Raw genomic sequence first — 142428 nt, 5'->3', positions numbered from 1 at the left:
TATCTGTTGCACTGGATAAATCACTTTTGCTAAAGTTCAGACTGTTCAGCTGCTCCCCCTGACATCCTGTGAGAGAGAGAGAGGCTTTAACCCGTTTATGACTAACGACTGCGTGTATTTAGTGTGCTAAGGAAGAGTCCCACAGCTTTTTTCTGTTAGAAAACTTGAAACTATCAAGACATGACAAAATTAAATGCTGGATTTCACACATTTATCATGCTTTAATTGGGAGACAAAGCTGATTTTCTTTTAAATATCCCAAAAATAAGTTAAATTAGATTCCTGAGCCACTTCCATATCATCCTAGATTTAGTTATTAGTCCCATGGGGTTACTCATTTCAACATTTTCACTATTGAACGTACAGGTTCCTATGAGCCCTTGTAATAACTAAAGCAAGGATGTTAAGAAAAACATGCACCGGAGCCTCAAACTTTGACCAATTTAAGAAATTTCAGTGAATTTGTGCTCAGCTGGTCCTTGAGGGGACATTATAAAATTCCACTGTGGACATTTCGGGGTTAAAGTGATGTAGATAAAGCATAATATGTCCACACACTCCACCCTGCGCAGCAGTTGTTCCAGGAATCTACCCAGTCTGCTCCCAGTGGACGCCGCCTGCGATGGGAGCGCAGGAATGTTGATGATTGGAGAAGCAAAGCGACTTAGTTTACAGTGTTAACACTAACAGTCAATAAAATGACCCGGCCAAAATGCAGACGAAACAGGGAGCCCCCCAGGTGGCGTGTTTATGTGTGAGTGTCTGTGGGGGGTGACGGGAACGAGCCAGACAGTCTAAAAATATGACCTAAGCTTTCCAGGGAGAGCTTGATAAAAAGTCTGCAGGCGCACACACACACTTGTCTCATCAGTTCGGTATGCAGCTGTTAAGAGCTGCATCTCACTGTGTCCAACTGATATTAAAGGGACAGAACGTAAAAAAATGTGCAATTTCAAATATTTGTTTTGCATTTTAACCCACAGAGGTCACGTTTACAGCCTTGGGCGTCATGGTGTTCATCAAACTCTGGTCATTGAATCCTTATTCTGTTCTTAAGTGCTCATATTGGCTGTATCCATCACTGCTGAATGGGACCTAGCTTTGACTTGCATTGTGCAGAGACTCATGGGGAAGTTAGAAAAGGCAACACTGTCCCCATCTGGCGTCTAAAGGAAGCATACACTCATGAGGACAGGGTGGAGGCTGTGCAGGCCGCTGTCTGACACTGTGTTTCCACAGGTCCCAGGAGCTATCTCACCTCCACCATGACCGACCGCTTCGACTGCTACTACTGCCGCGACAACCTGCATGGGAAGAAATACGTGAAGAAGGACGAGAAGCACGTGTGCACCAAGTGCTTCGATAAGCTCTGCGCCAACACCTGCGCGGAGTGCAGGCGCCCCATTGGTGCAGACGCCAAGGTGAAAACACAGTGCGAGTGGAAGAAAAAGGATGAATGAGTGAAGGAGGGAGTGACCAAAGCATCGAAGGAAGGGAGAGAAAAGACAACAGGAGGCAGGAAAGTGATGAAGCTCTCATCTTAAGTACAATTTTGATGTGTTTTGATGAGGAATTTTACCTTTAGTACTTTAAATGCATTTTGATGCTAAAAAACTTTGGTGCACACACATATTATCAGTCTAAGAATAAACTAGTAATTTGAGCCTTTTTAGTTGTTATCATAAATCACTTTTTAATTGTTGTGTCTGCAAAGCGTCAAATTTTAACAAAGATAAGCAAAACGGGCCTTTTTAAAATGCCTTTTTTCTTAGTGATGATGATATATCGCAAGTAGCACAATATTTATTGTTTGTTTCTGTGGATTTCTACAGACACAACATCGGAATAAACAGCTATTTATCATCTATTGTGCTTGAGTGACAGAGAGAAACACAGACAGCTAACGACGAGAACTTTTACAGGTTTAATAGATTAACAAAACATCTGAAACTCAAAGATTAGTCGACCTCAGGAGACGTTTGATGTCTCATAATGTTACTAGTAACACTGACAATGTCTCTGTTTTGTTCAAGTGTTTCCAGTTTTATCACAGCTGTGCTTTTCATGCTCTACTCTGCCAAACTGTCTTCTGTGAAACTCCTGTCTGTCTTGAATTTCAAGATGTCTACTGTGGATGTTTTTGGCTCAACATGAACACAGATGACAAGACAGGAAGTGACAGAAAGACAGTGAGGACGTATCTATGCCTGTGCTTCCTCTTGTCTGTCCGGAGAGCTCTGTCTCAAGCTCTGATACAACTTGTCTGTCACCAGCAGCGGCCTCTGCCACCACAAAGCTCTCACCGCTCAGTCACGGACGGTTAAATGTGCGAAAAAGACGTGTCGTTACCACCAATGGGGCTTATATACTGCATACTGCATTTCCACCATCTAAACCCCCTTAACTCCTTCATGGCTCACCACATCCCAGTTCACTTCATCTCCGCTTTAATGTCTGCCACATGGGCTTGCTCTGCTCTCTGGCCCCGAGCCTCAGTCCACATGATGAGTAAACAAACCCCACTTGAATGAGGTCTGGATGAGGAGAGAGTGAGGGCACCTCTGCTCACCATGCGCCTCCTCTCTGTGTCCAGGAGCTGCACCATAAGAACCGCTACTGGCATGAGGACTGTTTCCGCTGTGCCAAGTGCTACAAGCCGCTGGCCTCTGAGCCGTTCAGCGCTCGGGATGATGGCAAAATAATGTGTGGCAAGTGTGGCGCCAAGGAGGACGGCAACCGCTGCCAGGGCTGCTACAAGGTGGTCATGCCAGGTGGGTTTGCTTTGGGGTACCGAAAACACTTTTGGTTGCTTTAATCGAGACATTTCTCTATTTGAGTTTTTTTGTGGTTTAAAGTGGGTCACATTCCTCAGGATTTAGTAACATCTAAATCAAAATCCGGTTTTTCAAAACACACCATGTAGTCCAGATGAAGCAGATTAGCTGAGCTTTGAAGCAAGATTTCTTCATAAATAATACGCTAAGCTGTTCTTTCTGAACATGAACTGTCGTTGTTGCTTATTTAGTTACAAATATTTCATGTTACAGAGAAATAAAAAAAAGTATTTGAAAGCAATTTGTAAGGGGCTCTAAAGAAAGAGAAGACTTAGATTTATACTGATATTCATACTGACTTCTTTGTAATGCTGTTTTGCTGTACCTGACCTCTGTGTGGCCCCTCTGTGATATTGTTTTGCTTTCCATAAAGCCCTGTGTAAGTGAATCAAGTGCAACATAAATACAAGTCATTATTATCAGTTGCATCAGAGGTCCTAGAGTAGCCAGCTTCCTCATTTGTGCCAATCAATATCCATTAACTCCTCACTGAGCAGTGGCCTGCTAACCAAAGACACCAAATATGTAGAGAAATGTGTAAAATAAATGACAGAAAAAAAAGAAAGCTTAAATGAGAGAGATGGAACAAGCTGGTGAAAAGTATAATATGTGATAATGTCAGACAGTGTGGGATAAAGTGCTGAATTCCACCAACTTTCAGCACAAATGGTCAGTTTTATTCTGTATTTGTGCTTTTAGGATCCCAGAACGTGGAGTACAAGAACAAGGTGTGGCACGAGGAATGCTTCACCTGCTTTGAGTGCAAGCAGCCAATCCGCACACAGAGCTTCCTCACCAAGGGCGACGACATCTACTGCGCCCCCTGCCATGACAAGAAGTTTGCCAAGAAATGCGTCTGCTGCAAGCAGGTACAAGCAATGATTGTAGAAGTGTGGGTGTTTTGTGCTTGTAAAAATATTCATTAGTTTGCTTCTGTTTGAGTCTCGAACAGTTTAATAAAGCGTCCTGTGGTGCAGGTGGTTCATACCCACCTCCAGCAGAATGAATGATACTCCAGCCGTGCAGAGTTTCAGATCATGACCAAAGTGCTCCTCTGCCCCTCGTAGCCCATCACCTCTGGGGGGATCAGCTACCAGGACCAGCCCTGGCACTCTGAGTGTTTTGTGTGCCACACCTGCCGTAAACCTCTGGCGGGAGCTCGCTTCACTTCCCATGAGAACAACGTTTACTGCGTGGACTGCTTCAAGACCGACGTGGCCAAGAAGTGCCACGGCTGCAAGAACCCCATCACAGGTCAGAGCAGCATAGACGATTTCTGCTGCAGACTCACACCAGGACCGTCCTTAATGTGTTGAGAATGCAAATTTTGCTGTCATGCAAACAAACAGTTCAACACATTGAAGCATAAATGTTCCAATAATAACTATTATGTTGTTACAGATGTGTAAAATAATTAAGTTTCTACTGTGCTCTGATCTGAATTGAGGCAAAAGTATATCTGAAACCTGATTTAACATATTGTAGCTCATTTTGTTCATGCTGCCATCAAACAGTGAAGTGCAGCAGTAGTTCACAGCAAATGCTGCACTTCAGACTTCCTGGTTTAAAGATGCCAGCAAAGCCTTAAAAAGGTTTGATTTCTCAGTTAAGAGGTCAGTTTTTCATAATTTAAGAACAATCTGCCCTGAATATTAGAACAAACGACAGGAAACCTGTGAAGAGGAGGTCTGGGTTTTGCCTCACCTGTCTTCAGCTGACCAACGGATGTCCCTCCGTCTCTGTAGGTTTCGGCCACGGCACCAATGTGGTGAACTACGAGGGATACGCCTGGCATGAGTACTGCTTCAACTGCAAGAAGTGCTCCCTCTCACTGGCCAACAAGCGCTTCGTCATCAATGGAGAGCACATCTACTGCCCCGACTGTGCCAAGAAGCTGTGAGCTGCACAATCAGCTGTGCAGAGGGTCGCTGTCTAAAGGGGAATTACACCAAAACTGACTACTAGTTCAGCAGTTTTTGGAGTGTTAATTAATAACAGAAATGTTAGTCTGTTTCTGAATTAGCATTAAAAAGACAGTTTTAGTGAAACTCCTCTCTATGCAGTTGACAGAAGGTTATTTCTCCTAACTATGCATTAGCCTGAATCATTAATCTACATACATTACTGCAACTTGGTCGATGTTTGATACCAACATGGCAGCTGCACTGTTGGTCAGTCGAATGGGAAAGTATTTTCCGTGCCTTACTGGAATCTTTCAGAGAAAAATAATGCGCTTCTTAGATGCATACTGCTGCTCATACATATCAGCTTTGATTAATTTACGTCTGACAGTTTGAATGGATTATGAGAACTGACAAAAACATTTAGAGAGTTTGATGCTGAAATGTAAACTGCTCGTGTACTCAAGACTTTATGAGTGAAGTTAAAGGTCCAATAAGAATAAAGGAGGACGCGATCTGAAGTCTCTTGTTTCTCTACGGCGAGAAATTAAAAAAACACGGCAATGTGGGAGTATTTTTGCAAGACTTTATTGTTTTAACAGTTTGTATCATCTCAGTACACTTTAGATATATTTACAGTACAAATCTTATTGGTGGATAGGACATTGTTAGGTTGGTAAATCTTCCAGAGAAATATTCATAAAGTTGCCCTGGTTGGGTAGACTGATTGTCGAGGCCGAGGTAAGGACAAGCTTTCTTACTTTACTGTGATACAATAAAAATACTAAATCTCAATCTAAGGCACCGTTCTATCCTATTATTATAGACAACGTTGAGGACGAAGAGCGGTCAGCTCTGCGCTCGAGCCCTCAAAGATGCAGCAGGACCTGGAATAGATACAGTATCTGTTCAAGCAGCAGCTACAACAGCCCCCCAACAGGTGCTACTCATGAGCGGAGAGGGGGGTAGGAAAGGTTTCTGGGGGGAGTCTGGGCTGTAGGCAAGTTTTGGGTTATGAGTGAGATTTCTAGACCGTCTGGGAAGGAACAAAGCGCAGAGGAATGATTGTTACCTCAGGAAGTTCACAAAACTCTCCTACGAGCCTGTACAGTAAAGCTGCTCCTCTGTAACCACATTTAAACTTAGCAAGCAATCTGCGACAGTGCAAACAGTCTCATGTCTTCTGGATGAATAATGTATGGAAGCTAAAAGCGGGCAGCTCTGAGAGACATGGTAAATAATGAAGGACGGTGTCTGGAGTCGGTTACATTCTTTGAGCTTATTGATCAAAGCTGACATCTAAAGCCTCTAGTCTTTATGTACAAAGAGATTTTAGTTAGCAAGAGGGGGATGAAAGCCAGCAGAGAGAAAGGCAAAAATCAACGTCCCCAAATGTCGTGCTAGCACTAGTCAAGGACAGGGAATTTCAAGATTTTAACCCATGAGGGATGTAGAGGAGACAAAAAAACATGATGGAAAACAAGTCTGACCCACGTCATACTGTGCCTCATACTACAAAGAATAGTTGCGACCTGAGCTGATAAGCCCTCCATAACAATCCACCAGCATCCCCACATCCTTTGACATAACACTAAACACATTTGGATGACACTGAAAGCATCATAAAGAGGCACAGCCATGACTCTTATCATGGGTCAAACGTGTTGCTAAGCGCCGTCATGACTCTGCTCGCCACCAAAATGTCCCCTTGTTGAGTCTCTGTGAGGCAATATTCAAAAGAATCGGGGGGTTGGGAATAAGAGGCTGAAAGCTCTCAAACATACACACAAATACACATATTTTGAGAAACATATAGTGGGTCCCTGCTTGGCCCCTTGTTTTGCAGAGCTCTTGTGGAAGAGGGCTTGTTGTGGGTGGGTTTCCAGGCTGCCCAAACGTAACCTGACTACCCGTCGCAGGGCACGAGTCCAACAGAAACCTAACTTACAGCACAGTCACATACGCAGAGACTTCAATTATCCACATCCTGACGCCACCCCGTCCTAAACATGGCTTCATTTGCCTAATACTGATTATATACACAATACAATAACACTTAAATATATGTAGAAATGTATTTTCATATATAAACAAACAGCCAAATTTTATATTATAAAAAATAGCTGAAATGCATTTTGTCAGGTGTAGCAGCTAGTGTGTTGGGACGCTTCAAAGAAAGTTAGCGGGAAGTGAAGGTTACTAATGAAGGAGCCGCACAGACAGAAGGAAGGGTGGAAAAGAGCAGGCGGATGTGTGGGTGAAGCTCAAGTTAACACCGGATCATTTTTAGTTTTGGTAAAGGTGAACTCAGTAACAAACGCAAACCATCTTCAGAAGTTCAGAAGCAGCTATGACTTCTGGATGAGATTCTGATGGAAATGACAATGTTGTGTGTGTTAGTAAACTTAAATTCTATATACAAACGTAAAAAATAACAAAACATACACGGACCATAAGCCCTAAACCAACAAACTGCTGAAACTTCACTGAACAACACATGAATTCACTACAGTGTTGGCATGAACCTCAACACTCATCTGCTTCACATTGAACTGTCAATGCTGTGCTCCTGAAGCCCTCTAGTGGCCAGAAGAAGGAAACACATGATGACAGAAGCTGGGAGACGGGTGTGTGTGTGTGTGTGTGTGTTATGCATGGAAACCGGGCCTGAAGGAACAGAGATCTGAACACAGAATCCACTCTGAAGTCGAAGCACATGACGGACGATAGCTAAACTGTGTGTATGAGCCTCAGAACAAGCGTTTTAGTATATTCACACTTAAAAATTCAAAGTTGGGAAAAAATGGTAAGGCCATATCTGCTGGATGCTGCCACAAGCAGCCGGTCAAGTAAATTAAGATGAATCACATGCAAAACCTGGTATGCTATCCGCACCCAACCTCCGACACTACAGAATGTATTAACCTTCCTTGAACTCATGACATTAACCTCATGTGTCCTGGAATATTCTCGTACGAGAAAAAAAGACTATGATAACAATAATTACAATAACAAAGAAGCCAAAATTAATAAATTACAACAACAACAACGCACCCCTGACGAAGACGAAACTCTTAAAAAACATCATTATAATTGAACATAACATGGAAAAAAAACAGAGGAACTAAACACAAGAGGAAGAGGAAAGAGACCTGAAGTGAGCCTGTTGGAGGAATATATGGAATTTCCCTGAAGTGTAATGTTTTCTTAATATATTTATAGAATTTTAATATATGTTTGCACATCATTTAGAGTGCAAATGTAACACTTGGGGTGGTCTTTCCGCTTTATCTTGTGCGCCTCCCTCAAGAAGAGGAGGAGGAGGAGAAAGAGGAGGAAGCTGTTCAGAACTGGTAGAGGACTTTTTTTTTTAAAGGAGCTCAGCGGGAGAGGAACTTTATGAGTGCAACAGTAAGAGGCTTCTCAGCGACGGCTGCAGCATCAGATTTCTGCAGAGACAAAAGAGGAAAGAGTTATCTATGTTTACAAAAGTACGTCTGTGCACATTCCCAAATAAGATAATAAAAAGTATCCGGCTCCTCACCTGACAGCGCTTCTATGGGTTGATTAGAGGAATGCAGGGTGTTGACGGGGGCTCCCTTGTCCTCGAAGGCTACCCTGGTCCCATCTGAGCTCCCGTCACAGTTAATCAAGACCTGGTTACAGCCCTCTGCTTCGATGAGGGGCCGAGTCTTGGAGTGGACGTTGAGGTCAATGAGTTCCTCGAAGCTCCATTGGTTGGATTTACCGTTGAGACCTGAGACCAAACCCACCTTGGCAGAGTCCTGCTCATTCAGGAACTCCGAGCCCTCAACGAGGCGCCCCTTTGGGACTGGACTGGAGACGAGAGGAGAAGGGGGAAAGAGGTCGTGGGAGGTGGTTAGGAAAGTGATTTTGGGAGGTGACAAGACAAACTTCCAAAGTTATGAGATGGAGAAGTGACATAAAGAAATCCAGACCGATAAAGGATAAGCCTGGTTTATTCTACATATTTCAACAAGGCCAAAACCAACAACAGGTTAGTTACTTTCCTACGCAGCCTGTGGCACTCACCCCCAAACCAAATCTGTCCTACTGAGGAAGAAAACCCTTAAAATGGGTCACAGATACAGTTTCACTCCCTTGAAAAGGGGTTTCTTAAACAACTGGATGCTGCTACCTCAACACACCAGATGTTTGTTACACTGGATGATCTGAGAAGTCATTCTGGGAAAGTTTGGAAAAAGACACTTTCAAAAAATACTTGGATGAACCATCAGTCTATCATGGGCTACATCAACCAATCAGCGGACCACATGATGGAGCCGGAGCCAGTCGGGAGAAGAGACCAAACCTAAAGCCTTCCCCTTTGCTCTTCTTTCAACAAAGAAATACACTCTGGATGCTACAGCAGACCCTACGCTGACCTCTGTAGGAGGCGGCATCGCTGCTTTCAAATGAAAAATTCAAGCTTTTCTCAAATTCGCGGTCTCAACACCTAAACCACGCCTGTGAGACAGTGACTGGTTCAGACACAAGCACATCACTTGGAGTCTGGCAAGATGGATTCCTGCGTGATCTCATGTGATCTTGTGAGTCCATCTGCCTTGCAAGGCAAGAGCACTGTAAAATATTAAGAAATTATGAAACAAGCGTCCTGTGATGTGAATGTGATAAAACTGGAGCTTTCCTGGAAAGCTAATTGTGGTTCTTTGAATTAGGATATGAGATACAAATCAACAACTGTGGGAGTTTTGATATGCATAAAAAAACCTGATCTGCACAAATCATAGACTATATTCAGCAGTTAATTAAATACTGTCGGTTCAACTCTGAGCAGTTTCTGTGCAGGTTTCATCAGCTGTTCTGAAGTCATACCTCACTGCCTGAGTTTCATCTGTGCTTATGCCATTGTTATTCTCCTTGTCGTCGGTCTCTGGCTTTCCATTCACACTGCCCAGGGGCTCCTCTCTTTGTTTCACCGGCTCGCCAGAGGACAGACCGCACAAATCTGCCTCGGCCTCCATGGTCATATCATCCATCTGGCCTTGGATCAGAAGAGACGGGTCATAAGTCACATCGAGAGTTATGTAAATCTGACACAAACAAGCCATTTGTGCAAAGCATATGCAAACCAACACAAAGAGGACACGCACCTTCACTGATGCGTATATGAATCATGCACTCTGATATCCTGGGCCACTTACTCAGGGTTTCCGAGTTCATCTGGTCCAGTCCCTCCTCTTCATTGTCCTGCGAGCATTTATCATCATCGCCTGCATCCTTCTATGCAGGAGACGCAAACGTGTTAACGTTCAGCATCGCAGACACTTTGAGAAATACGCGCCAAATGGGCGTGAGCTCACCTTGTCATTTTGGTCCCCTTTTCTTGTTCTCTTCATTATCTCCTCAATTCTCTGAAAGGGAAAAATAGAGCATATTATCAGTAACTGATTTGTTTAAATATCTTAAAATTGCCATTTTGGACTGTGCAGTTAATGGCAGGTTAGAGTGAGTTTTCTGAGACAGAATTTTGATGTAGAACTGGTGGTAAAAGTCTGCAGTTCTTCACAATAAAAGAGGATTCTCTCCTCTAATCTCTCCGAACCTTCTTCCTCTCCATCCGCTCTTGCTGGTTCTGCTGCATGATGCGGTCTCTCTCCTGACGGACCCTCTCTGCCTCCTCCTGGGCCTTGGCCTCAGCCTCCTCCCGTTCCTTCTGGAGCTCGGCCTGTTTCACTGCCTCCTCTTCTGCCAGTCTCACACGCTCCTCCTCTGCTAGGCGAGCCTCTTCTTCTTCTTTTATTTTCCTCTCCTCTGCAAGCTTCTTCTCCTCCTCCAAACGTTTCAGTCGCGCCTCCTCTGCTAAACGGTCCTCTTCTTCCTTTCTCAGCCTGGGATGGTAAAGAAAGAGCAGTGAAATGGATTGAAAGCATACTGACAAACAAATATGGGCAGTTTCTGGAACATGCAGTATGGACACTTTTTGGTGTGGACGTCTCATTAGCAAAAATGCTAATTGTGCTTTTAAAGGCACATACATTTAATTTCACATAACGACAACTACAATTCCCTTGAGAACGACTTCACAGCAATTACAACAGTGCCGCCGATGGTTCATTGCTGTGTCATGTGATGCAGGGAGATAAGAATAAGACACTGAATATTTCCAATAAACTTACTTCTCCTCCTCCTCCCTCTGTAGCCTGAGCTGCTCCTCTCTCTCTTTCTGCTCTCGCATCAGTCTGCGGTTCTCCGCCAGGATCTTGGCCGCCTCAGCAGCTGAGCTTGTGCCCGTCGAGGCTTTAGAGTTTCACAGGTGGAAAGACAGACAAAGAGGACAGCACTTTAAACCGCATTCACAAGACGTGGGCCAGCTGTGACAGAAAAAGGCTGCAGCACAATAGAGGAGAAAGAGGCTTGAGAGGGAGTTGTGTAACTTTCATATAATCATCCCTCTGCTCTTTGAAAGACCTCTGACTGACTGACAATTATTCTCTGTGGGAATACACATGCTGTACTGTACATGGGGTTGACAACATGATCCCTTTAATACTGTATGAGACTATGCTAGGATCTACAAATCCCTTAACTGTGCCACAATTTTGTTTTTACATCTTTCTAACTGACAGTCTTTGGCCTCTTGCATGTAGTATTAAACTACTACCAAACTATTTTATCTTGCAGAACATCATGTTCTCCAGGAGGTGGCAGCAGCAACAACCCCAGATCAGTAACAGGATGTGACTCCAGCTGGAACTTAATAGGTCTCCTGCTCCACTGAGATTTATTGCAAACTGAGCTGCTGCCACGTCAGTTTGCAACACACACACGCACGCACAATCAATTCTATACGTGGTCTGGATATCAAAACAGATGATAATGCTCTGTTCTCTTCAAACCAAACTGAAGCAGTACTTAACCATGATGCTGTACTAACGGAGAGAGAGAGTTCTAAAGGGAACAAGAGATGCTCATCATTCTGGTTCACATTAGGTATTACATAAAAACGATAACAATATTCAATATAAAATTTGAACAGATGTCTCAAGTCTTTTCTGCGGCTTTAACGGAGTGGTTTACAGTTCAACACTTTATTGAACTTCTCCTCTGCAATTTCTCTTGGATCCAAGATCTTGAGCTGTTCAATTTCCTCTTTTAAACGGACCAGGTGTCTGGACAATGACTGGTAAGAAGGCTTTGTATAGGTAGGAACAACCTTTTTGTGCAACAGATTAAGGGACACTCGACTATCCAAAGGTAATTATCTGGAACAACATGTGCCTCTGTAAAATGCCAGAGGGAACAAATAAATGATCTTTTCTGGGAGTATAAATAGGTGGACCTGCATGACTAAGAATGTGAGTGATATTTATTTAGCTGAGATGAAAAAGATTTCAGCTTGTCTCTTCCCTCACTGAAACTGACAGCATGACACGATGCATCAGAGCAAACATCCTGGTTGCCAGAATAACATTTAGTCTCTGCAAATATTGGTCCAAACTAATTCAAACCAGTCAGCTGAAAATGGTTGTTAAGTCTGCTTTTATATGGGCTTATTATTACACGTTTTGTACTAATATCAGACACCTTCTGCGGTGAGATACATTTTTATGGAGCACAATGAAACATTTATACGGTGAACTGCCGTCTTATCACTGACAATGACTCACCATCTTTGTCTTTGGTCTTGCTGGAGTCAGAGGACTGTGGAGACACAGCCTGGACAGCACACAGATCCTTGGACTTAGAGTCCCTCTTACGCAGGGTGGGGGGCCCTGTTGGAGTGAGAGCTGGCTTCTGGATAGGTGGGGGCTTGGCTGACGTCGGCTGGGGGGATGGGGGACGTTGTTTCATTGCACCAGGTGAGGGTGGGCGGGTCTTTGAATTTTGCCTGTAAGGGGAAATTAAGAATTGTGTCCATTTGTTTAATAATGAAATCCGAATTAAAGGCAGCATCGAAACTCTGAAGAAAACTAAGTGAAAATATCACTGCATCACAAAAGCTGCACTGAAGGATGCCTGCAGTCTTACTTGGCTGCTGCTGGGGAGGGGGTCCTCTTTGGAGCTGGCTTGGGGGCTGGGGATGGTGAACGGTTACGTCCCAGAGTAGTAGATGGGGAGGCGGGACGTTGCCCTCCAGGCGATGCTGACTGTTTGTCCTTCTGCATTTCCACAGAGATGGGACAGAGGTGGAAAAAAGAGACAAAGGATCATGTTAAGAACTCAATGCATCCTCACAAACACCTCTACCTGTTCCAAAATGTCATGGTAATTTAAATATCTTTGCATCATAAGCAAAACAGTTGGAAATCATGTAACCAGGTTGAACTGACATCACAAAAGGATCAGTGCACATTACTAACTGCCCGTGATTCTCATCATTCTGGCTTGTGATAAAGCGGGGGCTGCTTGTAACCCCTCATCAGAGCTCAGGTCTTAATGCAGACATGAACTGTAAGCTCTTCAACCAAACAATGTTTTTTCCTCCTCAGATTCTATCATTTATAGTACTTTGGAGACCACAAAGAAGTGGAAGTATCCTCAATTAAGGAAAAAAAAAGGGGCAAAAAAATGACTACTACTAATACTAATTTATCCCTTTAATCATCTTCTGATCCTTAATGATGATTTTGGACCCTCAACAGAGTCCCATCTAGGTTGGGAACCACTGGTTTAGGCCAGTGATCCCTAACCCCCGGGCCGTGGACCGGTACCGGTCCATGGGTCATTTGGTACCGGGCCGCACAGAAAGAATAAATAACTTACATTATTTCCGTTTTATTCATTATCTGAGTCTGAACGATGCTTTATTTTGAAAAATGAGGTTTCTCTCCGGTACATCTCGGTCATGTGACACGTTGCCGCTGAAATTTTACAGTCAAGCTAGCAAAATGAGAAAAAACAGACATCGCTAGAAAGTTTCTTTGCGAAGGGAAAAAGGCCCAGTGAGGAGGCAGAGGATGAGCCGACGACTTCAAAGAGAAAGAAAGCTGCATTTAACAGACAGTACCAGGAGTCCTACTTAAAATATGGATTTATCGCGACAGGTGATTCCCACGGACCAAGCCTGCTCTGCATTATATGTGGCAATCGACTCTCTAATGAGGCAATGAAGCCTTCAAAACTGCTTGGCCACTTGCAGACCAAGCACCCTGCATTCCCTCGTTGCAGAGAAACAAGCTCAGGGCTCCCACTGATTGAGCGTTAAGGTGAGTTAGATTTTTCATGCACTTTTTACAAATTTTTATGGTGTATCTGTATCATATTTTGAAGGCATGTTTAAACGTTACCATAGCGACCAGAGAGCTTTAGGGGGCAGAGCATCGATGTATAAAGAAAGCAGAGGGGCAGACGGTCGTATCATTTTATTTTGATGTATTTATCTGCCACACCTCAATGGCCGGTCCGTGAAAATGTTGTCTGACATTAAACTGGTCCTTGGCGCAAAAAAGGTTGGGGACCACTGGTTTAGGCAACTGAATTGTGTTTGCATGTGGACACAATCAGGAGTTTGCGTCAAAAAAGTTCAAAATCCTGAAAGAAATACACAAGAACAGGGACAACTGATTAATTTTAACTGAATTAAGTGTCCCTCTGTGTCTTTCAGTTTCACTGGCATTTCAAACGGTGGCACAATGCTGGTGTGAGGGAGGCCATGTGTCAGGTTTTAATTCATCTATTTTTAATGCCCATGTGCTATGTTTGGCACTGTAAACATGATGACAGGGCGCAGCAAGGTCAACCATGTGACGCTCAGACAGACACAAACAGGACTGTCCCACCTCAGGCTTTCAGAGCTGAATGATAAGTGAGTGAATCACATTTTATAAAGCACTTACAAAAGACTGAATTAGCTTTGGTCACACGTACTGACAATCATTCTCAGCATTTGAGGGATGGGAAGGAAAAGCAGGACAGTAAACAGGCAACTGGTGTACAGTTTCATAACAGGGACAAGACATTCATTTTCTATTTATGTCAATCCAACACTGGCACCAGAGCAGCATATAGACAGAGTGTCTTTGTATGAAGGAGGGATCCGGAAGAGATCTCACAGGCGCACACAGCAGTCACAGACATTTACTGTACTTTACCATGGTGACCTTAAACACCACATTGCATCCATTAACGCTGCCTTCTAATTTCCTTTCTAATCATTTGTTATACATAATATCCACATCCTATGCAGGCAGCCTAACTCAGCTGCCTTTAAAGACACAATTCAATGTAAGTGTAACACAATGCCTGAGTGATCCGCTCTGAGTTTCCATTATCTCCGCACCAATCTGTGCATGTGGAGGAGAGAAGACAATGAAATGGTGAGCAAAGTCAAAAGCTTTTTACATCTGGCCCCAGAGTCAGGGTGGGGTCAGCTTTGCATGGCCTGATCTGTCATCAATCAGGCTACTGTGGATGTCTTTGTCTCGGGCTACGACAATGAGTCAATGAGTCCCTTCACAGCGAGAGAGCAGGCAGGTTATGAGAGAGAACCAGGCACTGTGGGCCATCAAGTGAGAACGTCACATACTGTATGAAAGGCAGTAAGTAGGATAACACCGATCTATGAACATGTTCATATTACAGGTGACCAGCACAGGCCACAGAACAGCTGGGGGAACATTTCCCTATGGTTAGCATCCTGCAGCAGTGCTTTGACAGGCAAATGTAGCAGGATATGTGCATATAAATCAGAGTCTTTGGTTGCATCCACTTTCTTCTCTGAGCAAAGTCATTTAAACGTAGGAAGGCGTGCATTTGTTATCACTACTCAAGACAAATGTGTACCTTCAACTTCATGCTGGTTTCCAAACAGCCTCTGGAAAAGTTAACCCTCTCTTCCAATGGCACCAACAATTAAATTGCAGCTAGATAACTGAATAAATGTTGCAGACCTCGCACCAAAAACGTTAAACGTATTATTACAACAACAGTGAAAGTCTAACCGAGAAGGTTTTATTTTGTCTCTGTCGAGTTTGAATGAAGTGTGTTTTATGATGATAAAATTACTGTATCTTTAATTGGAGTCTGGTGGCTTTGGCAAAAGCCATATAGCAGCTGTTTGTGGTTAGACAAAAAGGATCTTACTCTTAAACAACAAGGGATTTTTTTTCCATAAAATTGTCATACACTTAGAATAATAATCCGAGGCTGTCCGTGGCAAAAACCAACACTCTTAGTGGACTACACTGACGGTGCGCAATCGCCCAGAGAGATTACATTGCAGCCTGTTTTGCAGTTGCTGGCTGTACCACTATCACTCAATACTGGACCAATATCAAACCATGGTGTCCCCATTAATCACTTACACAAAAAAACATGGAAAATAGGGCCCGTAAACACAGGTAACATTTGACCAGAATTTCTCCCGTTTGTCTGAGACACTGAAGCACCAAAAACCCTGATGCATGGTGCAAAGTGCCACACATTTCAACGGCATTTAACATACGATGTGGTTATTGAAGAATGTGATTAACTTTTTAAACAGCTTTTATAATATGCACAATATTTTTTCAGACAGTGTTTCAACTTATGCATTAAACTCTGTTCAATTTTGACTGTTTAAACTTAAAAACCATACTGTAAACTACTAATACTTGTATAGGGAGTCCATATTTTCAAATTCAATGACTTTCCAATGGAAATAAAGCAGAATACTGCTGGTAATTAAAAGACTTGACAACACAGTACTGTTATTTTTCAGCAATTGTCTTGTACTGTAAAATATTCTTTCAACTTTTTTTTTCAAATGGTTTCCAAAAAAGGTTTTTGATAATATGAAGTATGCAACTTATTTCTACAACCAGAATGTCCAGAATGACAGTACATCCTACACATGTACTAATTTAAATGTATGTCTTGTTACACTATAGTCTGGACTGGAGGGTTAGAAGATTAGAGATACTCAAAACTCTCATCTAGGATTCACAATCAGCCAGTGCAAACTGACTAACAGAGCTTTAAAAGAATTAAAAATGATGCTTTTGACAAAATATAATAAATTAATTTCCAAAAATACTCAAATTGAGATATCATTACTGACAGTTAAAATAAACAGACATCATGTTACAGAATGGTTCTCCATCCAACACTGATATTTGGACTTCCAATCCGGGTAAATAATGCAAAAGCATGGGTGACTGGACCCATTAAATGAGATGCTATCAAAGCATTGTCAGCAGCTTTGCCTTTCAACACTCTACAAGCACACAGAGCAACAGCATCAGTCTGCTGGCGACCTCGTGCACCGTCATTTTACACACATGTATCCACGCCTGCAGAGCCGTATAAGATCAATTTAATTACTTAGATGAGGATACGAAATACAGCTAAAGGAGAAGGGAACGGACATTCAGGAAACCCATCTGCAGTGAAAGCTTCCATTTCAGTTCATCATTAACAACATCATACGTTTCTTTCTGTAAATGTCTGATGCAAACAGTTTTTTTTGCAGACCAGTGGTGTTAGTAACACGAGCATCAAGAGTCGTTCTCACCAGTGAAGGGTCGAGGGCTCCGTCGGCTGACACGGAGGTGGTCATGCCGCTCTTCTGTCGGTCAATGCTGCGGCTGCGCAAGGGTCCACGCGGTGGGTGCAGGGGACTGGCAGAGGCTGAGCGAGGACACAGGTGACACTCTGGTAAAGGACACAGTCATCGCAGGGCCAGGGGAGCACAACCAATGGGAGGCGTGATAAGCGGCCGAGATGGGCAGCAAAGCAGCGAAGAGCAAATGGACGGAAGCATAAAGAGAGTGGAGAGAGAGAAAAAGAGGGAGAGGAGCAGCGAGGGGAAGGGAGGGCAGATGATGGTTGAAGGAAATGCAGGAGAAGGGGATAAGAGTGCACACACACACACACACACACATGCGCGCACACACACACACATGCGCGCGCACACACACACACATGCGCGCGCACACACACAAAGCGATTTGTTAGATATAGCACTTTAGGCAGGCAACAGCTTGATTTCTGAAGCTTTGATTGGGCTGGAGATTACTGGAGACATGAGCAGCAGAGAGAAACAATCTCACAAAAACCCCGGACACTCCACAGCTGCAAAAGCCTCTGGACACAACATGAACAAACCCCAACACCGAGCACCAAAGCACAGCACACACGAAGCAAAACCTAGCACCAACACAGCAGAACAAACAGTAACACTGCACACACATATCACACAGACTTATTTTAGTAAACTAAACGCACTGCGAGTGTTGATAGTGTTGTTTGTTGTGTTACAATAACGTAAACACGACATCTTTGAGTCCTTCCTGCAATCATGCTGTAACTTTCCAGACTCCAGATCAAACTTTGAATGCAACACTGGTTTCAGGTCTCGAATATCTCAACTGCATGTAAACGGGACCACCTGATCTCAAATATTGATGCTGAGCTGCTAAATAACTATAATCCTGGAATGAAAATGAGTGGAAAAGCACTGTCTTTAGCACTGAGTTGAAGTGTAGCCTAAGTTTACTAAGGAGAGTATACTGCTATCCGCTGGCTATGAGCTTGCTGTGTCAGACTGAGGGATTAGCCTGTGATAATCCCAAGACCTGGAGGACTCTCCCTGCCACAGCCTGGTCACAAATGTATTTGTAATTTATTCTGACTGCCCACTGAGCAGTACTACAGTATGGTGACTATGAAATTTCCGCTGCCATGGGCTACCACTGCTGCTGCTAATGTGGATGTGTCATGCTTCTACTGTGGCTATATTTAGCAGAAGATCTATAGCCGCTAATGGGTTTGTAATGGTCAGTCAATAAAAACCACAACCTAAAACCAACAAGGGTAATACAGATGCAGGTTTGGAGTGAGTCAGTGCTTTACAGTGTGGTTCTCTCTATCTCAAAAAAAAAAAAAAAAACTCCCATTGGAGCATAAAACATAAAAACTATTCACTTAAAATGTAAGGCAAGCCATCCAGTGAGACATAAAACGTGACCTAAATGGCTTCAGAGTATATTTTTCTGCAAAACCTCAACCCAAGTGCCAGAATGGGGAAATACTGAATGTGATTGGTGCGACTTCAAGCCTATATATTATATAGAAGTGCAAGTAATTTCTGCTGTTATTTCAGCATCGTGTACTGGAATCCCCAGCACTCTGGTCACACTACCACAACACATGCAACAGCGCAACAGTCTAATTCTGACGTAACAAGAACCAACAGGTAAGCAGCTTAGAGCCAATCTCCCAGCGTGGACTCCGAGGCTCCTCAGATAGAGAGAAATGCTCCCAGCCAAGTCGGCCCTGCTCAGCTCAGCACACAACAACCAATTGTGTCAGATCTGAGAGTACATGTGAGCTGGACGCGTGTGTATGTCGATATTTACCAGGCAACTATGCTCTCTCACATGAGTGTACTTTGCTGGAAATAACTACTGTAGATACAAAACATCAACAGCTGATTGTTACAATAGCGGCATTTAAACACGGGGAGCTGCGCAGTGACTTCTGTAATTCCACCACCATGAAGAGGCCACCATTCACTTTGAAAGGACTGTTCCAAAAGCACGAGGGTCTGCAGCAGGGAGCTAGGATGAACTAGAAGAGTGATACTGGGAGCGACTGGTCTGACTTTCTACTGATGAAAAATGAGAGTAAGTAGGGAGGACCAGGGTCTGTGTGAAGCCATCCTTCCTTTCTGTCAGGGTCTCCTAAGCGGAGGTTACCTGGAGCATCTGTTCCTTCAGCTGACAGGGCGGCGGCGCTCTTGCTCCTAGCTAGTGAGGCCTGGGTGGGAGTGAGCAGGCGACTAAGGACCCCTCCATCCACAGTACCGGCCGGAGGCCTGCGAGCTACACGGCCCAAAAAAAAAAACCCCGAAAAGCAGAGGAGAACAAAAAGGCCGAGAAGGAAAGAGTGGATGAGAATGGGGGATGAAGGCAAAAGAAGGGGCAGAGGGGGGGAGGGGGGGTCAAATTAAGTTTAGAAAGGTCACCATGTGATTTAACCAACAGGAGAGAATCAACATCAACAACCAAAGGTTAGGTCCCAATAATCTTACATGTGCTCTTTATCAACTGTCTTTATCCTGTTAACTTTTAGTGACATTCAATAAAATGAGGACAGCCAGTAAAAGACAGTAAGGAAAAGGCAGCCATGTAAGAGTGCTGAGACAGACCAAATACTGATTGTCTGGTAACTGAAGATCAGTTAGTACAGAGGAGACAATTAGGTCAAATCAATGGTTCCTTGGGGCAGAGGGAGGTGTGCTGATGGGAAAAAATTAACCATTAGTGAACTTCAAAAACAGTAGAGGAATAATATTGGGTAGGAAGATGAGAAGTGAAAGAAACCAAAGACTAAAAGTGACAGTGCAAGTGACTGTGGCCCGGCAAGAGCTCTGTACCTTCTGCTGTGAAAGTGTTTCAATGTTTTTGATGAAGAAGAGGCCAAATTTGATTAAAGTAAGGAGGCTGACTACAATAGTCAATACTGAACAAGTCAGCGCATTACAAAAGTGCAACTGCAGACCTTGATTTCACAGCAGAAATAAAGAGCTCCTGCTTCCATGAAATGGAAGAATGAAGAATTCCCCGCTGATGCCGTTCTTGCTCCCTGAGCCACAAAATAGAAATCATACAAGAAGAGTTAAAGTGTTGACGGGCTGATTTTGTCACATGTCCCTAAATGCTAACTGTTCAAAAGGAGAGTGCAGTCACACTTCCCTCTGGAGCCCCTTACTGTGAAGACATCTGTTGCAGACAGACTTGTTTATTGTTAGCTGAGTGCTAGCTCCTGGAGCACGGCGGCACGGCTCGCTGCTCAGCACCCAGGTATTAAGAATGCGAGTTATTAAGACTGACATAAGGTTATTGTTGTGAAAACAATGTTGTGTGAGAGCTTTGGGGTTTAATGACTCTAAGATTTTTTTTGCAGATGAGCACAAAGTGCTAAGTCACTAGTTGTATTATTGCCTAGGCTAAACACATAAAACAAACATGTACACAGAACAGGAACATTTTCACAACTCATCATCCGCACGGTGAGGCTGGCTATGGGACAAACAAAAGCATTGGTGGTTAATGGCAATACACAGAGTGCAGTCAGTTGCTGTGGTCATTTCTGGGAGTGCTACGGTGGGATGGCACTGACACACACCACACTCAAGCACGAGCCCAGCGACTTAAATCCAGCTATGACGTCATCTGGGAGGGAGAAAACAATCAACACTTTGTGACAATAAAACAATACACTGTGTTAGTGCAGACACAGCACACAAGGAAAAAAAACCTTCTTGGGTTGACACTTAAAATAAAACAATAAAAAGGATTAAAACAAGATTATCTATCAGTGAGAAACATGGCGCGGAACAGGATCTGGTAAGTTCAGACAGCAGAGGTTAAGGCACAGAACGAACGCAGTGTTCCCCGTTAATCACAGACAAAAGGCGCAGAGAGGCTTAGCAGCTGCCTATGGGTAATTCAGCAGTCAGTGAGCAAGATTTAATTGAAAGAGGACATGGACAGAAGGATGGAGTACATGGAAAGAAGAGTTGCCCAGTTTAAGAATCGTATAGCTGATGACACTGAATGTTATCCCCAAAACCTCTTAGTAGCCGACAGTGTTGATAAGGCTTAAAAAAAAAATTCAAAATGAGCAAGCTGTTAGCATCACAGCAACATGCTTGTTATTCCAAAATGGGGCGTGAGCTTCAGACAGGCGCATGAAAAAAAAAAAGACTGATTGTTCATGCTAGCCACCTTGATCATCCGTCGTCCCCTTATCAGGCTTGGCAGCGGTCTGTGCTCTGCCCACACTTACTCTTGTGAGGGAGGAACTTCTCGTCTTCATGGAACGGCCTACGGACACGAAAGTGGAATTATAGCCAAGCAGGCGCTTAGGAAGGAGTCAACAAGGAATCCCCGTAAACAGTCTTGGAGTCATGTGCACTTCATTTGGCCTTATGTGAGTCATCAGCAGCTGATGTCCAAGTTAACCAGATGATGCTTAAGCACACAGGGGAGAGTTGTAACCGTCCCATCTGATCACACTACCTGATGCAAGTTAATTCAGACTACTACATCGTTAATACCAGAACAGAACTGTCGCAGTATTAACAGCTGTGAGTGTTTACACTCTTAGCATATACAAAGCCAACTTGCTACGTGGATGTCAAAGCTGTGATGGATCTTAATTTATAATGGAGCCTCTTAAATACTTTATAATGAAAGCATAGTGTGGGATGGAGAGGAGATCTGTTGCACCTGTCTGTTCCACCTGAAGCTTTTTGCCGTCTTCCTTACTGGCCTGAGCAGCACTGTCATTGCTAGGCAACCGGTTACAAGACGAACTCCTTGGCTTAACCCCTGAGAGACAATGATGAAACACCCCGTGGTGAATTTACACAGTGCTCCCTCATGAATGGTACAAAGTCTCTCAGACTTTTCTAGAATACATTCACAGACCTAAGAAAGGAAAAGTGTACATTTTAAACAAGTTGAAAGAGAGAAAAATCAGCAATATCACACAGAAGAAACGGTACTGGCAGTCCACAGATGCTGCGGAGAGATGTGACTTGACTGATTGACTCGATTGTTTTTTCTGCAAAAATCAAATATGCTTCTTGTAAATCACGATATGCTTTGGAAGGCTTCTGTTATCCCACTACGAGCACATTTATTAATTAATCACAAGTTGGTGCTTGGAACCCCTTCTGATTGTGAAAATTTGATTCAGTACTTCATAGAGGTGCACAGTCAATGGATGGAGCAGAATTGGGAGGCCAATAGACCGTAGACAGAGAGCTCAAGCAATTTTTACCAGTCTGTTTGTGCTGCAGTGAGCCTGTGTGTAAAACCCTGAATATGGAGAGCAAAGGGTCAGAGTTCACCCAAGGCTTATGAGTTGGAAGTGAAAGTGGATCTCATCCAGATGACTCACAGTTTGTCACCTGATAGATCTCAATACATTAATCATCAATGAAAAACATTCATCTGGCCGATAATAGACGGTGTCGAACATACTACATTGGTTAAGACAGAGCACAGGAATGCAGGGAGGGAGGGGGAGAAGGAGCAAACGAGGCAGGGAGAGGGCGGGAGACTTACTTTTGTCAGGAGATTTGATGAGGGTGGCAGAGGAGGAGGATAGGCGTTTGCTGATGCCAGCCTCAGACGGCTGTTTCAGGTTCATGGTGGATGTGGAGCGCTTGTCCACTAAGAGGGAGGAGGAAAGACAGACAAGGGAGGCGGGGTTTACACTGGAGGTTGGCCAATGGGGAAGGGCAATGGGGGAACAGAAGGGACTACAAGGTTCCGCAAGATCTTAATACCCCTAATATGCAATGGGTGATATGTTGCTTCATTAATATACCTAAAATAGAAATACATAAAAACCACATACACTGATATAACATACACATCAATCCATTGATCTAATGCTCTCCTAATGCAGTGCACATTTAGTAAAACACATAATATACAGGATGAATTTGCAGGTAATATCATGTTTGCACAACAAAGCTGTTGTGGCACGATGGTTAGTAAACAACAGATGCTTATGTTTGACCACTTCAAAGAGGAAAGCATCAACAACATGACAGAGTCCATGCCAGACAATCCAGAGGTGATACTAATCCTGTGTTTTGTGTTGGGCTTCCATGCAAAGTCGCCCATGTGACCTGGAAGTGCTCGATGGTATGAGTGAGTGAAAAACCTAAAGCTACACTTCCAGCTATTCACCCAGCACAAGGCACATTCAGACCACAGGCCCCATACAACAAATGATTAGTGAATAACTGCCAGTTAGACTGCAGGTGAGGGTTTGTGGGGTGGGGTGGGGGGTGGGGGGTGGTGGGAGGGATAGGAGGTTACCAAGCTATTTATAGTGCCAGTGCCAGCCCATGCTGTGTTGCTAGACTGGTTAGCAAATTATCAACAAACAAAACCTTGTCGACTCCTTGGTGGCTTTTCTGGTGAGGCAGGGGAGATAACTACTGTTACTGGAGATGAGGCGCTGACATCAGAGTCTCCTGTGGGAAAAGACAGCTCTCAGAGAGGAGCCATAAAGTACAAGATGCTGAGGCGCATCCTTCATACGTGGGAAGAGAGAGGAGGAGAAACCTGGTGGGTTGCCATCAGCCTTTGCTTGGCACTCAGTGCTTGAAGCGTGAAATACACTGACATTATTTATAACTTTGGCACTACATTACAGCTATCATGAGTTAGTACCACACCAACATAAAGACGTTGTAATTTAAATCACCAATTTATTTCTAAGCTGCAAATGTTCTGCAGATTTCTGCAGAACACTGTGGTTTCTTGTGTCCAACAATGGGAGTGATTGTACAGAGGAGTCAAGTGATATCTCATGCAAAAGAGTGAGAGTGCGACAGACTACAGTTACAATCGTAATTGATGTGTAATTCAGATCTAAGTAAACAGATTTGAGTTTATGAGTTTGCTTTAGTTAATTTCATATTGCCTCGTCATTGCTTGGGGGGTTCAGACTTGGAGTTACTAGTTTGACGTGCTTTAAAAAATTACATGTAATGCATTGCTGCTTGATTGATACCCAACTAGCTGCTAACAAGGTCAAGTTCCTATAGTCTTATATCCTAAGCTTACAGAAGTTAGATTGTGTGATGAAACACAGTAAAAAGACACAATCACCTCTCTGTATGTTTGAGTATTGTGCCTTTCTCTAATATTCATGTTTGACTGAGTGTCACATGTCTCAATATCAGCATCATCATCACTGGCCAAAACACAGCTAGAAATTGCTTTCACGTACACTGTGGCAGGCTTTTACCCCAAATGTGGTGAAACATGTTCTCGTTGTAAACTTGACCACAATCACGTTGTTTTTCTGTTTTTGTTACAAAGAGTGAGGCACTTTTGGAGTATCCTCTTTAAAGCACTGTGGAAAAGGAAAAGTAGAAATAGAAGGGAAAGTCTCAGGTGAAGAAAGTGCATCTACCTGTTCGTCCATCTGAGTCTGTGGACAGTCCTCCCCAGGACCATCTTTTCTGCCTCTGCTCCACTCGCTGACTGCGCTCCAATGTTCGCCGCATAACTGCCTCGTAGTGCTCCTGCAGCATAACGGGCACAGAGGAAGAGAAACATGCAAGCCATTTAGAGCAGAGCAACAACTGTTCCTAACACTAGAGCAGAGAGGACACTCTTCTTCTGTGAAATGTATAAAAGAAACACTACAACATAAACCTGCATCTCTGTCTAAAATTTACTAATTTCAGTCACAAGAGTAAAATCAACTGAGCAACATCAAGCACTGCCCCGCGGCTCTCAAGACTCCACCCCTGCTGCATCTACCTTTTCCTCTTCCTGTTTCTGCTTCCTCTTCTCCTCCACAGCCAGTCGTTTCTGCTCCTCCTTTTTTCGCTGTTCCTCAACCTTTTTCTGACGCTCCTCCACCTGACGCTCCACTTGCAGCTTGGCCTTGCGCTCCCGTTCCATAATCTGAGACTCTCGCAAAGCTGTGCGCACATACAGTGTAAGTGCATGCATGTACAGTGAATGTGTGCAAGAAAAAGTGAATCATTAGTATGTTGTCTTCTTATGCATGTGAACAGCCTTTAAGTAACAACTCATTTGTTATAAGCCGATACAGAACAGAATTGTTTTTTTTAAATATCTATACAAGGTCCAGGTTCATATTCACTGCATTTATGACCAAAAGCCTGCTGCAAATGAGAAAATTCATGATACTAAAATGGTGTGATATGCATTGTGTCATCTCTTTAAATTTAATGGTAAATTTCACATTAGGGTTGGGCGATATGACAGTAGAAATGTGTCCACTGGGAGATCCGGCAATAGCGTTTCCAACGCGGGATGTATTCCTTAGGGTCTGTGCTATATTTTTGGGGCAGGCTATGCAGCAAATCAGGGCCAGATTCTCACGGGATCTCATGAATCCAGCTGCCTTGCGAGGTAACGTGATCTGGGCAGCAGGACTGCTTACCGCATTCTCACATGACATGGAAGCAACAGTTGGTGGTGGTAATGCACCTTTTATCTGGTTTGCAAACCACCACAGAAGAAGCGAGTGACAAGAAAACATGGAGGTCGACAGAGACCGCGATTGTTTTGAGTCTTTTGTTTTTAATGTAGGTCATTATCTAGTTCTTTTTGCTTGTATGGAAGCTCCAAATGAAAGAAGAAAATAATAAAATGAAGTATGGTACAGTGTGTTTATTCTAATTCTTAATTAACTCAATTCTTAATTCGTTTTACAGAACAATTACTGTATTGTATTACAAAATTACATATAACATGATAGAAGATTTTGGCCATGTCGCCCACCCCTGTGTTGCATATAGTTAGGAATGTTAGAGCTGGCTTCAGCTGAAATAATTTCACAAAAATTTGCCTCTTACCCTGTAGTTTGTCTGCCTCTTCTCGCCTCTCTTTTGCCACTCGCAGACGGTCGTCTATTCTAAGTGCAGCACCGTCAAGGACTGCAAACACATACATGTGTATATGCAGTTAAAAGCAATGCGTATTCCAAGAACAAAAGAGAGGATTGCGATCCAGCATAGTGTTACAAAGGGTTTGCATTAGGCAGGTAGATGTGTGCATGTGACCGTCATTAATGAGCTTTGTCAACTGTTACAGTAATAAGATGATGACTAAGATTTAATGCAGTAAGCCACACTGAGAGGGTGGTGGAAGTGGATTGTGTTGCATCTAATGGCTCAGATTATGGAAGACAACAGAGCGAGTGACAGGGCAGTATCTGTGAGAACCAATGTGTTTCTATGTCAGGGTGTGATGTCATTTACCTGGCTTACACCCCTGAGGTTTAGCTGGTGCGTTGGTTGTAGGTCCCGGACTGTTCCCTGACAGGCTGCGCCGCTCCTCGGCTTGTGCCTGTGCAGCTGCAGCTGCATGTAGGAAAACACACCGTGCAAACACACATATAGTCACATCACAACATGTCTGACAAAGCAGGTATATCAAATAATATCAAGGAAACAAAATTGCTCTGGGTTGTCCAAACCAATCATGTTTGAATCAGCCATTTTTCTCTGTGCTTTGTTTGTTCTCCATAGGAATGCTAGTTCTAGAGAGATCCAACGGATTTGAAGCTACAGAACAATCCAGCTATTCAGCCATCCGACATAACGCCTCGCTCATGGTCAACCCTGTAGCCAGCAATACACTGCTTTCTGTGACAAGCTCGGAGGCATGGGCTGTTGTGAGAAACATGTCTGGAATCAAATCCTTGTGAGCTGCTATATGGTTACTATGCCCAGTGGTGCTCAAAATGTTAAGCACAACCACTCCCTAACACATAGACACTAAGAAAAATCAACATAGGACAAATTTCTTCATGTGCAGTTAGCTTTTACGCTGGTTTAGCCATCTTGAGAAACTGGAATATCAGCATGAGTCCTCCTGTGGCAAGGTATAAGTCATCCTATGCTTGCAGCAAGCTTTTTTGTTTTATAATTTCTGCAGCTTTTCTTTGGGAATGTGACTTCTAGCACCACAGAGAGAAAATGTCAGAGTCTGCAAAGGCCCTCTTGTTCTAATACCCATTGACAACTGAACAATTCCTGATAAAAGCAGGGGTTGCAAATATGCTTTTAAAGTAGAAAATACATCAACCCTTCCTCCAGGACCACCACAGGGTCAACAGCACTTTCTTCAGCAAAAAACTAGTCACAGGAGAATCCCGGTTAGGGGATACAGGAGCAGGAAGGAAGGAAACAGTGAGGACATGATCAAGCTTTATGAGCCCTAGTATCAGCCTTCTCTCTGGTCTCTTTCCCTCTGTGTCTCTGCATATTCAGCATTAACAGAACTGCTGACAAAGAGGCAAAATGATGGTCAGCCATGTGATATTCACATTATTGATGAACACGGCTGTGTTCTGAAGGTCTCTCACTGTTTCCATCGCTAACATAAAATCCTTATATTATCATTACATCTCTACTTGTGTAACCCTATCTTTAAAAAAAAAATAAAATCTCTTCAACACTTATGTTTCATGGAAATAAAGTTAAAACACATTAACACACTATTTTGAAAGCTCTGTCATCTGAACTTTGAGAATGAGCTGCAATGCATTCACATTTCTTTACCCATACTGTATTTTAGCTGATCAGTGAAAGCAATTAAAGTAGCTACACATATCAGTCTAAAAAAATCATAGTATGTGCTTTGAAAATTTTAGCCATAATGTAAGCAATTTGTAGTAATTGCACTAGAACACTTAATCAATTGGATGCCGATCATCAAACATTAGTCATCGATGACATACCTTAATGTCAAAAAAGAAATTGCTTGTCAACGTGAAAAAACCCACTAATCTGTTTGAAGTAGTACCACAAAAAAGCCAATCCAAATGTACTTCAAGGGCAAAAGTACTGCTTCTCCTCATCTTTCAAAGGGGAGATGAGACCACTGGTTTAGTATAGCATGCTTGTGACATGATGTGCTGAATTATGATCATGTGCGTCCTCCAAGCAGGGGATAACCACACTGACATCACTGTGGACCTGCTAGAGAACAAGACTAAAGCATGACGATCTCTGTCGACACCTAATGAGAGCTGCATCTTTGCAAATGTGTAAGTACTATACCTAGAGCTTCATCTTTAAGGTCTTGTATGTTCACTTCTTACTTCACAAACTAACTACTTGCCCGCAATACTGTCACATCTCCCACCCTGCAGCAATTAAGATGCTGCTGATGCAGACCAAAGATTTTCTGCTACTTCGCATCGAATCAGTTTCCACCAGCAAATCACTGGATGGATTTTCTTCATAAAGCAGCTTTAGGAGGTGCAACCTTATTTGCCATTCAGGTAAGATAGACATTTGTCTTCAAAAGGAGCAGCCACGGTGAATTTGAATGGTTACATGAAGGTGCCTATTGGACATCATCAAAATCAGAATCACCTCTTACCATGTTGTCTTAGCGTATGTAAAACATTCATGCTTTGCCCAGCATTGCCCGCCACAGGCACTGATCATGGTTTCTCTGAGCACAGCATGGCGTGCATTTCCTATCTGTATGGAAATTGACTGTACACTCTACTGCCCTACCCTCTGAAAAGCAGGGAGGACAACAGGCCCTTATTACATGAAGTGACACCGACAAATTCAGTGATATGTTTTGTTCAATCAGCTGACTACATAATACGGTTTGTTTCTACCCCTGAACCAAAGAAAAATGTGAGTGCGCACAAGATGAAAGGACAAACATAAAAGGGGATCTGGATAGACATTGTAAGACTGCCTGCTGTCACAGAGATTATGACAAAACTACTCCTGAAGTAGTTATAACAAACCAGATATCAGAGTTAGCAGGAGATGGACAGAGTAAAGAGAGGGTAAGCAGCCGTGCACTGATTATCTGTATTATGCAGCAGCATTGATGGTCTTCACTCAAAGCAGCTTATGAGGGTCAAAGTCTGCAGCCAGTGCCCAGTGGAAGTGCACTGGTCACTTCACATTTAATTTCCTTCTTCAACCCCACCAGTGAGACGGCTAAATGATTTGGCTGCATTTTTAACAGCTTTTTCAATACACAAGAGTAAAGTCAGTCAGCAATTCTGTGATAAGAGACTGTATATGTGGTGGGAATAATACAATATCACAAGGATACGCTGACCTCAAAGTAAACTAGGAAACGTGCATGAGCTCAATCTGTTCCCTTCTTTATTTAGTATTCAAATGTGCACGTAAACAGTTTATGATAGTGTATGTTTAGCACACAGTATAGGTTAGCATATGGCTTTTGGGCCTCCAGTGAAACTGCTTTTAACCTCATCAACAACAGACATTCTCTTTTACTCAAGAGAACAGACAGGAAAAACAGATGGGGCACTCCAGGTTTAAGAGGCTGATCTATATTCAGAAGAAAAAGCTACCCGATTCTAGCATGAGTGAATCACACCCAGAGTGAAAACACAATAATCTCTCCAGAGACACGTAAAAAGAATCTTGATGGCTCTGTTATCAATGGTACAGATCATGTAACTAAAACATCATGGCTTTGAAACTAGCCCAGAATCTATGTGTCACATCATACCTCACTCTTTCTATACAACCTTCCCTGTTCATATAAAGGCAAATACAATAAAACGCCAAGCACCCTGTGTAACAGGGGAACTGTTACTAAGGGATGCACACAGCAGCTCAGCATGGATGAAGTGCTTACGCCTGTATCAACGAAGACACTGACTCAGAAATGAGATGATTCACAATTAAATGCAACGATGGTAAAGCTTTGAGAGATTGCTTCACATTTGGGCAGCACAGTATATTTCTCAACAGGAACACCATGTGAGTGAGGTGATGCTGATATTGCAACGCATAGTTAGTAGACTCAGGATAGAGTCCATGAAAGGGTTGCTCAAACAATATCAACTTGTATTTACTGTAAGCAATTTAGTTAGGACCCAGAATATTAAGTTTCAAAGTATGGTCTTCCTCCATGACGTGACTTCAAGCTAACTGCATTTTCTAGTCTTTAGAGGGAAGCAAAAGCAAACAACACAGCAAAGAGGCTGAGTAGGTAACAGCTGTTAAGCCAAAACCATGCACTGTTTCTATCAATGCAAGACTATTTACAGTATGCATAACATCTGCTCTAACATCCACTTTAATATGACTTCCTGTCACAAACTCTGATTCATGATTTTACTGACTTCAGGTGCCACAACCACAGTGGATGTACGTACTCACTGAACTTAATGTTCTGTATCAGACAACACTCTCCAGTGACACACCAATTCATGCGCTGATTAAATGAGATGTAGGAAGAGATTCTGTTTTTCCAACAAACCTCAAGAGAGCCAGGTGTGCTCATAGAAATGAAAAGAGCCAATCAGATGAGCTGTCTGTCATCACTCCATCACTATGGAGATTTGCACACATTAACATACATCAATGCTGCAGCACGGACACACACAATAAACCCTTGAAAACAAAACCACAAAAATTAACAATTATATACCCGAGTGATCGATGGCATTATCTGGGCTAATCGAGTGTTCAGATAAGTGTAGGTAGTAGTGTTGAGGAAAATCTAGAGTTAAATATCCAGTCTGCAGTGGGTGGGCCACATCATTTCAACTCAATCATCCTGTGGTCAATAAAAAAAGTCATCATGTAGTTTCATGCAATGTGTTTTAGTCTGTCATCTTTCTTGGATTCTGGGTTGTACTAATAGATGCTCAAAAAACACTGGAAACCATTCAGAGTGCAGCACATATACATATTGATTGTTGTGGCCCAACCTTCAGGCTGCTGAGTTATTATGGCAGCAATAAAGACCACCGGGGGGGCCAGTGATGGCCTGGCTCTGCAGGCCAGACAAAAACATCAAACAGGAAGCAGGCCAGCCTGCATTACCTCATAACACTTCTAGTCGAATGCTACAACTGATCAAATGCTACTTCTTTCTTTAGAAAGAAAGGTCTTTAGACAATGTTGTTAAAGTGGAGAAGCAATAGAGGGTTAGGACTCTTTTGTGTCTCTCTTTTCAACTGCAGCCATTACTGTGTTTGACTGTTTGGTCCAATTAAGCAGCTTGTTGCAGAAGAAGGGTCTGCACTGTTTAATGAAAGGGTGCTAGTGAGTAATAAAACAAAAAACTCTAAACAAACAACATAAACATGTCAATTCACTGACTAAAACAAACTGAACCAGCAATTAGTTCCTTTTATTTTGTCACATTTGTCCAAAATCACAAAAATCATCTTGTGCTGTACTTGGCTAAAATGAAAACATGAATGTTGTTGGTCATCTGTGGCACAGAGCGTCCTACTGCTGCCTCAAGATTTCAGGTCCTCGGATAACACTGCTGATGCACGCTCTCACACGAGCACACGCATGCATGCACAAACACACCAGATCTTCTATGGGATTACTCAAGACCTGTTCATGCAAAGGTAAGCCTCGGCTATTTGCAGTACTGGTAGGATAATGATGACACATCCCAGTTTCCTTGGGAGTCTCCTCTTCCAGGTGGACTGCATGTTCTTGTGGAGATGGACATTGAAAGGATCTGATGATCTCCAAGTCTGTTATCAATTCCAATTATCAATCCACTTCCTGCTTGACTTGTTTAATCTGTTCTTATTATATGGTGTTAGAGGCTAAAACATAATTTTAAATTATTACTTTATTATACCAGTAATCGTTTGGTTTATAATCCTCATTGAACCAAAACAAGTTAGAACCAAGAAGGCCAAACCAAACATCCTGTTCTAACAATTTGTGAGTGACAAATACATGCTTCACCTCTAACTGCCACATCATATCTTTTCTGCTGTCTGTAGCTCAGCACATTAAATCAAACTCTGACACCATGCTGCATAGACAATGTGTGTCCCTGTGTTTTGTAGTTAAATGGGAATTCATCCTCAAAACCATCCAAAATCTCTCTGCAAAGCTGGCAGGGAACTTGTGTATGTACATACAGATGTGTTAATATCAGTATTTTAACATATCAACTGCTGCCTTATGAGCAAAACTATTCTGATGACTGACTGACGTTAGTTATAGCCTACACATATGAACAGGTTTGGCTATTCAAATCTTTGGTGTGTGTACGTGTCTGCACACATGTGTGTTGTACATCTGATCATTAATTTGAAAGATTAAAATAAAACAGGTACAGAGCATTTGTGCTAGAGGAGCAAAGCTAAGTGGACAGATACAAGAAACAACATACTGAAATTTAGGCTGGTCCATTTCCTCCTCTGGTTAAATCCAACCAGCTCAGAAATATTTCTCATGCTTTTAATTCTGCAGCAGCGATCGCTGAGCCAGGATCAGTATAACCTTGCAGTGTGACTTGCAGTGGTGTGATCTCCTTTTATAATAGCAGGGTACATTTTCTCCTTGCTCACATTCTTGTGGAAATGAACATGAGCTAGATTCCTAACATTATTTTATTATTGTCAGCCGTCTGCTCTGACTGGAGGCCAAGCAAACTGACATCCTTTTATTCCTCACAAAGCCGGGGTTCGAACTTTTTGCGGATATTTCCATAAGACCACAGAATTGGGTGGATGTAAATTCCAGATTGAAAATACTCAATGGAAAAGTTAAGGGAAACAGGAAGAAGATCAGTACTAAATGTGGTCCACTTGTTGCCAGGAGTAAAACATGCCTACACCCACACTGGGTATGCAGAAAACTCCCTCTTACCCTAAAATACTAAGAAAAAAAAAAACTGTCAGTCCAACTGAAGCTCAAGTCATAACAAACCATGCATTCATGCCCACAGATGCAGACCCAGTAAACATCCATGTCTGCGTCTGGACGGGGCCAGCTGAGGCATGGATGAGAGGCATTGATAGAGGTTTTGCTGCTGCAGTTGGCCTGCACAGCACTACTTAGAAAAAAACGCAATGTGGCTATTGCTAAAGGGAACTGTCTGCAGCTGATCCAACCAAAACTCCTTTATCGCCTCATCGAGACATTTCAAGCAAAGCAACCATGCGGCCTTATTCTCCTATCAGAGCTCAGTGTCTGATAGCGTCTGACACCCCAGCTTTATCTGAAATTCAGGTCAGACATTGTTACAGTTACCGTCCCTGCAGAGTGGAGGGGGTTATGCCATATGTCAACATATAAGCATGAATGTCGACCAACTGATACAAGAGAGAAAAGGACAGTTCGTGTCTGATAGTTTTGAGCAGGAAGCAGCGAAAGTGCTGATGTGCTGTGAACTGGCTGCCAGTTAGTTTCTACTACAGGCATCAGCTCACATTGCTGTCAACTTTATTCACACTTTCGTGCACACAAACGCTTCCTAAACTCTCCCTGAAAGGGACAGCAGCAGATGATCACTTTTGACAATAATCCCCCAGTGATGGGCAACGCTGGTTAAGCTACTGACGAAAGTCAGTTACAAAGCAGTTGGTTAACTTCGTTTAGCGAACATTTTCAGCCTGTCTGTACATTCACACAACAGCACTTTGTTGGCCAATATGATTAAAAGGCTAAGCTAAAGCAAAGCTAGGCGAGCTGGGCGCCAGACAAGTCGCGATATGACAACCGGCTCCCCGGATATAAAATAAAATGTTACAACTTTAGCTAACAGGTACTTCAGGTTAGCTACTTCAGCAAGTTGAACCAGCTCGTTTAGCTTTTCCCGGAGTTTAAAGATAAAGCTGTCGGTTGAGATGGGCCAATTCAAGACAACTTATAACGTCTGATGCGCGAAGAAGTACCAAATTTTCCCGCATCCATTGTCAACAGACAACCGGACGGCGAGCTAACGTTACTAGCCGGAAAAGCTGGCCGCGTTACAGCACGCTCAAATAAGCCGGTTAGCGGCGGCACTTGCCAGCAAACATTACAAAGTCATAACTACATTGTAAGAAACAAATGGCCCAAAAAATAACCACGACTGCCAAAGTTTTCTTACCCATTTGGGCTCGCAAGCCTTTGAGAGTCGTTGCACCCTCCGCCATTTCTATGAAGTTTTCCTTCTCTGTTTTTTCTGAAGCAGGGGCGCGTAACACATCGCAGCCGGTAGGACTCGGACACCACGGGGACGTGGACATCAAAGAGAGGGCACGAAAGATAAGGTCTCACTCTTACCTCTTTCCGAAGACTGACAAGACCGCCGCGAAGCGCGGAGGAAGAAAGCGTTCAAAATGCTGAGGTGAATGAAGGGTTTTGAGATATGTGACATGTTCAGCTGCAGATATCTTTTTTTTTTTTTTTTTAAATATAGATGATTCACGAAAGCAATTCCATAAAATGTAAACACGAACAGTACTTTAAGGTTAGACACGTTTACCATGTACTGCTGTTAAAAAAAGAAGCTATTTGAAACTTTTGAATCACATTTTTTTAGTTTGTGGAAAAGAAGATTAAACAGTGCAAAAACAATTCATAAGCTCAAGTGTTTGTGTTAAGAAATTCAAACATTGCGTTCCACACTTCCAATAAACCTCCATTGCACAGGGGGGGCTGCATCATTTTGCAGATTCTTTGTTTGCTTGAGGATTATAATCAGAAACGTGCAGTTGTGCAAACCGCGAGGTGTGCCATTATTGTATGTGGTAGTGACACATCTTGATAGACGATCTATGGGTATGCGCTTGAAGTACTAGACGCTGTGGCTGCTACGTTAAACAGCACCCCCTAGCGTCTGTAGCATTTTTTGCATGCTAAAAAAATGAATGATCCATTGGAGATATTGTAATCCAGTTAGATCCAATTAATGCAACAGGTATGCGACTCTCATGAAACAAGAAGGTTCGGCTAAACACAGAGTATTTTAATGACATAAAATGTATTTAATGAGATAAAATAATTTTCATCAGGCCTCTGAGATTTTGAGAGCCTTTGGAGGACAGCAAGACAGGTATTAAAAAACAATTAACTTTACTGAAAAATTGTTTATCATTTGCTTTTGAGACAGCTTTGTAAAATACAGATAAGGAAAAAAAAGAAGAAGAAATCTTACCAGACTGAATGTGCTGAAGAATCTGCAGAGCGAGAGACGGAGGAAAATTGTCAGTAGGCAAACTTCTCCCAATGAGAGAATAGAAAGTTTTCTCAGGACTCTATGTTTTTCCTTTCACCGTGAACACTGCATCCTCTGTCCTGGTGTGTCTCACATGCTTTAGCCAGCGGGCCTCTCATCTATTTTACATGGTAAACAGGAAGTAACACCACATGTAGGGTTCAATTGCAGTGCCCTGGATATTCTGTTATTTAACACTCAAAGCACAAACTATGAATTCTTCTCGCTATCAAACTTAATCAATCATGTGATCTCTATTGTAATAAAGATTTGATTCAGATGGCACTTTATAAAGCAAATATCCATACAATTAAAACACAACAATGGACAATTAGGTGAAAAAAACCTTCTTTACTCACAGGTATTATTTTCATTAGTTCAAAATCAATTCATTTCAGTAAGAAGAATGTCTTTGTGTCTCAACAATAAGCGCTGGGTGATCCATCTGTCTGATAACAGTGTCACCATGCAAAGTGGATCAGAAATACTGTATAACAGCTGACATAGGAACACATCCCGAGGGTCTAAGTGTTCACCACAGCTCTGTGTATCCTCGCAACAACTTCAGGGTTAGGTAAGAGAGCAGCAGCCTGGGCCAGTTGGGGCAGCAGTGTGTAGGTGGAGGTGCGCAGGTACTGAAAGAGGTCCTGGAAGCCTTGGAGATGAGCAATGACCTGAGGTGGGACACCCAAAGACCGCCCAAGCCTCCTCAAAATCTTCCAGTTGCCAGCAGAGTCAAGCATCAAGGACAAATCCTGGACTGAGTCATAGTCGAGCATCTCGATACTCTGACCTGGACAGAGTCAAAACAGTCACCAAGATGACATTAAAAAATGAGTGCCAACGAGTGAACTCATTTATAGAAGCATGAACCTGTGAGGAGGGCACTTAGCTAAAGGAAAACAAACCTCGAGCCACTTCCCATATTGTCTGAAGTTTTTGCTCCATCTGACATTGACACAGGAAAGAGGACAGAGTAAGAAACAGAAACTACAGATTTTAACATTCTTACAGGAGCAAAGTAGATTAATATATAATGGGTATTTCCATTGAAATTGATTGAACTAATAAAAAAATAGTAATCGCAATATAATTTTTCAGTATTTTCTGGTTAAAGCATCAGCTGTATGCTTGGTTTCTCACGCCGATACAAATTTAAATTGAATACTTTTGGTTTTGTCAGCATTAAAGACCTACTGCTACTGCAGTTCATCAGTATTTCTGACTATTTTTATATTCAGAGAAGAATCTGTGAATCTCAAAATATGCAACTGAAAATCAATATTAACTGATAATTACAGCTCTGATTGTATCTGAGATACATGTCTTACTCTTGAGTATATCAACCCTCGCACAGGATTGTGGCTTAAAGGTTAAGGAACACTGAACCCATGAGCACGAAGATGAATGGACCATTATACCAACAGTATTATAAGAATCGCTGGAGGACAATTATTTTGAAAGCAGCAATCACTTCTTTCACTGACCTTGGCACTAAAATGATATGATACAGAAATGCACTTCACCTCCTCCATTGAATAGCAGCTGCTTTGCTGCTCCCCCTGTGCCATGCTCTCCTCTTTCTGACTGGGCGGCTTAATGTTGGTGGTGACATTAATCACAATAGACGTGGGCTGCGCCTCGTTCTCGTGACCTCTGTGTAGAGATGACATTGATGTAAATAATAACATGTGGACTGATAAGAGGTAAACTGAATGCGTAATCAAGATGTATGTAGTATTTGCAAAGCACCTCAGGGGATCTTGAGCAGGACCAAGTGATTGTGAAGGAGCCTCTGATTGTTTGGCTGCTCTCTGTGCAGGTGTGCACTGAAGGTCACCTGCAGGCAACAGTCCCTCAGGCTCAGGACAGTACTCAGGATCCTGCTCTGAACATTGCAACACATGTGCGCAATCCAAATTTAGTTAAGCAAACAAAAGATTCATGTACAGAGATGTCAAACATGACGCGTCTGACTCACTGAATCTCTCAGCAGTCAGGAGGAAAGCCCACAGCAGCAGAGCAAGGAGGAAAATCGATGACGCTGTTGCTGAACCAATCAGGACCACTGAAAATGTTTCTTCTTTTACTCCTTGATTAAACAGAAAGTCTGTCAAGTGAAATTGAGCACAAAAGTTGAAATGAAAAGCATGAAAAGTGAGGGTCCCCAGGGTTACTCACTCTTCTCTTCAGGCTCTTTGATATTTCCCCTGGGCACAGCGCTGGCACTCTCTGTCAGAGGACAGCAGTAATAATTTTTCCTTGACAACATCTCTGGAAATTCACTGGTCAATAAAGCTATTTATACAAGTCTCAGGTTTATCTCAGGCACTTACCTCCTTTAGAGCCTTCAGCTGTCAGAAGCAAACACTCTTTATGGACTGTGTCATGGTTGTAACAAGGCACACAGGGCAGCTCCACCTCCCCAGTCATGCTCCGGAGTTCGTAATGCCTGCACACACAACCGCATTCAGACACTTAAAAACAAATGCTAGCACCTAGCAGGTGGCAAGGTTTGATACTGTAGGTGTAACTCACCCAGGGAGGCACTGGCCACACTGGGCATCACTGGTGGGTGAGCACGCTGTCTTCTCCAAGCGGTTCAGCAGATTGCACTGGGTGCATCTCATGCATGGAGCCACACCTGTAGCTGCACTGAACTTCCCTTCCTCACACAGAATACAGACACCTTCACCACCATCTCCAAAACCACAGTCCTGAGAATAATGTACAGTATAAACTTGGAGCAAGAAGACTGGTAAAGGAAAGAAAGCTAAAGGGCAAAAAATGGTGCTGCCGCTGTAACGTGTCGTGTGTGTTACCTCTGAGAGCTGCTCTCCTGGCCCACACACAGGACACACAACACAAGTGCCATTAGAGTGGAAGAACTCTGTCTGATCACAGCTGGGCTCAGATTTCACCGGCACACACCCAACCTGAGGAAATACACATTAAACATAGTCAGTGGTGGAAGAAATATTCAGTCTTTTTTTGAAGTAAAAGTAGTAATACCACACTGTTAAAATACTGCATTCAAGCAAAAGTACAGAAATATTTTACAGAAATATAGAAACAGGCTGAAATATTCTTAAAGCACTGAACATTTTTTAAGACTTTGCTCATTTAAGGATTAAAAGTACTCAATAAGCAGATTTTATGCTAATCAATGCATCATATCGTATAGCATAAATCTGGAATAAAAGTGTCAAATCTAAAAAAAAATTAAGTGTTCTTAGTTATTTTCAGGATGAAACAGTCAAAGTCTTAGACATCTGTGCAAGGAAACTGCCTAAAGGTCAGACCTACCATAAGCAGAGCAGCATAGAAACAGGCCTCTACCGGCAAAGCGTCCATCGTCCTTCTCTTAGGAGCAGAGCTACAACTGAAACTGCAGCCCTTGAAAGGTATATATTGTCACTCCTCGATCAAACTTTACTCACATACCATAAAAAAATTACACAAAAATAAGAAAGCCGATGCCAAAAAAGCAGACTACAGCAATGCAAACTTACTTGGCAGTTTCAAATGATATAGATATAGTTTAGTAAGCCGTGTATCTCTCATAGACTAATGACTAATTTGCAGCTTCCATCAGTGTCAGTGCAGTTTGCCTCCTAAGCTGCTCCTCAGTCAGCAGAGGTGAAGTGGTGGGAGAGATCTTTGGGAATCCCCTCATTCTGCATCACTGGTGACGCAGGAGAGGTTCCCAACGAGGCTGTCAACCAGTGGACCAATGAATACGAGACTTTCAGGTCTCCCCCACCTGGGCCACCTCACGTCACACCTGGTCTTCTCACGTTCCCTCTGGGGAACCCGCTTGTTTTGGTTCTGGTTTCTCAGACAGGGAGCAGAGGAGGAGGGAGCAGAATTCAAGAGCATGAATGAGACCCTTGTTAAAGAACAGGCTTCCAACAAGGAGACTCTGTGTGTGTTTGCTGGCTGGAGCAACATTTTTAATGCTACGACCAGCATTGTTTTGTTCTCTTAGGTGCTGAGTCCATTGACGAGGGGCATGCTGAAGGTGACACACATACGGTGAATCATAAACTTGTTCCCAAAACAAGTTACAGAAAATCATACAGTTGCAATATACTGTTTGACCACTGTGTGGTAGTATGGAGCCCTAAAACTATACAAAAGATCAATAGAAATTCACTGCTCTGACAGGATATTATGGGCATGAAAAAGGAGTTAGTGACAGACATTTGCTCTTTAAATTGTGAAGGCTTAAAAAGAAAGGCTGTACCATAGACATCCTCACTCTCAGGTCTGCACAGCTGAGAACAAGACAGACACGACTGTCAAACGTTTCACAGAAAAGCCAATTAGACCTGTTTGAGCAGTTATCACTTGAGGCCTAATTGTAAAGCACAAGAGCAGCACAAGAAAATTACTCTGAGTGTTTGCAGACAATTTATGACAGCAGCAAACCTGACATATAGAACACACACAGATATTCAGACACACATACACACAAACCTGTTGCGTCAGTCATAGCCATGAACATATGCAACCTAAGATGTTATGTCATATTTAGCATTTGTAGTTGCAACCTATGCACATACTGTTTTATGTTTCTATAACTAATCATGGTCATCTTCTGCTTTTAGCTGCATGACCGCTAATGTCAACCACAGTCATGTGACAGTTTTCAGAAGTGTTCGTCCTGTAGGAGGAATTAAAAAAAGGAAGCTTATGCTACTACCCTGAATATGAAGTTTGCTCTGTACAGCACTGAGACAAGCTCTTTTGATAATGCCACCGTTGCTATACTTTTGTGTCATCTGCACAAACAAGTGTGTGAGCCAAATCAGAGTATTTCTCAACATTTAACATTTTTTTAAACGTTATCAAGCTTGTTAGTTATGTTTATTGCCGGTGATTAATGAGTAACTCAGGGAACTAAAGAGAGAGGGCGTGGAGGTCTCCTTATGACGATTGCCAGCAGGCTCATGGCTCGGCCAGCTTCTCATAAGCTGACACTGATTGCTTGATTTCTCCCAAAACAGCTTAAACTTCAGGACTCGACCCTCTCAAGGAAGTGACCATGGTAAGTTTCAGCCACATAAAAATCAGTTAATAATTACTGCACTATTTCTTCAAGGTCAATGCAAATTCTAATCATCTTTTTGTCACCTTTCAGCTGATGAACACTTGACTGGCATCACTGTGTTTTTGTTTGCTGTCATGAAGTCTTCCCTGACCATCTGTGTGTGTATACAGCTGTCAGTGTGTATCCTGGCTTCAAGTAAGAATTCAGATTAATTAAATAATTTTAAAGGATGTAAAAAAAAAGCACAAAATATCACAAAGAGTAAAAACCTTAAATACAAAAAGTGTGTATAGTACCAGCACTTTTAATGTCTTTAATTGTCTTATAGCATTTTTATTGTGTTTATGTTTTTTATTGCCTCTTATGGGACAGTTAATTAAATGAAAGCAAGAGAGAATTGCTGATTGTTTGGATGCCATGCACATGGTACTTACAGCATCTTTATGGGAGCTCAAATCTTCTACCTTTTCTATCTATGTGATGTTTCAGGTGCTCCAGCCAATTCCAGCCTGTGGGGGAAGAAGATACCGTTCAGCGGTCGTCAGTGTGTGTGGCAGCTACAGCCAGGTGTTGAGGTACCAGGCCTTAAGGAGCTCAGCGTGTGCATGCTTTTTCGCCTCAACTACACAACAGAATGGACAGGCTTTGTCTACAAAGCACCGGGGAAAAAACACATAGAGCTGGGACTTCGGGGCACAGGTGCACAGCCGGCAGTGTGGCTGTTTGGAGAAGAACTGCGCTTGGATACTGAATTGAAACTGTATGACTGGAACTCTGTCTGTCTCACCTGGTCCGGCCCAGCTCAGAGGCTGCGGGTCTACGTAAATGGAACCAGTCGGCCCGAGGCCTCTTTGAATCCCACCCTACACCAGCAGCTGGCTCAAAACGGCACTCTCACTTTGGGGGTGACTCATTATATAGACGGAAACGGTAAATTGAAGGTGGAGAGCGGGAATAATCTAATGGGGGAGATCGGTCTGTTCAGGATGTGGTCCAGAGAACGGAACGCTGAGGAGCTGAGTGGGCAGAGCTGTGCAGACGGAGACGTGCTGAGCTGGGACACGAAGCAGTGGCAATACAGCTGCTCTCCTAGGTCTGACAGCAGCCTACATTGCGGTAAATACAGAATGACCTTTTTCCTTTGCATTTCATGGTAGTCCTGATTGAGCCGTCTAGATTCAGAGAAGTGAATTACTCTCAAGGTTTCCCCAACTGTTCTCACAACAAGGCAATCGACTGTAGGCGAGAGTTGAATGAGCGGGCAGATAACACACTTTGCTGTTCAGTAACTACAGTTTAAGGTCAAAGAAAAGGTAAACCACGCATTCCTGAGCGCAGCTGTACTGGTCCATAAACCTGTTGATAGGTCTAACATTTTAAATCTGTCCTTCTCTTTGCTTTGTTTTTTCCTTTAGCATGGCCACTATACAAAATCAAAATGTGGAGAGTCATACTCAAGTCTCTGAGGCCTGAAACTTGTTCACTGTCACTGGAGGAAGTCATAAGAAGCTGGGTATGACGGCTATGTGAATATGTCAGTGGAACTTCGAATGGTCATATATGCCTGTCAAAGTAACCTTTGTTTACCTTTGTTGTCGTCTCTTATCAGTTGGAGCGCATTTTCCCTCGCAATATTTCTGTCCATGACATCTTTGTGTCATCCCTAAGGTAATGCACCTTTTGTTAGCAACACAATCCTTTCAGCTGGCAGTGGTGGACGAAGTTTTCAGATCTTATACTCAAGTAAAAGTAGCAATACTGCAATATCTAAAAGAACTCAATAAATAGAAGTATTATTAGTAATATGATGATAGAAGAGCTGCGTGTGTGCATGGATAACATGAAAAGAGGTGGTCGGTGCATCGTAAGTGTAACTGCGATCACGGTCCTGGACAACATTCCTGCATGTAATTTCTGTTATCTGTGTTCCCATACAGCCATACCTGCCATGGGATTATTGATTCTGATGCTCTACATGTGCAACAACCTCAGGTACACCACTATTAGTCCAAGCAGCAATATCCTCAAAGACCAGCCGATTATTTAACAGAGGAAGTGAAAATGACATTGGTTCGAGGGAAAGTGTAAATAAGAAAAATCATACAACCATTTAATAAAGACATGAAATAATTCTGTTTTTTCAGGGTTCAAGAGCATTATCCACCTCCTCCTGTGACAAGTGGTAAGATGAACTCAAGACCTACAAAAACTATGAACAGGATTATAATAATTATAGTGTGTTTGTGAGGGCTGCATGGCACAAGACGCATGGAACAAGCCAGATACTCTCAAAAGTTAGCTACAATGCAGCTCACACGTACATCTAACCCATGTCATTGTGCTTAATCCCCAGTTTCAGCTGTGAAGTCTATGTGAGCGTGGATCCTGCTGCTAACGTGGAAGTGGTCCAGGCGAACATTGCTGAGTTGCTAAGTTTGTCCGTCTCTTACACCAGCTTCAACCTCACATCTGACCCTGATAACATGAGCATACTACCTGTGGGTGGGTAAACTCTGCACAGCACACTTCAGTCCTCTGACGCACACCTGTAAAATTCTGTTTTATTAGATACCTGCAGCAGTAAAATATTAACCAAAGGGATATTTATGTATTACGTATGCACATACGTACTAATGTACTGATATTTGTTCAGTTCTTGTATTTTATAGACACAAAGCAGACTCTGGGCTTAACTGGAAATGTTCACTTGAGGCGTCAACATTAACAAGTGTAATTCAATTTACCATGCACTCTCATTGTGATTGTTAAGTGGCTGAATTAAAATGACACTGCACAAACACACTAATGAAAGCAGGAAAAAAACAGACATGCAGAAATACATTAGAGCCACAGAACACACTTCGGTGTTTCTGCAAATACCAACAGACGACTGCAAATGTGTGGCTATTAATTATAAGAACGCTGACATTTCCATAATTTGATTTCCATCAGACATCATGTTGTTTTTAAATCTAATTTTCCCTTGCATATTCTTTTGTAATTAATAATTCATGTTGTTTATTTCAGAGTTTTTGCCTGCGGTGACAGAACCACCACCGACTGCCAGCACTGGTGCATCTACACCAGGTGAGCAAGAATAGAAACAAAGGTCCATGAGTAGCACTGGTGCTGTGCAGCAATATGAAATTATGAAGCCTTTGACGAGCTGGTGGCATGACAGTAAGAGTTTTATATCTATAATCAGGTGCAGTCTGCGAGACAATCTCTTTGTATTGTTATATCTTCTCAAAAATGGTGCCATGTGATTCATAAACAGGTCCAACTCAAAGTCTGCCACCTCAGCTTGGTAACATATCAACGACAGAAGAGCCTTTAGATCTTAACAAGACTGCTGGATGAATCACGTTTGTCCGTCGTCTTCATTCTTGTTTCTCCGTATTGGATTTTCATTGTCCTTCCTTGCGAGAAGGCAGCATTAAAACATCAAACATTTACAATAACCAAATAAAAAATGCAAGATAACGAAGACATTAGAAGTGCCGGGAGCTTACACGCAAAACAGATCTCCATGGGGAGAAAGGAGAATAGCTGAGCAGGAACCACAATGCAGTTTATCGCTGTATTAGACTTAAGAGGGTTTATTGCACCCAGTGATTGGAAACGTTAACCAGACCAGACCGAGCAGACATGATGGCCAGGATTTGCTGTGATGGATTCTGCATGTTTTTACTCGCCGCCTCGACTGATTCCTGTTGTAAGATATCTCCATAAGCAACATTTAACCTAAGCAGAATGTACAGTCTGTGTGGCTCCAGGTTGCATATTACCTGTACTCCCATCAAAGCTCATTTTTTCATCATGATAGGTACAAAGGTAATTATAGCTCTCCACAGTCTCCAAGTCTTGCCCTTTAACAAAAGTCTGAGAAGGTGAGGTGAAGTTTTTTTCTGAAGCCAATTAACATATCTTTGGTCTTAGAAATGTTCGGTCTCAGAAAGTGAAGGGTACAAGATCACCGCCCACAGGCACATGTGATGACTCATTTCTGTTTGTTGAGTTAAGTGTCTGTCCTTGTACTGACTTTTACAACTGATGGTGGAGAGAACCAACAGTACTGGAGCCAGAACATTACCATGAGGGGCAGCCTGGAATCAAAGGGTGTAACCCTAACCCACTGGTTCACCATGTCCGTGTCACGGTTTGCTTCACCAAGGCGTGTAAAGAACACGTCTTCATTTTGTCGGGCTTTCAAAATAAAGCTTGAAGAGAAACATTAGGTTTATGCACCATAAGTACTTGGTTAGGTTTGCCGCACTGAAACAATTACTTCCTTAAAACAATGACGACTAATTTCACACAGGAATCAAACCCTGGTCTCCTGTTTGAAGGTCCAGTGTCTAATCCACCAATTTACAGCAACCTCCACTCCGAGGAGGACATTGTTGCTCGTTATACTTCGTTTGCCCTTCGCTCCCATCATTATCACACCCTGCTGGCAGCGCACCTTCACATATGTGTGTAATGATCAGGCCAGGGTGAGGCAAAACTGTGTGAATCGGTGTCTGTTACATGCTTTTTTTTTTTTTTGTTCTCCTATAAGATCTTAGACAGTTTGATTCCTGGTCAGAATAGAAACAACACATACAGGTAAAGCTGCACTGCTGACGTATCTGTCTTTTCATTCCCGCAGTTGGACCTCATACATTCTTCAGAGTTGATATGACCTTGAGAATCACTGGCAGACCAAAAAAACCACAGGCTATTATTGAGAAATGGGTAAGAGACTCACATACCTGCATTTAAAAGCTGTCTTTACTAATGATATGTGTAGACTGAGTTATTCTCGTTGGGAAAAAGGTGAAAGAACAGCTGGAGGTGAACGACACCATGACTGTGTGGAATCTCGTCATAGAGCAAAATAATGGCAGGTGGGTCCCATTGAATTCATTAATGCCTTTTAATGTTTGTCATATGACAGCTCTGGCTGACTTATTATTCATCTATAATGTTTAACAGGAACCTGGAGAAGTACAATGAACTGACGGTGAATATGCACTTCATTTTAATAGCAAGACAAGTTACATAAAAACACAAGACAGTTATTTCATAACTGAAGTTTCATCTTAGAAATAATATCGAATATGACTGTTGCAATTAATACTTCTAATACAACGTCTCTTTGTTTTATTGCTTTTAGATCTTCCACGGCCAACAAAAACAGTAGGTGACCAACAAAAAAAATCCAATTAAAATGCTGACAGTTACCTGTTTTGTATTATCACACAGCTTAATTTGTATTTAAAAGGTCATTCCACTATTTCAAAAGCGTAAGGGTCAGACTTTCTTGTTAAAGAGTAAGATCCTTTTTTTAACCAGGAGCAGCCATTATGTGGCTCTGTTCAAAGCCACCAGACTGACAAAAACAGTCATTTTACCCTGCAGAACACAGGAATTATTGGTCTACCACTGTCTCGTTAAGTTTGTTAGTTTGTGTGTGTATTAAAGGGTTAACTTGCATCCTAACTGACATGTTAAAATACCAAAGTCACACAATAACTCAAGCGAACAAACAAATCGTGGGAGCGGTAGAATAGAAACTCCTGTGCCCTGCGAGGTAAAATTGATGTTTTTGTCTGTACTGATCATTTCCATAATGTTGTAGACATTTAGAAAAAAATACCCTTTAATTAAGAACACCGTGGTTCAGACCAGTGTTGTTGTTACCACTAATTGTGTGTTTCATCATCAGATATTACTGCGCCTTCCATGTCCAGGAATACAGCACGAGTGATGTGGCAGAAATTAAAACTTTGATTAATGCTTCCCTGACATCAAAGTACAAAAATGACTCCATTACTATTCAAACTATGGACGTGGTGATCAAGCACATCGGTAAGCTGCATTTCTTGATACAAACACAAAGAGAAATATGTGTTCAGTTATGGAATAAGATTTGATAAAACATCTTCAAATACTTTCCAGTGCCAGAAAACTGTTTAGAAGACACTACTTCAACAATCTATGGGTTGTATATTTGGCCTGAAACATTTCCACAAGACATCCAAGAAATGGGATGCATAAAGCCAAGATCAGAGAGAGCCTACAGGCTTTGGTAAGACATTAACTTCCATTTCCCAGTGGTTTTCTATTTGCCCAGAGACAGCGATGATTGATCTGTCAGATTGCAAAGTTATGACGTGAACATGTGACCATTATCAGTGAAAACAATGAGTAAATCAACAAGACCATCATGCTGTGCAAAATGATTTGGTGTTTTATTGATTGATATTGCACAGCGGCACATTATACAGTGTAATGCCTGTCATATAATAATGAGGCTTATATTGGTTTACAAGTGAGACAAAGTCTAATAATATTCAGGTGTTTATTTGCACCAGTCTGAGTCATCTGAGCCAATATTCATCCTGCTGCTAAAATATGGGGAGGAAGTGAGGATTTTCTTTGTATACTGCTGCAAACAGATCCTGTTTATCTGCATCTCAGCAATCTGTTTACATAGCAACAGCTCAGCAAGACAAGAAAATTCCCTCAATTACAATGTCCTGTTCCAACCAATCCTCCCTCTTTGCACACAGGCTCTGACCACACACAGCTAATGCTGACGGATCTGAGCCAGCTGCAGCTCAGGCAGGACTCAATTTCCTATAAGTGAATTATTAGTGCAATGAAGGACTTCAGTCTTCCTCATTTCACCTCAGCCAAAATTTAATATACATATCACTCAAGGGACAATGACTGCGTAATATGGGTATTCAGTTTTATGGTCTCTTGGGGAACACTGCTGATGCTTATTAACACTAAAACAATCATGAGGTGTGGACAGGTGTTTTTTATTTTTCTCACCATACTACCTGAGGACCAAGATACAGATACAATGTGCTTTGTTAAGTTTTAATAGAGGCCAGCCGCCAGTCAGTCAGAAACACACCAGAAAGATGTTATTTCTGTTGCCTCTGATTCTCTTTTCTCTTCAGCAAGTTACACATTGAAACTGACACGACCAGCTGGGCTCATCCTGATATGACTAATTGCTACCAAGTTGTGAGCATACCAGGCCTCGACAGTATCACTGTCACCACTGGTAAGAGGATCAGTCTCTCTCTCTCTCTCTCTCTCTCTCTCTCTCTCTCTCTCTCTCTCTCTCTCACACACACACACACACACACACACGCACACACACACACACACACACACACACACACACACACACACACACACACACACACACACACAGATAGCCTGGTTAGCACAAATTGCAATTCCAGAAAAAGCCTCTGCTGAAGTTCTTGAAAAACTTTCATTTTCTTGTTTATTCTTCATCCTTCCACATGAAGAAAACATTATGTCCCCAGTCCTGTGGAAACCTAAACATAACATGCTGCATGAATCCACATTCAGAGTAGCAGTTATCAAGACTTCAGCAAACATAAGGTCACTAATTGGACCTAGCTCTAAACTTTCCTCGCAAAGAAAGCAAAATATAAACAAATGACAAATCTGTAAGCTAAGATCCTTCAACAGAGAGAAAAGGTGTAAAACAAGAAACAAAATGAACTTCTTATTCCTACCACATTGTTAACAGGGACTCCATACTCACAAGACAGTATTTACACAGCAGTAATGTACAATTCACAGGCTCAGCAGTGGCTCCCCATTGGGACTGCTATCTTAATAGGACCAATCCAGATCTCGCGAGAATATGTTGCTGGACTCCTTAAAGTCTCGAACAAAGTTATTTTCTCCTTATTTATCGGTATGAAATATGTAATTTTGGTGTCAGAATATTCAGAAGTTATGTGTCTTCTGAAAAATGGGCCCAAAAGTTACTTTTGAGCACGGCCCGTGAAAATCGGTCATTATCTGTGCGCACGTACCTTTTCCCATTGGAGTGAATGAACTGAGGACCTACCGTGAGTGTGCTAAAGGGGCGGGGAACTGGGGACACCCATGTGACACAGATACAGGAAATGACTCTTTAGTGTGCCGTTTCTGAACCGTCTCTATACAAACTGCACAAAAGCCGAGTGGAAATTGCGAGATGAAACGGTGATACACGTACGAGATCAACCTAGCTATCGCAGACCGAGTTACCGCGAGACAACCTAACCCTAACTCTCTCCTGTGGTAACTCGTTCGCAGCGGAACAGTTCTTCATCATCTCTCGCGATATTTCGTCTATTTTTTCGCGTAGCATTTGTGCGTTTTAGGGCTTCTTACAGTCCTGTAAGTGAGAGAGGCGAAGGGAGGCAGATTGCTGTAGACTGCAGTTTAAACAGGTTCATCATCATCATCACACACACACACACACACACACACACACACACACACACACACGGTCATTACACAGGTCATTACAAAAACCTCAACAAAAAAGCAGCAAAACACAACAAAAGGTTTTAATCACATGATTAACTTCTAGGTAATGCAGCTGAGGTGGTGGACATGATTCAGGACCTTGTAGATGTTCAGTTAGGTAATGGCACGGAGCTCTCTGCCTCCGATCTGGACATGGTGGTGGAGAAGCTGAACGAAGTGGCAGATATCAGCTTCATCAAACCTTCTGTTGGAGTCGACATTGTCAAGATTGTTGCTGATATCCTGCTTTCCTCAACTGACGTGACTCCGGTGGCTAACATGTAAGGGGAGAGGGCATCTGGTTAATCTGAGTATGACCACAGACATACACAGAGTATTCTATCTAAATCCCAAATCTTTTGTCTTCGAAAAAAGTGTCCTCAATCTGACAGAGAAAATTGGGAACAATATGTATTTCCTCGATGAATCTGTCAGCCTAACAGCCCCCTCGCTGGCCCTGTCCATGGTCAACGTTGATCCGGATGAGTTCAATGGCTTCACCTTTGGTGTGTCCTCTGACGCTTCAACCCCGAAGCCAAAGGTGAGACTTGGAGGTGGAAATGCAGCAAATTTTTTTCTCATGAGCTGTTTATGTGAACAACAAAAGTGAGATATCCACAAGCAGAGGAAATTCCCTGTTTAATTTTTTTCTCAGCCCCAAAACTGGTTCCACCTGACTGCTTAAGGACAGTTTGTGTTGCGTTCACGTCCTTGAGCGACCAGGAAATTCAGGAGAGAGATTTAATAAACAGACATGGTGTCGCCTCAAGCGGTTATGGCACATTAAGCTTTAACTAGAACAAGCACTCTTCGAACACGGAGAAGTACTCCTCGATGCATGAAGTTAGTTTCAAAATAACCCTGTAGAGCTGAGATTCAGTCTTATTATTACTTTTCTTTCCAGATTTTTCTCAGCCAGAGCTTTGTGAGCAAACCACTTCCTGACACAGATGCAATCATCTCTTTGCCGCCTGAACTCCACAGTTTTCTCAATCCTGGGCAACATAAAAAAAGTCGTATCCAGTTTAATTTCTACGGAACACAAGAACTTTTTCAGGTATTTCAACTTTCTGTTGCTGCTATTTGTCATCTTCTCTTTGTCTTTGTCTCTATTTTTGTCATCCTATGGTGGTACCAGGCTATTTCTTGGATGGGCAGTGACCAACCACTGGAGAGTTGTTGGTTCTACATTTGGGCTTCTGTGGTTAAACAAACAAGCATTATTGTGTTTATTTTGTGAGCTTTTTTTTTTTTTGGACAGATTCAGGATAGCTGACTGTTGTCTCCAGTCTTTATGCTAAGCTAAGCTAACGGTCTCCTGGCTGTAGCTTCATAGTTAACATACAGACACGAGGATGGTATAAATAATGGCTTCTAACTTTTGGCAAGAGAAATGAATGAGCATATTTCCCAAAATCTGGCACTAAAATAATTATTTTTCTCAATATTTAGAGATTAAATAATCAGTAATTTAAATATGACAAGACTACCCTCGCTCACTGCAGCACATTATTGACCAGTGACCTTAATTAAACTTTGCTCCTATATCTGCATTTGCCAGTTCTGCCTCTTAACGTGACAACCATTTCATTTTGAACAGGACCCACTGACAAACAACACAACACAGAGCACATGGACATTGAATTCCTATGTAATATCTGCCAGCATCAATAACAGCCATGTCAGCAACATAAAGGGTGGAGTGGTACTGACCCTCAACAATCAAACGCCCAAACACGTGAGAAATGAAAGCATTCAGTTCATCAGTAACAAGAAGAAGACTTTTGTATTTGACTCTAAAACCATCTAAAACCAACCTGTTTGTTTTCACAGCCCAAAGACAAGGTACAGTGTGTGTTTTGGGATTTCCAGAAAAACGGTGAGTTGGTTGTTATTTAATATGTTTTGTAGATTTACGATTGAATTTAAATGATTCACAGTAATTGAGCTTCATAGCACCTTTAAGCTACAACAGGAATGTGTGTCTGTTGATATGCAGCTTTAATCAAATGATGTGTGTGTTTTTGTGTGTGTGTGTGTGTGTGTGTGTGTGTGTGTGTGTGTGTGTGTGTCAGGTGGACATGGTGGTTGGAACAGCAGAGGTTGTGAAACCCGGAGTATTTCTTCATATCAGACCAGCTGTCTCTGTGATCACCTCACACATTTCGCTGTGCTCCTGGTGAGTCACTGGTCTGCTCTCAGTTAATGAGGCCAGGAAACAAACAACTCCCACAAGCACCAACACACTGTGTGCAATATGGCCAGCTGCCGACGGCTTGTATGTTTCTGCCAGTTTTGGAATAAGCTGATGTTAAAGCCACAATGTGATCGTATCATTATTTTTCAAATTATTAAGACGGGATGAGTTTTAAGCTTGCACTGTTGTTTATCAGAGTGCTTTTTTTTGGCTTTAAATGATGTATCTGGTCTGTTTGTATATTGTGTTTCAGGATGTATCCAGGACCTCAGTCAGTGGAGCTGACAGAGAGATCCTGACATTGATTTCATATCTTGGTTGTGGTGTATCCTCCATCTTTCTGGGCATCACTCTTCTCACCTACCTTGCTTTTGAGTAAGACCCTTGGAGCAGCACCAACATACTTATCACATACTAACAAGTTAATACTGTAAAGACAATATTTGCTCCCATAACCAGCAAGAGGAGGTTGTAAGAAGATATATTACAGTCTTTTATGAAAAAGTTTTATTTTTTAGCATGAATGTTCATCATTGACTTAGGAATTAAATTAGACAAAGTGATCCCGACTCAGGGTCCACAGCTTTTCTTGGGTTCAGTGGGCCAAAAGTGGGCCAAAAGTGCTGGGGCACTGTTAGCACAGATATTCACTCACACACCAATTACCCATTCACACCATGACTCACCCATTAACACCCACTGACAACATGACTCATGTGACCCTAACCACTCGCATGACAGCTGGATGGGTCAAGGATCCTGCAAGAGGATTGAGTCTCCTCACCAGTCGGCTAGAACAGAAAGACCCTCTTGGATGAGAGGCAGAACAACTTCTGGAACTTCGAGCAACTCCAGTTGACTTTGCAAAGCACTCAGAAGTACCATGATCTGGATAAATGAATGAGAGTCTTCACTGATCATTGGGTTGAAATCTCAAAATCCTCATCACACAGTTCAAGATTACAGAAAAAGCTAGTAATTATACTTTGAGTAAGAATTGCTTTGTCACCAAAGTACTACAAGGGTTTGTTCATTATCAATCAAATACTGTACATAGTGGTTATTCTGGCCAAAGAGATTAAAATTTTCCACAAACTTATCATCAGCATGAACTCCAGAGGCCTCATCATAGATTTGTCATTTCTTTTTCTGCCTCTAACTCGCTCCCTATGTTTATCCATCACACTCCAGCAAGCTGCGTCGAGACTACCCATCGAAGATACTCATCAACCTGTCTGCTGCCCTGCTGGGGCTGAGCATGCTCTTCCTCATAGACTCCTGGCTCTCATCCTTCTCCAACTACGGTCTGTGCATCGCCACCGCTGCAACGCTGCACTACTTCCTGCTGGCTTCTTTCACCTGGATGGGCCTGGAGGCTGTGCATATGTACCTCGCACTGGTCAAGGTCTTCAACATCTACGTTCCCTCCTACATCCTCAAGTTCTGTGCTGTAGGATGGGGTAAGACAGAACTTTATGGAGAAAAAGTCAAGCCTCAGTTGGCTTCGATTGGCTTCTTGGGCTCAGGAGTGGATTTTGATTGGTTGGGCTTGAGCAACCTGGTGTTGAGTTAGTAATACTTTATTTTAGGGATCCAAAAATAAGCATCCCTGAAAGAACTGTGTGATTTGGTACTAATTACAGGGGAAAAAATGAATGTTCTTACAAGCAAATCTCAGACTGAAGTCCAAAATTTTAAATCCAGAGTGTATTTGAGAAGCTTTAATTGTTTCCTTTTGGTCGCAGTGTGTGAATATATTTCGCCGATTCTGATATGAGTGAGCAGAATTAATTAGGATTTGTCTGTGGGTGTGTTTTCACAGGTGTTCCTCTGGTCATAGTCAGCCTGGTGCTGGCCATAGACAAAGATGCTTATGGTAACACTGTGCCTGAAGAGACTGGGGTGGCGCTTCAGTCCACTGACGCATTGTAAGTACAAGCACTGGGTGAGTCATCTCTGTCTTTGGAGCAAATTGTGTGATGAAGATAATGAGATTGGGTCATATGAGTGCCTGATAAGAATTAAAAAAATATGAAGTTATTGAGAAAAATGTACAAATTAACAACACTCAGGCAAGAAATGCAGCTCAGCTGAGTCTTAGACAAAGAAGAAATGCAGTTGATGGCATTCATCATAAATCCCACTTTGTATAACCAACTGTCTCCCTTCCTCCAGCTGCTGGCTGCAGAGTGACACCGTCTTCTACGTGACAGTGGTAGCGTTTGTTCTCCTGATCTTGTTGTGCAACCTCTCTGTGTTCATCACGGTTCTGATCCAGATCAGACAGATGAAGGCCAATAAGCCGTCTGCAGATAGTTGCAGCTCTCTGCGTGACCTGAGGACGGTGGCCAGTCTCACTGTCCTGTTAGGCCTGACTTGGGCAATGGGCTTCTTTGTATTTGGGCCAAGCAAAGTGGTCCTGATGTACCTGTTCTGCGTCTTCAACACCTTGCAGGGTAATTATGAGCTGAAGCTGGTGTTAAGTAGATAGTATGTATATGTATGTGATATATGTAGTTGATAAGTGACAGACTGACAGAGGAGTGTGTGTCTCTGTTTTTTTGTCCAAGGGTTCTTTGTTTTTTTGTTCCACTGTTTGATGAAGGAAAATGTGAGGAAACAGTGGAGAATCCACTTGTGCTGCGGACGTTTCAGACTCAATGATTACACAGGTACCTTTTATAAAGCAAAGCAATGCTTGTGGCAATAGGACATATTGCAGTATGATAGCCAAATGGTTAAAGTCAAGGCACTTGAAGGTGGATGAGTCATTGTTTTCTCTTTCTTGTCCCCTGTATTCAGACGGGAGCCGCTCTGTGACAGTGGGTGGCCCCCGCAAACGGAACAATCTTGTTAACTCTGACTCAGTCGCTTCTGACAGCACGTCCACCATCACGAAGGTCTCGGGTTCCTCTGCAGGATCAGAAGTAAACCACCACCAGGGGGCGTGAGCGGGCCTCTGGAAGTGGATCTGTACAGCTCTGGCTTTCAAGGTCCTTTGGCTCTGTGTCTTTCATGGGCAGTAAAATATCAAATAAAGCACTTTTTCATTGGGATACAAAGGGTCCGTAGGTACTCCTGCACCATGTATTGAAATCAGCCATGAAAAGTAAATACAGTGCTGACAGTCAATTCACAGCACGGTTCTGAAAAGTGCACATTTTCTGCAAGCTGCCCTTATTTAAAAGGCTAAAAGCCTTCAGTCTAGTTTATCTTCAAGGTTTACATGACTGCTTTCATTGTTCTGTTGAATGCTTAGAAAAGGAGGATTTTATGTTTGTAAAGCATTTAATAGAAAAGAACACACAGGAACACAGGAAGGTTGAAGACTGTAACCTGTAACCAAGAAGTGTTTCTGACTGCAGCACATGATAGGTTTTCACTGCTCTCGATGTTTCCTTTGAAGACCATTTTTAAAGATCCTTAATTCCAATGCTAAGAAAATTTTCATGTGAGTTTTCTTAAAACATTTAGTGTGATTTTATATTAATAAAATCTTGCCATTGTTTTGAGATTGTTTTGTGTGTGTGAAGATTTCAACCCACGAAGAGCATCACTGATTTTTCTTGACTTAAACTTTGAGCAGGTTTTACTACTAGGTACTACTCAGTGTGTTAAGATTATTATTTTCTCTTTTATGTTATTGTGTATGAAATATTGTAGCAATTGAAAAATATTATTATTTGCTAACAGAAGATTTACAAAATCGGCAGCAACTACAGTTTTAGCATTTGTATTTGTATAAGACCACGCTGACCATCTCATTATACTTTAGTTTCCTCATTTTTGTCTTTTTTCAAAGATTAAATGTGTTTATTAATTAGTTAGATTAGAGACACTTTTCATTGCAGCACAATTCTGTTTCATCTATTAAATCTGTTATTATTACATTAAGAATGAATCAGATGTGCTCATACAAACAAATACGGTCCAACAGTGAATTATTGCAGTGGGAACAAGGAGAACCATGAATCAACCCACAAAGGTCATGAGCTCTTCAGGTATGGAGGTCCATTTAAGTGAATAAGAAGTCTTTTTGCGCAGTGTAACATGTTAATGTTGCTCCTCCTGTGTGCGTTTTTGACAGTGCAACTGAGGAATGATTTAATAAGGTGTCATTCAGGTTCAGGAGGAACTGGCTGGATGACATTCTGCTCATAGCTCGCTGCGTTCGACAAGCATCACACGCCCTCCCAGGCCACACATCAAGCAGCTCTGGAGGCCCAGTGGGCAAAATGTTTTGTCTGTAGAGGAGAGGACAAAGACACCTAAAGACACCTGACGCTGGTTCTTCGAACGAATAGATGACTCTGATGTTTCAGCTCACGCCAAGTCACCGAGTTTTTCCCGGCAGATTTGGCTGCTGATCACATCAGCTTTGATCGACCAGTCAATGCAACGACGCCCTCCCTGGTTGTCTTTGGTCAATCATTAGGTCAGGTAAGAGGAGCAGGTTTTTTCACATTTAAATAACACAATGGTTTGATTTTTATTCACAGTTAGAAGTTCAATTAACGCATTATGGGGCAGATGTAATGTGATTATTTACACTTCAGTCAGGCAGTTACAGTTCCTACCAAATCAGGAAACATTCATTCTGCAGTTCAGCTCTATTATTAACCAGCAGTGTAAATCCACACAATATATTTCTTATTATGTTAAATATCCAACTACAACTCTCAACTTCTGGCAAATTAAGACGTGAATTTCTCAGAAGTGATCATTTGCTGCTGGAGTAAACGAAATGTGTGCACCTTCATCTGATTTTCATGGCTTGTGAGTAAAAACATGTTCATACAAGACAATTTCTGAACCGTAAAATTCACCAGAATGAAAGCTGTGTACTTTATACGTCTACTGTTTGTGTTACTGTCAGTGTGCTATAATCAGCCTGTTTTTAAAGACAGTCCATGTGGTGAGTCATCCAGGGCAAGTTCAGTTTAAATTGCTTCAGATAAGGAGAGAGTCTGCTCCACGGAAGAGGAGTTTAATTTGATTTGCAATGAGATGAAAAAAAAGGTTGATAAAAACCTTCTAATCACTTTGAGCTAAATGAAAATGTCACATCATCATTATAGGAGCAACGTGCAAATTAAGTTGTAATCTTAGTCAAATAAACAAAATAAACTCCCAAAATGTCATAAAAAGAAATATTCTCGCACCTAGTCTCCTTATTAAACGGGAAAATACAAGCATACACCCTCTGAATTCAAGTTTTTCTCTTCTGCCGACCTAAGATGAACTTAATTGCCTTGTTAATCATCATTAATCACACCAGAAATAAAACTCACCGCAGCCATCTTGGTTGGTCTTTCCACTCTTTCAGCAACTGCCAACTCTAGTTTGGTCAAAATTATTCCTTAATTAACCCTCAATTTTCTGGCTGTGCATGCTGTTTTTCACGCCTCTCCTGTCCCTGCCTGCCGTGTCCTCATCCACCCTGGAGTCAGAGTCCTGGTCGGAGCTGCTGTAAATCACTTCAGCACTGCACTCGCTGTCATCAAACTGGTTCAGTCCCAGTTTGGCCATATACACCAGGAGGCTGTTGAGCCCAGTTCCCCTGCTCACGGTGTAAACACCAACAAATGCCCACTGCTCCAAGCTCCTGGACCAGGCAGACTCCAGGCAGTTAATAGGGCCACTAGCTGCACGGCTAACTGAGCTAACTAGCTAATGGAAGCTAGTAGCTAACAGTATAGTGAGCAGCGGTTAGCAGTTTCTCTGGTGATATGCTGCCCTCCATTTGTTTGCACTAACCTGAAGCAGGTTGCCAATTCTTACATATTGCACCTTTAAAAACAGACCAGATGGTGAGTAAATAAAGTATCTGAAACATGAAAGTCGAGTGATAATGACACTCGCTTTTCAACGTCATCCAAGGGAAATATATTTTAGGCATTTTAGGAAAATAACTGAAATGATTTTCATCACCACGTGCAAAGAAAGACCAACCACACTGTGGCTTAAGTTGTATTTTTTGTGACTGTAAACACTGCACAAATATCAAATCTGTCATTGCTTGGGTCTTGTGGAGCAACACAGATAATGTAATATATGTAATTCATGATTAGTTACTTAATTGGTGCAGTTTGTTCTGAGCGGTTTCTAATGATTCTGTTTTGTTTCCGTTTCCAGTCACAGCTGGCCCATGGAGGACAGAACAGACAGTCCAATGGCTGTGAAGGTGGAGAAGCACTCTCAGTATGTCATCCTGACTTACTTCCAGGGGGACATCAACAGCATGGTGGACGCTCACTTCAACCGTGCTCTCAGCAAAGCCTGCAAGTCCACGGCACCGGCTGCAAAAACGAAGAAAATCCGTAAAACTCTGAAACTGGGTAAGCACACAAAACCAAGAGTGAATGACTACAAACAGGACAATCGGTCTCATGTGTCCACCCTACATGGCTTCTGTCTTTGTCCCCACAGAGGAAAGCAGCGCCTGTCAGGGGAGTGTTGACCCTTACTCAGAGTCACAGGTCCCTCCAGTGGGACATCTCCTGACCTTCAGCCCTGTGGACGATGCTCCTGACTCGTGGCACTCGTTCACCTCCAGGCCAGGAGAGGGCCCGGGATTGCCGTCCATTGCGTACTCTCTGTCCCCAGATGGGTTGAGTCTTACTGGACAGCAATACGCCAGATCCCTGCTCAACCTACTGCATAATGACCACGGTGAGGTGGGACCCAGCATGGCTTCCAGCTCCAAGCCAGAACTGCTTCCCAGCTGGACGATGCCGCAAGGATTTAGGGAGTCAGTGGATCCTGCTGTGGGCTTTGAACCTGGTAAGCCTTCAGCCATAAGGAGTATCTCTAAAAATGTCTTCCGACCAATAAAATAATCAATTCTTAGTGAGAGGAATGATTAGACTTTAAAGTCTGAAGGAGCCTTGAAAACAGCATCAGGGTTATCTTGTTTTAGACTTGGAGATTTCAGATTATTAACAAACAGCCCGTGTAACATATGAAAACAACAGTCAAAGTTGGCTCATGATCTTTTCCTTAACTTAACATAGTTTTGGTGCCCAAATCTAACCAAACTGCAGCTGAAAACTGATGTCAACTAACTCTGAAAAACTCATCGCTGACCTTTGTCATCAGACTGGACTCAAACACAGGTCTCCCGTGTGAAAGTCCTGTATTTGACTTATTCATCCTCCCTGTATGGACTGTCCCTCTTCACACTATGTCCCCTGCCTTCCTGAAGGCTTTCTGTCAGAAAGCCCTGAAGGCAAACTTCTCCCATAACCGCCCAAACGGGCTTACAGGGCATACTTTCAGTTTCCACATGCGTAGGCGTGAGACCAAACATACAAATGACGGGCAAACAACGTACACTCAAATGGTCGCAGAGCTCACAGAAGCGTGCGCTGCTACGTTTGCAGGGATTAAGTTTTCAGGAAGTCCCTTTGACACATATGAGGAACTAAAACAAAGGCATCTCGACCTCTGCTGCATCGATTTGTTTCCCCAACTTAACAGCTTTAGACATTACTCCACAGTTGCATTAGTGTTTCTATTTTAGTGTCCCTGCATCACATACCCAACAGGTCCATCTGGGCTGGAAATGCTTTCTAGTTTATAAACTACAGAGTTATCTAGATACAGATGATTAATTGAGAATGTAGACAGTTCGCAGGTTTGCAGATATGTAAGAGCTAAAGACAAAAGACCTCTTATCATTATCTAATCCTGTTTAGAGTACTTATTGAGTGTTTGTTGATGGTTAATTCCTGGCGTTCTTACTCGTGTCTTGTTAATTTGTGCATTGTATTGTGAGAAATACTAGTGAGGGGAACAGATGAAATGTGTGCTACAGTTTGATTTTACTCAGCATGCTTAATCACAGACTTGTACACTCGAACGATTAGAGCCATGTTGACTCTTCTTGTCTCCTCTCCGTCAGGACGGCATCTGGACAAGAAGGACTTGTACTGGTACTGAGAGCAGCTGCAGCAGCTGCAGCAGCTACACCACCTACGTACCTGTGGCCCAGTAAACCCACCTGGCTTCCTGTTCTGTCCAGTGGCTGACATATATTTTCTTGTCAAACAGGCCTGAGCACACACAGGAGAAACAGTAGTGCTTCCACTTCCTGCCCTGCTCTTTCCACATCTCAGAAAATGACCTCAGCTCCTCAGTATGCATTAACTGGAACACACTTTCTGAAAGGGGACACTCTCTGGCAAACCTGTTCTTCAACTCAGTCATTCCTCTTGTAGATCTCCGAGCACTGTGTATGTTGTTGCTCCCTTTGCGGTGGAGTTGGATGAAGGGCATTTTTTCTTCGTGGGCCTACGCCAGTATTAAGTTAAAGTGTGAACATTGTGAGCTTGTTGAGTGTATAAATATTAATGTTAATAACTTTCTACAGTTCACTTGGATGAGTTTTACTTGCTATGAGAATATTTTATGCATCCAAATGATTAAAAAAGTGAAGGATAGTGATGTTATGTCAATGAGTTGTTTTCTCTCTGTAAAACTGTAAACTCACTGCCATCTTCAATCTTACATGTGCATAATGTAATCATATACAAGCCTAAATAAATATCTGAGCAGACAAACCAAAAATCTTAAATATCACTCAATGGTGAATACAGATAGCTACTAATGTAAAGTAAAGAAGTATCAGAAAACGAAAATGTTTTCGGTGGCTTTGTAAAGCAATGAACATATGCACCACACATGATGAACACTGCTGACGCTTGATGGTTCTGATGTACAAATGCATTAGTAAATGATTTAAGTTCATCATTTTAATACTTGTACAGATGCTGTAACTGGATCTGCTCGGCTGGTCTTGATTAGCAGAGAAAGACTTGATTGAAAATAGCATCTTGAAATAAAACAGCTGAATAAGAAGGACTCTGGGAAAAACACATAAAAAAGGTGCTTGAATTAAAATTAAAATGACCTTTTACAGTGTCATGGTTACACTATATATTTTGTCCTCTGGATTTATTCAATAATGATCACTCCGGATGTTTTTAAGTGACATTTTCCCCACCAAGTAGTTGAATAGACATCTGCAGCCGTGTGAAGTCTATGGTGGAAACCCATTAGAGCTACATTAGAGTGCAACTCAGAAAGTGTATTCTTGACCGGCCAATTTTCTGAGCGGAAAGTGTCAGGCTGAAATGTGCTTCAAATGAGTCTACACGAGCTGTTCATCATCATCACATCCCTTTCTCAGCTCTGTTTGTTCCTCTGTCTCCTCACACATCCACATGGTGTTTCTTTCAGTAACCGTAGCAGAGGATGGTGCAAAGGTAGCCTAATTAACAAAGTGGAGATGACAGTGGGTGTTTTTTAGAAGAACTTCAAACTTCTGTCATAATTGGCGTATGTTCGCACCTCGAGTCTGCTCTGTCTGAACTTTACCTGAGGCTTTGTGGTGAGGTTTATTAAACTTCTTCACCTAGACGGCACTTTTTGAAAGGTGTTGACAAGATAACTGAAGTTTATTTTGGCTGATGGATGAAAATAAGTCCTGTAAGATTTAATCTAGGCAAGTCGAACACTGGTCGTTTTCACATTATCGTGTTTGGACAAACAAAATGAAAACAAAGCTAAGAGTCTACAGTCATGCTAGCAGCTATGCAAAGCTATATATTCGCAGTGGACATCAGGACGTTCTAGTCATTCAATTATTATACTTATTATTCATCCACAGCACGTTACGTCTGATATGTTTAGCATCAGCTCACCAACTGGTTCTGTCATAGTCAGTAAGAGACATATGATGACAGTGTTCACTTTTCAAACAGCATTCATGGCCGCAGACGGAGGAGTACTCATCTCCACATGATGGGTGGGTGGATTATTGATTGTGCTATGCTAATATTAGTTTCTTCCCATCTGGTACTGTTTTAACCGTGGACAGGTTACCAGCTCTGTTCCAGACTTGCTCATGGACTCCAAGCTGGGTGCAGGCATTGGTGGAATAGATTGCCTTTCATGTGTCTGTGCTCATAATCAGACCAAGGACTTAACCAATGCCAAAATACCTCAGCTGTCTTCACTAAGGAGCACACACGTAACACATTTGTTGGCAAAAATAATGCATAAAAGCATGTGGACATAATGCCCACACAGTCTGTATTTAGATTTCTTTATATAGACTATATATAGACATCTTCTCGGAAAGCTGGACCGAGCTGGATCTACTAATGAACGTACCTACTATCTCACTACTCTGAAATACACAGCCAGTGCTGCTCCCTTGTATTCATTATGCTGTGCAACATCTGGTGAAGGTGCTGGTGTTTTGCCTCAGACATGTAGTTTTAGCCTCAGTATTTTAGCATTGATTCATGCAAGCGGCAGCAACACCCATCAAGACATTAAGACCCTTTCACAAGTTTTACATTTTAAAATGAGTCACATGGAAATGTCAGCTGACTCACAGCGTTTAAGCATTAGCATTAGCTTACATTAGCTGTACACTTGACAAAACAATCCAGTGATATAATCTCCCTCAGTAGCTGCACCACAGCTTTGTCTATGAGGCATCCTGGTGATATTTGCCTGAAATGAATTGGTGCTCACAGTCCTTTAATTAGGAATTCATCTCTACACCCTCTAACCTTTCCTCCGGTATCAACCAATATCTTCCTATTGATTTGTTCTGCATGTCGGCCCTGTTGAAAATATTTCTTGTCATCTAGGAACAAAATCACAGTTTGGTATTTCTTGTTGCAGACAGACGTCAGAGGATTTCTATTTCTGAAGACAAGAAAACGGAAAATGGTCTTATTGTGCTGACTGTTATTTGCAGGTTTTTAATTTTCTTTGAGTGTACAAACATGACAAGCAGAAAAGGAAAAAAGGAAAAAAGGAAAAAAATGTTCCTCTTCTTTTCAATACATCTAGATTAGACATAGACCTTCTTAAACCAATATTTGATCAGATTTAATTTATTCTGTGTCCTTCAGTTGTAATTTTAATTAAAATAATTTCAATAATTTCAGGCTTCCTAGGTCTCTTATGTTCTTCACATTTTTCACATATAACCTCCAAACGCTAATGTTATAATCTATAAAACTGTGTCGTTCATGCTGCAGTTTAAGAGAACTAAATTCCTCTCCTCCTCCAAAATTTCTGCATGACTCCAACAAACAAAATTAAATTGGACTCACGTGAGTCATACTGGAGCATTTCTTTGTGGTTGGTAATATTTCTGGATGACCCAAAAATGTCAAGGGCAACAGTATAAGAAAGATTTGGACTACAGCTGCCTAAAAAGTGACAGAAAGCAATGAATCTACTAAACAGGAGGTCATCTGTGAGAACCCAAAACGCTGAAGAAAAGTAAACAAAAGAGATTTTTATTTGTGATATTAAGCAGCTTCTGTTCAACAAAATCATGCAACTTTTAAGATATATATGAGTCTGGTTACTTGAAATGTTTGAAGGAACTTGTAAGATCTAAAGGATCAAGTGTGCTTTGTTTAGTCACCGGAAAGAAGCTGCTAAAAGGAGCCTTGTTGCTGACGTGACGTCCCCGGCTGTCTCCTCCAAATATCAGAGTTTCTCCACACACTCATGGACAAACAACCTTTATTAAAAAATGCAGCTCCTTTAGCTTTACTCCAGACAGAGAGGTAATACATTGCAAACAGAACAATTAGGATGCTGTGGGAACCGTCCTGGCATCATCGACTGACCTGAGGAGCAACGTCGCTTTTGTTAGAAAATATCAAACTTCACTGTAGCTCCTGGAAAGTCATGGCAAAGAAAGTTAATGTTACCATTCATATAATTCAATTCAATTCAATTCAATTCAATATTCCTTTATTCGTCCCACGAGGGGAAATTCCGAATTTCACAGCAGCATCAATAACAGAATAGAATATTAAAAGACAAAGTGCATGCAGTTAACACAAAGTATATACAAAAGGGTGTACCGGGAATAGTATTTACAAACCTAAAATATTGCACAGTTTACAGAGAAATATTGCACAGATTACAGGCTTTTGTGTATTGAAATATTGCACAGAGTATTGCCCAGGTTATTGCACAGATTGTTTCCCAAAAAATTGTTCAGTTCAGTTATTGCACAGAATGTTATGCAGATTATTGTACCGCCTACTTGGAGCAGTTTCTATTGTAAAGTCTGACGGCTGCAGGAAGGAAAGACCTGCGATGCCGCTCCTTCACACACTTTGAATGTAGCGTCCTGTCACTGATGGAGCTCCTCAGTGCAGTGAGTGTGTGTTGGAGGGGGTGGGAGTCATTGTCTGTCATGGAGGACAGCTTGGCTGTCATCCTCCTTTCCCCCACCTCCTCCACCTGTTCCAGAGGGCATCCCAGGACAGAGCTGGCCTTTCTGATGAGTTTGTCCAGCCTCTTCCTGTCAGCTGCTGTGATGCTGCTCCCCCAGCAGACTACACCATAGAACAAGGCAGAGGCCACAACAGAGTCATAGAAGGTCTTCAGGAGTGCCCCCTGCACCCCAAAAGACCTCAGCCTCCTGAGCAGATAGAGTCTGCTCTGTCCTTTTTTATAAAGTGCAGTGGTGTTATGAGTCCAGTCCAGTTTGTTGTTCAGATGAACAACAAATTGGACTGGACTCATAATGGAGATGGAGTAAGAAGAGCACACCACTAATAAAGCAAGGAATAAAAAAAAAGGCCACAGATACAAAATGTCATCTGTTGTTGATGCAGATGAAATAATGAATAAGAAGCAGTAAAAAATACAGCAGAGAGAGTAAATCTGAGCAAAAGCCCTGAATCTAAACAAAAGCCTGCAAGCTCAGTGTAACAGCATGTACCCATCAGCAGGACACTTCATTCCTCTTTGCTTCATAGGGCTCACATGAAGTCAGCGGTGTACAAACACCAGAATCTGAAGAAGCTGCAGCGGCTACAGATTGGAGGGGCTTACTCTTAACAATCTGAGGATCTTTCTGGCTTCTTTTTCCAAATATCATAGAAAGACAATTGGCCGCAGGTATGGAAGAGGACCATCTCTCCGTTCCTCCAGGAGGCAGGCATGGATTCAGCAGCCGTGCAGACTATAATCCCTCTTCCTCCCTATTGTCAGGTGTAATCAGGCTGATCTGAGGAGGAAGAGGACAAGAGGATTGGGTCTGCAGCGATGATTGTCCATCGAGCTTGAAAGCTCGATGGACAAGCCAATGATGCTGATTGCAGAGTGGAAAGAGGGGGCATTATGTGTTCGCAGCTGCAGCATCTTTCCAGCTGACACCAATGGCTATAGCAATTGAGATTGACAGAGGTCTCCCCTGCGACGGCGGCGTCGAAGAGCAGAGTGACGTCAGCCCCTCCTGTCATGTATCCAAAGCAATCTCCAGATATCACATCTCGTTTTTACAGTAGCAACAGCGTCTCTGTCCTCAGCATGAGGTAAACACACACTGAGAGATCTAATGTGGAGACGCAGATAACGAAGCGCGGGTGTGTGGTGTGAATCAGCGTCAGATAACATTTATTTCATTGTTATCAGTGTGTGTGCTGTCTGCGGAGTCTAATTCGGTTTCAATTTTGATGAAAAATAAAGCAGGAAGAGAATTTAAGGACAGTTTGCTGTGTTTTGATTTGGTATTAAATGACCACACTGGTGTTTTTGCACATTTAAAACCATTTGCTACAACTCATGTGTACCTTACACCTCTGCCAAGCATTTTTAAGGACACAGCACGGTGTTTTTTTATTTGTTTGTTTTCCATTAATGTCACAATGGAATCAACATTTGTTTACACTGATTTGAAACTGGCTTGAGTGAAATAGTCCATTGATCTGCTTTTGCTGTTAAAGTAGAAGTGTGGATTACTGTTCAGAGAATAGAACTTTGATGACTTAGATTTCCAGCATGGATTAGTATCTAAAGAGAGTTTGATTGCCTCTAGGGACAATTTGGAAATTGGTAAATATAATCTAAGCAGGGTAAAACACTGGAATGGTCCTTAAGTTAAAGTTATTGCAGAAACTGATTTACTTTACTGGAGGCTGAGCAGAAAAGAAAATGCTGAACAGGTGTGAAACTTTCTTTGTTGTGACTTACTTTGTTCTCAATTGAACCAGCTGTACGCAGCTACACACTGGAGCAGTCTGGCACAGAGAGCAGCGATGAATACGAAATGCACAGCTTAGCGAAATCATGCAACCAAAGTTTGTGTTTCTGGAGCGGAACACCCAGATTAATTCTCCCCAGTGTGACTGAAAAATTAGGACTTCATTTTGGACAGTCGCTTAATCTGGCCTATATCTGCAATGAGAAATCCTAAAATCCAGTGAAAGTCGGTGTAAGTGTGCGAATTTGATTCACGTCTCAAAATGAGCTCAGCACAAGGCATTGAAAAGCGTTGCAATTGCAGCTGGAAAGCAATAAATTTGGGGGATTTGCTGTATTTACACAGGCCATTGTGATCAAAAGGACTCATTATAATAACTGGAGAGACTCTGGGAAAGAAAGAAAAAAAGAAAAGGAAAGTGTTTGTGCGTGGCAGAGAGGAGGGGGTGGAAGTATTTACATACATTACAGGGGTGCAGGTATAAAGAAGTGCACAGGGCACAACTCTCTTCACGCTCTATTAACTGTGTGTTATTGGCCCCCAGCTTGTGGAGCTGCTGCAGGGGGCTGTGCGGGTGCGTCTCCGCGCGTGTGTCCAGCTCCTCTCAAACCCTCTGCTCTCCTCTCACTGCTATGGTCGTGCACATACGCGATTGCAATTTCAGCACCACAGACAGCTCTCTCTCCAGCTCCAGCCTCAGCACCGACGCCTCCACCCTGCGGGACTCCCCGGCGCCCCAGAGCCCCGGCGGGCTGAGCCGGACCGGCCACACGGTGGTGGCAGTATGCCTCGGTTTCATTCTAGTGGCGGGGATCCTCAGCAACTTCCTCGTGCTCCTGATCTTCGCAAAGTTTCGCTGCCTCTGGACGCCCATCAACCTCATCCTGTTGAACATCAGTCTGAGCGACATCCTCGTGTGCGTTTTCGGGACGCCCTTCAGTTTCGCTGCCAGTCTGCACGGCAGGTGGCTCATAGGAGAGCACGGCTGCAAGTGGTACGGCTTCGCCAACTCCCTCTTCGGTGAGTGAACTTGTGCGATGGATGCAAATGTAGAACTTTTTTGTCTGGTTGTTTTTATTCTACGCCCACTTGCGTTGAATGTAGATTTTAATGCAACGTTCAGAAAGTTAAAAGTCTGATGGGAATGTCGCTTGTTTTCATGTGTTTGACCAGAAATTAAAAGATTAGATTAACTGATGAATGATCTGATTATTAGTCACCAAAGTTAGTACATTGATCCTGAGAGGGGGGCATGCAGGTCTGAACCCAATTTCTAGACAAAAACTCTTGTAGCTGTTCAAACTTTCCTCTCAAAAACACATATTTAACCTCCTGGTGGCGCAACAGGAACAGTAAGAGATCGTCAAAGTCTTTGAGTAGGAGCTATAAATATGTGTACAAAATTTCCCACCAGTTCATCAGAGAGTTGTGGACATAGCTATTTCAGTCTGCAAGGACACTGAATGGCAGCAGATGAGCACTCATTTTTCCTTTAAGGTTTCTGCCTCCATTAAGTGTCCTGTCTCAATAAAAGGAAAAAAGAAAGTGTTTCTAGCACACATTCAGGTGATCTGCTGTCACTCACAGAGATGGCCTTCAGTACGGTTTTCCCCCTAATGTCTGCTCTATAATTACTCCTCTTACACAGTACATTTAGCACATACCTGTCTGAGATGTGTTAGGACTGACAGCAGGAAGGAGGCTCATGCTTCTGTAACACTGCAGGCTCTAGTGTCATGATCCTGACATATAATCAACAGTTCTTGTCAAATGGAAGTCTTCCTCTATAGTAAACACGTAACAAAAAGCACATATTTACACTGGAAATGCATTAGAGTCTTCACAAAAAGCATCTAATTACACATTTTTCAATATAGAATTTTAAGGATTTCTGCACCTAATTAGCAGCTATTTGTGTTAATGAATAATCCATTGCTGCTGCCTTCTTTCCAGGAATTATTATGTTAGAATTCACACTGTTGAAATTGTCACTTTACAGTGAATTAAGTCTTGTTGGTGAGCAGATTGGGTTAGACAGGCTATTCCTGCACCATGTGCTCACTGGAGAGTGGGGAGGCTGCAGTGGGCTGAGTGAGAGGGGTCCTTGTAAGGATGAATTACTGCAAACATTGCATTCTGATCACTTGTGATCACTCCACTTTTCTGTCTCCTCTCTTGCTCTTTAAGGGATCGTGTCCCTGGTGTCTCTGTCTGTTCTCTCCTACGAGCGGTACACCACCGTGCTGCGTTCTTCAGAGGTTGACATGTCGGACTTCAGGAAGGCCTGGTTCTGTATCGCAGGCTCCTGGCTCTACTCTCTCCTCTGGACCTTTCCGCCCTTCCTGGGTTGGAGCAGCTACGGGCCCGAGGGGCCCGGTACCACGTGCTCGGTCCAGTGGCACCTCCGTTCACCCACCAGCGTCTCATATGTGTTGTGTCTCTTCATCTTCTGTCTGCTGCTGCCCCTTCTACTCATGGTCTACTCTTACGGACGAATCCTGGTTGCAATCAGGAGGGTGAGTTCATGCGAATCTGTGAAGGATATGTTGTTTTTCACATATTCGTGAGTCCAACATGTAACAAACACCAGACACAATGCTTACATAGTAGTAAGTAGTAGTAGTAATTAATGAAAACTGCTTTGATTCACATATTCACTGACAGAACAAGGAAAACATGAATTTTAAGGTTTTTGATAACAGAATAAAATAGATATCTTCACTGTCCACTCGTAGTGTAACACAGAGACAGTTGAATCAATTTGTCAGATAGACATCATGAAAACAGCAGCAGCCACTAATATCTAATAAAAACTGATTTGTTCAGTAAATGACCAAGGACAGACTTAAAGAGTGGTTTAAGATGTTTCTCGTTGCTGTTGAAGCTCTATATTGTCTTAATGAAGGGAAGTAAGGGGTCCTGAGCTATTCGTGTTAGATCCTTTTTTTTTGGCTGATATTATACAAAAATGCATATGTTCATTAAAATAACAGGTGTAATGAATTGTTTGTCCATGCCGTGTTTTGAAGGGGACACAAACACAAGACGAAAACATGAATAACCAGTCGGTGATGTGTTCATTTTAACCTACAATATAGTTGGAATTGATTATTTCTAGTACAAAGTTTAGAGAATATTATAGATCCAAGATGAAACTGAAAGAATTGATGCTGAAAGCACAATTACAAGTCAGTCTGCTGCTTCAGCACCTTGTCAGCGCTGTGGATTTATCAATACACAGCACAGTTACTGATATTTCAGAGCCGTGGTCGGGGTCTTAGACTCCAACTCGCACAAACCTCAGTGAAATAAAGGATCAACATACTTGATTAAACAAGCTGTCTGGCCCTGCGCGCTCTGTGTTAATGGGTGGGGGGTGGGGGGCAGGTTATCCACTTCTTATAACATATAACATGAAATAACATATAATGCAAAATTTAGGTCCAGTATTTCAGTATTTGTGTATTTACATATAAGTACATTATTTCTTATCCATGTGTCTGAGGGAATGGGAAGACCCCTCCATAAGACACCACACAGGGGAACGTCGCTGAACAGCAGATGGCAGCTCAGAGTTAAAGTGACTTAAATCTAAATTTAGACACCCGTGTCATTCGTATGCAGACAGCGTATACTTGCCTACAGTTAGCAAATGTGTTTTCAATTATCTCTGTCATGCTTTGACAGTAAATCCACTCTGAAAGGCGCTGAGATGCTTTACTTTCTGCTTGACCGAAGTGTTTCCATCAGAATTCATGTGATCTGCTTTTATCTACCCCTTTGCAGCATCTGCAGCATAATAATCTCACCCAACACGTAGTATCATCACTGACATTACACCCAGGAACAATTCCCTGATAGTAAACAATATATTTACAAAAAAAAAATCAGTATAACAAGCATAACACAGTGTGTATAGCTGTAATTTTCATGGGATAATTTTCACCATGTCCATCTGCTCGCCTATGACGCCTTAATAGCTCTGCCACACTGCGCTCCGCTGTGGGTCTTGAGCTGTCAAGGTGCTCTTAGGACTTAAGATTATGGCTCAGAGGTTGAGTGATGGCTCTCAGACTCCCACTTACACTTGGCCATGTGTTTTCAAGGTAATTTCAAGGGGCATCAAGCCAGATAATCCAAGAAGCCACAGCTCTGTGTTTACAATCTTACCGTTCATCCAGCAGGAGTAGGAATGAGGGGCAGTGTCTTCAGGGGAGGCCACTGTTGGAGTTTTTGGCTCGCCATGACCCCCCTCTCAGTTTCCAGTGACTCATCTCCACCTGTGTGGGGCTTACATAAACCTGCCTGTCACACAAATAACTGATAATTAAGGTTTCTGAATCGGTGTTGGGTCCCTCCATGCAGCTACAACTCCTATCAATGAATCACCCAGAGGGTATTTTTAGATTGAAGCAATCCGTTACTATTGGATACATGCTATTATATAAGCACCTCCATTTTATTTTAAACCCTGTGCACCCGAGGGAGTCAGTGCCGGGAAGGGCTTTGCAGACTTGATTACTGCACCGGTGAAAGGGGGCTCAGCCGTGTGCCAGTCAGCCTCCAACTGAGAGCCCCGCCTCGGGCTTTTCTTAGAAACTGTGCAATCAGTCTGTGGATCCTTGTGCTGGTTTCTCAAAGGTGGCTTAAAGTGACACGTCAGAGGCTGGGATGACATTTATATCGACAGCATCACTGTGGCTCAAGATGGCATTTTTGTTTCTCAGAATGACGCACCCAAACTTCAAACTTCAAGCTCACACTCACTTTTAGAGATCCATTACTGTGTCTTGTTGAACTGATAATTTTATTCCAAAGCAAAAGACTCAAATGACAAGTTTATTTATTGGGCCACAAGTCTGAAGCACTTCTTGAGTCATATTTTAATCCTGTGACGTTTGTCAGATTTTAGATTCAAAACAGAAGAAAAGTTCAGCCCTGCAGAAGTCTGCGCTGATTAAATGTTGTCAGGATAGTTAGCAGAGCAGCAGAGGTTATGACCAAATATCATACAAGGTGAAGTGTAATTGAGTGTGTGTGAGATGTGCAGTAGTTTGACAGAAAGGGCAGGGTCTTCTCCTCTGGAGGACCTCTTCCACCAGGCAGAGACCCTCATTTATTCATGAAGCACCGGGATGAGCGTCACAGTGGTAATTACACGAGGCGGCAGCCAAAGGGGTATGAAATCAATACAGAGGATGTGACAATCACCACAGCCGACAGACTGGGCTATGATGTATCTGAGCTAATTTTAGCCCACAGTTACAGCACCTCAGTACATGAGGAGAAACCAGCAGGACGGATGTAATGAAACACATCAGAGCGTCTGTAGTCGACACACAGCTGCCGGTCAAACTTTATTCATGTGCTAGTTTCTTAATGAATGTAACAAATGAGTCATAAACGTTGGATCTGTTCTGATTTAGCAGATCCAGCAGCCATTCACAAGCTATACTAGGTCTGATCTAAATTTTAGGGTTGATGTGTAAAATACAACAGCATGTGGTAATGCTGTAATGTGTGATTCACTCAAAAGGCAGAGCTGGTGCAGTCTCATAAGTTTATTTAAATCAGTGATGAACAAAATGAAGACTTACAGGAAGGGGAGGCAGTTAAGGGCCAAATCCATTGTAAAAAGTCCAAATCAGCAATTACATCCAACAAAAGGAGAAAAATGAGAAATCAAGTAAGGTCCAAGGAAAATAAAGCAAGAGGCCAAAATCTCAGGAAGCACAGAAAGCAGAGCAACATGATACAAGAGATAAGAAAACAATCAGGTCAAGAGAGAGGGTTAAAGACACCGGGGAGGGATGACCGATGAGGCACAGGTGGAAACAAAAGAGGGACAGGTGGCACAAATCAAAAGTTACAAAGGCAGAAATAACACAGGAAGTAAAGCTGAAAGATGCCACATGAGGTGAACTTTCAACATAAAACAGGAAATAAAACTCAAAGCCATGACAGTGCATTTACTGATCATTTTTGACTTCAACTTGAAAACAGCACAAAAACAATATATTTAATGTTTGACCTCATCGACTTCATTGATTCGACATTCTGTGTTTATTTACGTTTTCCACAGTGGCCCATCTTCTTTGGAACTGAGGTTGTAAAGCCAGGCTGGCAAGATCTAATGAAAGACATGATCATTGCATTGCATTGTGGGAAATGTAGTGATCCAGTAGTTTGAACCATACAAGGGACAAAAAATTAGAGTATCTCGACTTCTGTTACTTTGATTTTGACTATGCTATTTATTTATTCTGATGGGTTAAGTTTTAGTTTGTAGAAATAACAATAATAACAATCTCAGTGAAGACTATGTTCACCCTTTGACTCTTTTGTGATCCCAGGTTTCATCCATGAGTGTGTCTTTCTTAATATCACCACTGGATGGCACTAAAGAAAGAAATATTCAGTTATTTGTGGGTTACAGACTTGATTTCCGTGATAAAAGCACAGACATGCTTCCTTCCACCCTCAGACAGTCTGTGTTAGAAATGGCACATGCATGATCCATGCCTTTTCTTTAACTGTAGCTGTCTATTCAACATCAAGTAAAATTATCATCTAAGCAGGTTTAGCCTCTGTACCTCTCCCTCTTTCACATCTCCAGGTGGGTAAAATCAATCTGCTGGCAGCTCAGCGCAGAGAGCAGCACATTCTGGTGATGGTGCTTTCCATGGTGTCCTGCTACATGCTGTGCTGGATGCCTTACGGCATCATGGCGCTGATGGCCACCTTCGGTAGGTCGGGACTGGTCACTCCCATGGCCAGCGTGGTGCCCTCCGTCCTGGCCAAGTTCAGCACCGTCGTCAACCCCGTCATCTACATGTTCTTCAACAACCAGGTTAAAAAGTTGAACCCAGAATCCATGTCTCTGTCGCATTTGTTACCAGACTGAAGTATGTCATGTAAGATCTGTTAGTTGAAGAGCATATGACTGCTCAGCTGTGACTGAATATAAAGTGGGGAGGACAATAGAGTGACAGTGTTTCATCAACAGAGGAGAAGTCACTGGTACACAGGCCTCTGTGACATTGAGGATGAAGCTCAGTCTCGGTTATTTTACTGTCAGTCTCAGTGTCTCTTCAGGACCACTTCAGGTGCTCCATGCAGCACACATGTCTCTCTTCTGCCTGCAGTAGCTACAAGAGTTCTGTTTCCATTACAGCTGTATGCAGGCCAGATGTTACTACTGAAGACAGAGAAGTGTTGGACTCAGATTTTTTTGTGTGGGTAGATAGAGCACTTTATTGATCCCCGGGGGGAAATTGCAGCATCAATTCACAGCAGATTACACTTACCTGACACTAAACTGACCTGAGGTTAAAATATACACACGTGCATAAAAACCACTGTAGTAAATATAAACTAAAATAGATTGAGGTGCTTGACATTGCTATTTGTTTTTAATGCTGCTGAAACAATAGTTAAAAGTAACCTAGATGACTAAAAATCTTTGATTTTCAACCAAATTAATCCCAGTTGTAACTTGATGTCCATGCTTCCTTGAAATGACCGTAGTCTTTTGTGCTTTTACTCAGTTTTACAGGTGCTTCCTGGCCTTTGTCAAGTGCAGCGGGGAGCCGCAGGCCGTTCAAAGAGAGGAGCAGACAGCTCGGAGGACACCGTTCTCTGGCTTCTTTCCCGTCCACAGACAAACCTCCCTCAGCTCTTCCCAACCTCAGCTCCTCAGCAGCTCCAGGGCCGCTGCCCTCTGCAGCCGGCACAATGACCTCCGCACTCTCGTCGTCCGCTACACTCCATAAAGGCTTATCATCGTCCTCGTCTGACAGACTGTGAAAGTTGAAACTCATGTTTCTGAATGATCCAAAGTGCAACTCAAAGACACCAATGTTCCTTCTGTCACCTAACACCCTGTTATTTGTTTCACATATGAAGATGAATGTCTCTGTGTGCTCTTTAACATTTGAATGTAAACTCAGTGCCATGTACTTCAGCTGTGCTTTAATGCATATTTAATTTTCATATTATATGCATATTAAACTTTGCTAATCTTCCATAAATGCAAGTGTCAGTGTGCATGTTTTGAATGAATGCCCGGGGGAAAAAAAAACATATATGCATGTATACATTTGAAGGTTATTGGAGGTTCATTGTTTTCTTTTTGTCTCTCCATCTTTTACTTTTTTCATAACAAACCAGCAACCACAGGAAGCAGGAGTGTTGAATCAAATGGCAGCATAGTAATTAGTACAGTTTAATGTCATGTTATATGATATTTCAAGTAGAGAAAAAGAAGTAATTCTTCATACTCACATACCGATACTATGATCACAGCTGTCTGGCACCACAAGAAAACAGATTAAGTGCATTCTGGGATTTGAACATTAAGCAGATTCAGTGTATTTATACATTAAATGTACATAGAGGTACTTTGCATTTCAGTTGAGAATATTTTAACCACTAGGGGCAGCTGTGAGCCATCTACAGTCTCCTCATAGTGGGTGCGTTGCCATAACTATACACATGCTGAATACACAAGCACATGAAAATAACTGAGGTTGCTTTGCTGGACTGCATGTGTGTCAGTCATTTTTTAAAGGAAAATGTTTTTATTTTGAGGAAGAAAGAATCTTTTGTGGATCAGAGATTTAATACAAATGTGTCACAAAGGTGAACTTTGGGCCCAAGTGCAGAAACACCACAACTCAGATATATCTTATAGTGATTTTAAACTTGGAAGGACCAGATTAGCAGCAACAAGTACAGTCTCTGGTATCATAAGGGGGGGTAAACACCAAGCTGTCACAGGCAGGTAAAGATCCAGGAGGTGCAAGATATCAAGTCTCTGAGTCTCTTCAAATGTTTGGTGAAGATCAAAAGGTCCAAAAAGGGTAAGGCAAGACTCGCGGTTGGGGACAAAAGGCTGATATTTACCGGGGATCAAGAGAACAGACGTGGTTGGAGACGGGCAGGTTCAGCAACGAGGGATCAGTCCATCAGTCCGAGTGTGGCAGAGCAGCTTATATACTGCACTGATTGCCATGAGTCTCAGGTGTGTGATCAGGTGAGCAGGCAGGTAGGCGTGGCTGAGTGTGGAAAAGAACTGAGGGCACAGGTGAGCAGATGAGGAAACAATGGAAGCAGGTAAGAGAACAGAATACACTGTGGCACAAATGCATAATAGTATATTATAACTGTGTAATAACACTTACTGTGTGCAATATGCGTACAGTATATTATACACATTTAAGAGCACAAAACAATGCAGCATAAAAAGAACTCTTACTATCAATCTCAGATGAATCTGTGTTTTAAGGCTCTGAAGTTTACAAGTGAAGCAGCTCTGCCGCAGTGCAGAACTGACTTATCCTGCAAGCTCATGGCATGATAATGGCACGGCTGCATCTGCTAAACTGCATTATGCCTTACGCAGTACTCTGTGGCCCTCTGTGGAAATGTGCCACATAAAAAATGTTTCAGAGTAGCCCAGTCGGGCTGTGTGGGCTCTGTGAAAAATGTTGGTGGGTCTCAGTTCATCGAATGTGCCACCACATCCTAGTAGGGTCACATACACTGCGGTTCAACGAAACCTTGTAATGTCTCAGCTGAAGTGAATTCAGCAAGCTTTCAACAGGCCATATTAATCTGAATTTTACTTGTTAAGAAGCATCCTTTCGGGATTCCTTGTTAAGCAAATAGCTCCGATTATCTAATCAAAATTGTGAACTTTTTAAAATGGGTTAAAGGTTAATGAGGGAAATGAGTAGGAAATGTGTTATTTCTGCCACTGCTGTGGTCATTTAAGTTGACGGGTTCTTGTCTAAGAAAATCGGCATCACATTTGTGTGAGAGTGAGGTCTCAATACAAAGGCCTTCCGATATGTATTTGTGCATTTTACCCCTCATAGGAATTTGTTTTTCACTGGCCATAAATAGTAAAGTATTGCCACATTGACATAGAAATACTGAGTAATACAAGGCCTCATGGCATCATGTGCCATTTAGGAACACACATCTGACACAAAGGAAGGAAGAAATGCAACAAGGTTTTTTTGGCAACACGCACACGCACACATATGTACATATAAAGGTCACATCTTTCACAGATCTGCATGTCGAAGAGTTCAGAGCTTCCAGGAAGTAGCAAGAGAAAAACGCTGTTGCTTGACAGAGCAGTGGTTCAGAAGTGCAGGGGATGTCACGGACGCCAGGCCTCTCTAGGTTTCACCGCTCCTCTCCACCATGATCAACACTTACCAGACCAGCCTGGCTCCTCCGCCCGTGCCTCCGCGCCTCAGCAGGTCCCACCCGGTCCTCATCCCAACTCAGCTTCCATCATCAGGCCACAGCAAGTCTCTCATCCGCTTTTTGGTTGGAGTATCTTTGCTGCATTTATTCCTGTCGGTTGGGGGATTCATCTATCTGTACCACAATGGCAAAATGGTAAAAAAAAAGAAAAAAGAAAAAAACAAATCTCTTATTGATAAACTTTTAATTAGGTGCAATTAAGATGTACTAAAATGTGGTGGCATTATATTAGCAGTAGTTCCAAGATTATCACAAATTCAAATATTTCACTTTGCACTAGTGATTGCATGAAGAAAAAAAAATGTTATTTATAAAGATAAACCATCAGGAAACATAAAATTAAATTGTGATTTTCTGAAAAAAAAAAAAAAAAAAAAAAAATCAACTTATTTTTCAATTTCATAACCAAATGAATTTTCGTTCTAAAACGAGAAGCAGATGCGCTCGGCACAGTGCGTGGGTTTGCTGACATTAGGGTGTTGAAATAGACGTGCATACATGGTTCACACATTTTACTGTGTAAAAACCTAACCGCTGGGTCACGGTGCTCAAAATGAAATGCAGGAAATGCTCTTAAACAAACAGGCAAGTCGTGATATTCGCAGCACAGTGTCTTATAAACAGACAGAAAAACATCTGTTTCTAAATATTCTACACATACAATAAGCATCTACTCTCAACCTTTTGCACTGCCTGTTGTTGATGTTCTACTTTTCTCATTCCTACAGGAAAAACTTCGTTCAACTGAGGGAAACGGTAAATTAATTTCATTTATTTCTTCCTTCCTTTCTTCCTTATTTCTTCACAATTTTACACATTAAGTTTCATTTAAAAAAAATCTCAGCAACGTCTCTGACCAGGTTTTTGTTCTCTTCTCCAGCAGCTTATCTGTCATCGGAAAAGCAGGAAGTCTCCTATAAAACATTGGCTCGCATGGTAGTCGAGCGGCAAACACCCGCCTCTACATGTAAGAACTGAAAAATACATAGTTTGGATTTTCAAATATTTAACAATGAGTAGCCAAAAAAATCTATTTAAGAGAAAAAGGTTGTGTAAACTTGTCCCTCTGTCTCCAGCGGGTTATCTCAAGTGGGACATAAAGCACTCACTTCGCAGGGGCATCAACTACTACCACAACAGCTGGCTGACTATCCTGCAGCCCGGTGACTACTACGTCTACTCCAGGGTGACCTTCTCCAAGGGCGACTCTCGGCGCCCGCTGGCCACCAGGGTCAGGCTGAGGAAGAACGACACAGCAGAGGAGAAGACGATGATGCAGGCCTTCTGCAGCCTGGACAGCCACGATGGGTCTGCGCTGATCCCTCGCCTGTGCACAGCCACGCAGGGAGAGGTGATCACACTGGAGAAAGGAAACCAGCTCAGTGTCTGGGTGCAAGACCTCTCACTGGTGAACTACGAGGAAGGAGCCACGACCTTTGGGATGTACAAACTGTAGGACTCCTCTGTGAGCACATGCATGGACCTGTAAGCGAAGAGCGGGGACTCGTTGGGTGGATGGAAGCTACTGAGAACACTGTTAAATAGACTGGATCAATCGCAAACTAATTGTTTCTGATCTTTTCTGTGGATTTCAGAGACAAAGACCACATTCCTAAACTATAATTTATTAAATCAGTTATAATGTATAATTGATGTATTTATTGATGTAAATGAGGTTGTATGGCTGTGAAATGAAACTTTGATATTTAATCGAAATCACTTCTTCTCTTCTCCTCAGTTTGTTCCTTCGTCTTAGGAGTTTAATTTGAACACACATCAGGCGATAACTTACAAACTAAAGCACCGCATATTTGATGTTTTCAGTGTTGGCTTACACGGCTTTACATGCACATTTGCATGTATTTTCTGTAAACATAAAAAGGCTTTAGTCAGGTGAGCTTGACAAGTTAAAAATCCCAAGCTTCATCTCCGGCATCCACACAGTAAATTCAGTAAATTTGTAGTTGAACAATCTTCTGACGTACCTAAAATAATTCTTCATGGGCTGCTTTATCATATTTGCTGCATGTTGCACTCCAGCTCAGTCTGCACCACTATGGTTTTACATTTCTAGGACACGAGAAACCACATAGCACAGAAGATGCCAAACCACAAGAAACAAACATTTTGATGGTTTACGTAAAGAAACACATTTCAAACTGCATGTTGTTTCCAGTGGTGGAAGACAGCTCGGCCTCATGGGAATCAAATCTGCTAATTTTAACGACCACACCTTAATGAACTCCTTCATCACAAATCACACAGACGTTAATTCCTTGGTGACGATTTTGCAAACGGCAGTTTTGCCATTTTGTAATATATTTTCCTGTTCCAGGCAACCGCTGGTTCCAATTAATTTCCATGGCATTTATCAAACTGCGCCGGGGAATCCATCACATTAACGTGTCATGTATGTTCTGTATTATATGTGGTGATACGGTTTAAATGCGGACTGATTTAAACATATAGGCACTACCTTGCAATGATAAAACTTTGGCACGAAAGGCTGTAGATGCAGCATTCGCTATGATGGATTACACAACTCAAGCAAGACTCAAGATTTTCATAAAACTGGATTTAGACCAGCGGCTTTCAAAGAGCAGGAAAAAGGCTTTTAAAAAAGGTGAAACAGCTGGAAGATGGTGTGAAATATATCAGTACTGCCAAGTATTCGGGATTCATATCGAATGGGCTAAAACCTAAAAATATTTGCTGTAATTATCCTGATAAAACGCACACGCACAGTTTAAATCCTGACCAAGTTTTTTACTTAATCACTGGATACATCATAAGTCTTTCACCTGTCTGGTGACTAATATAACGGTTTTAAAAGTACTTGGTAAGAAATGCAAAACAGTTCTACCCACCAAGCCATCCAAAGCAAAACGCAATGCACGTTTAAAATGAGACATTACAAAACCTACGGTGGCAGTGCGCTTCACATGTCGCTGCTGTGGTGCAGCTAAACAGTATGGAAAGTGTGAATCTCTATGGAGGTGTGTACAGATGCAGAGGCAGCGCACTCTCACAGGATGTCATCTATTCTAGTCACTCCTTCCATCCTGTGAAGGGTTTCTTGCTACCGAATCTGAACAACCTACAAATTCCTGAACCGCTCTTGTGCTGAAAGCTGCATGGAAAAGCCTGCCTTGGTGGATTTTCCGGTGTGAATGAGGGAACGTGCTCTGTGGGTTTCCGTTTCTGTCTTGGTGAAGCTGATGTCAAACGTGCCACTTATATTAAATTTTTAATAAAAGAATGACCATACCAAACACAAAGTACAGAGTGTCTAGAAAAACAAAGCATTACAATACTTGCAACAACGATAATTGCATAGAACAACCTTTCAAAAACAACACACACAGTGGTCTGGAGATAAGATGAACAAGACGAAACCAGAGTTCAACCCCCGCCCACCAGTAAGTGCTCACTGGGGCTGTTGGGAATTGAAACCTAGAGGAGTTTGTGGTACTTTTAACAATTTGGAGTTGCCTAAAGTAAGAGCAATAATGTTAATCTCAACATCTGATGAGATTGAGTCACGCGTCTGTACAGGAAGCAGAGTTTCTATATGTGTCCCAATAGGAACAGAGACTAAAGATCAGCTCAAGCACCTGAGCAAGCAGTTTTTCTTTGCTGAAGTGCCCTTAAGCAAGACTCGGCTCTGCTGCAGATGTACCTGTGCTGCCTTGTACCCTGCACAGTGCTCTGAGGTGCACGCAAAAACAGCACTGTGCAAACCAGGATTGTACAGTATTTGTCCTCCCTTTTAGTTTTTTCTCTTTGTTTCTTCAGTCAGTTGTCCTCTTTGCTGATTCTGCCCCCAGCCGCCGCCAGAACCACAAAGTATAATGTCAAAAATACAATTCTCTGGAGAAAAAGTCCCCTTGCTTCCTCTTAACTGGCTAACGTACTGCTAACTGCGAAACCTTGCTGTAAGTCCTGTGAGTCGTTTCATATGGTTTCACGGGGATTCAGACCCGGGGACGGGCATTAAGAATGATTGTACAGAAACAGCCAATCGTCTCGCTGATGGACTTGTTTGCTTTCGTAGGTCATATAGAAGCATCAGAGTCACACATCTGTACAGGGTAACTAAACACCAGCTTTCCTCGCTGAAGCGCCCTTGAGCAATACACTGACTCTGCTGCAGACGCGCTGCCTTGCACCCTGCACAGTACTCCGACCTCCCTGTAAAGAGGCGCGTGAAAAACAGCACATCGCAGCCATTGTACAGTATTACAATATTATTACACTATGGTTCATTTGTGATGAAAATCGGGACCTGGTCACCTTTAAACAATCATCCACACCAGGATTAGATAAAAGGCAAACGGAAAATAACGAACAGCCTAACTGCGTGGCGGCGGCACCACACGGCCTTTTTTGGTTAATACACTGGGTTAATTCATTCATTATTATTGCAATTTCTCCAAATCTGGCCCACCATGCTGGATGTAACCCAGAGGTCAGTCAGTAAAGCAGTCACTTATTGCATTTCAATAGAATCCACTGCTGCTCTGCACAACAGCAAGAGTGGATGACAGTGTTGACAGTGCACACGCTCAGCCTCATGAGGAAATGTACCGCAGTGGGTCCGTGAAAAGAGGCTGCCTCTTAAAAAGCACGCAAAGCCCTGTATGTTTTTCACACCCAATATATACCCATTAAGCTTGAGCCATTCTTCTTGAAATATTTCAACAAACCACCTGTGACACTTTCAATATACATCATGCAGTTAGTCCCGGTCTGGTCTTAAACTCTTTAAGTTTATGGACCCCTTTCAGGAGGCACTTATACAGCTGAGCTCTACTCTACACCCACAAATAAATCTTATTTCCTCGGTCCGTCTCCATGCGGGGAGGCCGTGCAGCCTGCACCTCTGAATTCTGAAGTCAGACTCATTATTAAAGTCATTTTCTCTCTTTCCCTTGGCCAAAACAAGGACATCTTCTCTGCCTTTAAAACATCAGTGTAGTCCAATAAAACTCCAGACAGATGTTAAGGCAGCAAAACTATAAGGCTAACACCACAATTAAATGTCTGGGTGAACAATAAATAAAGAATACTCTTAAAAATCCAAAATAAAGCAAGGCTATGTAATTAATATGTTAAAATGATAGCTGAATACATTTTAGTAAGAAGAGTGGGGCTCATTATTTGCGTACTCTCGTATAATAAATGATACACAGTTAAGCCTTTTCTATTCTATTACGCTGCATCCCTGATAGCTTTGGACTACATATTTGAATATCTTGATTATCACATTTCTGATGCAGAATTGATACTGTAGAAACACTGTACATTCATGCAGTTTTTAAATTAACAGTGAAGGGCTGCTTTTGGACACAACTGAATGCGACAGCTAACCTGTTAACGCCAACAAAAACGGCCTGGAAACTAAAACGCACATGCTCATGAAAGCTCGATGAATCCATTCCCCCGCTGCAGGTCCTTTGACAAAATAAAGTAAGAGAATGAAAAAAAAAAACAGTTTTGATGCAAAGGGATGAAAATCAGCCCCCGTGCTAACAGAAGTGCATGCAGGAGAACACCTATTGGACTCGATGGCTTCGGACTCCTTTTCTGTTTCCAACTGAAGAGAAAGAAGCAGCAGAGAACTTGTTTCGTCCTTGTTCCTTTTGCTGGGGGGTGTTCACAGTGCCAGTCGCAGTATGCTTTGATAGACGTCCCGCTTGATCAGCCTAAGTTAAGCTGGCTGCATATTTGTAGTCCCGTCTAGCGAGGCCGGACCAGGAAGACGGATTGGATTTCAGCACTGGAAGCGAAGAAAGTCCAAGCGTGATGCTCACAGAGGGAAGTCCGGCTCTGTCAGGCGTGACTGAAATATGGAGACGCAACGTAGACACACACACACACACACACACACACACATCTCTTCCCTCCACAAGCATGCTTACATAAACAACCCCCCCCCCCCCACACACACACGCACACACACACGAGGATGAGGATGATTGTGCGGATGTGCTCAGTGGCTGCCGTCATCCCAAGAACAATCGTTCTTCTGCTTGGCCAGTTTTCGAACAACTCTCTCCAGCTCTTTGCGTGACTTCTGCTCCTCCTCCAGAAACTGCTTCATCCACTTATTCTCCTGTAAAACATTCACAGGATATTGCAGCGGCTGCTCCTGCTAGCACAAACTCAAAAGTGCACTTTAACAGGCTGAGCGCATCTGATCGGCGTCTATGTTGACAGACATGTGAAATAAAGTACTGAAAAGTAAATGATCAGTGTTTTATTGGTGCTCTTTTATGTGTATTTGACTGAATTTTCTCAGTTTATGTTAATAGAGCTTTATGTTCTTTTATGTGGTTTTCACTTTGTTTCTCTTTAAAATATACTGTTAGCACAAATTTAGTGTTACAGTTTATTTAATTAATTGTAAATTAGAAAAAGCTTTGGCTTTTGTTTTCTATAGTTTTTTTCTTTTTTTGATTGATTTTATTTGATTTTATTTTTTTTAATTGATTTTATCTTCTATCTCTTTTATTGCCCTTTAATTTGCTTTTATGTGTGTACAGCACTTTGGCCAATGATGTTGTTTTTAAAGTGCTTTATAAATAAAGCTTGAATCGAATTGAATTGAATTGAAAGAAGTGTTTTTATATGATGTTAATAAATGAGTATCACACAGCCAAACTGACTGTGTTTTACATGGTAAAGGTCTGCTATAAGTACAGAAATTCATGGAGTTTTATTTATTCCTAAAAATCGGAAACAGGAAGAAAATCTAGGTTTAGCATCATTAGTCCATAACTGGCTCACATCTGGTTCAATGGAGCCCCCAGAGTCTAAAGCCTGGAAGCTGGATCTAAAGGAGGAAAGCAGCAAAGTTGCAGCTGCTTCAGCACAGCTGGATTATGCAGATTTATGAAATGCCCATAAAATTTAATAAGTGTGATGAAAATATTACTGATATTTGCTTTAAATGTCAGCAGCCTCACTGTTCTCTCATTCAGTCACTGTTAGTGGGTGTTGGTGCACGAAAAGAAGAGTTTTGGAAGGAAGTTATTAATATGAGCTCAAACATGTTATTTGTAAATGTTCCCTGAAGGTATTTTTATTTCACGTGTACCCACTGAATCTTATTGCTCTTGATTTTATTGCTCAGAACTGGAAAAAAGTGTGAAGCCAATTATTAATATGTGGGTTAAAAACACGGCACACTCTGAATGGTGTTGGAAAGAATTATACACAATGAGGAGGTACAGTAAATGTTAATCAAGTGTTTTATGAATGAATCACTGAGTCATGTTATTTACAATCTGCTATTTAGTTTTCATCTTTACTGTTATTTCTTACATTTTTTTACAGGTCAATGTCTTGTTTTTTTTTTTTTTTTTTTAAATACATAAAACATTTCTTTCACCACATTTGTTTCTATGTGCTGTTAAAATATACATGATAGAGAAAAAAATATAATCTGATACACTGCCAACAGATTTGGTTAATTCTCATGAATTGAGATCGGCCTTCAAAAAATTCCAGATCGGTCGAGTTTCAGTGCATTTAACCACAAGCATAACACCCCAGAAATGTCAAGAGGCACAGTGGCACCATTAAGAAGTAGGACAGAGAACGACGTCGCTGACACCTAAAGCCAAAGTCCACACACACACACACACACACACACACACGCTGTGAGTGCAACATATTTACCTTTTTCAGCTCATGAACCTCGTCCTTTAAAGCGTACACGGCATCAACCAGACTCCTGAGAGAAACACAGAGAAAATACTGTTTTGCTGGACGACGTCGACATTTCTTCCTTTTCATTTTAAACACCATTTGCGAACATATCAAGGTGATACCGGCTTCCAGCTCAAGGTCATACTGCAGGAACATTCAATCCTCAACAGCCTAAAAAGGATCAATATCATATTTCTGAATCTAATCACAGAGAAAATCAGGATCCAGACACAAATCATGACAAAGCCTGGTTCGTCACTGTTCCACAACAACTAAATGAAAGCCTATTTTCCTGAGTGATAATACGCTTACTTTTCCTCGATAACTGTCTGCCCGTTGCTCTTCATCTCCTCCACAATGATCTTCTCCTCCTCTGGCAGGAGCACCTGAGGGACGCACTCTTTCCGCACTGCTGCACACACACAAACACACACACAAATTAATGGGAAAGCTTGATTCATGGCGGCATCAAGCATGTGCAATCTAAGAAGATATTAAAGACACAATTCATGTCCACGGCTCGTGCGCAGACACACACCTGTGGTGGTCTGGTGCAGGCTGGCTCCCGTGCAGTACGCCTCGATCACCCTCAGTATCTGAGCGTCCTCCTCCAGGGCGACCGTGCCTGCCAACAGCAGAGATCATCCATATCATTCATGCACGTTTGAAAGTTTCATGCAGCAGATGGCGTCCTGGTGTCAGGCGCTGCATTGGGTTTGTTCAAGGGCAGCCGCTGGACGCAATCATTATGAACACACAGATTCAGATAATGAGGCTTCCACAGGCTGCGCTGATGCAATGAGCGTGCAGTTCCATTAGAGGGGGTCTCTCCGAACGCTCCTCGATGTGGGCTGCAGGGGCCTCAGGTGTGGATTATTGATTTCCCTGATAACACACTGACCTGCACAACACCTGAGGATAAGATAACCCTCTATTGATTTGATTTATTGAAGGGACTATGGATAACTATCAGAATATCTTAGCTGTGCGTCTGAATTTTACTTCTGCTCCAATGCAAAGTTTTACTTTTAATGTGAAAATGAGCACAGAGGTAAAAATTAATTTCTACCAATGATCTAAATCATTATCATCTTGACCAACAACAGCGTTACAACCAACTGAAACTGGTCTTTTTAGAGTAATATAAGCCTGTGTTTAGTAATCTCCCACTCGTTTCATATGACAGTAAGAGAAAAGTCCTACTTTTCCTCGTTTGAACCTCGTCGTCGGAGGGCTTCCGCTCTTTCTTCCTGTTTCCTGGCAGGAACTTCTTCATGGGCCGCGGGCTCTTGCTGGAGTCCTGAAGGAGTGCAACATTAAATTCAGTCCACTTCTCTCTTCACGCACACACACACACTGCTGCACACACCTGTAAAGCCAAGGCTCCAAACCAAACAGACTGCAAGCTTACAGGGATGCGCATCCCTTATGAACGAACAACATCAAAGATCCATCGACAAACAAGGCGGCAAGCGCGTGATGATGACTGCGACCAAACGGGCCCGGTAGGTGCTCCTATGAATCCAAACAGGGCTGCACAAGCCGAGACAACCAAATGCCAAATCACGTTTTTAAAAAGGTACTGATGACATGAAAAACATCACTGACTGCTGTCAGGAAGAGAGAAAAAATAGCTCGTATATTCAAGCTTTACCTGTGGGACACAGTGTTGACAAAGTCACCGGAAAGGGAGCGAAGGTTTGATCACATTATTTTTTATGTTTCATCAAACCACAATTACTGTATGCGGTTTGATGAACGAGAGATTTCTTTGGTTGCTGCAGGGTTGCGTTTAGGGTCTGAAAACACACTGTTTCCTCTCCTGAGCACATTAAAAGCTGAGGTGTGATGAATAATTAGCTTACTGAAAAGTGACAGTTTAGTCATGGTGAGGTGCTCGAACCAGCGCAGACAAGTGACGCCAACTTGTGACTTATGAGCGCCGCGTTCTTAGAATACTCCACATGATGCTGCTTGGCCCATGACCTTGGCTGGAATGGAGGAGCTTTAGTTAAATATGCAACAGGAAAATAGAGACCAATTCAAGGGGCCTCCTGAGACTCTATCAGAGACTCCTAAAAGTCCCTCGGAGGAATAATTGGCTGCATCGTGCTTCTTTGAACAGGCTCAGGGATTCACATTAATGCAGGTGCACGGCTCAAAGCGCATCCTCCTGAGGTGTACTGAGGCTTTTTCCTAGTTGGTTTGGTGCTCCGGGGACTCATTGTGCGCAACGGTGGGGAGGCGAGGTGAAGTAAGGTGACGTGCCAACGGCAATTCAGTGGCACGCTGAGATTTTTGTGCCAAGATTGGCAGCGCTCGGCTCCATCTACCTGCTTGGAGCACATCAGCAGCGCATAAAGCACAGCGCACACGTGTTCTGTGATGTTCACCCCGCTTTAAAGCTGCATAATTGATTTTTACGGCCACCCGAGAGCAGCAGAACTTCACAAGAAGCTTTGATTGCCTTATAAAGTCGTCATGGCCAGCATGTCAAACAAGTGCAGCGCACACAGAGAAACATTAGCATTCATTCCGAGTTTTGTTTAAAGACACCTGGTGAATAATGAATGTGGGTCACTGCGATGTCTGATAAAACTGCACACCACTACACAAAACAGTTCACAGCATGGAATATTAGAAAAAAAATAACCCAAAAAGAGCCATTATCTGAACGATTCGAGCACATTTAGGCTGCTGATCATTCAGCTGTGCAGATACATGCAGGGCTGAGTGACTGTAGACTCGAGAGACTTGTGTCTACATTTCCAAAAATAGCACCCCTCGTAGAAATGAGTAGTATTGCTGCATCCGAAATGGTTTTTCAGCAGAAAACTGATACGATACACGGTGAGTGACACCTCGTCTCACTGCAGAGGATGAGAGAAAAAAAAAAATAGAAGAGCAGACGCGCAGGGCTACAGAAAACAGGAAACCAACAGATGACAGTGAGGGAGGAGTGAAGCAAACAGAGCAATGACATGCCAGCTCAACACACACACATAGGCAACCCCATCCCACCCCCACCCCCAAACCACATCCTTACCCACACACACAGATAGAAACACAGTGAGATCTAACCTTACCTTCATGATATAAGACATCCTCTACAGAAGGCAGGATGGAGAAAGAGAGAAAAAGGGGAAATGTGCATGAAAAATATGAGCGAGGGATGTGATGGAGAGTTAATGGTGAACATTTTTACCCCCCCTCTGCCATTCACCTACTGTGTGTCTGTGCAGAACAGGGTGATTACTTCATGTGAAAAAAAAAAAAGAAAGACACGAGGAGAAACGGGGAGCTTGGCAGAAAGGTGGTTATACGTTCAGTCTGCATGCAGTCTCTGCCGGGCAGAGAGCAAGACCCAGACAAGCCGGCGTGGCTCTGTGGGAGCGTGCGTGTGCGCTCAGTGATAAAAAGTACAGAGACGGAGTCATTTTTAGATGACGGCCTGTCAAGAAAAGTGTCAAGACAAATGTTTACTGTAGACATATATTCAACACTTGCATCAGTAGACTGCCCGTGATAACTGAAACTCCTGAAGCGTGGAGGCTTCTGCCGCCCACGTGGGCCGCAGAGTGAGCATTAATCACGCTCTTCAAAGACAAGGAGCTCATAAGCAGCGCTCCACTCAGTGTGCTCCCGTCATTCTGCCGTTACAGGAATTCACTTCCTCAGCATCAGCCTTTTCAGGCGCACCCGCGGCCGCTTTAAATCCAGTCCTTTTACTGCATAATTGATAATACTGTGCTAATATCTGTTGCTGCTTTTCAGCCACAGAGCGCTTTATCTGGCTGGCCCACGCATTGAGCAAAGCACGGATCGACATATGCAAAGAGTTTTCCTGTTGAACTGAACAAGGTTTTTAGAGCTTGTGATGTTAATGAAAACATCCAGGTCAGACTGGATCACTTGATCTATTCTCATCCAGTTGTGGTGCGTATATTTCTATCTTTGACTGCTGAATTAAAGGTGTGTTTTGTGTTTGCTGGAAATGTGTCTGAATGAAGTGGAGGCAGAAGAAAGAGGAGGACAGAGGGGGCTTGAAGAGGAGGTGAACTTCTTACAGTTTCTGATTAACAATGTAGTGACGGCTTATCGGAGATGCATTTTGAGGTTGTGTGGGTTCGTCTGTGCAGCTAAACACGGTCTGCAGCCTCCTACCTCTTTGTATCCCAGTGCAGCAGAGGGTTTGAGAGGGGGCGCGGGCCGCAGGCAGCTGAGAGACCAGGGCTTGCTGATCTTTGGCGGCTCCAGGGGGCCGCGACTGACTGCGCTGAGGCTGCCCAGGTGGGAGAGGTGAGTGGGGGTGCCGACCATGCTCAGCGGCTTGCCTTCCACAGTCTTAATGGAGTCAAAGGAAAGGCGACAAGAGAAGTAGAAGTGCAATTAAAGAGGAGTCTGGTGTTTGTCACCTCGGGTTTTTCACACTTCAGCATGTTGCAGGTTTCACTTTTACTCTTGTTTTGACTTTACACTGTATACATGCGTGTGTGTGTGTGTGTGTGCGTGTTCATGTGTTCTAACCTTTGAGATGGTGCCTGCAGGGCTGCCTCCTTTGGTGAAGGGCTGAAGGTGCTCCAGCCACTCCTGTAGCTCCTGGCCACTGCTGCAGAACACTGTGATACGGTCGATCATGCTCCCTGCAGCCCAAACACACACACACACACACACACACACACACACACACACACACACACACACACACACACACACACACACACACACACACACACACACACACACACACATCTTTCAGTGACAGTCTAAGTATATACATTTGTTTATATGACTAAATAGGAATTGAACACTGTCAAGACTCTCATTTCTTACTGTGGATTTAAAGAAATGAACAATTTAAGGCTTCGTGTTCAATGGATGATCTGAATCAAACGCTTAACTGAGATTAATGTTTCACTGGCTTTCACTGGCTGTAAGGGCTGCCTCCACAACTAGTTGGAAGTTTGAGAGTTTTGAAGACGCGGTCCCACGGCTGCTCGGCGAGCTAATGCTTGATCTGCTCTATTCGGGCTACAACTCATTATGCTGCGTTACTCTATTAATCCTCCACTAGACTAAAGACCAGGAGCCACAGTTTTCTCCAGAGCTTCAGATGCAAACCTGTGATGTCAAAGGCAAAGTGGGCATTGCTGTCTGTATCCTCTGCATGTCTTGTTACTGTGGTGCCTGTCAGTGGAAGTCTTCCCTGAATGGGGAAAAAAGGGGAGAAAATAAGAGCCTGTAGAATAGAGAGGAGATGTGTGGTAATCAGCTCAAATGAATGACCTGAGTTGGAGTTTTTATGCCCATAGAAATGAACACTCATAAAAGGGGAGGTTCACTGTACGGTGCAGCTCACCTGATAAATAAAGCCACTCATCCGGGGACTGGCGGAGAGCATGACCAGCACATTAGGGAAAAGCATTAGATAGCGCTCCTCCTTTTCCTGCAAGAGCCAGACAGAAAAGATTTGGTTGCACTGATTGTTTTATCATGATTGTGAGTGAAGGAAGGTGGCTGCAGCTGCACTCATTCCTCGTGTTGTTTGTCAAAAAGCAACTTCTGGTTTATGTCACACCTACTGACGCGAAACCATCATTATAGCTGACACAAGCACATCTCGTCGCAAGTTAGCAACCAGATGCTAGTTTGGCAAAGCCGGTGCTCGTTACATAAATGGAAAATAAGAAGGTTGCGAAACAACTACTGTGACTGGTACAGTGGTTGGAAAGTGGTTGACAGTGATTAAGAGACGAATCCAAATGTCTATCTTGGGCTTCCTTCCAACCACCGACTCAGAGTCGACCCCTACACAGAAACCACACAAGAAGGAGGAGATGGCTCTATGGCCTACTTAGGTTTCTGTTTTGACTTGATATTGAATTAGCAAAAAAAATGAGGACAGATTTTAGCACACTGTTCGTGGACATATGGGAACTCCTATAACATATTCAGGCAAACATTAACAACATGCTGCTGGGTTTTCTGGAATCTAAGTTACCACCAGTGCCTTTAACTGGTAACAGCGAGACAGTCTAGCACGCTCAAGGTGCCGTTCACACTTCCTCCATCTGCTCACCTGCATCAAATACCACATGCCACAAAGTGCAGGCTGTGGAGAGATGAGCTGATGGAAGACTGAGTCACTTGACTCACAAAAGGGAAGAACGTAAAAGTTACTGCATATTCCTTGAATTTAAGCGGCCGTCTAGACTGCAGGCTAATTTTCAAGATAAAATTTTAAACCAAAATCCAAATTTACAGGCTGTCATAACACTGTGGACAGACGTATTATTGAGGTGTGTTTAAAGGCGGGATGAAGAAGAGGGACAGCTGGGATGCAATCAGGCTCACATCAGAATCAGCGATGTTTGTTGTTATTATTATTATTATTATTATTATTATTATTATTAACGGAGCTGAGGTGGCTTGGCTATAAGAACTTTGTGAACCCACATCCTTCTGGTTTTCCTTTGGTTTCTCTATGTAACATACTGCAGCAACAGGTCATTAATACCTATTTTCCTGAGCTACAGACACAGCTGGAGCACATACTTGGCGCCACTGCTTACAGAACTTTATTAATCATCGGTGTGGACGTTCATGTCTTCAGCGTTATAGTTACTGTTCTCGGTGTGGATGACCCTTAAGTGCTAGTGTTCGTAACAGGAGAGCAGGAGAGGTTTCCAGCGGGCTTCACTGAAAGACTGATAAGATCATTTGAATGTGGAATGACAGTGAAACAGTTCGAAAGTCTTTCAGAGATGGGAAAGAAGCACACAGAAGTCCTTCTTACAGTCTTCTCTGTGCATACAAATAGTGTGCTTAGTATTGCATACAAATCCTTCCACAATACAATCTATCCTCTTTGACTGAGACAAACCCAGGGGACTCTAATCCACTGCTTCCACTAAGACAACCAAATCCCAACTAGATTTAGTTGACTAGATTTTTAATTTTTTTAAAGGGAAAAAAAAGGTCAACTGATGCCAGTTCTGCTCAACCTGGACTGTGTCAAACCGTCTCTCACCTCACTGGACCCGTTTTTCACGTGGACCTGGGACATGTAGGCCACGTGACCCAGGCTCTTCATGCTGTCTCCCTCCCAGGCCCGCACTGGTTCTGACAAGATCTGGAGCTCCAGGTTCTTACGCTTCCGCAGATCCTGGCACTGTGTCTAAACACACACAAATATACACATCAGCCGTTTCAAAATTAATTGAAAAGGTAGATTTGGAAATAACTAAGCTATTCATTGTGTTTTTCTAGATTTAAAGAGTCCAAATTCCACAAAATCAAATTAGTGCTTTATCACTGGTGAAAGTAATTGTGATATTTGACTGAGCCTTTTCATTGAGTTTCGGTCCTTTCAGGGTGTTTATCTGAATATTTGCTGTGTATGTGTTTTACTTCATTGTCAGAGGTACATGGAGTAACCAGCAACATACAGTAGAACACAGACAGGTGCAGGGCAGGGGCTCTCCCTCGTCAAGCAGGAAAAATGACAGTGCAACATCTGTCATTTTCCCCCGCACAACATACAAAAATGAGATTCTGTAGACGGGGCGCTGCAGATGAGTTGTAACTGGTATTTCTTAAGCGCCTGCCCACCCAACCACACACTCAAAACGCCCAAAAAAAATGAGACTTGCAAATCAAAAATGTCTGTAGAGTGAGCTGTTTTTTTTTTTTCCCGCTTTCCTGTGCAGCCCTGCTGAAGAGACACGTGTGAGTCACCTCATCTGTTCTTACTGGGAACTCGCCGGGGAAACTGTGCCTCAGAGTAATGCTCACTCAGGTACAATGCGGTCGCTCGTTTCTGATCCAGCTCTTCGAAAATGGCATTTCTGTTCACGCCCACTGTAGGAACGACACGATCACGCCACAGGCAGCAGGGAAAAAGCTCAGGCACTTTCATTCATCTTTTTCCCACTCGCCTGGGCTGCGCTTTATTGTGAAAAGCCACGTTAAGTTATGTTGCTGTTTGTGTGTAGCCCGGTGACGACGTAAAAACTCGAAACAAGCTGCCAAAAACAAACCACGCTTGATTTAATTTTGGTATTTGAGTCAGTTAATTAACATTAAAGATTAGTCTAAACTCTTCTCAGGAGAATATGGTCACAGAAATTTGAGGGGCAAATTTACTGAAGACACGTTTTAACCCCTGACACAAAACCGTGTGTTGAATTTTTTAATAAATAAATAAACAAAACAGAAAATCCAGCAGACTTATGTTCCAATAATTAAGAATTGACATGAGAGGCTTACAGACTGATTAGCTCAGCCTTGTTCATTCCATTATCTATACCGCTTATCCTTCGGAGGGTCGTGGGGGCACTGGAGCTGATCCCAGCTGACACTGGGCTTATAGTAGGTTGTTTAACTCGGCCTTGTTCAGTACTGATAAAAAGAAGAAGCCTAATCCCTGGTGGAGATAACAAAGATGATACAGTTTAAGGCTAGTTTAAGCATGCAGAGCCCCCTGGATGTCCCAGACTTACCACTAGGCTCCTAAATGCTGCAGTTGCCTTTACAATGTCAGCATAGTCGGGATGGGCTTCCTGTGGAAGAAATAAACAACACGTCAGATCAAACACAGAAGCCTAAATCGAGCACAAGTGCTCTAAATGTTCAAGCGAGACGAGTGTTCATGCTGGGTATGCTGCGATACACCGAGGAAGTCAGAGATTGAAAGAGATAAAGACTCATCAGGGCTTTTTACTTTCCACTAACATTAACTGCCATTTAGCTTTTGAAGGCAAATCAAATCAGGAAAATGTGAGTGATTAAAAGCTGCTCAAACTGTAGCTACAAATAAAGCACACTGTTCGTTTATTTTTAATTCTGTATGCATGAAAGAAATAAGATCTAATTCTGTTATTACTATTATTTCAGCACATATTTTGACACCAGATGTTTCTGCTCTACCTCGACGTGTCTCTCCAGCTCCTGCAGCAGGGTCGGGTATTTGTCCAGCCTCATGAAGGGCTTACTGAGACTGGTGGTCAGGGTGAGGATCCCTGGAGCACTGGCTCCCTGGCTCTCCATAAACTTGTCCAGCTCCTCGCTGTTAAACGCACAAACACGCACTTTTAATGCAGTGCACTGCATGTTACAACACCCTGGCTGCACAGGTCAAGGTTCAAGGACACTTAGGGATGCAGATTTCTGATGAGAATGTGACGGTACCATAAACACACTAATGCTACCGCATAAAGCAACATGGTAATGGTGACAAGTAAATTTCCCCAGCGTGGGATCAATAACATTATCTTATCTTAACTTCATCGCATTGCAGCTTACAGTAATACAGTTTTTGCTAAATATGTCTGTGACTGACTGCACACACACCAGGGCTGGTATTTGCATATTTTGCAAATAATAATAGTTTTAAAATACAGTCAATTTTCAGATAAAGACTATTATTATTAAACATTGTGTAGTCTGTGTAGGTTAGGTTAAGAAAGTTAGAGCCAGTGCAAGCCAAAAGCTGTAACTGCTCCCAGGTATGGCAACAAATTTAGCCCAGCTAGCAGATTCATTTCCATGGTATAGTATTAATATCATATTTTTAGATAATACATGCAAAATGAACCACTTAATGAGGCGTGTAAAATGGGTCACATATGTTAACACTTTTTCAAGGTGTCCATTTATTTGTTGCTGCTGTAAGGACCACAGACACTGTGATAAAGGCCTGCTGTATGTCACACCTGTGCTGCATGCGAGAACGGACCACGGGCAACAGTAATGGTGTTTCCCATTAGTGTGAAAGGCAGCACACATAAGGTCAGCGGTTTTTACACATTTGCTGCAACTGGACTGCAACACTTTCCAGCAGACCTGAAAATGTGCTTTGAAAGTAACACCATTCATGATTTTCCATGATCCAAAAAGCTGAATCATGTGGCAACATTACCTGGTCGTATTAGGCAACATGGGGTGAATGTGAATGTCACAAAAAGGCTCCTGAAACTCAAATGCAAATGTGCTTACTGTGAAAATGAATCTGACTTGCCTGTCAACATAACCACAACTTCATACATCCTGTCAACAGTGGGCTTCCTGTGCGTAATTCAGCTTAACCTGCAGCTCACAAAGTAGAACCAGACGAGCCACTTCTACATTATTCACCACGGCCATCTCGCTATTTCACGGTCCTAAACAGACCCATCACAGGAGGTCAATTCTCCATGAGAATGATGCTTTTTAATATTTACTGGACTCAAGGAAAGGTTCAGCACGCAGCGACTCTGTAACAGCTCAGACCCAGTTGAGCCTCCCGGTCACTTACAGATGGGAAGCCTGACACCTTGTGGTGCAACGCTGAACTTCAGCTTCATCAACAGAAAACAGCATGCAGCAGTTTAGAGATCGCACTGCAGTCACAATCATGGATGATCGCGTCAACCAGCTAATGGGAACGCATCGAATTCATTTTCTATTTGTTGCAGCATTGCTAACAGCCAGGTTTCCATCCACATGTAGAGTAAATTTTTACGGAATTTAGAGAAAATCAGCAAAAGAAATCGTGTTTGTGCATTTCCATCCACTGCTATTATGCAGATATTGGAAGTTTGGTGCCTCGAGATAAACAATTGGTGGTACTAACTCTGCGGTGCCATTAGACCAAAGCAAAAGAAGGAGGTGCAATGAGATGATTAAAACACCAGGCTAAACTCAAACGGTGGTGGGAGAGTGACGGGAACATAACATTTCTGTATCATGTAGTTGGTTTTCCACAGGTGAACAGAAACGATTCTAATGATTACCGACCCCAGGCTGGGAAACCTTGATAAACTTCATCAGCATGAGACACATTGAAGTCAATCAAAAGGCAGAAAACCTAAACCTGAAAAAAATGACTTGGCACAGTTGTCATGTGACAGCAGGACAAGAAATCTGCAGCATTCATCCCAAATCAAAAAACACCTTTATGGTATAAAATCAGACTTTTCTTTGTTGTGGTAGTGAACGGCTGTTTTGTGGGGCTGACCTGTGGTCAGTGAGGATGCAAACAGCTGAAGGGTGGCTGGAACAGTAAGCCAGGTACAGGGTCTTGATCTGACACATCTGGTTTAAATAGCAGCCCGCCACTCGCTGCTGGCCCTCTGAGACCCTGCGGAGTCAGAGAGACAGAGACGAGGTTAGAGAGGTGAGAAGAGCCAAGACAGAAGAAAGGGCTGGGCAAAGAGGAGACATATGGAAAGAGACGAATGATGATGTACTGAGTCATTTCCCAGTGACTGAAAGTATCATCATTCAGGGAATTTGTATGTGTTTTCCTGTCAATGGTGTTTTTACTGACAGGTGGAGTACGTGACCATTCTTGCTGTTGTGAAACTTGCAGGTCTCTGACACTGATTGTCAGACTAAACCACAAGATTCCTTTAACTGAATTTCAGACAAAGCTTTCCATTCAAAAATTTCCTTATTTATCTTATGCTGGTCCTTTACGCAGCCCCTTCATGCTCAGGGCAGTGGGGACCCAGCGGGGATAGTCAGCTAATAGGACTGCTAAGTGTACCGCTAACTGTGCTAACAGCAGCTAATGTAACAGTTAGCAGGAGTCAGTTGTTACTTCTGCAAATACGAAAGCTGTCTGTCAATCAGGAAAGTTTGTAAACCACAGACAGTTTCAGAGAAGAAGCATAAAATATGATCCAGACCGGAGTCCTGGAAAGACAGACTGTGTAGGAAGATGGGCGCGTCTCTGTACTTATTCAGCGTGCTGCGCCTGGAGCAGATGACCAATAAAAGAGCTGACAACAAGCTGATGGCAACTCATTTCAAAGGTAGAAAAAATGTTAGCAATCTGGTCTTCTGAGCAGCCAGACGCCAGAGCTTACTGCTCACAGTCATTGCTTTCACATACGTTCCCTAATTATTTGAAACTTTGGCCACGTTTAACATGAACAGCTGACACGGTAACTTTACACATATGACAAATAATCGAGGGAAAGCATAATAATAAGTCTACTTTAGGCATTATTTTTAGACTTTACTTGCTTCTTGTTGCTGCTGGCCATTTTCCAAAGCATGCCGTACATTCTATGATGTATGAATGCATTTTTGAGTGCAAAAATAGAAACTCTGATAAAAAGATATCGGGCTGAGGGGTCACTGTGATGGATTAACTGTTCTTTTTGCAGTCTTTGCAAGTTGATGTTTGTGCCACGAAAAGATGAAGAGGAACTGATGTCTGGAAGGAAGGGGTTGCAAAAATATAATCAAGTCTAGCATGCGCTGTGGATCACTTACTGTGGTCTTCTAAAGGTATTTGACTTTGTCTTACAGAACAAGCACAGGAGGCTCTACATTGTAGTCCTTTGCACTGAAACTGCTGTGAAGAAGCTTTTCATGGAGGTCTCATGCGTAACTTACTTGGTACAGTCCTCCAAAGCCACGCACAGTCCCTGCTGGAAGGTAAGAATCTCCTCCAGGTTTCCACACAGGGTGGCGCTGTCTGCACTGCCCAGCCTGAATACACACATTTAGCATAAGTGGAGACAGTAGCAACAGTCCTACGACATGCACGCTGACAGGAAGTTAAACATGAAGCATTACTACAATTTCAGTAAATTCAAGAACTTATTTCTGAAAATGTTAATTTCGTGAGAGATTTCCCTGTGAATCCACAGCACCCTCCGCCTTCAGTCATGTCTCTTGCTGTTTAATGGATCTGTCATTGCTCTTACTTGTCACTGGCTTGCAGAGGCCGTAGATAACAGCTCAGCACTGTTTGCAATTCTTTGACAAACTCCCGCTCGTGTTCCAAGATGTCCTGCACCACCTGCAAAAGCAGCACAAGCAGCAGGATACTTAATGCTGGCGTCAGGGAAGCCCAGTAGTTCCAAAAAGCAAACATCTGAGGTGAAACTGGTTAATAATCAGGAAGATCTCGATGAGTTTTGCCTTTATTAGTCCACATACTTCATCAGTGCTTTGGTTATCTTACATTCACGTCAAAAGCCAATGTGCTGATTAAAATGACATGAGACAACACAGAGAAATAACTTGTAGTATTTGTTGAAGAACACGAAAACTCAAAACAAATGAAGAAAACAAATATGACTAATACGAAAACAAAGCAGCTGTTTAGAGCAATTGAAAAAAAATGTAGTCTGAAATCCATAATGTCACGATTTTAGCTCATTTATTCTGACGTGATTATTTCAATTTTGATTTTTCTCGTTTTAACCTGGACAGGTTTGACCAGTTTTGACAAACTTCAATAAACACCACTGACAAATGAAATGTACAAATTCTTGCTTTCTGTATCTGTGCATAAACACATTTTTTGTGTCAGTGAAGTGACATAAAAATAGATTTATTTTTACATGTTTTGACTCACCACACTGTAGTAGTTCTTGGTCAGCTGGGTTCCTTTCGGAGACACTGGCTTCTCTGTAGAGGAGACAAGGAACAAGGATTGGAGAGCTAATTGAAGTGTTTCAGATCACCTCTTCAGTGACGCACACAGGTTACAATGCGCAACTGAGAAATCTATTTCTACTTTTCAGAATAACAAGACCTCTGCATTTCTATCTGCAAATGATATCATACAGTGTTAATTAGTGTTTAAATTAAGTGTTGGAATGCAAATTATGTCAAAAATGTCATACTATCGCTAAGCTAACTAAGCTGCTATCTCTTTTGAAACGTGACTGTTCCGTTACATTACACATTATTACATTTAGACAACATGGCATTCAACGCAAACCGCTTTTAATGCAGTTTTTTGGGAACTAAGGGCGTATTCACACCTGCCTTGTTTGGTTCGAACCAAACCAAAAAAAAAAATCGCTGAGGCAGAGAGGTGGTCTCGGTTCGCTTCCAAACAAACCCTGGTGCGGTTCGCTCCAGTTCTAAAAATTCTATGTCTACGTCCTTTTTGGACGCAACAGGCTCCCGTTGCTGCGGGCATTATGTTGTGCCAAACGCCTCTGATGCTCCAAAAGTTCTGCAAACGTTTGTAACTGTATGAAACAAATCAACATAAGCACAACGAGTGCAAGACGTTGAATCTCCATAATCTCCGTAGTTTGTTTTTCCGGCGAACGATCTTTGCACACGTGGGTTTGTTGACAAATTCTGGGGCTCTTGTGAAAATTGCGATGTGAAAAGGAACCGCACCAAACCAAAAAATAAACATTATATTTTGGTCCGAACCAAAGTCAGCGGACCAAAGGACTTTCCTGGTCTGAATACGCCCTAAAGGTCCAAAAAAACTTGCATGGCAGGTTTCATTTAAAACTGATGGCGCATCACACTCAGCGGCGGGGGCCCCACTCACCACAGGGTTTGATCTCCCGGACGTAGTTACTGGGGAACCAGCCCGTCTTGCCGTTGAGTGTGCCCTCCCACCATCCTCCGTCCTCCTGCCGCGTCACCAGGATCATGTCGCCTTTGTTGAACGACAGCTCGTCCTCATTGTTCTGCTTGAAGTTGAAGCGGGCCTTCACCATGGGCTGCCCACCTCCACCGTTCTCAGACATCTCCTGTTAGAGCGTTTGTCAGGAGCGGTCAGCGACCCAAACACAGATCTCATGGGGTTGATGACTAGGATGGTGGCTGCACTGAAGACTGTGGCAATGTTGGTGTTTGTGAATGTGCTGATGTCACATATAACCGCTAACATACACTCGCACAGTCACTTTGATGTTTGCACTATTTATCATGCTGCTGTGCACTCCCCTTATTTTGTACTGCACTGAGATGTGCAAGTCTTTTCCTATTGCCCTACACACTGCTGTTTCCCCCCGGGCTATTAATAAAGTATTTTGCATTGTATCAGCAAAAAAAAAAAACTGTATGTATGTGCATATATATACGGTGCAGTGAAGAAATATTCACCCAATCTTTTTATCTGGCTCGGGCTGAGTGCCAAATGTTTCATGCTTCTCTTGATATAATTACTCCTTCACTGTGCAGCTGAATGCCACGTGTAGTCATCGGGGGTAAACGTCTACTAAATGATGTAACAAATTCATCGTGTGAAAAATGTGTAAAACCAAACTGGGTTGAATCAGTTTCAAGCGTGTGAAATGAGAAGACAACAGAGAGACATAAAACGTAGATAATCGGCATAGAGGAGACCATACCGTTGATTTGGATTGTCTACGCAGAGAGCCTTTGGATTTGATGGAGGAGAGCGCGTGCGAAGATGTCGACTGGCTAGGAGACGGAGCACTGGACTGCGGACATGACCTCTCAGCAGCACAGTCTATGGACAAACACACACACACAGGAAATATGGAGCGTCTGTTATTTCGGGTACATGGATGTTTGAACTTATGACTCCCTGATCTTGTTTTCATCAGATGAGCAACATAACACACACATCATCATCATCATCATCAGCATCGCTGCTGACGTACGTGCACACAGTTTGGGGGCTGACAACTCGATGATAATTCATGCGAGTATGGTCCATCGCTCTGCACAGCCCCAGGACATTAAACACACGCACGCACGCATGCACGCACGCACGCTCACGATGCCTGATAGAATCACCTGATTGGACCAAAACTGGCACACGGCTCCAAAACAAGATCGAGCAGCTTTAAAGAGGATGGCAACATGCAAAAAAAAAAAAAGTGATCGCTCACACAGTCTGTGTTGGTTCAGCAAAAGTTCATTCTGACTAACCGACACACATCTGACAAAATGTCCTCCAACCCCGTCAGTTCAGAGAGTGACTTCAAAATCTAATTTATGTCTCGACGCCCGGCCCCTCGACAGTGCCATCGCTGAGCCACTGCAGCAGACAAACGGTGATTTAGGGTCGGTAGCTGCCAGCTGTCCTGCAATGTGAGCGCAGTCCTTGAGATGCACTGACAGAGGTATCAATTGTGTTGCCAGCACTTTAAAAGTGACACATGGCAGCCCTGCAACCTCTTACGGGCTGAGGAGCAGACGCACGCTATCTGGAGGCTCTCTATCAAATGCCAGCTGGATGCTCGCCAGCTCCACTGTCTAATCCTTGTGCAAATTACAGAGGAATCAATAATAATGAGGGTGCACCACTGGCCTGAGTAACCTTTAATTCAGATTGAATAAGAAGTTTGGCTCAGATGCTATAAAAATCGACAAAGGCTTTTGTGCACTTTCATTTACAGGCAGTTAAATGTGCCATGGTGACGATTTCTGTTTTATCGGCAGATCATCTGGAATCTTGTATGTGAAGGTGGAACAAGGCCTGAGACTCCCTGCTGTTTTCCATATGTTGAGACACCAGGGTGCATCGCTCTGCGGCCTCACTGATATGGCGAAAAGGACACTGGAGGCAGTGGGATGGCGTACATGCACTGCAGGTGGAGCTCATGGATCCCACATGCCACTCCTCACACACACAGTGAAGCCCAATGAGCCCTTCTGTCAGCTCAGCTCTGTGGTTACTACTGTTGTGTTTGCATGCAGGCAGCGGTCCAAAGCATTTAGCCTAAACAAACAAATGCTGGGCTAAGACATGCATAAGGCAAAAGCGATGGAGTAGAAACACAGAGGCTTCTTATGCTCGATCATATCAACTTTAAAAATCCACTTCAAATCAAGTTCACTTTTGAAGATGGGAGAACAGCTGCCGGGCATCACCAGCCTATAAAAGATTTGCATATCAAGCAGAGCCCAGCACTGGCAGAGACTTCTGGCCCACATCTCACGCTATGGCACACATCCTCCACTTCATTTAAGCGCACCCAAGAGACTGATCATGCTTTAACAAAGTCATAACGAGCATAACATCACACCAAAGGAGGTCGTCTCACGCAGCGTTGAAACAATTAGCCGATTAACTGATGGGTCAGTGGGGAATTCAGATAATTAATCGTTTATTGAGTCATTTGGCAAACAAAAGTACCAAAAATTTGCTAATCCTATCATTGGAAATTGAACATCTGGATTTGGTACTGTTAGTCACGCAAAACAAGCGATTTGAAAACAAGACGTCACCTTAGGGGGGTCTGCTAACTGTGAAGGTCACCTTTCACAATTTTCTGACATTTATAGACTAATCGATTAACTGGAAACAGAATCATCAAATAATGAAAGTAATCATTACTCAAAGCGTTGATATTACGCTCTACCTTTAAGTCATTCAGGCACAATCTAAGGCGCATATCCTGCTGCACTGTTTACATACAGCACTGTCAGAGCCACATGTTGTCAAACAGCCTGGAGCATTACGCATTCATTATAAAGCATGCAGAGGTGGCAGACAGGTCTAAAAATGCTGACTACATGCTTGTAAGGCTGCGGGTTCTCTGGCAGCTGTGAGCTGGAAACTGGAAGGATGCTGGTATTACCTCTTCAGTGCCCCCAAACAAGGACTCTCGAGCGGAGTAAACAGCCCTAAACTGCTGTGGGACTGCTGCACTGCGAACCATTTTGTGCTGCATCCTTATTGAGAAGGGGGTGTACAGCCTGAGTGTGTCTAAAAGAGATACTCTCTACATTCAGCCCCATGATGCATTTTGCTCCGCACACTGAGTTTAATTTAAATGCAACAAATAAATAAATTCGTAAAAGCCAGAAAATGAGCAAAAGAGGATGTTGTTCTGCATGTATCAAGCTATGGATGCACATGAGTAAATATGGCGCCCAGCATGCCACAAACACACACTGCCATGCCAGCTGCTCCCGGGTAACACACTCGAATCATGATTTCGAAGGGCTGCATGGCCAAAATACGTGAAAACTGACAAAGACCGCCACCATAGCGCATACTGCATACGAGGCAAAATGCATCACCTGTTTTTTAATGACCTAAGCTCGTTTGTTGGAAGTGACACAACAGAGACGAAGAAGCACTTTGAGCAGAATACAGCGTAATCTGAAGACTTTCACTGAATCCATGTTTTCTTTTCACGGCATTAGATGCTTCATTTTCTTTAACACATCCGAACGCTGTAATGCAAACAGAAAGAGAAACTGAAACTCTTACCTTGTGTGGCAAAGTTGACCGCCAGCAAAGTGGTCAATACTTTGCCAAAATTCTCCCCAGTGTATAACCACTCTGGTTCAAACCCCTGGATGGAAAAGGGACAGAGAAGATGCTATCAGACCAAAGAAAAAAATAAAAAGAAAAAAAATAACCATCTGTTCATACAATCTGGAGTCATCAGAAGTGGAAGAGGAGAAAGTCAAAATTTGAACTTTTTCTGCAGACAGCTCAGATCTGAGCAGTAATACTTGTTAAGCACACAGACAGAGACAGAGATGCTCATTCTGGGCTGCAGCAGAAACAACAGAAACACACACACACACATGCACATAATGAAACGCACACAGGGATTTGAGTAAGCCTATAACAAGAAAGAGATAAAAACTGACATGTTGAGCGTGACCCATATTTTGAGACTGAGTGGTTTGTAATAAAACAGACAGTGCCAGACTCATTTGTGATTCGCTGTGAACACATAGAGGCGCACACACACACACACACACACACACACACACACACACACACACACACACACACACACACACACACACACACACACACACACACACACACACACACACACACACACAGCTATCTTCTTTCCTCCAGCGGATAAGGTTTCACATTTTAAATAAAACATCTTAAATATAGAGTTTGAGTAGTACAGCCTTGGTCATGAGTTGTGCGCGACATCATTCAGAGTTAAAGCAAGTGTGACCGGTACATCTCAGGGTGAGGGATCAGCCTAAAGGCCGACATGGCACCAAAGATTTACACACACTGCTTTTCATCGCGCGACAAACAGCCAGACCACACTTCGTGCTTTATAATGCATAATGACTGGTTTTATAAAGCAGATAATGGTGGAAAAACAATCTGCACTGATGGAACTATATGAAGAGGAAGTAGGTCACATCACAGTATTGACCTTGATAACTGTTGCCAGTATTGACATCTTGACCGTGGTTAGGGTCAGTACTTTCAGCGAGTCATGTTATGAATCCATGTTGCTCTGAATGACTGCAGCCGTGTCTGAGATCCGGCCAGATTAATGTTCTCATGCAGTGTGTAACACAGAACTCATCGCAGGCTTCGCGCTGTGATTGACACTTCCTCTTTCTCCATCTCAGGGCAGAAGTGAAAGGAGCGTGACTGCTCGCTTCGTGCAGTCACAGGACAAACAGGCCCTGTTTTCTATGTCGAAAAAAGACAGAAAAAGTTCGAAGCGTGATCACATCACTGACCAAAGGATGGGTAGGGCTCTCTGCGGTGCCGCAGACATCCCCCGGCTGATACATTTGACAGCAGTGCCCTCCAAAAACTTCTGCCCATGAGCTACTGGCTGGCCGCAAAAGGTCTAATTATGGGCTGAGGCAGGGATGGTGAATAAAAGCAAAGGGGACCTCCCAGACATAACAAGCCAGCTGGGCAGAACTACTGAACCACTTGACTTTGCAGCGAGCCAGGCTTGCTGACTCAATTAGCCGTTTAAAGAAACCAACTGATGTGATTCAAGACCAGAAAAGATTATTTATAAAGCTGGAGGAGAAATGACTGTCCAGTGTGGCAGACGCAAACAGGCTGGTGCAGCGACGGAGAAAACTCCCAACATCTGCAAGTGATTTTCCCCTTTCCAATATTAGAACATCTTTCAGGCAAGGCAGCGAACGCAGAGGAGCTTTTAATCTGCAGCAACAAGCCAGCATCAACGACACTGCAGCACAAAGAGAAAAGGGAATTTAGAGGGAAGTAAACACTGCTGAAAACTAACTTGTGCCCATTTGAAAACTGAGGCACTGGTCATGAGGGACGGCAGACCCCTTCCTGTCTGATCAGGGGGGAGTGACAGGCAGCATGGACGTGTGAGGAAAGCATATACAAGCAGGGTAAGCACAAAACAAGACGATCAAGAGTGACTTCAAGTCTTCTCTGTGAACTGCAGAGGAATGAGGTGATTAAAGAGGGAGGTCAAGATGTTTACATCCACACAGCAACTTACCTCCACTTTCAAGGACGAGCATCCTCTTAAAAACTCCCTGATGTTGGAAATGCAGTCGGCTTCAGTTCTCGGATCCTGGCAGTACTGAGCATACACACACACGAAATAAATATATAAACACAAACCTCGGCTTAGTATGACAGACAGACATCTGACACAGGCACTTAGTAAATAACGCCGATGCTACTGGCATCCCGGTGGCACAGAAAAGCGCGTGAAGTAACACTGTCGTGACGATCCAAAGTGGTTACCTACAGTTAACAAAATAACTGTGGATTCTTCCTGCGTCTCCTTCATGCATACATAACCACCAACACCACACAGACGTCAAAGTAGCCGGATTTAAGCAAAACATCCGCTCACTCACTTTTGAAACTTTCAAAATAAAATTCTCATCAACGGCCGCGTCTCAGCGTTCGGAAAAGGGTATGAATGACGGGTTTGGCTTTGTAGTGAGTAAAGCCCATACTGTCCTTTTTAGAGAAATGTGGTACAGTCAAACAGAAAGGGACGACAAACTAAATAGGACAGTAAACCACACAAGAGAGAAGTTACTACTTCCGGCTTTATTCTTGTTAGCCGTTTCCGGTTGCATTGACGCCTCTTTTTTTTTTTCTTTTTTTTTTTTTCAAAAGCGGACGTCGCACCGGGAAGAGCAGAGCCTCCGAGGAGGAAGTGACGAATTATCTTTGCAACTGTTGTTTATCATTATCAAGTTTGTCATCTCAACATCTAAACCAAAGACGGTATAAACGTTGATTTATCGCGTTAACAAAGTTGTCTAAAACCCGCGAGCCCTGTGGAATCACCTTGCTGTCGCTTTCTCTCCCCAATATGGTCTATGTTCAATGTTTCACGCACTCTTCCTCACCGAACTTGTCCTGTTTTGGTGGGTGTTCACACCAACTCACTCGCATCAAGAATGCGGAACATTTTCGTCGCTTCACAGGAAACCACATCTTGAAATCTTACGTCTGAAAGTACAGTAAATGCAGATACAGCACGCATCGTACTAAAGAGGCGGCTGTTAAAACTTAACGGCTCGACTGCTGGGAGCTACAGAAAAAAAAAAAAAACACCCGACAGGCCTGCCGCTGGGAGAAGTTCTTGTCGGTATCAGTTTAATCAAACCCCTCCCTTCCTTTCACCGATCATTTGGCATTTGTTGACTCTAGTTAACTTATATCAACAACTCACCTTGGCAGTGAAGCCAGGTATGAGCCGCTCCGTGAGCTTGCACAAGACGACCCCATCCTTCAGCGACGTTTTCAGAAACTCCTCCGGGTCCGCTATATTCTTCTTAGGCGAGCTGAGCACTCCTAGTGATATTAACCACGTTACAGTCTGCTCCTCTGGATTCATAGCTCCACACAATGATCATAGCCTAAGCAAGCATTGCTGGGAAATAAATAAATAAAACTGGCGGCCTGTTCCGCATCAATATGCAACTCACATCCGCACTTCTGCAAGAAGTTAAAAAAGAGGCGGTGGGGGAAGGACGACGCCGTTTCTATACGCAAAACTGATGATCACCCCTACTGGCAAATAGGCACCTCAACAATAGACAGGAGTCCTTTTACCTCTGCAAAGTAGCACATGCTGGCAGAGGGCAATGCTGTCTCCCAGATTGTATTACAAGTTAAAATGCAGTGAGGATCAGGAAACGCCATCAGGGAACTGATATATGATGTGCATCAGCATGTTTCGCAAGAGAAAAATGTACCGTTTACTGCAGGATGTGTGATCAGCAGGCCTGGTAATGTGGTCTGCTGGCAGGGGCATTTGGTGAGACAATGATATGGTACAAAATAAAAAATAAATAAATAAATAAAAAATTATTATAATAAAAATCTGGTTTTATTCAATTTTCTTATGGGCTAGTGAAAGCTATATATATATATAAATTTATGTTGACTGAACTGTGATATTTGCAGCAGGAAACCATATGATCACCTCAATAGATCTAGAAATTGAGTAGGAAGAGTTAATCATGGTAAATTATTTATCATGAGAAACAGAATTACAATGCAGGTAAATAAAAACAAAAAAATACTCTAACTAGGTACAACAGTTCCTGGTTCAGGGCCCATCTGCACTAATTTCACTCTTCTTTCATGACAAGACAAAACTGGGTGAACAACAGAGCTCCTTTTAAACTCTTTATTGAAAATGACAAAAAAAAAAAAAAAAACTTGAATGAGTGAATCCTCCGCCTCCGTTTCTTCCACTTTCAACACGCGTTTCCACTTGAAGACTCGACCAGCGCCCTCAGCAGAAGCCTGTGCCAGCATCTGAAAGACAGCAAGCATGAAAAACCACTGATTACATGTCAATACTTGAATTTATCTATCTATTATGGCACAACCGCAGTGGTCATTTGCATTTCAAAAGTAGAATTTCTCAACATTTTTATGCAAATAATAGATAATCCACTGTGGTACTTTTCATACCATGAACACACATAAGTATTATAATTAGTCTGGTTGACATACCCGCGCTCGTGCACTGTGGTTTCATTGGTCCAATAACTGGAGGACACAGTTCAGGTAAATTGCAAGGGCAGTTGCCTTGGAGGGGTGTTCATCCTGCAATGAGAACATATTGTTAACATGTTGCCCCTCTCTTGATCATGTATTCATGAAACATCTTGAAATGATTTTGTAGTCCTTGGTCCGACTGCGAATTCGCTTCCGTGATCGTGTCCAGTTTGGCAGTTAGGGCGAGGGTGGTCTTCCAGAGGTCTCCATTGTTTGAATTGGCATGCTTGTGGAAAATGTTTTGATACTGAGAAAATGGCTCTGGATTTAAAAATGGCTCTTTAGTTTTACCAAGAAAAAAGGCTTACAAATACGTCGATATCTTTACTCAGGATTTAAAAAAATGCACGGTTGCCAATCATTTTACTGAGGTTTGGACGATTGTTTGGGCAAAAACAGCGTTCTGAGGGCTCAGCTGGCAAAAAGGCTGTTAAACTTTCGCTGCTGAAAAGGGACGAAACTTCTTGGGATGTTGTTGCACTTTCGACAATTTTAGCTGATGAAAACGGACTACAATGTAAAGGGCACATTCAGTTGACCTCCTTTTTTCTTTTGTCCTCTGAGGCGAAAAGGTCTTGAAAAATCACCCCCCTTTGAGAGGAGACTGTAATACAGGACAATGAGAAACTCATTTACAGATGAGAAACAAAGAGGTTTGCTTTGCTTACCAGCTGTTGACTACCAGTCGAGTTGCATTTGGTTGCTGTTTCCTTTGGTTTTGTCGTTGCATGCCATCAAATGGCTCTAGGGTGATGGATCCATTTCCAAGGAAACTACATTGGAACATTTTGACAGTGACATTTGCCTAACGCTTGAAAACAGTAGCGTCCAGTTGATGGCACATTGGTGTTAAGACTGAACTCGAGTCACTCGACTATTTATATAGCACGAGCAGAGACTCACCTAAGCTTTGCAGAAAACTTTGTAAAAGGCGACTGCGTTGTCACTCAGCCTTCATGGTACCGCCTCTGGTCTTGTTTTGAAAATTGATGAGCAGTGGTCATGGTACAACTAAAAGCTTTATTAAAGTAGGAAAGCCAGACTTATAGGGCATTGCAGACTCCAACAGCACTTGAATGTACAAAAACTAACACTCACTTGGTAACTGTACTGTTACATGAGCAAGAGAAATACTAAAAAAAAAACCAAAAAAAACAAAAACTTTTACACATAGGAAAACTGGGAAAGTCAAGATACACTTCTAATCTAAGATTTATATCCATAGATGCAGACATGGCTAGTTTGTCTTGTCAGATTTCTTCCAAAACACCTGTTAACTGTGACGGAGAATACGGTTTCCTTTCATGTGATTTCCAAGTCCAGTTCAGTATCTGCTGCGAGCCATTCCTCTATCGGGACGATTGCCACCACGGCCACCGCGTGGCCCTCCACGACTTGAGCTGCTGTACGAATCACGAGGAGGGTAGCCTCTCTCGCCAGGGGGAGCTGGGCCCCTCTCCTGCCTGCCCATTCGCTCACCACGGCTAGGTGGATATGGGTCACTCCGACTGCTGGGGTAACTGTCACGACTGCCATAGCCATCCCGGGAACTGCTGCCATAGTCATCGTAACGACTGCTTCCACTGCTCCCACCATAGGATGGTGGGGGGCCCCTTGAAGGTGGGGCGCTGCGAGAGTTACCTGCAGGGTCAATGGGTCAGGTAATTGGCAAGGTTCAATTTATACATTTTCTTGCACTCTGAAGTGCTCATTGTTTTTTGCCAATAGAATTAATTCTGTGACAGATAAATTTAATGGAAGACATGATTAAATGTCCCATCGTGTAATCGATCTTAAAGTTAACACGGACATTGAGTTGATATGGGCAGTAAAATATCCAAGCACAGGGAATAAAAGGGCAGCGTTACCCATTTCAGCATGCCATTGATCTGAGTAGCCATTTTTCCTTTTAGAGCTCCAAGTGTTAGAACTGCAGGTAAGGACGAGGTTTTCAGAGTTGTCTTGATGGATTTTTTTTGAACGTTACTCCTTGAGGGAGTGCTTTGCTAGGCAACACATGGGTGGTCAACAGATGTTTCCAAGGACTTTTTTGGGTTCCTTATGGTTGCCAACTGTCTGGGTCACATTATATACTCTGCATGATATTGCCACAAACACCGATTCTTTTGCTGATTTCAACGGCAGTAAGGACTGTGATAATGTGGACAATATCATTTCATTTTTCAGTTGAGATGCCAATGGTTATATATTAGCATGGAAGTATGCAACTTGGACGGCAGATTGGCGTTGCGGCGAAGGGAAGAAAAAAAGGTTAAAGAGGCTGCCTGAATGCTGTTTCCTCTGGGGAGGGGAAAACCGCAGCATCTTGTGACTGGAGATTGTGCGAGTCAGTGCTGTGATTTGGCTGGTTATTTGTGCAGCTCTTCTTTGTGCCACAGTGGTCACCTGTTAGCATGACATTAATGGAGTTATATCTTACCGTAACCATCATAAGAATCTCTGTAAGAGCCACCACTTGGACGGTCCATATAGCTTCTGGGTTCCCGGCCTCCGCCATAACCATCACGGTCACTAAATCATACCAACAATTGTTAGATAATGACCAAGTGAGATCTGAATCTCATTTTTTAACCTTTTACATCAACTCATACCTATATCCTCTTGACATTGAGCCATAGTCATCTCGGGAACTGGAATTGCTGTATTCCCTGTAAGAATAATCTCTGGGAGGAGGTCCATAGTCCCTTGAATCTCTGGAATTATAATCCCGACTGGAGTAGCTGTGAAATGTAGTACAATTAAATGAGGAGCTGTAACACTGACATTTTAAGATTGTTATGTTATGTTGAAATGCATACTCATGTAAAATGCAAGCAAATTTTAAATGTCCTACCTGTCTTTTGAGTTGTAGTGATCATCTCTTGGTGATGGATAATCATCCCTCCTGGACATCATGGAGTCTCTGCGAGGAGGGGGTGGACCATAGGGATCCCTGTCCCTTGACATCGGCGCTGGATCACACGAAATAATAACAAAATGGCTCATCAATCACTAAATAACTCTGAGATACATACTTTAACGTGCTTGTTCCCCGATTAAGAATTTCAGACAGGGAACAAGCACATTCTTAAGACAGGAATCACTGGGTATCCTGTCAATACATTTTTTAAAATTACTTACACATCGCTGGGTGCAATCAGATTGAGATAAGTAGTAACAAAATCCCTTAACACTTACGTCTACTCATGGGACCAGATGGTGCAGACCTCTTGGGTGGGGGACCTCCGTTACGAACTGGGGGTCCTCTCTTCATTGGAGGGGGACCTCTGGATGACATCCCTTTAAAGAAGGTTTCTACATTCCCTGAATTATCATAGTAGTCTTTTACAAGACAAGAAAAGCAGATATTAACACACAGGGTCCATAAAAATGTATCACAAGAAAACACATTCAATGAGAACATTGTACAGTTTCACATGTTATTATTTCATACTGAACTGACTAATAAGTTAATAATTCACCTCTGGATGGTGGGCCCCTCATGCCACCAGGACCTCCCCTTGAACCACGGGGGCCTCTGGGTGGACCACGACTGCGAGAGTGCATTGGTGGAGGCCCTCGCCTGCCAGCACTCTCAAACTGTGGTTTTGTAGCCTGCTCCACTTTGATAGACTTGCCATCAAGAGACTGTGGTGAGGGAATTACAATTACAATCACAACTTCAAGTAGATTTGGGGGATTATGGCTGATTAAATATAGTTCCTACCTTTCCATTCATTTCTCGTGCTGCATCCTTTGCGTCGCCTGGACTTTCAAAAGTAACAAAGGCAAAGCCTCTTGATTTGTTTGTTTCACGATCCTTCATCAAAAGAACTGAAATGGGGAAACACAGAGAGAAGACAGCTTTGTGATTGATGTTGAAACAGCTTATCATCCAAAAGGGTAAAACAACCTATTTTGAAACAATTAACTTTGAAAAAGCATGCTCTTACTACTACCCACATTTTTACGAACTATGACTATAACTCTCAGTTTTAACCAATGTGTCTCCTTCACGGTTCAAAGGTTTTCTCATTTTCTGCTTTCCTGTTTAAACATGTCTGAAAATATTTGACAGGAAACAAGCTGGTTTCAAAAGGGCAGCTCAGAAAAGGCTTTATGTTAAGTGAAGAGATAATGGGCGCTTGAGTAATCAAAGGGGGGGAAATGAGCTTTGATTACACACCAGAGTCCACTGAAGTGACAAAAACATTTCACACATTTCATAGAAAAAAATAATTGACCAAGGGTTACTTCATTCTTACCTTCGACAATCCTGCCATATTTGCTGAAGTACTGCTCCAGGGCCTTCTCGGTGGTCTCGGTGTTCAGACCACCGATGAAGAGCTTCCCTGGTCGGTCCGCCTCTGCCATGCTACAAAATCCACCGCCTGCAAAAACAGAAGAGTCGTATACAGCTATTGGTACCTCGAACATCTGCAAATACAACACGACAGGCTGAATTTGCCCCCAGAGTCCAGACATTCCTGTGGTGCTTACCTTCCTGCTGGCGAAAGACTTCGGCTGTTGAATGCGCAAAATGGCGATAAATGTGGTTGTAGCTGCTTACTTGGCTAACACTAGCTAGCAAGTAGTCACGCTACTAGCGCGGAATCGAACTTAACAAATGCTAACACGCTACTCTAAAAATATATTCAAAAAAGACAATATTACTGTTTCTAGGTTGCGTATGCGAGCATACAGCTATACGCTACCGTACAGCACTTTACCGCGGCTTTGTGTGAGCAACGGTTAACGTCGTTTCTTTCCACTCCCTTCCGCCTTCCTCCTTTGCTTCCGGTAGAAAGCAGACACGCCAAAATGTAACACTGCCCCCTAAAGTCCAAAACCGTAACTCCAGTCTTTATAACATGGTACGAACCTCTGCTCAAATGTCTCGATGAGACATGTCATCATTTGTCAGTTCATTGCATTTGGGTTTCAGGATATGTTCCCAGGTGGAATGGACACATTTTGTGTTTGGATGGTGGTAATTTGAGAACCACATGGCCCTCATGTGTACGTATACAATATTGATTCATCAACATGTAGGCAGCATTTTACTGTAGCAGGTTAATATCATACTCTAGGGTAATTTAACCTTAAACAATGCACTAGATTTTGATTGATTGTTCATAATGTAAGTACGATGAAGTAAAGTAGCCTACAAGGACTGCAAATTTGTACTTGTGTAAGGTACTGGTAATAATATGCCAATACTTGCTTTCACTAAGAGCTAGACATAAATCAGCTGATTTATGTCTAGCTCTGTGTGAGCTCATTGCAGATATAGGCCTATCTGTCTTAGTGAGACGACCTACCAAACAGGCTATGCAGGGGCCCACAGTACTCAAGCATGAATAGTTACCTCTTATTCTTCTGCTTCTTCTTTCAGGGACAAGGGACTGTTTTAGTGGGTCTTATTCAGTAGCAATGGTTGACATCAGTAGTGACAACACTGTCAAAACATCACAAATGATGTTTTGCACTTCTGTACACTTTCATAGTACCGTGTGTTCTTTGCAAAGTACATGTACCAATTCTGGTTTTTCTAGTCAGGCGTCTTTTAAGGATCTCTCTGAAATTAGCCAGCAATTCATGACTGTAGTTTTTAGTCATTATTCATTTATCATTATTTTGCATTTATTTTATTTTTCATTGAGCGTTTTCTAACTTCCATGCAGTTTAGCGCAATGTATTGTTCTTATGAAGATTAAAAAGGATGTTTATCCCTTCAGCAATCGATAGGCAACGTCAGTGTTAACTTCCACGGTGTCAAGTCGTTCAGGAGGAATATATGACGTCCGACATATCTCCTTTCAACGTAAAACCATTGGCGATGTACGTGTAACTCAGATTTTGAATATAATTCTTTATAATCAGATTTATACTAAATTATCCTACAAGAAATATCATGAGTATATCGATATAACATATAAATGTATAAATCCTACATACTAAACACATTATTTATGACACGTGTTTATTTCGAAGGTAGAATTATTTGACTTCCGGTGCTAATCTTATGACTTCCGCATAGCTTGACAGAGTCGGACGTCACTGATGCTGGTTGCGCCAGACAGATCAGCTCAGCCGCTGCGTCCTGTAAGATCAAGCTAACAGCGCAGAGCTAGCAAACATCCCCTTTCCTTGTAAGAAGGAACACTCTCCTTTGACACAAGTATACGAATCTTCGAAGAACGGTGTCCGCGTTAAAATGAAGAGGCGGACACACTTTGGTTTTCTGCTGGTTTATTCGCTAGTTTCGTATTTCTGTTCGTGCTCGGCGTTTTACCTTCCGGGTTTAGCCCCAGTGAGTTTTTGTGAAGACGGCAAAGGTGGTGATGATTGCCAGGTATGGTGAATTCATGACACTCATAATTTTTGTGTACGCTCATTTACTGAATTTCCCGCTGTAGTTGGAATTGGCAAACCGTATTCCTTTCAGTTTGTCACCTTCCTCAGTCTTGCTAGCTAGCATGTCTTCTTCAGAGGAAAGGCCCCGTCTATTACCTGGAAGCGCAGCGCTGTAACGTCGATATTTTGATGCACTGTTAAATGTTTTGTTGGCATTCGTTGTCATTGCCAAATTAATATCTTTACTTACTGAGATGTTCGTTTTTTTACAGCCTGCTATTAGACTGTTAGCACATTTACACCTATTCAAATATTGAATCATGACAGACAATAGTTATGAATGTAACCTAAATCTTGACTGGCAACTACTCTGTCCCGGCGAAGACCAGGTAAGTTTGGACTGTCTGAGACGTTGAAATCTTGCAAGTCATTCACCCTTTTTGGAGATTAGATCCAATATAATGATCCATTACAAAATTAGTCCTTGGTTGCGACTGAGCAGTATTGAGGTCAGTATAAATGGACCTGAAGCAGTGGCAGCCTGTCAGCTATTGGCCTGTTAACAGCTCTGTTTCAGTAAAACAAATATAGCAATAAAGACTAAATTGTGTTTTTGCTTCTTTACAGACGGTGATCGAGCTGTTTGTCAATCGCTTGGACTCAGTGGAGTCAGTCCTGCCTTATGAGTATGATGGGTAAGTATCATTTAGTTTCTTCTGGACGCATTTTGTGTAAAGTCTGGTTTTATGCTCTCCAGCTCACTATCATCTTGTCATTGTCCGCGGCTATCTGTGAAATTGTTAAAGGTTCGACTTTTGCAAAGATGCCAAGGAAAAGAGGCCTTCTGAGAACCTCGGACAGGTGCTGTTCGGTGAACGAATTGAGTCTTCACCATACAAGGTGAGCGGTAACCTGAAAATCTATGCCTGATTGACATTTATGGTATTGCCTATTTTAGATTCCCTATAAATTCCCTATTTGTGATGTTTTCCATTGATGCCATGTGACACTCATCTGCTGTCCACAGTTCAACTTCAAACAGGATGTGAAATGCAAGGCAGTGTGCACAAAAACCTACAAGAAAGAGAACAAGGATGATGCAACCAAGCTTAATTTTCTTAAGATGGGAATGCAACTGAACTACCAGCACCACTGGTCAGTAAAATGCATACTGTGCTTGACTGTAATCCATACGTGTATCAGTTTTTGAAGTGTGGTTTTGTTTGAAAGATGTAAAGCACTGACTTTATGTCTTTATGAAGAACCTTGTTGAAGTAAACCAATTATTTTTTCAGGATCATTGACAACATGCCGGTGACTTGGTGCTACGATGTGGAAGATGGTCAGAAGTACTGCAACCCAGGCTTCCCTATTGGCTGCCTTGTTACCACAGATGGCAGAGTTAAAGATGCTTGTGTTATCAATGTGAGTTGTGATTTCTGCTACCATGGATGGTTGAACTTGTCAGGGGTGTCCCTCAAAGATATGTAGGGTTTGTACAACATCTTGGATGTTTGGAAAATGCTTAATTTTAATTGTTATGAACAAAAAATATCTTTCAATATTTTAAATGAAAAGATCCCGTCATTGTATTTTCTTTGTTGTCTCTTGATGATTATCATGATCAAAACATGCAATCGACATTCAATAAGATTTTTCTTTTCAGTCCGAGTTCAACAAGAAGAACACATTTTACATCTTCAACCACGTGGACATCAGGATCACTTACCACAGTGGAGCATCAGAAGGATGGAGAGGGGCTCGGCTGGTGGCTGCCACTCTGGAGCCAAAGAGGTAATGGTGGTTGGCAGTAGATGGATGTGATGCCACTGTATTTTGAGTTTGGTTTAATCAACCTCACTAACACCAGATTCAGTAATAATCTGACACGAAGGATTTGTGTGTTTTGTACACAACAGTATCAAAAACACGGATGAGAAAAACCCAAGTTGTGAAGGAGGCAGCCCAATGGAGGTCCCCGGGGAGTTTGAAAATGATGTGTCCGTAGTTTACACCTATTCGGTCACATTTGAGGTAGGCCCCCAAACTCTTGCATTATATGACTTATTATATGTAACTAATATATAACAATTTTTATGTACCGATAAGAATGAGGATGAAGAGAATTTTCATGTGATTTTTCCTGTAATAACTGCTTCCTTTTACAGGAGAACAATTCTATCAAATGGGCCTCCAGGTGGGACTACATCCTGGTCTCCATGCCTCACACCAACATCCAGTGGTTTAGGTATGAACATATTTTTCACTCTCTCCCTAAAACTCTCTGAGTCTCGATGCTTGTCAGTTGATGCCATGTTATGTCTCGTGTGTTTGTCCAGCATCATGAACTCCTTGGTCATTGTCCTCTTCCTGTCTGGCATGGTTGCCATGATCATGCTGAGAACCCTGCACAAGGACATTGCCAGATACAACCAGGTGGACCAGGTAAAGGCATTGTTGAGCTGTGTCTCAGATGGAGCTGATCCAGATGTGTATATGAAGCACAAGGATACAAGTGAAGATTCCTCCAAGATGCAGAAAATAGAGTATAGCCATAAGAGCACAGATCTCATCAGTTCTTTCTTATGTTGCCACCATGAAAATGAACAATTTAAAGTAGCCGGTACCTCATCGGTGAAAACTTTGTCTTTCCAAACCAGCAGCTTCATGGGAACTTTGAAGAGAGCAGCCTTGTTCTTAGCTACTCTAAATGACCATACATTATTGGGGTTATTGGGGTGTAAAATGTCACCTATTGCCTGTGGCTGTAAATTTGTCTTATCCTGCCATGTGCACAATGCAATTCTTAGATTGTAACTGAAACGTTTGACTCACCTGGCAGTAACCTAGCTGTATCACAGTTGCTTGGCTAATGCTTTGATTCTGCAGTCTGAAATAGCACCCAGCATACTGTGTGCACCATCCCCAACATTATAAATATTTTGTCACACTTCACAGGCAGACTTGATAAAGCTTCCATCGACCATGGGGAAATCCTCTATACCCTATGTAAGCTAATGAAAAGCAGTTTTGAACGAAAACCCTTTTTTTTTGGTTATTAAATCAGGTCTTTGGGTGTGTGATTGTGGCAAGCAGGCACATTAAAACAGAATGTAAAATGTGGTGTGGATTTTTTAATGATTTTTAATGTGCCAGTTTCAAGATGTTTCTTATAGTTTGGAATTGACTGAGGCGTTTTTCACACTATATTTTACAGTTTTGGTTCAACCACGGTTTCACGGCCTTCACCTTATTTTGCTTTGCTAGCAGAGGTCATATTCACTGCTTGGTGGCTGGTTTTCCTTTAACATCATCATTTGCAAATATTAAGCACCTCAGTGATTGTGACTGTTGCTGTATTGCTGTCCGCCCCCCCTCCCAGGAGGACGCACAGGAGGAGTCGGGATGGAAGCAGGTGCACGGGGATGTTTTCCGTCCCCCCAGGAAAGGCATGTTGTTGTCTGTGTTCCTCGGGCAGGGCACCCAGATCTTCATCATGACCTTCATCACACTCTGTAAGGACTATTTTACATTAGGTTGTAATATATGTGAAAGTTTCATTCTTGTTAATCTCTCTTTCAGTAGTTTCTCTTCTCCTTGGTGTTAACCAAAACGCAGACATTCAATTCATCTCAGTCCATTTCGTTCGTTAATCATTAATAGTTTAGAAGTAGTCTGAGTATGCATGTGAAGACTGAATTAAGTAGACATTATATGGAGCTTTTGAGACAATGCAAGCTCAAGGTCAGCAGGTTATCTCCCTAAACATGAATAGCAGGAGAGTTTAATTTTCCATTTTCCATATCCATTGCCAAGCCATGTTAGGTTTTACAGTTTGAAGTTGAAGGACAGCGGATAGAAGAAGCTTTAAAATCAGTGCGCTGTATGTCTGAATGAGTGCCCTGATAACTGCGTGTCCCCGGTAGTCCTGGCCTGCCTGGGTTTCCTGTCCCCGGCCAACAGAGGGGCTCTGATGACGTGTGCTGTGGTCCTCTGGGTTCTGCTGGGCACGCCTGCTGGCTATGTGTCTGCACGCCTGTACAAAAGTAAGTGTCCAGTCTGTAGCAAAGCTTCATGAAAGTCTGTGTGACAGTCGGGGTGATCTTTGTTATCATGGTATCTTCATCCATTTCTGTTCCTGTTCTCAGCTTTCGGAGGTGAGAAGTGGAAGACGAACGTCTTGCTGACAGCGCTCTTGTGCCCGGGGTAAGTTCACTCCGTGCTTTTGCTCAGCTGTTGTTCATCTGTCTCATTTCGGTGATGGAGTGACACGTTGCCTTGCATTCTGCGTTTATACTTCTCACATTTATTATTTTGCTCGGTCACTCTCCTTTTCGTACCTCCCCTCCCTAGTATCGTGTTTGCAGACTTCTTCCTGATGAACCTGATCCTTTGGGTGGAGGGCTCTTCAGCAGCAATCCCCTTTGGCACTCTGGTGGCTATATTGGCTCTGTGGTTTGGAATCTCCGTGCCCCTCACCTTTGTGGGTGCCTACTTTGGATTCAAGAAGGCTGTGAGTACTTTATTAATTTGTCAAGCTTGAAATGATTGATTGCGACTTTGTAATCATTGCTTCTCTCTTTCTGTTCCCGTGCAGGCAATTGAGCAACCAGTGAGAACAAACCAGATCCCCCGTCAAATACCTGAGCAGTCGTTCTTCACAAAGCCTATTCCTGGTATAGTCATGGGCGGTATCCTGCCCTTTGGTTGCATCTTCATCCAGCTTTTCTTCATCCTCAACAGCATTTGGTAAGAAGACAGGAATGCTGTCTGTTCAGATTGGCCTGTATTTCCTGTTTTGAACCATGTGCGCTCTGCCTCACGTCTCTGTCTGTCTTTCAGGTCTCATCAGATGTACTACATGTTTGGATTTCTGTTCCTGGTTTTCATTATCCTGCTCATCACCTGCTCCGAGGCTACAATTCTGCTCTGCTACTTCCACCTGTGTGCTGAGGTACCAGGATGTTTAGGGATATTTTGTCTCATTTGTCAGACTCGAGTCTGGAAAAAGAAATTTCAAAATGAATTCAGTGTTAATAGCATGGACTGCTTTATAATTGTCATATTGTGTGGATGCATGTGCACTAGATCTTGTTCCTGAATATATTCATTGTGTCCTTTTTTTCATCATGAAAAATCTAATATGATTTATGTAGGTTAATTGAGTCAACATCAGTATAGCTTTTTATATCATGTATCATCACATATCTTAATTAATGGATCCTCTTTTGAAATGTGTGTCCAGGACTATCACTGGTGGTGGCGTTCCTTCCTGACCAGCGGCTTCACGGCCGTCTATCTGTTTATCTACGCTGTGCATTACTTCTTCTCAAAGCTGCAAATAATTGGAGCCGCCAGCACCATCCTCTACTTTGGATACACTATGATTATGGTCCTCATCTTCTTCCTCTTCACAGGTGAGGCTTTGAGTCAAGTGACGTGTGAGCTCTTTAAGTATCTAGAATGATATGACCGGTGAAAAAGCTTTAATATGTTACCGTCAGTCAGGCAGAAAAGGGTGTGTAGGTATGAATAGCACTGTTTGCTTTGCCCAGTGTTTGTAGTACCACCCAACATCTGTTCAACTGTACGGTGAAGAGATTCAGGATCTCTGTTCTGTTCCCATGAGTTACACATCAGGAAGTAGTCCACACCATTACATCATTACACATTTTGTTCTTGTAATTGAGGTAAAAGAGCCAAGCCTATGTTTTTTATTTTTATAGTGGCAGTACAGAAGAACTGTGTCAAATGCAGTAATACAGCATTTATTTGTGCTCCCGTTTTAACCGTCCTTTTTGTTTAAAGTTTAATGAAAACCAGAGAGGCTGTGAGAAATGAGACTGGAATGCTCAAAGTCCCTCCTGGTCAGATCTAGTTGTGCAGACTTATTTGGGTCAACTTTACTGTCTGTGGTTTGCAGTTTCACAAGCCAGAGCTCGGTTTTATCAGGGAGTTCCTTTTTTTTTTTTGTTCTTTTTTTTCTGGAGATCAAACGATAGAGGCTCAACATTCGCTCGCTGCTGTGGATGATAATAAGTCTAAATGCAGGCAGGGCTCCTGACCTTTGCTGCTGAGACAGTTTCTCTGTGCTTTGCACTTAAAATAAAGCCGTGTGACTACGGCTGTGGAGATCGATACACCAAACATGTGAGCACAAAGCTGGGATGAGCAGAGCATTGTTGCCGCTTTTGTCTCCATGTTAAAAGAAACAAGATTGATACATGTTGACATGGAAACAGCACTCTTCTTGCCCTGTCCAGCTCTCTTGCACACCCACTCAGATGAGACAAGGGGTGTGTAAGTCTCCGTATGAGGGTAATACACAGGACTAGATAACAGCCTGGTTTTTATGTCGCCCAGAGATATTCTGCTCACCATGATGTCAGCTGATGACATGTTTTTTTTCTGGTGTTACACTGTCATTAGGCTCGATAAGTTAGCCTGTAGCCCTGCTTGTCACTGCAGCACTGCCTGACACTATCTTAAGACAGAGCTGTAAGTAGCAAGGGGACGAGATGTCAAAAGATTACCGCCAAGAAATAATCCAAGGATTCAAGGAAAAGATGATCAGTTTCCCTCCTTGCTTCCAGTTTTGATCTAAATAATCCTAATCTCTCTCATTCTCCATTTTTAAGTTTTTATTTTCCTGTCTGTCTTCTTCACCTCATCCCAACTTTGATCACAACTTAATTCAGGATTGGGCTGCGTAGCCCCCATTGAGCAGTCACATAGGACTTTTATACCCGCATGAATTGATCCAGGATTTTGACCGTAATCTGGCTTCTCAACACTGGGGGAGGATATTCTCCCCTCCCGCTGGAGTTTTTGCTGTCATTGCAGTTCCAACCCTGTCAAAAGTTATTTTCAACCTTTTCGTGGATGGAAGTTTTTGCTGCAACAAATGTTTGCCCTCCTGAAGTACATTCATTTCAAGCCCTTGTGGCCTCTTGTTAATTTTCCGCTTTATACACATTTGTCTCAAACAGATTTCCAAAGGCAAAACGTCCCACTTGAATGTTTTAATTTTGTCAGTGTGTTTGCTTGGTTTCATTGTTATTTTTGATGAAACATTTATCAAATCATTCCTGTAACTTGTCTTTCACTACAGGTACAATTGGCTTCTTCGCCTGCTTCTGGTTTGTAAATAAGATCTACAGCGTGGTCAAGGTGGACTAGAGGACTGATGGAAAGACTGACTCCTTGCTGCCGCAGCTCTGGCCTCCTCACTGCCGGCTGTGTGATAAAGAGGTCCGAGCGGACCTGAACTGAAACCATCACTTATCATAGAAAAGACCCGAAGAGCAGAGCCCGTCCTCTTTTGTGCTTTAAACTTATGTTGCTGTTGTTTTCTTTTTAAAAATATATATAATTTTGTGTTCACTGTTGACCGGTAATATTTCGAGTGGCTTCTTGAAAATCAGTGTGGGTTCCAATGATCTAGCTGTCAGTGAGCGGTTTGTTTTGGTGGGTTAACAGGAAACGCTGAAATGTTTTTATTTCTAATTTTCTAAAGAAAGTAAAATGTTCTGTATTTTGCTTTTCTATTCCCTTATGGCTACATGTTTTGTTTGTCAATACCTGTAATGATGGAAAAAATGTGTGTACATATATTGTATAGAGAGCGCGAGTGAGAGAATGCTACTTAAAGATTGTCACCATTAAGGAACCTTCTCCAGTTTTTTTTCTTTTTTCACGGTGAAGATGGGGCTATAAATCCTTAAATATCAGCCTGTATTGTACTATATAAAACACTGACATTACTACAATACATGTCCGTTCTTTTGTATTTGATGGCTTATGGATATTTAAGTTTGCATAGAGACAAACGGTACACTTGGTTAAGAAGCACATCTGTATCCTAGAAGAATATGCTAAAGCTATGGGATGTTTCACATGAAGGATGATCTCACAGTGACATGTCTGATCTGTTTGGCCACAGGCGAGATTCTTACCCAGTTATCAGGTCCGGTTCTTCTCAATTATCGCAGTCCGTGAATTTACTGATTAAGTACATATGATCTGTTGAGATGCACCCTTTTAAATATTAATAAGCGGTTTGCTGAAGTCTAACTAAATCAAACACTGCTGCCTTCTCCTTCCAGCAGTGTGGAGTCATCACCCGAGGTGATAACATTTTTACAAATAAATGCAGTTAATTCAAAGTGAAGGCCACATGTTTTTTTCTCTGAGCCACAAGAGCACTGACATAAATGTTTTGCACACGACTGACCATGTTTCTTACTGTTTGTGTTGGGACAGAAGATGATGGGATTGGGCTCCGATCCATACGTTTTCTCGGCTGAAACCAAAACCTTGTGCGTGCCTAGAGGAGACGGTGCTGTAAGGATGATATACAACAACTACAAGAATTCTCTGAGTCGTAATGATTTAATGCAAATGCAGTGAAGTGCGCTGCTCATGGCCCCATCTGATTCTCCCTCCTTGGTCACAATTATCCACGTATTTCACACAATAGTCTTTGCATGTGTGTGGGGATCTAGTTATTTAAGGTCAGGAACAAGCATTACCACCTTTTAAACATTTCCAGCTGAATGTTCATTAATCATAACTTCCACTTTTCATACTGAATTTTTTAAAATGTAGAACTTCACTTCGATGTCTGGAATTTCCTTCACTCTTGCCTCACTCAAATCCCCTGGTTATACAGAAAGAGCTGACTAAACGGACTTCCCAGCAGTTATTTAAAGATCCTGCTCATTAAATATAAAGCCAGGCCAGTTGATTGATGGGGTCAAGGAAGAACCCTGACACGCACACTTGCTGTGTTTTGAATATAACATCGTACACATCTCACAGTTAATTCACTTTTATTAAACAACAGACGACTTCTGATGTTAAAGAAAACAGAAATAATAGAAAAGCACGATAGAAATCACAAAAATGTGTCATTTTAAAGCACTTTAAAACATTACGCTCTCTTATTTGATGATACATTTCATTACATACTGCACTGTACCCCTTTGTCTTTTACTGAGCAACACCACAAACTTATGATGCAAGTTTGATTGTCTTTATAACACTGTATGGATTTCTCCAGTGACCTTTTGAATACACCAAGGCTCAAATCCACACCAGGTCCAGTCTGGTCCCATAAGTTGTGAAATGTTTCCCAGAAAATTACCACAATCTAATAATAATAATAATGACAGTAATAACAATAACACACGGGGAGCACCCTGGCTCAATTCTGCTAAATCTTTTTTTTTTCTGTTTCGCCAAACGCTACAAAAACATGACAAAATGGGGACTAGACACACTTTTCAAATAAAGCACATAATGATGTGATACACTCATGACATCCTGTGGCAACACATCATAAAAAGGTTGCCTTTCTTTTAGATGAGTCATTGCAAGCATAAAACACTTACATAAGTCCTCATCCTCACCGTGGCTTTAAACAAACAGCTCTCTCTACTACAAATACTGTATCAGGAGGTATCTTTACAAATCTACACGTATTCAGTGGACTATAAGAAATCTCTTACATAAGATCCTGCGGCATGCAGCCTACGTTAAAAAACTGGTGCAAGGGGTCCGCTGGATTTTTTTTTTTTTAATCATACCCTGCTCTCTTTGCACTGTATTTTCTCAACAAAAACACTGTGCTTCCTCAAAGAAAGGCTGATACTACAAAGGCAGCAAATACCGAGTTCAAATATGCAGTGTCACACGGTAAGACGCAAAATTTCTACCTCAATTGAGCAAAGAAACAAAGAGGCTAAGACAATGTGGCCATCACATCAGAGAGAGGGAGTCACCAACTCTTACATGCTCTGTCACTGGAAAGCACTATATGCCACTATTCTACTCATTTACTCAAAAGGCTTTGAGACTAAGAATGGTTACTGTGACAGGGATGTAAAAGCACATATGTTCACTCGCTCAGCAAGATTCGAGAACAGGGGTCGGCACTCCACGTTTTTCCACAAGCATAACCTGAGTGATGAGTTGCAGGCGAAGCGTGCTTGCGCTAACACAGGGACAGAGCATCCTGTGCCCTACGGCAGGATCAGAGATTCCAACCCACAAAAAGTTTAGAAGAGATCGAGTGGTTGTGCAGATACTGCAGATCAATACCTTATCAGTGACATCTATGGTTCATAATTAGAGCAAAGTGATCAGAACACCGACAACTTTAATACAACATAACAATTTGTGTCTTAGATTTGGTTAGAAAAAAGACCCAGAGGCATTTATAACAGACCTGCGGCGGGTAAAGATGTAAAATACAAATTAAAAGTACTTTCTGGTTTTACTTTAGCTGTGATCTTTTAAAAATCTAGATAAACAATAGTAATTAAACACCAATCTTACGTAACAGTTGCTGGTTGAATTGCATACATCTGAAATGGTAATCATAGACAAAACAGCTGCACACACTGTGATTTATCAGACATGTGCTCTTACAACGACATTTACATATAAAACCTACAAAAAAAACCAATGTTTCTCATGATTTACTCAGGTGAGACTAAACTAATAAAACTCATTGTTTAGGATTTCTCAGTATATTACACATTCAATTTGCACCAATGAGTGGACCAAGTTAATCTTCAAAGACATATATTTGATCTTAACTTAATCATTTAATCAAGCTGATCACAAATTTGTTGTTGATTTAGTTGGTAATACAACTGTTGTCAACAAGTCAGATTAGCTCATGTGTGAACGCACTGTGTGACAGGCTCTTCAAGTAACTGCAAATACGGTCTGTCCGATGAATCCTCAAGGCAGTTTATGTGCTTTGTTTGCTGTGGACTGTGAGCTCCCTCTCAGAGCTGACGCTGGTGGAGGTGGTCTCTTTACGGCTGTCCCGCGACTTCCTCTCACAAGTGGGGGAGGAGGATGTTGTGCACTCTTCCCAAGTCCGCAGAGGGAAGACTCGAGCAGTCAGGCTGGGCAGGTGAGAGTGGGCACCGAAACGTCCCTCTGTAGTTGTGAAGCAGCTCTCCACGGCGGAGCTCTGGCTGGGACGGCCCTGTTTGCAGAACAGCCCGTAGAGCAATGCTAGGAATTCCTTCCTCACGCTACGGTGCATGTAGCCGTAAATGTACGGGTGGAGGCAACACTGCAAAAAGAAGAGCACGAGGGCAAGGGAGGACAACCAGGGGGGTACAGCTGCTCTGGCGCTCATAGATATAGTATTTAGTATGCTGTAAGGCCCCATGCTGAGGATATAAGACGCCATGATCACAAAGACGACACGAGCTGCTTTGCAGTGGTAGTGGAAGCGTCTGTGCCTAACTCGAACAGGGTACCCTCTGGCTGAGTAGGGGCCTTCGGGTGAACTGGCCTGCTGGGGCTGGGGCTGTGGTTGAGGCTGCCGTTGTGGACTGCTAGGTCCCTGGAAGTCCTGCGGGCAGGGCTGGGAGTAGGATTGTGTCTGTATAGGGTGCACGAGTGCGTTTTGCCTCCGAGCTGCTCTGAACACCATCCAGTAACATCCCAGCATGATGAGCACAGGCAGCCAGAAGGAGAAGGTGGACACCACGGCAGAGTAGGACAGGCTGGAGGACCACACCACTGAGCAAACGTTGTGATGGCGGTCAAAGTCAATGGCCCCCCAGCCATAGAGTGGTGGCGTGCTTTGCAGGAAACTGAGCACCCAGGTGCAGATGATCAGGTTGGTGCCCAGGTGAGGGGTCATACGGGTGGGATAGGACAAAGGGTGGATGATGGCCAGGTAGCGATCCACAGAGACAACTATAATGGTGTTGACTCCAGCAAATGCGAAAAGGTGCATGAGCACCACCAGAGCCTGGCACAATCGGGCATCCAGGGGCCACACACCCGGCATGGTGGCCGCAATGGCAAAGGGCATGACTAATATGGTCTGGAGCAAGTCTGCCAAGAGGAGGTTGAGGACGAAGCGGTTCGCCACGTGAAGGAGCTGAGGCTTCCTCTGGAACACCAGCAGAACCACCACATTCCCAAACAACGACACACACACAATGAGAGATATGAGCACCATCTTCGCCACGCTGTTAGCGGTGGAGGACCAGACCAGGTCTTGACCGGAGAAACCAGGCTCCCAGGGAACACTGGTAAAATTTGTGCCCACGCCGGGCGCCTGAGAGCTTGGCATTGTTCATCCAGCAGCAGGGCCAGTGAGAGCATGTGTGGCCTCACACCCAGCAGAGCTTTGACATAAAATCAGGTCAGTCCCATCATCATCACCATCATCATCGGCAGCAGCAGCAGCAGAACCATGGGAGAGAAAAAAAAACAGCTCAGGAGGTGTTTGCTTTTCAGGATGTCGCCACAATGAGCTGCTGTCGCTCAATCAGCGCATTTCAAAATTCAGCATGCGTCTCACCTAGCATGGCACACCATCCATTACATGTGAAAACAGTCCAGTGTGCTCATCCTTGAGCAGCCTGTAATGCTGGAGGTGATCAACACTGATTCACTGATTTATTAATCCCTGAACGTTTCACCCGCCTCGCAGGCCTTATATTCCTCCTGCAGCCCACATCTGCAGGACGGAAAATGGAATTACTGTCTGGCGACAGTAATTGCCGCCGCTCAAGCACCGACTGACGATCTCCAGACAGCGGCAGATATCGCCTTCTGCTAATCTATAAATGATGTATAATACCTTGAAATCGGTCAGTGACGCGATGTTTTGCTGGAAGGATGTTCACTCTCCTGCGCTCGCTTTTCGTCGTTTTGCTCCCATTTCAGCCCTCAGCTCCAGTCAATGGCAGCGAGCTTTCACGGCTCAGCTAACATACGCTGCGTGTCTTCACCCAGCGGGGGTCTCTCATCCAGACGAGCGTATCTCTCCTCTGCTGCTCTTTTCGGATTTCATGGCAGATCAAACATTTATTATTTTATCAGCTCTGATTCATCCCGAACAGTCTTAGGCTCCTTACGGTCGGGTCTTGTCTCCGAAGTGTCACGGGGGAAAAAAAATAATAAAACAACCAAGGACACCTGCACTGTAATCTCCCCCCACAGACACACACACACACACACACACACACACACACACACACACACACACACACACACACACACACACACCGCTGGAGCCTGTCACCGACCCCCTCCCATCCGTTTTCCCCTTTTTTTTGTTGTGGATGTGCAACACGATCCTCTTTGACACTTTTTGTACATGGTGCAATAATATGTTACCCATTTTTAAGATTTCCTTTACTGGATATTTGATGAAGAAAAAACACCATAAATCATAATTTGTCCTTTCAGTAATATGTAATCACATTTCTATTTCTATGGATCATTAGGCAATCAATTAACAAGAACTATTTCTAATTTAGTCTTTTGCTTCCCAGAATAGAAATACAGATTTTCCACTTGGCCATAGCTGACAGCATCTCAGCCAGCCCTCCAGATCTCCTTAGTAACAACAAGTGATTCAATCAAATGGCTGTTTATGTGATCTTCACATAATAACATGGCTGTCAGAGAACAAAATAAGGCTGAAGTCAACCTGCGTTGCAGAGCACCAACCACTATAGGTTTGGAATTATCATGTTGAGTATGAGTATGTTAGCATCTGTGTCATGCAATGCAAAAAAAGAACATACAGTGGGTAAAACAATCACACAAGGTCCAGCTCCTAGTCCATCTGGGCTTTCGAGCTTTATCAGCAGATGTTGTTTGCCGAGTTGTCATGGAGCCGCAGATGTTCAATTTTCCATTTCCAGCACTTGAATCTGACAGCATTTGACAAAACAATTTCCCTTAAAGGTCCCTTTAGTCTTCGTCAGCAGGCAGGTCGCTATTTTCATGCTGATGTCTCTCTGTCTGCATCACCTCAGGTCAGGTTTCCCACCTGTTCGGCCAAGGAGAAGATAAAGAACCACCTGTGTCTGTTTTGCACTCGTTTACCTGGCCTGTAGTGTTATAGTAACAATCCCAAAGTACTGTAGGATGATTCATATCTAATCTTAAACTCCATATTTTACTTATTTGCTTACCGGCAACCTGTTAAGAAGCACTTGGCATAAAGCAAATACTTAATTTGCCAAACTAGCAATTTGTTTTAAATTTAGTGTAAATATAAAACGGAAATGAACTGCATTTGTTATACCATCACAACTCTTTCAGGCTTCGTTATTCCACATCTGACAGGAAACTAGATCTTCATTCATTCTAAATGAAACACAGACTGAATAGATAAACAGAGCCCCATTGTACAGAGCTGAAAAGAATTTACCTCAAACTTATTCAGTGTCTATGAATACCGATGGACAGCTCAGTGGTTATCAAATAACCACAACCTCTTTGTAGAATACACACGTTTGTATAAGCCACCATTTTTATTGCTGGAAACACAAAAATTGGTTCACCATTTCAGCCTTTCTAGCAAAAAGACTTCATTAAGATGCACAGAAAACAAAAGCAGTACTACATTGTGCAATCCAATTAGTCTGTAGCTTACATGGCCTACTAATCAACGCTTGTAATTAGTCATTTTATTCCAAGTCTTTGCTCTATCCGAGCGATCAAAAAGCCCTTTGATGTGACTCTCCAGCACCCTGTGTTTTAAATTTAGATTGCAAATGAAATCCTGGTGACTGCAAAGGGCTGGGGAGATGTTTCCCCTGTTCTTATGTTGAATGGACTGTGGTTCAAAGGGAGACCCACAGGCCTGCTGCCTCATGGGATTATTAGACTGTTTGTATTAGTCCGGCTGAACGTTCACAGTGGCCTCAGTTGCCCATCTCTCTGACTAAAGCCCTGTCATGCAGCTTCTCTCTCATTCACTGTCACTCACTGACACCTATGGGCCAACAGACCCAAACACACAATGGGCAGGAAAGACTAGCTCTGCAAGCTCAAATGGAGCAAATCCTTACTAACTTTCTCTCTCTGTCTGCCTATCTCTGTCTAATTTCAGTTTAGTTTATTAGCATGACCGCAAATGTACAATTTTGCCAAAGTATAAATGATAAGGTGAGAATCTGTCCCTTATTAATTTAAACATAGACCTTCCAGTGCTGCCAAAGCAGAATCTAAGGTGATATTTCGAATCTAACTGTTTGTCCTCCACAAATTCATCTTTATCACAGTCTCTGCTCCTATCTTCTTCAGGTTTCATCATGCAAATGCTAAAATCCAAAAAATGGTCTGCAGCTACATTTCTTGAAGACTTCTTCTTGGTCTGGTTGTCTTTGATTGACTGATGAATTGATGCAATTTTAGATCAGCTTGGTGTTTCAATTGTTTCTACAAAGTGAATGCTACTGTTTGCTGGCATGTTAGCAACAAACAACAACATTAGCAACAAATGAAAAGTTAGTTGTACATGGTAAACACTGGTATCTGGTTAGCTAAAGAGCCAGATGTTTGTGACAGAGACTAGCCTATAACAAAGCTAAGAAGTGAGTAAATGTTGGACTTAGAGTCACCAAGTGGTCAGAAACGTGACTCCAAATGAATGCTAATGTTCCTTTTTGTCCGCTGGATGTGAAAGCACGAGCAAATGTCTGCTAGCATGTCAGCCATTTTGAATTTTTGCATTTTAGGCTACTATATTGGAGGGTGCAGAAAAGCTACATTACAAGCTGATACATACACAGCCCTGCATGTTTACTTCTAAAAATGCATAGCATCTGGCAGGATAAAGACCCAGATGCCAGATCAGAAGATGGAGACCAAAACAGAGCTAAAAGGTGAGTAAATGTTAAAGTTGGATTTGTGAAGTGGCCAGAAACATGAGTTAAAATGAATGAAGATGTTGCTCCATGACTAATGTGAAAGTACAGGCTATTGTTTGCTAACATGTCACTATTGTTTGCGAACATGTTACTCTTTTTAAATGTCCGCATTTTATAATTTTCAGCCACTTGGGGTGCAAAAGAATGACAAAAGGAAGCTAATATTAGCACGAACTGGACATATTGCCTTATAACAGTTTCATGGCTAATGTGTTAGCAAACAATAGCTAGCTAGCTAGCTAGCTAGCTAGCTAAAAATGACCTGCTCCTGAGATGAATGTCTGGGTCATTAGTTTGCTAGGCTGTATCAGGCTATTGTTTGCTAATATGTTACTCTTTTTAAATTTTTTAAGTTTGCATTTTACAATTTTTGGCCACTAGGGGTGCAGAAGAACTACAAAACAAGGTAACATCTGGTGTGTTAGCAAACAGTTGCCAAGTGTTTACTGCCTAAAAACTGCCTGTTGGCTTAAATCTACCAAAGGGTCTTTCTTTCTACACTTACTCTGTTACTCTGCTGTTTGTCGATTATACTGTCCATCAGCTTGTTTTCATGCTGCTGGTCAAAACTACAATCAGGCAGCTTTCAGGCCTCTTCTTTTCTTTGAAGGAACAGGGAATATAGATATATTCCCATATATCAACTTGGGAATTGATATATTCTCAATTAAAAATAGTACAAAGACAATAGATTTAATGTTTTATCTCATCAGCATCATTGTTTTTTGTAAATATATACTTGTTTTGAATTTAACGTAGCAACACATTTCAAACAAGTTGGGACAGGAGCAACTAAAGACTGGGAAAGTCGTGGAATGCTCCAAAAAACACCTGTTTGGAACGTTCCACAGGTAAACAGGTTCATTGGTAACAGGTGATAGTATCATGATTGAGTATGAAAGGAGCATCCTGGAAGGGCTCAGTCATTCACAAGCGAGGATGGAGCGAGGTTCACCACTTTGTGAACACGTGATTTTGTAAAGGATGTTACTACATGGACTCAGGAACACTTTGTAAAACTGTTGTTCATTTCTAAATGATTACATTGTGTTTTCATTTCCTCACAGCTTTGCTCAGTTTTGTTACTCTTTCCAGACACTTCTGGGGAATATATTTCTCTAACAGTGTATAATTTCAGCAGGAGAGCAAAAACATGCTGCTTATCTTCGATGTGTTTGAACTAAAAAATGAGGGTTTGCATATATCCTCCTGAGGCAGCCAATCATTTTTCGTAACCAGGTTTTAGAAGTAACTTTACAAATTTGGCACCAAAATCTACTGCCTTGTAAGAGAAATTAAATTATGCAAGTAAACTATTGTATCAGAATTCTTATTGGTGGTTTTTATTCATCCCTTTATTTCTGATAGCATGAGAAGCCTTGCATGCCTGCAGTCAGGGCTCACGTGGCCATGTCAAACTGTCGAGATGAGCTCGTGGTGAAGCTAAGGTAAGTGACGCTGGTGTTCAGTAAGGCTGCCTTCAGCGGTGAAATGAAAGCTACTTTCTTGGATTGTTTTTCAAATGCCATTTCTTGTCTGTATTAATTGATCATCTCTACATCTCACACACAAACGCATTTACTGTAGAGCCCGTCGATATGGTGTAGCGTTTGAAGTGAAAAGTGTTTGATATTTGATATTAAAGAGATTGCAAAGAAAAATAAGGTCTTATGACATTAGAACCTTTTTTCTTGTTGTCATAGGAACAGTTGTAGAGATCACAAAGATGACGTCTCAGTGTCAGAGTCACAGTAATTTCAACAATTTTCCTTACTGATGCAATAACCAGATGTCTGATTAGCACTAAATCAAATAATTTTTCAGTGGAGTTCTTTATGGAGTCGGGCAGAAAATGTCAACAAGTTACATTAAAGTCAGCATTGACATTGGCTACTTTTAACTATAATGTCACAAAAGGTCAGTGTTCATCCCAAGAAACTCAAAGAAAAATGCAGTACAATGTGCTCATGCATAATAATAGATTTCTTAATGCACTGAATCGGTGAATTTGTGTTTTGGTTTATAGAATATGATGGAGCCAGCAAACCAAAACCTTAATCCATAAATGCTGTGGTAATTTTCATTGCTGGCATAATGTGCAAGCAGGAGTCTTTATTATAATTAGTATAGATCTTCCTGGATATGATGTGATACATTCTTTGATACATTCTTAGCTATGGCAGTTTTTTTTTTAATTTTTTTATTTTAAGGTGATTAGAGACATTAAACTGACAATGGAGTACCTGTTAATTTTCTTTTTTCTAAATTAGGGGCAAATATAAAGCATCTTATTCTCATTTGAAGGTATTTCTACAATATACAATACTTTCATAATTCACCAAGGGGAATCAACATTTATTCAACTTCAAATTTTATTTTAACATTTGTCATTTTGACGGCTGTTAAAGAATTCAACAGACTTCTTTTCTTTCTTTTATTTTCTATCTTGCTGCTCCAGTTAGTGCTCCCACCCACCATGATTTAAAATGGACATGTCACATGGAAGAAATGAGACCTATATTAAACTATATTATCTCATCTGCACAGCGATAGTCTAAGAAATAGTAAGTGGAAATAGTCGTTCTTACGTCGCTCTTATTCAGAGCCCACTAGAGGCTGAATACCGGTCTGGTTGAATGCAGGAATCCGCTTAATTAACACTCTCTTTAGGAACAGAGGGAACATTACATTTTTTCACTGTGTAAATGAAATTAAGAGATATTACAGCTTATACAATGCAAAGTGTATTTTAGTAGGTAGGATGAATGGCAATATGTGCTTTCTCTGCAATAGAGGCATAGAGTGCAAGGCATGGGGACACATAAACAAAAACACGCACACATATACGATAAAGCATGGTTGCAGTGGGCGACTGCAAAGAGAAATCTCTGTAAACAAACAGATGACAAAAAGATTGAGAGCAACCATCACAGCACTGCTCTCTAAAGGGAGCCTTTCATTTTATTGCACAATAGCAGTTGTCTCCGAAGCCCAAACAGTTTAGAAGTAATTACTAGTGTTTTCCCCAGAAGGTGATTACTTTGCCACACTTGGCAGCCATTGTCACCGGCCGGGCACCACACTCATCAGCCGTACAAAGGGGAGAAGTGCTCGATTGATGATGAGCCCTCTGTGGCTCGGGGAGAATTTAAAAGTACTTGTATGAGGCTCTTTCAGGAGATTAACTTGCAATAAGGGCTACCTGCCATGGACACATTCCCTGTATTCATGGTGCCGGCACAAAGAGTTTTTTAAGAGGGGCACAGCTGCATGAAAGCAAATGGCGAATGGGGATAATAGTCACAAAAGACAACAAACCTCAAGTGTAAAGAAATAAAGTGTTTTTTTAAGATGGGAGGCTTCCATTCAAAGGCAGACCATTCCTTCTTTTGACCATTGAGGATCCGGCCACTCCACCACCCAAGGCCTCAATCTAATTATTTTAGGACAAGACATGTTATGGTGCAAAGTGGCAAAGAGAGAGCACTCCGGACCAAAGTGCACTTTAATTCAATCATTCTATTGGACAGATTCCCCCTTCAAATGGACGTCACACACCAGTAGGCTGGTACAATTGGGAGGCTCCTGGCAAGGCCTCGGGCCCTGTCGGCTGCGGTATATAACACAGAAATCACATGCACTTGTAGATATGAGTAAAGGTATAAGTAGATATGAGTAGATGTCTTATTCTCTTGTGTATTTTGCAGAAGAATAAAACTGTGTAATGAGGTTTGGGTTTATTTTTTATCGGGAAATTGTTGAAATCTTCAAAGGCAGATTAGACCGCCACAGGGGCCCAGATCCGATTCCATTCATTAAGCAGAGAGAGAGAGAGAGAGAGACGGAGAAAGAGAGAGAGACTGCATGTGTCCTTGCTTGCCTAAATGTGAAAATTGCTCATGCCATTATTTCAGATGAGAAAGTGGGAACTGAATGGATTTGCTTTAATATAACAGACATGGGATACCACATACAGAGAGTCAGAGGGGGGGCCAGACTTCTTTGCTTTTGCTCACACAGTGGAAAGGCCCTGACAGGTGTGCTTTTGTATGCGTATGTCTATGTGAGGGTTAGGCAGATTGTGTGTGTGTGTGCGTGTGTGTGCGCGTGTGCTATGGACGTGAACAAACACGGACATAAGGTGTGTATGTGTGTGCGTTTGTGAGTGTGTTAAGCCTCTCCACGTTGTGCTGCCACTCCCTGGTGAAGAGAGGGGCCTTCTCACTTCTTCTTGGTCTGGTCTTGTAGCAGGCCAGGATTCAGCGCCTGACCCTCATAAGATTCAGACTAACTGATCCTGAGATGGAGAGAGGGAGAAAGTGAAGTGTGAGCATGTGTGCAGTAAAAAGCCAGTGGCAGCTGATGGAGAAAATATCATTTGAATAGAAGTTAAAGTAAAGTAACTTGTTTCTTACTATTGTTTCGGAGATCACCCTTGTCTGGATTTGTTCCAAACAGCAAGAAAGTCGCCAATCCCGGCTTGTATCTTGGATCTGTGGTAAGAAAATTTAAATTGTCTGCTTTTGCATTGGAGATGATTGCGTTTTATTCCGTTTTTTTGTCGAACAGCAAAAAAGTTTGCATGATGCCAGGTGTCTCAATTAAAAAATGCCTGTCGCCAAGCATGCCTGTACGCCTCCTCAGAAACTTGGGTGTGAGGAAGTATCACTTCTTTAATTTTGACGTCACTGCCACAGTCAATGAGATGAATGACATTTGAAGGTCAGAGGTCACCTGACCCAATTTAGGGACCCAGGATCAGAGATCAGGGAGTAATCACAAAGCTGAATCCGGATAACCTCTTTGTTGAAAGCCTATTGTTAGTAATGTCAAGCATTTTGGTTAGGTTTATTTTTTCTATGTTATTTAGATATGTTGCTCAAGAAAAGGGGAAAAAAGTTGTCTGGATAGGTTATGCTTTTAGTATGGCAGCTGGAGGCTGGTGCGGTTTGATATTTAGACCACTAGATGTCAGGATTTGCCTAGTAACAGTGCACTACCCCCCACCCTTCACCAACACCTGAGGGGGAAACTTGTGAGTAGCCTACACATGGTGTGACAGCTTCCCCAGGAAGCTCGGGTGACATTTGCCTCACTTAATGACACAAGCTAATTAATCATTAGCTGTCCCAGAGGTATTGCTGTTTGAGAGGCTTTGTCGTGCCTCTCCCCAGTAGGGGGTCCCAGCCTCAACATGTTATGTATGCATAACTGCCTCATCCCACGCTACAACATCTTAATTCTCACCCGTTTAGCTAGTTTGACTGAGCTGCACTCGTTTTTTCAACCCTTCATCTCGGATAAAGTATAATCTGCTGAGAGATAGAACACCTCAATTTATCTCATGTAACATAGTGGGCCATGGAGTCTCTTTCTCAGTGTAAGGCAGGGCTTGTCCTGCGCTGAAATTGTCTGCAGTAGTGAGTAGGAGAAATTTTATTGATGGTTGATTGATCAGACGAGGGGATGGGGGTTTAGATTTGCTGCATCAAGGGTTTTAACCACATGGCTTTATCGAGGCCCAACGGACACCTTCACAAACATATCAAATTAATGCAGGATTAGCAATGAGCACTATTCCTGTCTTTTATAAATCATCATCTTTCGTTGTCCTTGCTCTCTAATCTGGCGTTTAAGGTTTGGCTTATTTTTGTGGTTTTGTGTCACCATCTATGGTCTAAAGGTGGAAATCCGAGGGAAGATCGCTCTGCAACTCCAGGCACAACGTAACATTTTACTGCGGCTCTGCTGGAGTAAACCAAAGGTGGTGGAGCGTTTGAAATTTTGAGTGAACGTGTATTCAAAAAAGTTAGAATGCTGTGTAAAATGTAAATAAAAACAAAATGTAATAATTTGCAAACAAATGATGTTTACAGATGGTAAACTGTATTATGAAGCCCACTCAGCAATATCCTTTATGCAATCATGTGTTCACAAAGTGGTGAACCTCGCTCCACCTTCACTTGGGAATGACTGAGCCCTTCCAGGATGCCCCTTTCATACCCAGTCATGATGCTATCACCTGATACCAATGAACCTGTTTACCTGTGGAATGATCCAAACAGGTGTTTTTGGACCGTTCCACATCTCTCTCAGTCTGTAGTTGCTCCTGACTCAACTTGTTTGAAAACTGTTGCTGCATCAAATTCAGAATCAGCATATATTTACAAAAATCAATGAAGCTGATGAGATAAAACTTTAAAGGTATTGTCATTATACTGTTTTCAATTGAGCAAATTATCACATTCTGTTTTATTTCTGTTTTACACAGAGTCAACTTTTTGAGTTGTATGAACCCCAGCTAACGGGGCCATGTGGGTTATGAGTAATTATCTCTCATGGGGTGAAACCCTCTCTAGCTAGTCTTTGAGTCCAACAAGAACGTGTAAAAAGCCTTTGTGAAATATGGAGAAAGTGAAATCTTCTCCCTGTATGTGCTTCTGCCCCCTCAGCATCATTACTGCCCCCCCCCACCGGGTCTCAGGCTGGTTTGGACAGACCGCGTCTGTTTGTCTCATACTGGGGGCTGCAGGTGATGCACTCTGGTCCCCCCTTTGCCCACCAGAGAGGAGTGTGGGGTAGTGCATATGTGCGCGGGGCCATTGGGGGCACTCGCTGATGAGGGCCTGGGCTGCAGGAGGGCTTTGAAAAATGTTAGAGGTTTTGGGATGAGACTCAAGGTACCCTTGGGATACCGTGACCCCTGACACCTGCTTGCTGGCCCTTGTGCTTTGTTCTGTGACCTGAGAATGGTGTGTACATGTGGAGGGATACAGACCAACTTACAGCTAATCCAAAAGTTTCATCTGGACTCAGGTTGCAGTGGTGAGTCACCACATGATTGCAGCACGCTGACCAATGTCCACAGTGTTAGAATATGTTCCTCTGTGTTTGAACATAACGTTTATCTTCATCCACCGCCATGTGCGCTAACAGCAGCCATTAGAAAACTATGCTCTATTTGTAATTCATCTTCTTTTTTTTTATATGTTTATTCTGCACTGGCTTCGCATGCAAGTTGTGGCTCCCACATCAAAAACCATTCTTGTAGTCCAATGCACACATGGTTGAATTATTCCATTTCACGGGAGCGCTTACTTATTGATATGCAAAGGAGTACTGGGTGAGGCTTTAGCGCCCCTGCTCTGCCAGGTGCCATTTAATATCACTTGGATATACGCAAGATCCTTCATTTCCACTCTAATCACGGGCAAGATTTCACTCCGCCACGAACCACCATTGTAATTCTGCTAGTATAGAACAAACATGGGCCCTTTCACTGCAGCGAAGATATAAAGTAAACTTAAGTTCTGATCCATAGTGGCGAGAAAGAAGTCTGTAAAACAAACACAGGTCCCTAAGTAAACCCATTCTCCAAAGATGAGAGCCACCGTGGTGCATTTATATGCTATTATTGTGCTCACACTATGTCACCTTGATGAAGCTCTACATGGTTTAGTTTTCTCTGTTACATTTAAAATAAAGCCTGCTAAAGAAAAGCTTTGTGCAAGACATCTAAGCCTTGACCTTGTGGATACAGACAGTGCAGTTTCCACAGCCCTAGCAGGAGGCCTTTGGACATGACACATGAAGAGACAACAAGAACTTACTGTTCTCTGACTATAGAAGTGTCTGCTGAAGCTTTAAGATGCAAAGATGGATCTGCCACCACGTTTGCCTTCGTCTCTGTCTCGAAAAACACCGGGGCGTGTCACTCCCGTGGGAACCCCATCTGCAGGCCTAAAGTGATGGCACCACCCTTTCCTCCACAACCATCACCTTTCACTGTCAGCAAGACAAACACACTCACACACCTGCATACACACATGGAACGGGGAGCAGGCTGTGCAAATGTACCTGACAGTGGCAGCGCTTATGCCCTGGAACATATTTAACAATGCACACTCGACACCCGTAGCATCTCAGCAGGAGGCCACAGGAAACAGACAAGGACTAGTCAGGTTGATCAGGAAAACCACAGCCTACCTATACTTGCCATGCTCTGTGCACACACTGCCAACCTCTGGGCTTATTAACAATAAATCAACATAATTTTCTGTGGAAAGCAGTGTTCAGACTTGAAAGAGCCCATACTATGAAGCTGAAAAAGGGGAGGGCAATCACTTGTCGCTCAGTGCGATATCCACCCTTCCTGATTTCTAATGAGGACAGCCAGTCCTCCTGCACCCATCAAGCTCCGTGCATGAAATTACCCTTTCTGAGGCAGCAAGTGTTAGATTTGTACCAGGACCATTAAGATAACTTATTTACTCACTTGTTTATTGTGCATCAAAGTGAAGCAAACTTTTCTGCTCACCCAGCTTTGCAGTCGAAGCTTCACAACCCTTTCATGGTGTCATGGGCGGGGCTTAGCTATGCATGTGATTCTCTATCTCCAGGAACCCCGCAATTACATCTGGCACAACTCTACATGAAGTTACGCTTTATAAGCCTTTGTGCATTGCGGCTTTGAAGAGCCGTGGCCTTCTATAAGTTTGCTTTTTGTCCCCCCTCTGTTGTACCCCCCCCCCCCCAACACACACACACACACACACACACACACACACACACACACACACACACACACACACACACACACACACACACACACAACCCCCCAATCCCCCAGCTCGGGACAGAAGACAGAATGTGATGTGTCGTCTCCCTCCCCACACAAAGCCCCAGTGCATTGGACACACCTTGGACAGCACAAAGGATGAAAAGCACGACGAGGCTTGGACACGCAGGACCACGCTGCCAAGCCCGATAAAGACGCTTCAAAAGTCGAGCAGCAAACAGTGGCCTTCTTCTCTTCTGCTCTCTTCTTTTTCTTCCCAGGGACTTGCAGTGAGAGAGGGAGAAAAAAAACAAGAGACAGAGAGACTAACTGGGTAAAAATATATTTTTGCAAACCTGTGTTTTCACCAGCATGAGACCCATGGATGTGATTTTGGGTGATGTTGTGTCTACGGCAAAGCAGACAGTGTAAATGTGAGTGTAAACATCTAGATTAACGCTTGTATGTCTGCTCTTGGTATGAGTACAGGATTAACCAAAAACATCCCAGCTTTGAAGCAGGCGGCCCATAAATAAACTCTGCCGCCCCATCTCCAATCCCCTTGTCTCTTCAGCCGTCTGCTCACACAGGCAGGACACAGCTACACCGAAAGCTGCGACTTAAACTGGAATGGATGCCATTCTACCTCTTGTTTAAAAAAAGAATCACTTTTGTCTTATTTGGACTTGGTTATATGGCAATAAATTTCACACCCAGTCATTAATTTACTCAGTGGTTTTTTCGCCTGTAATGACCGAGTTTTTTATTCTACTTGTTGTGAATACAAGACGAGCAAGTACATCGCTGTACGTTACTTTTTCTTCCCTTTCAATTCTTGTCTCCTTATTAGTACACAAAATTGTCCAGACATCATAAAACATGACTTTTCACCGGTCGCTCCCTCCTCCTCCTCCCTCCTGCCCGTCTCTCTCTCTCTCTCTCTCTCTCTCCCTCATTCCCTCATTGAAACAGATGGCGTTTTATGCTGGGCACAATCAGGACTATTCAGCGTCAGGCAGGGCAGGCCCTCCCCACCTGCGCTCAGCCCAATCACAACCTAATGAACACATTGGGAGCAGTCTGTTCCAAATTACTCCCAGTTGGAGCCAGGGCCACAGGTAACCCCCCTTGCCATCACACTCTGCCCCTTCCCCTCCACTTCACCTCCTTTGCTACAGTCTCCCTGCCCACCCGCCCGAATTGATATTGGCTCCAGTGCTTAGACCCAAAACTCCGACTCTTAATCAAATCAAGATTCATATCTCTGTGCTGTCAGCATTCCAACACAGCTCAGAGAGGCTGCGTAGCGAGAAGCATATAAGTTACATGTGGGGAGATATGGATTGACAGCTCAGGTGTTTATGTATTGGAGCAGAAATGTTTCTGTTTGATGTGTCTCTTAGCACTGTTTTTCCATACGTGTATATAGATCTACACCTTCAACATTAATCGTCTCCCTCACATGCACACGCAAGCGCGCACACATACACACACACGCATTTGAAGGACATCTGAGGTCCCTGTAAATGCTGTGGTGTTAACAACATCAGGCCTATCTGCATGTCTTATCAGCATGTTTCCTCTGCTTCAAAGGACATCGTTTATACGTTTATGTTCACATTGTTTGCGCTCTTAGCTTCGTGCAATCTTTGTTTGCAGCATATAGGTTCTATACATTCATCTTTTATTCATGTCTTGAGGTTGAGCCCAAAAAGAAGAGAGAAAATTGCCTGTTTTTCTTTTCAAAGGCGCTGCATACTGGCACGTCACAACCACTTGAATATCTTTTTTCTTGTTGGTGTATGTGTGGGAAGGCAAGGGCCAGCTGTATATCGTAGGCAGCTGACACCAGAAGTGTGCTGTAGCCAAGACCCTCTGACATTCTGATACACCCTCTAACATCCCCAGGGACAATAGAATGAAACCAGTGCGCCTGCCTCGTCATGTCCCATCAATTGCTATAGGACCTCAGAAACCGCAGGCCAACTACCAGCCCCCACGTGGGTGTCCATCACTAGGTTTGACAGGAGCGCTGCCCTGCTGGCTGCCCTTCTTCACTGTCCCTCTGGTCAATCTGCACCTCAATTGGCCCTGCACTGGTGGGTGATGCCTGCTCCTTCTGCCGCATGTCAAAAAGAGCCAGGAGCCACAGAGGAAGTGCAAATATCCTCTAATGGCCTTGATCCAGATGGATGCGCCCATGACAATAGGCCCCCGTGCCTGTGGTTTGGGTTTTTGTCAGTGAGAAACGCAGAGGCCACCACAATAACACAGCAAAATTATGCATGCAGGCCAAGTACTATTGACATGTTAAAGAGCACTGCCAGTTGCTATGATAATTAAGTTAGCTCATTCCAAGGCAGAGAGCTCTTTTCTCTTAACATGTATTTAAAGGCACTTCGGGCACATAAGGCAGGCTTTAAGACAATGCATATAGGAGGAGAAATAATGGATTCACTGGGTCACCATTTCTCTGCCCATTTGCTTAACACAGGGTTATACATCTCTTAGTGAATGCTGCTTGATGGGATTGCCTTTAGGGGGGAGTGTTGTGGGTTTTACATTCTATCACTCAAGAGATTGACACATTCTATGAAGTCCATATGGACGTTTTAAGGATAAGGTAGATTAAAGAACAGAGTATGAAATATTTAGATGGCCGCTCTGCTTCATGACAGTGGCAAACTTTGAATTCTCTTTGTAGAGGCCTCTGGGCTTGAACCATTGCTCACAAGTGTGATATTACTTTCTGTAATATCACACTTGCCATGAGTGAACGCTGACCTGTTTAAGCAAGCAATAACATCAATGGCACCCCCTCTGTTCACTTTGCTTTCAACTGGGATGTTTGGTTACGTCACGGGGTGTCTGATCTCCTTCTGCCTGCGTAGGGTCTCGGTGAGAGTGGCCACTTTGTGTACAGCTGGGGCGTGTTTGGCCAGTAACGTAAAACCAGGAAGCCTTTGAAACTTAACCAAAGTCTCTACAGGAAAAGGTTGGAAGTTCATTCTTATTTGGAGACTCCAAAGCTTTCTCCTTGGACACACTGGGGTAGGTCAGGGGCACCAGAAGCCACCTTTCTCCCTGCGCCCCTGCAGCTGTGGGATGAACTCAAAGTCACTGAAAGTATCTTTGCTCTACACTTTTCTCTTAGGATTTGTCAGAGTCTTGTTGGTATTGGACTTATCTTGTGTTTCTTTCATCGTATTTCAGTCAGTGTATCAAGCGCAGGTCATCAGAGTTACCTTCAGTGGTCACTATCCTGTTCAAACCAGATACCCGTGCATGAGGTGCACGATCATTTTTATATTTCCTCTAAATGGTGCCAATCTGCCACAACAGACAGGCGCTGAGTAAAAAGATTTTAAAATGCGTCTCTAGCACTTTCGAGGCAGGTCCTCTGTGTTAACAAGATGGTGGTTAATGGTTCTGCTTTTATGGCGGTGGTCGCATGTATAATTAAGCTGCTGTTGTATTTGTCATAAAAATCCCCAGGGGTGCAGGAAATGTTACAGGAGCCATTTTTACTTTGAGCAGTGGAAAATTAAAACCGTCAAACCTCACAATGTTGTTTTGACATCATTCCAATGTTTATGGATTTTCCTGTGTGGTTGAGGTTTTGGTATTAAAAAACACTTAAGTGCCTCACCTTGTGTTTGTTGGTGGAACAAAGGTTGCAATGTTTGCACAATGCAGATTGTCACTTCTGGGAGGTCTTGCCTCTGGTGCTACTTGTTGAGAAACATGTTGCATGTCGACCATTAATGGACGTCTGGCTGTTACCTACATTGTTTCTGAATGATACAGCTCATGTAACAACATTTGATCCATTTATGGCACAACCATTCATAACTCCATCATACTAGGGGATTTGCTCCACCAGTATGTCATGGGTATAATGCCAAGCTAGCACTTTGAAATGGGAGGGCAATCCTATTGAAACAGGTTTGCAAAGCCACACTGATAACCTCTTACCCCAGATATGACCACACTGGGCAGATGTGTGTTAATGCACGTAAGAAGCAAGGACATAAACACTGAACTCTAAGTAGCCTCCCTCGGATTATCTGGAAGTCATGCAGTTTGTGGAAGCAGCCATCAAGCAGACCAGTTTTAAAACAATCACTCTGACAGCACAGAATTTTTAAGCTGTGTTTCATTTCTGCATTTTGGGGACAACTAAAGCAGTATTAGGAATGAATCGCTTACAAGGATTACTGAAACTTAAGGTGGCAGCTTGTTGGCAGAATGTCACGCACTACAGACGTATCTTAGATAAGCCTGATGTATGATTTAGCTGCATGGCCCCAGTGATATCTATGGAGATGAGCTGGGGTGTCGTGGCCCTGGTGTCACCTCTACAACACCGGTTCCCTGCCATGCTGATGACTCTATCTATGCTAATATGGGGATCAGTAGGGTAGAAAGCTCATCTGGCTCGTGCTTTCGCTTTATCTTATCACTCTGCTCGCCCTGCTCTTTTCGTCACTGCTTCAGCACATACCTGGCATGCTGTGCACATGAAAAGAGCACAGCTTCTACTCACTCTTCCTCTATCTCTCACCTTCATGCTTTTCCTCTAGATCACATTTCTGCATTTCAACTTTTGCTTTCACCGCATCGACTTACACGATGCGTTATTTAATCATCGCCCACTGCTGCCGCCTAATATTATGTGCTAGACTTGCCATTCAAATTACAAGAAGAGCTCAATCAAATGTCTGTGGTCTATTTCAGTCAGAGGTACTTTTAAGTACAATGTAGAAAAGCGTTAGTTAGCTCTCTATGAGTGTCATGAGTATGAACTAATGAACAGTCAGATCAGAAGTACATCCAAAGAAGTTGTCATCTCTTTCATGTCAATTTTTGGTCAAGACTGTGTTCGTCCAGACAGTAAATCCTGTCTGACTTAACTAACCTCCCCGCCTCGTCCCTCTTAGCCTCTTTGTCTCCATCGCGCCCTCCCTCCCTGGCATGATTATTTCTTATCATGTATTTATTTGTTTAATCCACCCCTCCCCCCACAACACTTGGCGGCCCTCTCCCCATGCACGAGCTGCCTGTCTGGCAGCGAGGCCCCCTCATCCCCCACCTTCTCCTACTTGTCCATATCCAGTCCCCATCCCATCCCCACCCAGCTCCAGCCCAACCACAATGGGCGGATGTTGCTTCCAGAGCCCCGAAGCTTCATTCGGGGGGAAAAGACCCCCACCTCCTCACTTCATCCTTGCATCCCTCCCACTTGCATGTGGCCACCACTAGCCAGCCTCTGTGCACACTATAAATAATGGATGCATTAGCATGCATGAATATCTTTTTAGAAGGGGGGTGGGAGTGCCATAATTCATTATTAATCCCTTTCAAGTAAAAATGGGCCGTGGCTGTGGTAGAGCTGGGCCCCTACTAAACCCTGGTTTTGGGACTTCACTGGTCTATCCTTTACTCCTTTTTTATCCCAAAATTGGTGACCAGCTCCACCCACCCAACTATACCCAACCCCCTCTTAATCAAAGCTCCTCCTGCTGTCCCTTCAATCTCTGCAAAAACACATCTGGAAGGGTGGGGTAATCTGTCATTTTTTTTTTTTTTTTTTTTTTTGGAAGGGTGGCAAATTGTGATCCTAGGCCGAACATCTCCAAAAACAGCCCGGCTAAGTCTCACTTGGTTGATTGGAAAAAAGTGGAGAAGGGGATGTTCCTTTATGGATTTTGGGAAGTCACCAAGCTCCTGACTTTGAAGTTGTCATCAGTGCCATTTGGTTGAAGAGCAGGGTTTGACTGTGGGAGGACAGAAGTAGGAGCGGGGGGTTGTTTAAGGTGGAGGGGCTGGGTGGGCTGACATAACAAATACAAACCTGTTTAGATAGCGTTAAGTCATGTATGTGGGTGGCTTGCAGGGAATTATCTGTTATTTTTAAACCTGGAACACTATATTGGGTATTGAGGACATTAGATCAAATACATGGGTTAGGGGTTAAGAGCATGTGTTTCAAGGAGATAAATTACTATACAGCGAATTAACAAAACATGTGGGTTTGTGTGTCTATGAGCAAGACAGAAAGTGTGTATTTGTGTGTGTATCTATGATCTGTAGTGCACTCCCCTCTCCCCTCTTCCACCACACACCCCTCTTCCACCACTAGGTCGCACTGCCTGCCTCGCAGCCTCGCCTCCTGCTTGCCACAGCCCTCTGACTAATCCAACCAATCACAGACCTTTACAACAGAGCCACATGAGAGCGTCCTCCTATCAAAAAATACTACATTACACACATGCATGTATACTTGTGCACAGGCTCCTACGCATACTGGATATCTGCCTGCCTTACTCGCACTGATACAATGTACATAATCGTGTTTGTTCGGATCACCGTGACATATAAGTAATCCACATAACAAAGTCAAATACAGCTTCATTATGCTTGTATTTGTAATACAGTATGAGAATTTTTTTTGCATAATATTGTTACAGTATATGAGAAAAGGATGGGATTAATAAAAGTGCATGTTACACCAGGAA

At 42.7% G+C, this 142428-nt stretch overlaps 9 protein-coding genes across 26 annotated transcripts in view; 5 read left to right on the top strand and 4 right to left on the bottom strand.

Annotated features, from left to right (window-relative positions):
- The window catches only part of fhl1a (four and a half LIM domains 1a), a 13506-nt gene extending 8197 nt beyond the window's left edge, over positions 1 to 5309 (top strand). For both annotated transcript variants that reach the window (XM_070962039.1, XM_070962038.1), the window contains exons 2-6: positions 1240 to 1421; positions 2594 to 2771; positions 3534 to 3703; positions 3902 to 4088; positions 4580 to 5309. In XM_070962039.1, the coding sequence (XP_070818140.1) occupies positions 1266 to 1421; positions 2594 to 2771; positions 3534 to 3703; positions 3902 to 4088; positions 4580 to 4734 (846 nt within the window). In that variant the 5' untranslated portion in view covers positions 1240 to 1265 and the 3' untranslated portion in view covers positions 4735 to 5309. The remainder of the gene's footprint in view (positions 1 to 1239; positions 1422 to 2593; positions 2772 to 3533; positions 3704 to 3901; positions 4089 to 4579) is intronic.
- On the bottom strand, positions 5308 to 34217 carry map7d3 (MAP7 domain containing 3). 12 transcript variants are annotated; one of them, XM_070962025.1, is made up of 20 exons: positions 34084 to 34208; positions 26472 to 26573; positions 26067 to 26147; positions 25000 to 25163; positions 24647 to 24758; positions 23616 to 23699; positions 22777 to 22884; positions 21934 to 22035; positions 21430 to 21528; positions 19396 to 19521; positions 17211 to 17350; positions 12749 to 12879; positions 12388 to 12608; positions 10897 to 11017; positions 10323 to 10608; positions 10081 to 10131; positions 9922 to 10000; positions 9593 to 9761; positions 8280 to 8572; positions 5308 to 8184 (listed from the first exon to the last, which is right to left on the bottom strand). In XM_070962025.1, the coding sequence occupies exons 1-20, from the start codon at positions 34127 to 34129 to the stop codon at positions 8177 to 8179; spliced, it is 2523 nt and encodes an 840-aa protein (XP_070818126.1). In that variant the 5' UTR covers positions 34130 to 34208; the 3' UTR covers positions 5308 to 8176. The 12 variants fall into 12 exon arrangements, with proteins under 12 accessions (XP_070818126.1, XP_070818127.1, XP_070818128.1 ...); XM_070962026.1 differs by having other exon boundaries at positions 9922 to 9997; XM_070962027.1 differs by having other exon boundaries at positions 17211 to 17326.
- Positions 34218 to 54986: 20769 nt separating this feature from the next.
- On the top strand, positions 54987 to 58833 carry LOC139331197 (uncharacterized). Its single transcript, XM_070962571.1, has 4 exons — positions 54987 to 55220; positions 56916 to 57118; positions 57210 to 57563; positions 58684 to 58833. Exons 2-4 carry the CDS (start codon positions 56929 to 56931, stop codon positions 58719 to 58721), a joined length of 582 nt encoding a protein of 193 aa, XP_070818672.1. The 5' UTR covers positions 54987 to 55220; positions 56916 to 56928; the 3' UTR covers positions 58722 to 58833.
- Positions 58834 to 65332: 6499 nt separating this feature from the next.
- Positions 65333 to 72842, top strand: tmtops3a (teleost multiple tissue opsin 3a). Its single transcript, XM_070962569.1, has 4 exons — positions 65333 to 65835; positions 67003 to 67331; positions 71432 to 71665; positions 72363 to 72842. Exons 1-4 carry the CDS (start codon positions 65448 to 65450, stop codon positions 72585 to 72587), a joined length of 1176 nt encoding a protein of 391 aa, XP_070818670.1. The 5' UTR covers positions 65333 to 65447; the 3' UTR covers positions 72588 to 72842.
- A 2125-nt stretch (positions 72843 to 74967) lies between these two features.
- Positions 74968 to 76811, top strand: cd40lg (CD40 ligand). The gene is made up of 4 exons (XM_070962347.1): positions 74968 to 75228; positions 75822 to 75849; positions 75974 to 76060; positions 76170 to 76811. The coding sequence occupies exons 1-4, from the start codon at positions 75028 to 75030 to the stop codon at positions 76547 to 76549; spliced, it is 696 nt and encodes a 231-aa protein (XP_070818448.1). The 5' UTR covers positions 74968 to 75027; the 3' UTR covers positions 76550 to 76811.
- Positions 76812 to 78329: 1518 nt separating this feature from the next.
- Positions 78330 to 104213, bottom strand: arhgef6 (Rac/Cdc42 guanine nucleotide exchange factor (GEF) 6). Of its 4 annotated transcripts, none has more exons than XM_070962343.1 (22): positions 103947 to 104213; positions 102750 to 102833; positions 100751 to 100835; positions 97911 to 98032; positions 97103 to 97307; positions 96161 to 96213; positions 95505 to 95599; positions 95191 to 95286; positions 93803 to 93925; positions 91735 to 91873; positions 91308 to 91367; positions 89837 to 89983; positions 88166 to 88252; positions 87928 to 88012; positions 87334 to 87449; positions 86971 to 87150; positions 85893 to 85913; positions 84010 to 84106; positions 83345 to 83431; positions 83119 to 83218; positions 82777 to 82831; positions 78330 to 81208 (listed from the first exon to the last, which is right to left on the bottom strand). In XM_070962343.1, exons 1-22 carry the CDS (start codon positions 104109 to 104111, stop codon positions 81086 to 81088), a joined length of 2325 nt encoding a protein of 774 aa, XP_070818444.1. In that variant the 5' UTR covers positions 104112 to 104213; the 3' UTR covers positions 78330 to 81085. The 4 variants fall into 4 exon arrangements, with proteins under 4 accessions (XP_070818444.1, XP_070818445.1, XP_070818447.1 ...); XM_070962344.1 differs by having other exon boundaries at positions 83119 to 83215; XM_070962346.1 differs by lacking the exon at positions 103947 to 104213 and adding an exon at positions 103005 to 103082.
- Positions 104214 to 104590: 377 nt separating this feature from the next.
- On the bottom strand, positions 104591 to 110079 carry rbmx (RNA binding motif protein X-linked). 2 transcript variants are annotated; one of them, XR_011602175.1, is made up of 10 exons: positions 109787 to 110076; positions 109552 to 109677; positions 109014 to 109120; positions 108769 to 108934; positions 108485 to 108628; positions 108141 to 108258; positions 107899 to 108027; positions 107727 to 107818; positions 105242 to 105334; positions 104591 to 105040 (listed from the first exon to the last, which is right to left on the bottom strand). XR_011602175.1 is itself a non-coding variant. In XM_070962541.1 (9 exons), the coding sequence occupies exons 2-9, from the start codon at positions 109658 to 109660 to the stop codon at positions 106611 to 106613; spliced, it is 1182 nt and encodes a 393-aa protein (XP_070818642.1). In that variant the 5' UTR covers positions 109661 to 109677; positions 109787 to 110079; the 3' UTR covers positions 106287 to 106610. The 2 variants fall into 2 exon arrangements, 1 of the variants encoding a protein (XP_070818642.1); XM_070962541.1 differs by lacking the exons at positions 104591 to 105040; positions 105242 to 105334 and adding an exon at positions 106287 to 106927 and having other exon boundaries at positions 109787 to 110079.
- A 1263-nt stretch (positions 110080 to 111342) lies between these two features.
- Positions 111343 to 119808, top strand: tm9sf5 (transmembrane 9 superfamily protein member 5). Of its 2 annotated transcripts, XM_070962491.1 has the most exons (18): positions 111343 to 111641; positions 112271 to 112338; positions 112450 to 112543; positions 112671 to 112798; positions 112939 to 113068; positions 113310 to 113437; positions 113563 to 113677; positions 113812 to 113891; positions 113983 to 114088; positions 114602 to 114652; positions 115026 to 115158; positions 115570 to 115689; positions 115792 to 115849; positions 115997 to 116156; positions 116241 to 116392; positions 116486 to 116597; positions 116889 to 117060; positions 118755 to 119808. In XM_070962491.1, exons 1-18 carry the CDS (start codon positions 111504 to 111506, stop codon positions 118820 to 118822), a joined length of 2013 nt encoding a protein of 670 aa, XP_070818592.1. In that variant the 5' UTR covers positions 111343 to 111503; the 3' UTR covers positions 118823 to 119808. The 2 variants fall into 2 exon arrangements, with proteins under 2 accessions (XP_070818592.1, XP_070818593.1); XM_070962492.1 differs by lacking the exon at positions 114602 to 114652.
- Positions 119809 to 120457: 649 nt separating this feature from the next.
- On the bottom strand, positions 120458 to 124667 carry gpr101 (G protein-coupled receptor 101). Its single transcript, XM_070961921.1, has one exon. It carries the CDS (start codon positions 123750 to 123752, stop codon positions 122403 to 122405), a length of 1350 nt encoding a protein of 449 aa, XP_070818022.1. The 5' UTR covers positions 123753 to 124667; the 3' UTR covers positions 120458 to 122402.
- Positions 124668 to 142428: the final 17761 nt, after the last annotated feature.

The sequence above is a fragment of the Chaetodon trifascialis genome, chromosome 5, assembly GCF_039877785.1.
Source record: "Chaetodon trifascialis isolate fChaTrf1 chromosome 5, fChaTrf1.hap1, whole genome shotgun sequence".
Lineage (NCBI taxonomy): Eukaryota > Metazoa > Chordata > Actinopteri > Chaetodontiformes > Chaetodontidae > Chaetodon > Chaetodon trifascialis.
The sequence above is the reverse complement of the archived record's forward strand: the minus strand, read 5'-3'. Positions and strand labels throughout refer to the sequence as shown.

What these genes read in the sequence shown, in the direction of transcription:
- map7d3 (XM_070962025.1), bottom strand. Translation starts at nt 34,129, where the DNA reads ATGGCGGAGGGTGCAACGACTCTCAAAGGCTTGCGAGCCCAAATGG. An exon ending in AGAAACAGGAAGAGGAAAAG is followed by an intron (nt 24,759 to 24,999) that starts GTAGATGCAGCA and finishes GTTATGCTGCAG; the next exon opens with GAGCACTACGAGGCAGTTAT. An exon ending in TGAAGGAACAGATGCTCCAG is followed by an intron (nt 17,351 to 19,395) that starts GTAACCTCCGCT and finishes GTCCTTTACCAG; the next exon opens with AGTGTCACCTGTGTCCTCGC.
- LOC139331197 (XM_070962571.1), top strand. Translation starts at nt 56,929, where the DNA reads ATGGAGGACAGAACAGACAGTCCAATGGCTGTGAAGGTGGAGAAGCAC. An exon ending in CCGTAAAACTCTGAAACTGG is followed by an intron (nt 57,119 to 57,209) that starts GTAAGCACACAA and finishes TTGTCCCCACAG; the next exon opens with AGGAAAGCAGCGCCTGTCAG. An exon ending in TGCTGTGGGCTTTGAACCTG is followed by an intron (nt 57,564 to 58,683) that starts GTAAGCCTTCAG and finishes CCTCTCCGTCAG; the next exon opens with GACGGCATCTGGACAAGAAG.
- tmtops3a (XM_070962569.1), top strand. Translation starts at nt 65,448, where the DNA reads ATGGTCGTGCACATACGCGATTGCAATTTCAGCACCACAGACAGCTCT. An exon ending in TCCTGGTTGCAATCAGGAGG is followed by an intron (nt 67,332 to 71,431) that starts GTGAGTTCATGC and finishes TCACATCTCCAG; the next exon opens with GTGGGTAAAATCAATCTGCT. An exon ending in ACATGTTCTTCAACAACCAG is followed by an intron (nt 71,666 to 72,362) that starts GTTAAAAAGTTG and finishes GCTTTTACTCAG; the next exon opens with TTTTACAGGTGCTTCCTGGC.
- cd40lg (XM_070962347.1), top strand. Translation starts at nt 75,028, where the DNA reads ATGATCAACACTTACCAGACCAGCCTGGCTCCTCCGCCCGTGCCTCCG. An exon ending in TGTACCACAATGGCAAAATG is followed by an intron (nt 75,229 to 75,821) that starts GTAAAAAAAAAG and finishes TCATTCCTACAG; the next exon opens with GAAAAACTTCGTTCAACTGA. An exon ending in GCAAACACCCGCCTCTACAT is followed by an intron (nt 76,061 to 76,169) that starts GTAAGAACTGAA and finishes CTCTGTCTCCAG; the next exon opens with CGGGTTATCTCAAGTGGGAC.
- arhgef6 (XM_070962343.1), bottom strand. Translation starts at nt 104,111, where the DNA reads ATGAATCCAGAGGAGCAGACTGTAACGTGGTTAATATCACTAGGAGTG. An exon ending in CCGGGAGATCAAACCCTGTG is followed by an intron (nt 96,214 to 97,102) that starts GTGAGTGGGGCC and finishes TCTCCTCTACAG; the next exon opens with AGAAGCCAGTGTCTCCGAAA. An exon ending in AGGTTCATGAGCTGAAAAAG is followed by an intron (nt 81,209 to 82,776) that starts GTAAATATGTTG and finishes AATGTTTTACAG; the next exon opens with GAGAATAAGTGGATGAAGCA.
- rbmx (XM_070962541.1), bottom strand. Translation starts at nt 109,660, where the DNA reads ATGGCAGAGGCGGACCGACCAGGGAAGCTCTTCATCGGTGGTCTGAAC. An exon ending in ATCTGGTCCCATGAGTAGAC is followed by an intron (nt 108,259 to 108,484) that starts GTAAGTGTTAAG and finishes CGTGTGATCCAG; the next exon opens with CGCCGATGTCAAGGGACAGG. An exon ending in TCAATGTCAAGAGGATATAG is followed by an intron (nt 107,819 to 107,898) that starts GTATGAGTTGAT and finishes GGTATGATTTAG; the next exon opens with TGACCGTGATGGTTATGGCG.
- tm9sf5 (XM_070962491.1), top strand. Translation starts at nt 111,504, where the DNA reads ATGAAGAGGCGGACACACTTTGGTTTTCTGCTGGTTTATTCGCTAGTT. An exon ending in CTGAACTACCAGCACCACTG is followed by an intron (nt 112,799 to 112,938) that starts GTCAGTAAAATG and finishes TTATTTTTTCAG; the next exon opens with GATCATTGACAACATGCCGG. An exon ending in CATCTTCTTCCTCTTCACAG is followed by an intron (nt 117,061 to 118,754) that starts GTGAGGCTTTGA and finishes CTTTCACTACAG; the next exon opens with GTACAATTGGCTTCTTCGCC.
- gpr101 (XM_070961921.1), bottom strand. Translation starts at nt 123,752, where the DNA reads ATGCCAAGCTCTCAGGCGCCCGGCGTGGGCACAAATTTTACCAGTGTT.